Source organism: Xenopus laevis, chromosome 2L (assembly GCF_017654675.1).
Source record: "Xenopus laevis strain J_2021 chromosome 2L, Xenopus_laevis_v10.1, whole genome shotgun sequence".
NCBI classification, from domain to species: Eukaryota; Metazoa; Chordata; class Amphibia; order Anura; family Pipidae; genus Xenopus; species Xenopus laevis.
The window spans coordinates 1980032-2124210 of NC_054373.1; the positions used below are offsets into that span (position 1 = coordinate 1980032).

The window sequence follows — 144179 nt, forward strand, 5'->3', positions numbered from 1 at the left end:
ATTGGTCCCCCAACCCCTTTTGCTCCCCTTTCCATTCCCTCCTACAGTGTCTCTTGTTACTCTTTACTCCTATTCCCCTCACATTATCTTCTTCTTCTTTTATATAATTTTCTGCACTTTATCCTACTCTTATTTTCTCAGTATTCTTTTACCCCCACTGAGTGTTTCCACTACTGCATTTAATTATTGTTCCCACTACAGAGTGTAACTGGCTCATTATATTGTGACTAGTAGAAGAAAGCCCCTAATCTGCGCCTCTTGCACCCACATGTCACTTCTGCGCTCACTCCATTATCCTGATTTTTATTTAATGTCACCTTTATGCCTGTGTTAACCCTTCCCACTTAATGTGTTTGCCAGACATGTAGTCTCGTGAGGACTCCAAACAAACCAGTTAAAGAAACTTTTTTTAAAAAAAACCCTTTAAGTGCAAAAAAACCCAAAAAACAAACACACAAACCCAAGCTCCTTTTTCACCGGAAAAGGGTTTAGCAGCCTCTATAACATATATATATATAGGGCCGCCATCAGGGGGGGACAGGGGGGATTGCTGCCCGGATGGTTTGGGGAGTTAAGGGGGGCCCGTCCGTGCTGCACTTACTTGCATAGCCGGGCCCCTGCCATCAGTGAGCTGCAGACTTCAGAAGGGCTGGGTGGAGTTCCGATGACGGCTTCTTGTGCTCTGATTCGCCATGAAATGTAAGTCCCGGTAAAGCCACATGCGGGTTGGTTGGGAGAAGTTTGAACCTCCCCTCTACTTTATCCAATCACCATATGGCTTTACCGGGATTTACATTTCACTGCCGAATCAGAGCACAAGAAACTGAAGATACCGGGGCCCTGACCAATTGGTTTTTGTTTTTTTTTAAATGTGTGGGGGCCCTGGCTAATTTTTTTTTTTTTAAAAATGTGTGGGGGCCCTGGACAATTGTTTTTTTTTTCTTTAACCAACACCCGACCACCAAAACTTGTAGGAGGGGCCTGGGCACCAAAGTTCTTTTTTTATCTTGCAGGGGGGGGGCACTTAATGATTAAATGTCTGTGTCTTGTGTGGCCTTTATACTGAGGGAGGGGGGGCCCAGTAAAAGTTGTTGTGCAGGGCCCCGTGATTTCTGATGGCAGCCCTGGATATATAAATATATATATATAGTACCTGTGGGAGCAATGATCAGTCAGTGAGGAGTGCAGGTGAAAGATTACTGATCACTCTTATTAGTCTTCACTGCTTCAGTTCTTGTAATCTCCCTAGCCACGCCTACTACCGACTACTTGATTGGTAGATTTTGCCGTCTGTAATGAGAACTGCACTGGAGAGGCTGAAAGCAGAAAGACCCAATCAGAACGCAGCTAATTACAGCAGTACCGGGTCCTGTAGAAATGAGAAGAGCTTTCCACCAATGTGCTGCTACTACTACTACTACTACTACTACTTGCAGTAAGAGATTTATTAACTTTTTTCTAGGTGCCAGTGAGATTTAGCCCCCCCCCCTGCCTTATTGAAAATCCACCCATGGCCCCTTGCCGCTAGCCACTTGGCTTGTGAGCACAAAGACTTATTTTAGGGAGCGACTCTCTCCAGCCCCGACACTGAATGTCCTGTGAGCTAACACTTCAAAATACAAGAAGTGAAAGGAAGAGACTAATGAGTCAAGTTGTCTCAGCAGGGGCTGCAGTGAGAGCTTTCTATTTGTATTTTATTCCCACTCACTCAACCAGCCCCTCACCCTCCACTTTCCTACTGTACCGACCGATCCCCCCACACTCAGCCAGAGACCCCCCTCATCCCACTAACATCCCATAATAAACCAATACTCTTTATTTAACTGCCATCAAATCCCATTTACTCCTATAGCTCAAGTGTCTTGTTCAGTGAGACAAACAGATATATATATATATATATATATATGATATAAATCTGTATTGACTACCCCTTCATTATTATTATTATTATTTTAGGGCAGAAAAAGCACTCACCCCAAATCTCCCCCTTACTGACATTCAGACTGGGCCCCCTTAGCTCATAACAAGGTTACAGATATATAGAAACATTGGGGTAACAGTCACCCTGCTATAGTTCCAGGGGTACCCAGGGTACAAATAAACACTCACCCCAAATCTCCCCCTAACTGACCTTCAGACTGGGCCCCTTAGCTCATAACAAGGTTACAGATATATAGAAACATTGGGGTGTCACCCTGCTATAGTTCCAGGGGTACCCAGGGTACAAATAAACACTCACCCCAAATCTCCCCCTAACTGACCTTCAGACTGGGCCCCCTTAGCTCATAACAAGGTTACAGATATATAGAAACATTGGGGTGTCACCCTGCTATAGTTCCAGGGGTACCCAGGGTACAAATAAGCACTCACCCCAAATCTCCCCCTAACTGACCTTCAGACTGGGCCCCATTAGCTCATAACAAGGTTACAGATATATAGAAACATTGGGGTGTCACCCTGCTATAGTTCCAGGGGTACCCAGGGTACAAATAAGCACTCACCCCAAATCCCCCCCTAACTGACCTTCAGACTGGGCCCCCTTAGCTCATAACAAGGTTACAGATATATAGAAACATTGGGGTGTCACCCTGCTATAGTTCCAGGGGTACCCAGGGTACAAATAAACACTCACCCCAAATCTCCCCCTAACTGACCTTCAGACTGGGCCCCCTTAGCTCATAACAAGGTTACAGATATATAGAAACATTGGGGTGTCACCCTGCTATAGTTCCAGGGGTACCCAGGGCACAAATAATCACTCACCCCAAATCTCCCCATAACTGACCTTCAGACTGGGCCCCCTTAGCTCATAACAAGGTTACAGATATATAGAAACATTGGGGTAACAGTCACCCTGCTATAGTTCCAGGGGTACCCAGGGTACAAATAAACACTCACCCCAAATCTCCCCCTAACTGGCCTGAATTCTTACCTACAGGAAATCTGCGCTACTGTGGGTGCCGCCAAATCTCCCAAAAACCTGGAGATTGCTGAGATGAAAACCAGAAAAGATATATATTTATATAATATTTCCATTAATGGGAGTCTTACTCTGGCCACAAATAATAACAATTTAAAACCAATTGCAAATAGTCAGAATATCACTCTCAACATTATACTAACAGTTAATTTAATTTAATAACAATTTAGAATAACCCATAAGCACCAGATTCTCTCACCACATTCCCCTACAATAGAATTGATAATGATATATTAACCCTATTCACTAATTTTCCTTGATTAGCAAAATTTTTCCCCAAGTTTCGCAGCGAAAATGACGCCATTGAAAAAAAACAATTGTGTGGCAAATCAATAGAATTTTGTTGCCCGTAGACTTCAATGCATTTCGGCAAATTTTTGCCAATTTGTGAATTTTTGGTGAAGCAAGACAGGTCATATTTGCCCAATAACTTTAAGTTGTAGCTAAATATATCAGTGCTAAATAATTAGCTTCAACATCAATTCATATAAAGCTACATGGCAAGTTCTCCTTTAAACATGGATTATAAGTGTATATTAAGATAGGTTCCTGTCCCAGTTAGCTTACAATCTAATGTCCCTATCACATTCCCATCAGTCCCTGTCCCAGTGAGCTTACAGTCTAATGTCCCTATCACATTCCCATCAGTCCCTGTCCCAGTGAGCTTACAGTCTAATGTCCCTATCACATTCCCATCAGTCCCTGCCCCAGTGAGCTTACAGTCTAATGTCCCTATCACATTCCCATCAGTCCCTGTCCCAGTGAGCTTACAATCTAAGATCCCTATCACATTCCCATCAGTCCCTGCCCCAGTGAGCTTACAGTCTAAGGCCCCTTTTGTATTCCCATCAGTCCCTGTCCCATTGAGCTTACAGTCTAAGGTCCCAATGACCAACTGAGGGCTGTTCCTGCTGAATTGTGCTTAGTACAGGGGATAGCTGTGCTGGAGGAGTGATCCAGTATCTCTCTGTACAGGGTGTGAGTTCAGGTTATATGTGAAGCAAGAGAAATAGATGGTGTGTGATGTGAGGGCCCCAATATTAACCAGTATTTATGTGGAGGAGGGAGGGGCCTGTAGGAAATGGAATGTTGGAGTGGAGCCAATACTTTTGTGCCTAATGAATCACCAGTGATTGGCTCGTGCAATAAGAGGTTCAACAAGGCCGGGTTTCATTGGCCCCCCGAGACCCCTCTGTTCATTAGAATTTCTCCCTGTAACACGCAGTTAATTGGAAGAAAAATGTTATGAGCAAACAAAGACTCCTGAGTGGGGCCCAAGCACTGTGGGACCCCAGACTCAAATGAGAGGGGAAATTGCTATTTATTCTATGACATCATAGCAGCTGGGGAAACATTGGCACTCGTGATGACATCACAGGACTCCTGGTATTAACCCAGGGAAAGAGAATAGCACCGTTTATTCATCTCTCCCATTACGGAGTGTGAGTGTTGTTCTTGGCAGCTGATTGGACAGGCAGACTCGGGCAGCTCAGTGGTACTGATGGGTCTTTCAATTCTATGGTCCGATTGGCTGCTAACAAAGAACCCATGTTAAGGCAGCAAATTATTTCCATTAAAAAGGGTGGCAGCCACTTGGCACAGACCAGCATGGCACGACTGCATGGCATAAGTATCCAGCCAATTACACGCCTGTTAAACCCTTTCATGGGGAACTTCACCCAAAACTGTTTTTGCAGACAGAAAATATCCTTCTATGTGGATTCCCAATATCCCAATAGGGACAGAGACAAGAGGAAAGTGTTGGAAGGGTTACTGTCTGCTCTCATTTCCCTACAGAAACAGGGATTGGTAACACTAGATAGGTACCTAATATATAGAGACAAGAGGAAAGTGTTGGAAGGGTTACTGTCTGCTCTCTCTCATTTCCCTACAGAAATAGGGATTGGTAACACTAGATAGGTACCTAATATATAGAGACAAGAGGAAAGTGTTGGAAGGGTTACTACCTGCACTCTCTCATTTCCCTACAGAAATAGGGATTGGTAACACTAGATAGGTACCTAATATATAGAGACAAGAGGAAAGTGTTGGAAGGGTTACTACCTGCTCTCTCTCATTTCCCTACAGAAATAGGGATTGGTAGCACTAGATAGGTACCTAATATATAGAGACAAGAGGAAAGTGTTGGAAGGGTTACTGTCTGCTCTCTCTCATTTCCCTACAGAAATAGGGATTGGTAACACTAGATAGGTACCTAATATATAGAGACAAGAGGAAAGTGTTGGAAGGGTTACTACCTGCACTCTCTCATTTCCCTACAGAAATAGGGATTGGTAACACTAGATAGGTACCGCATACCTCCCAACTGCCCTGTTTTTAGAGGGACAGCCCCTCTTTTGACAGCTCAACCCACAGTCCCTGATTTATACTGGAAAGTCCCTCTTTTCTCTGCACTGAACAGCCAGAAAAAAAAAAAAAGTTTCTAACTTAATTGGCTTTTGGCAGAGAGCCCAGAACAGCCACAGCTGCTGATAAGCAAATAAGTAATTATAACAATATAAGATAACAGGTTCCTTGGGAAATGTTAGACCCACAGCTTAAAGGACAATTTATCTTCATTAGCAAAACTGTAATAACTGGAAAAAAAACACAGAAATGTGCTCAAACTTTCATAACCTACTAAATTTTGTAAAATGAATATGGTAATTAGGAGGTGTGGTCACAGAATGGGCGTGGTCAAAACAATTTCACACTACGCAGCACACCAACTTTTTTGTCCCAATTTATATTTCCACAAAATGTTGGGAGCTGTGGGTTCCTTATATTCCTTTAATGGGAGCAGAGCATGTGAGTCAACTCAGCAGTTAATTTAGGTCTCATGTCAAACATTTTTGCTTTGCGCAGCCTGCGAGTGGTTAATGGGCTCCGAACTGGGGTGACTCAGTCCCTGGAGCAGAAACCTCTGTCCGGCCCCATGTCATCAACACAGACTGGAACTCAGAGGTTTATTTAGAAACAGATTTACACATGGGTTACACGTTACTCTCCGTGTCCCTGGGGAGCAGGCGCAGTGTAGGGTGAGTAACATGGGAGCCCGCTGGGACTGCACCTACAATTAGGGTTATCACCTGAACGGTAAAAATGGTGGGTGATCCCAATGTTATTAATAGGGAATAAAGATAAATATATAGGAAGGTCAGTGATCCCAATGTTATTAATAGGGAATAAAGATAAATATATAGGAAGGTCAGTGATCCCAATGTTATTAATAGGGAATAAAGATAAATATATAGGAAGGTCAGTGATCCCAATGTTATTAATAGGGATAAAGAGAAATATATAGGAAGGTCAGTGATCCCAATGTTATTAATAGGGAATAAAGATAAATATATAGGAAGGTCAGTGATCCCAATGTTATTAATAGGGAATAAAGATAAATATATAGGAAGGTCAGTGATCCCAATGTTATTAATAGGGAATAAAGATAAATATATAGGAAGGTCAGTGATCCCAATGTTATTAATAGGGAATAAAGAGAAATATATAGGAAGGTCAGTGATCCCAATGTTATTAATAGGGAATAAAGAGAAATATATAGGAAGGTCAGTGATCCCAATGTTATTAATAGGGAATAAAGAGAAATATATAGGAAGGTCAGTGATCCCAATGTTATTAATAGGGAATAAAGAGAAATATATAGGAAGGTCAGTGATCCCAATGTTATTAATAGGGAATAAAGAGAAATATATAGGAAGGTCAGTGATCCCAATGTTATTAATAGGGAATAAAGATAAATATATAGGAAGGTCAGTGATCCCAATGTTATTAATAGGGAATAAAGATAAATATATAGGAAGGTCAGTGATCCCAATGTTATTAATAGGGAATAAAGATAAATATATAGGAAGGTCAGTGATCCCAATGTTATTAATAGGGAATAAAGATAAATATATAGGAAGGTCAGTGATCCCAATGTTATTAATAGGGAATAAAGATAAATATATAGGAAGGTCAGTGATCCCAATGTTATTAATAGGGAATAAAGAGAAATATATAGGAAGGTCAGTGATCCCAATGTTATTAATAGGGAATAAAGAGAAATATATAGGAAGGTCAGTGATCCCAATGTTATTAATAGGGAATAAAGATAAATCTATAGGAAGGTCAGTGATCCCAATGTTATTAATAGGGAATAAAGAGAAATCTATAGGAAGGTCAGTGATCCCAATGTTATTAATAGGGAATAAAGAGAAATATATAGGAAGGCCAGTGATCCCAATGTTATTAATAGGGAATAAAGATAAATATATAGGAAGGCCCAGTGATCCCAATGTTATTAATAGGGAATAAAGAGAAATATATAGGAAGGCCAGTGATCCCAATGTTATTAATAGGGAATAAAGAGAAATATATAGGAAGGTCAGTGATCCCAATGTTATTAATAGGGAATAAAGAGAAATATATAGGAAGGTCAGTGATCCCAATGTTATTAATAGGGAATAAAGAGAAATATATAGGAAGGTCAGTGATCCCAATGTTATTAATAGGGAATTAATAGGGAATAAAGATAAATATATAGGAAGGTCAGTGATCCCAATGTTATTAATAGGGAATAAAGATAAATATATAGGAAGGTCAGTGATCCCAATGTTATTAATAGGGAATAAAGAGAAATATATAGGAAGGTCAGTGATCCCAATGTTATTAATAGGGAATAAAGAAAAATATATAGGAAGGTCAGTGATCCCAATGTTATTAATAGGGAATAAAGATAAATATATAGGAAGGTCAGTGATCCCAATGTTATTAATAGGGAATAAAGATAAATATATAGGAAGCTCAGTGATCCCAATGTTATTAATAGGGAATAAAGAGAAATATATAGGAAGGTCAGTGATCCCAATGTTATTAATAGGGAATAAAGAGAAATATATAGGAAGGTCAGTGATCCCAATGTTATTAATAGGGAATAAAGATAAATATATAGGAAGGTCAGTGATCCCAATGTTATTAATAGGGAATAAAGATTTTATTGGTCATGCAAGCAGGTAGCCGGCATCAGAGAATGGTGGGAGTTGTATTTAATAATATCCAGAGATTCCATGTTCTAGACTGAGTTTCCAAAAAGCATGAACTTTCTCCAGAGCAGAATAATGGGGGGGGGGCTCAGCGCTGAGTCTGTAACTATCATCATCCATCATAGAGTTATTTAAACAAGAGCAGAAATGTGCTGCCGGAGCCCAGGGAGACTGTGTGGTCCCTTCACATTCTGTTACATCAGATCCAATCACTGACTCAACCCAAACCTACTGATACTGAGCAGAGACAGCGCCCAGCATTAACCCCTTCACTGCCGCACTTCACTATATGGGAACTGTGTTTCCCTAGGAAAGTAAAGGGACCGCATTGCATGTTTAACATATAACTCTCAATATCACTCATGGGATAATGTACCCCCTACTGTAAATGATAAGGATATTAGAAGTCACTGAGGGGTTGTTCTGTGACCATATAAAGACACAAGGCTGCAGGCTGAGTTATACAGGGAACTCTGAGTATCACTCATGTATTATAAGGGATAATGTACCCCCTACTGTAAATGATAAGGATATAAGAAGTCACTGAGGGGTTGTTCTGTGACCATATAAAGACACAAGGCTGCAGGCTGAGTTAGACAGGGAACTCTGAGTATCACTCATGTATTATAAGGATAATGTACCCCCTACTGTAAATGATAAGGATATTAGAAGTCACTGAGGGGTTGTTCTGTGACCATATAAAGGCACAAGGCTGCAGGCTGAGTTATACAGGGAACTCTGAGTATCACTCATGTATTATAAGGGATAATGTACCCCCTACTGTAAATGATAAGGATATTAGAAGTCACTGAGGGGTTGTTCTGTGACCATATAAAGACACAAGGCTGCAGGCTGAGTTAGACAGGGAACTCTGAGTATCACTCATGTATTATAAGGATAATGTACCCCCTACTGTAAATGATAAGGATATTAGAAGTCACTGAGGGGTTGTTCTGTGACCATATAAAGGCACAAGGCTGCAGGCTGAGTTATACAGGGAACTCTGAGTATCACTCATGTATTATAAGGGATAATGTACCCCCTACTGTAAATGATAAGGATATAAGAAGTCACTGAGGGGTTGTTCTGTGACCATATAAAGACACAAGGCTGCAGGCTGAGTTAGACAGGGAACTCTGAGTATCACTCATGTATTATAAGGATAATGTACCCCCTACTGTAAATGATAAGGATATTAGAAGTCACTGAGGGGTTGTTCTGTGACCATATAAAGGCACAAGGCTGCAGGCTGAGTTATACAGGGAACTCTGAGTATCACTCATGTATTATAAGGGATAATGTACCCCCTACTGTAAATGATAAGGATATTAGAAGTCACTGAGGGGTTGTTCTGTGACCATATAAAGACACAAGGCTGCAGGCTGAGTTAGACAGGGAACTCTGAGTATCACTCATGTATTATAAGGGATAATGTACCCCCTACTGTAAATGATAAGGATATTAGAAGTCACTGGGGGGTTGTTCTGTGACCATATAAAGACACAAGGCTGCAGGCTGAGTTATACAGGAAACTCTGAGTATCACTCATGTATTATAAGGGATAATGTACCCCCTACTGTAAATGATAAGGATATTAGAAGTCACTGGGGGGTTGTTCTGTGACCATATAAAGGCACAAGGCTGCAGGCTGAGTTATACAGGGAACTCTGAGTATCACTCATGTATTATAAGGGATAATGTACCCCCTACTGTAAATGATAAGGATATTAGAAGTCACTGAGGGGTTGTTCTGTGACCATATAAAGGCACAAGGCTGCGGGCTGAGTTATACAGGGAACTCTGAGTATAACTCATGTATTATAAGGGATAATGTACCCCCTACTGTAAATGATAAGGATATTAGAAGTCACTGGGGGGTTGTTCTGTGACCATATAAATGAAATATAAGGATAGTTTTGGATATGACAATAAAGAGATAAAGAATATATTATTGATGATGATAATGACAGTTACATGGAATAATCTTTAGTTCCAGTTAAATGTTAAAACATGGGGCACAGAAAACAAATTAGAAACACTTATCTCTCATTGAAAGCAATTTAGACAGTCCTGAAAATTGAGGGTTTAAAATAGAGGGGGGGGGCAGGAATACACAAACTTCTTTTCAATGGCACTTTGGGAAGGGGGTGTCTGGGCCAATGTATAACGGAACTGAATGAAAACACTCGCAGCAGCAGCACTTGCACAGACACACGTGCACTCACACTGACACTCATTTACACTCTCTAACACACACTCACACACAGACACACTAACACACACACACTAACACACACACAGACACACACTCTCTAACACACACACTAACACACACAGACACACACTCTCTAACACACACATACACTAACACACACAGACACACACTCTCTAACACACACATACACTAACACACAGACACACACAAAGACACACACTCTCTAACACACACACACTCATTGAGGCTAATGGGTTCCAGATGGGGCGGCTTTTGCTTCCCAAACTGAGAGCCCCCCGCCTGGCACCTCTCTAATTCATCATAAAGTCATAAAGTTGGGGGCTTGGGACAGGTGTCAAATAAAACATGAGGAGGCCGAGGTGCCGGGGGCCCGGGGTGGGTAAGAGGGAGCAAATGAAAACACATCACCTGTGTATATTCCGAATAAAATATAATATTGTACATTTCCCAGTGATGGATCTCATGCTCTGCCTTATACAGCCCAGGAACCTGTTACACAAGTACATGGGGCACGATTATTTAACCCCTTCTACAGTGTGACCCACAGCCCCCCCCCCCATACTCCTCACCCTCTCCCCCAAACCTCAGGCAATTATTTCTCACATAGATACAATGAATGTGCAGTTACTGGTCTGTTGGTCACCACTAGATACAGAAAAGGGTGAAGGAACATTGGGGAGCTATTGAAGGCAAGTAATCGGGGGTGCGGGATGGGAAGGGGTGAGTGGCTCTAGTATATACAATAATATATATATATACAATAATATAAATACAATAATATATATACAATAATATAAATACAATAATATAAATACAATAATATAAATACAATAATATATACATTTTCCTCGGGCACATCTACTGGCCAGTATTAGCCTCACCCAGGGCACAAGAAGGGTCGGCACCATGTTACAAAGTGGCCCATATTAGAGAAAGCTGCAGAATGAGCCTTGTGTCTCCAATGTGCCACGAGACTGTGTTTCTAGTTTTCCCTGTGTGTCTGGTCTTCAGGATAGGGGGGCACTGCCTATCAGGGATACAGGGGGTTAAAATCCTGTCCCCCCGTTACGCTGGTGCCGACCTCATGGAGACTGTGGGTATGTGCCAGCTGGGCTAACTCTCTAATCCCACCATGTGCTCAATGAGTCACACACTGTATCTAATGGATAATCTGGAGTTGGAGGGACAATAGTAAAGTCATTCTGTCCTGGGGGTCCCCCTTGTAACTGGAGTCAGGTCATAATTAACAGCTCCCTTACTTCTGATAGGGCTGAAAATAACAGGTTAAATGGGGGTGACCCTACTGAAACATAAGCAATTGAGAACAAAGGAGACCAACTGCAAATGGGTTCAGATGATTTCAGTCTCGTGATGAGGAACGTTAATTCTGGGGCATCAGCCCCAATGACAGTTACAATATTAAAGGTGGGACATGATTGTGTGTTAGGAACGGCCATGGGGCTCAGGGTAAATTGGGGTCCACTGTGGCAAAATGGCGCCAGATAGAATAATTTTGGGTTCCCAGGGCCTTAAAATCATGCAGGAAATGTAAAATGTATAAATGTAGGGCGACTGATGTAGAGGGATAGAGATGGGCACCTGGGGGGTCATCCACCTAATCACCGGGTTATTTATCCATAAAATACTTAGGGGTGCTGATATATCGGGGGCGATGCTCATCCAGAAGGTAGTGCTGCCAAATTCTACCAAGATACAAGTTTGTAGATAATTACTTGCAGTACCACTTCTCACCACTCTCATCTAACAGCCAGTGTTTACTATAGGGAATCATAGAACAGCGCCACAGTCTCAGCCGTGCAATGGAGGGAAGGCATCGAAGTCTGTAAAATGGAATTCCAGTTCAAAACATAAAAAAATTAATGGGAAAAACAAAAATGTTATGAGAGGGAGAGTTGCCTGGTGCAGCCTTCACTTGTCTCAGACAGACAGACCGACAGATAGACAGACAGACATATATATACAGACAGACAGATAGACAGACATATATATACAGACAGACAGATAGACAGACAGACAGATAGACAGACAGACAGACAGACAGACAGACCGACCGACCGACCGACAGCTGCGGGAGAAGAGAAACCCAAACAGCACTCGCTCCCCCTCTATAAACACACGAGAGCTGCCTCCTCTGTTGTTCCAACATCACAAGCTCAGCCTGTCCCAAATAAACACCCCACCGCCATGTGTTTCCAATAAAACCTCCCGTTATTTTTAGATGCGACTTAACTGGGCTGTGGCCCAACCATACACAATGGTGCAAGAAAAGGGGTGTAAACACAGAGGTGTAAAATACACAAGCTAACATGTTTAACCCCTTCAATGCCAAGATCATCAGTGGAGAAAAACTACTGCCCTCCTCATTAACAAATATGGAGAATTGTGCCGGCACAGGCAGCATCCAGATGTGCACTGGGGATACTAGCTATAGTAAGGAGAGATGTGTCTATAGTAACAGTGGATAATAGTCTCTGGGAAGGGAGTGTGACTGTGGGATAGCAGGTATAGTAGGGAGAGATGGTGCCTATAGTAACAGTGGATAATAGTCTCTGGGAAGGGAGTGTGACTGTGGGATAGCAGGTATAGTAGGGAGAGATGGTGCCTATAGTAACAGTGGATAATAGTCTCTGGGAAGGGAGTGTGACTGTGGGATAGCAGGTATAGTAGGGAGAGATGTGTCTATAGTAACAGTGGATAATAGTCTCTGGGAAGGGAGTGTGACTGTGGGATAGCAGGTATAGTAGGGAGAGATGGTGTCTATAGTAACAGTTGATAATAGTCTCTGGGAAGGGAGTGTGACTGTGGGATAGCAGGTATAGTAGGGATAGATGGTGTCTATAGTAACAGTGGGATAATAGTCTCTGGGAAGGGAGTGTGACTGTGGGATAGCAGGTATAGTAGGGAGAGATGGTGTCTATAGTAACAGTGGATAATAGTCTCTAGGAAGGGAGTGTGACTGTGGGATAGTAAGTATAGTAGGGAGAGATGTGTCTATAGTAACAGTGGGATAATAGTCTCTGGGAAGGGAGTGTGACTGTGGGATAGCAGGTATAGTAGGGAGAGATGGTGTCTATAGTAACAGTGGATAATAGTCTCTGGGAAGGGAGTGTGACTGTGGGATAGCAGGTATAGTAGGGAGAGATGGTGTCTATAGTAACAGTGGATAATAGTCTCTGGGAAGGGAGTGTGACTGTGGGATAGCAGGTATAGTAGGGAGAGATGTGTCTATAGTAACAGTGGATAATAGTCTCTGGGAAGGGAGTGTGACTGTGGGATAGCAGGTATAGTAGGGAGAGATGGTGCCTATAGTAACAGTGGATAATAGTCTCTGGGAAGGGAGTGTGACTGTGGGATAGCAGGTATAGTAGGGAGAGATGGTGCCTATAGTAACAGTGGATAATAGTCTCTGGGAAGGGAGTGTGACTGTGGGATAGCAGGTATAGTAGGGAGAGATGTGTCTATAGTAACAGTGGATAATAGTCTCTGGGAAGGGAGTGTGACTGTGGGATAGCAGGTATAGTAGGGAGAGATGGTGTCTATAGTAACAGTGGATAATAGTCTCTGGGAAGGGAGTGTGACTGTGGGATAGCAGGTATAGTAGGGAGAGATGGTGTCTATAGTAACAGTGGATAATAGTCTCTGGGAAGGGAGTGTGACTGTGGGATAGCAGGTATAGTAGGGAGAGATGTGTCTATAGTAACAGTGGATAATAGTCTCTGGGAAGGGAGTGTGACTGTGGGATAGCAGGTATAGTAGGGAGAGATGTGTCTATAGTAACAGTGGATAATAGTCTCTGGGAAGGGAGTGTGACTGTGGGATAGCAGGTATAGTAGGGAGAGATGGTGTCTATAGTAACAGTGGATAATAGTCTCTGGGAAGGGAGTGTGACTGTGGGATAGCAGGTATAGTAGGGAGAGATGGTGTCTATAGTAACAGTGGGATAATAGTCTCTGGGAAGGGAGTGTGACTGTGGGATAGCAGGTATAGTAGGGAGAGATGGTGCCTATAGTAACAGTGGGATAATAGTCTCTGGGAAGGGAGTGTGACTGTGGGATAGCAGGTATAGTAGGGAGAGATGGTGTCTATAGTAACAGTGGATAATAGTCTCTGGGAAGGGAGTGTGACTGTGGGATAGCAGGTATAGTAGGGAGAGATGTGTCTATAGTATGCTTACAATGGGGATCAGATAGGATCTGTGCAGCCACTGGGACAGAATGTTCTGTTATACAGATAGCTAGAATCTCAGCTGCCATAAAGCAGGACAGGACTGCTGCTTACAATGGGGATCAGATAGGATCTGTGCAGCCACTGGGACAGAATGTTCTGTTATACAGATAGCTAGAATCTCAGCTGCCATAAAGCAGGACAGGACTGCTGCTTACAATGGGGATCAGATAGGATCTGTGCAGCCACTGGGACAGAATGTTCTGTTATACAGATAGCTAGAATCTCAGCTGCCATAAAGCAGGGCAGGACTGCTGCTTACAATGGGGATCAGATAGGATCTGTGCAGCCACTGGACAGAATGTTCTGTTATACAGATAGCTAGAATCTCAGCTGCCATAAAGCAGGACAGGACTGTTGCTTACAATGGGGATCAGATAGGATCTGTGCAGCCACTGGGACAGAATGTTCTGTTATACAGATAGCTAGAATCTCAGCTGCCATAAAGCAGGACAGGACTGCTGCTTCCAATGGGGATCAGATAGGATCTGTGCAGCCACTGGGACAGAATGCTGAAAGGATATAAATGTTCTATTTAAGTCAATATTACACATGGTTTTCAGAGAAATGTGTTGCCATTTGGTGCTGGGCCTGAGCCCAGTTTAACCCTTGAGAGTCTGGTGAATAGAGAAGCGCCAGTGTGAGCAGGTCATTTCGCGCTTGGCACAGACAATATTGAGATACAATAGGATTCAGTCCGTCTGGAGCGATGAGGTTCAGGTGCCAAACTGCCCCCTAACAGCGGCCCCGTCTCCCCCACAAACAGATTGGTGTGGCCAGAAGTCAAGTTGCCCCCCATGCAGAGTTGTAGCCATGCCAAGGCCCATGTGCTCAGTGATTGGACCAACGATTCCCACATGTAATGGGACCATTGATCAGACCCCCCAGCCAGACCCCCTTTCTTGGCCCAGTAATTGGCAATAAGTGAGGGATATTTATTGCCCAACTCCACTGACACTCAAATGTTTAGCCCTTCCCTCTCCAGCCATAAAATATAAGACTTGGCCCTCTCTCTCCATAATAAAAGCAGCCCCTTCCCTCGTTCTGAGCCCCCGAGGCTCCATAAATCTCACTTTCCCAAGAATGAGCTAAACAGCTTTTCCCTGTTAGAGAATCGCAGACTTTTAATATTCCCCTTCCTCCTCCTCCTCCTCCTCCTCCTCCTCCTCCTCACGCTGCTTCACTCTCCATGTTATTTTGGCCAAGGCAAAGTGAAATCCTGCAGAAAAAGGCAAAAGTATTGCTGAACTACAAGTGTCAGAATGAGGTGAGTAGGAGAGTTCCTGCCTCCTGATCCAAAACCCAAATAATTAGCCAAATGGTACCGGCACCGACCTGCAGGAATCTCATTAGGCTTCAGTGTATTCAGTGTATTGTTGCAGGAGATCCAGACACAGGAGGGGGATTAGGGGGCTACACACAAAATTACAGGAGGTCTCTACCTGCCTCTTTCAGTTCTGGAAGCCTCTAGAACCCCCTGCCCACAATAAACCCAGTAAATGAGCTGAATCCTGAGACAACATTAAGGTTCTGCTCTGGACCCCAAGGGAAGAGTCTCATGGGCACCAACTGGTACAACTGCACTTCTGCCTAATGTGCCCCCCCAGTACAGATATGAATTGGGGCAGTGACATGGTTCAACGTGATTGGCTTGGCACCCAAAGTGTTGCCATAGAAACATACATCCCAAATACATTATGAGACCTAACACTGCCAGTGTCTCCACCACCTCAGCAAGGAGGCATCTCTGGGACCTCTCTGATCATTTTGACCTACTTTGCCCTTTACTTTTCCTGCTCCCAAAATGTTATCCTTTCCTCACAATATTGTCTCAAAGCTCAAAAATTATGTCCTGTCCCTCCCTTGGATCCATCTCTCTCTACATTCCAACATCTTCAAAGTGTCCTCCAAGGTGGCTCCTCTTGAAGGGTCAGGCTCTAAGCTCCCACATTGTTCTTGTGATGTCCTCCTCTCCATTTGCCCTCTATACTGCATCAGGGATCTCCTCAGCTCCATGTCTCTACACTCCATCATCATCACCAATATGTCCTGGAAGTGAATCTAAGCTACAACAATCATAATGTGATGTCCTCCTATCCAATTGCCTTCTACTCTCCAGCAACGATCTTCTCCCTGTTAATTCCAAAAATGATCTTCTCCCTGTTAATTCCAACAATGATCTTCTCCCTGTTCATTCCAAAAATGATCTTCTCCCTGTTCATTCCAGCAATGATCTTCTCCCTGTTCATTCCAAAAATGATCTTCTCCCTGTTCATCCCAACAATGATCTTCTCCCTGTTCATTCCAAAAATGATCTTCTCCCTGTTAATTCCAACATTGATCTTCTCCCTATTTATTCCAAAAATGATCTTCTCCCTGTTCATTCCAAAAATGATCTTCTCCCTGTTTATTCCAACAATGATCATCTCCCTGTTCATCCCAACAATGATCTTCTCCCTGTTCATTCCAAAAATGGTCTTCTCCCTGTTCATTCCAAAAATGATCTTCTCCCTGTTCATCCCAACAATGATCTTCTCCCTGTTCATTCCAAAAATGATCTTCTCCCTGTTTATTCCAACAATGATCTTCTCCCTGTTCATTCCAAAAATGATCTTCTCCCTGTTAATTCCAAAATTGATCTTCTCCCTGTTTATTCCAACAATGATATTCTCCCTGTTCATTCCAACAATGATCTTCTAAAACTCTCTACTCAAGGCACAAGAATAATCTCTCAATAGCTTCCAGTCACATTCAGGGCTCTAGTAATGACCTCCTGGTGTAACCTCCATACCTTATACTCCAATTATGAACTTCTATAAACATTTTCTGCTATCCAACCATTGTCCCTTCTCTAGTTTAACTCAACAGTCCCCTTCTGATCTTCTCCGAACGTCCCATTGAGGTGACCAGAGCAGTGGACGGAGCTTGAAATGACCACGTATTAATACTGGGAGAGCATAACTATTATTATTTTTTTATTATATATTTGAAACACTGTCGCTGCTCTTTCTCTGAAGAAAAAACAACCTCCTAACTTTTTTAGTCTCAGCAGTCACATGATCTTTATCAGCTATTTGCAGCACTGCCGCCAGGAGAGGAAAGTCAGGTAACTAAGCTGCAACTGGAGCTCATGGATCCCAATGGATTTCTTATGTGACAGAATGTAACACAAGAGCATTTTAGGATCTAGGAATCTGCAAATAGAGAGACACGGGCGAGATATTAACCCTTTCTGTTGAATCCACTTCTAGAGTGTAAGCTCTTGTGAGCTCTCTGTTCTCAAATCACTTCCCATATTCTCAGGCTATTGATGTGACGGCCGGAGATAATGGTGAGAGGGGAGCAGGGGCCCGAGGCTCACGTTGCCCATTTGTACTGGTCCTTTATCAGGCCGGAGTCATTTACCAGCTGACTGATAACCGGATTAAATCGCTTTCTGAATGGGAGCCCCTCCCCCTTCTCGGCCTCTGTCCGTCCCTCCCGGCTCATTCAGTCCCTAATTGATTAAATGTGACCCTGTGACAGGAAATAAAATGAAATTAAAGAAGGGGGTGTTGGAAGAAGCGGAGAAATGAGAAAGGGGGACCCCTCCTGCTGCTGTGGAACAGGCAAAAGCTTCAGAGCCTGACGCATTTCTCTACAAACAGCCCCCCTTCCAACTGAGACCCCAATTATCCTTGTTCTGCTTCCCATGTACATTTTCCTTTGTGCCCAATCCACCTACTCCCCGAACCCCCAATTGATAGGGAACCATCTATATAATTATATACATTTATATTAGTAGTAGTAGTAGTATATATAATAGTGACTAATAAGAAATAATAATAAAGGAGAAGATGAGGAAATGTTTGTTCCTTTCCCCTAAAGTGAGTTTTTACTTCTGTGTCACATAAATATGAGAGGAGCTGCCATACTGCTTCCTATAGACAACACTGCCCCTAGTGGCCATAGGCACATTGTACACATAATTAATTCCCATGAATCAGGGGCAGCCAATGAAAGTCTTGGGGTGCATAATATACTAAATATACAGCAGCATTGGGTGTGATAGGCAAGTGCGTGTGATGCAGAGGGGTTTCTGGGAAATGTAGTCCATTGGACGGCTCTTTATCAGGCTGGGGCCCCTGTGTGACAAATGCTTCAGGCCAGAACACAAAGCAGGTTTGATACAAAAGGAATAAAAGATAATGGGGGGCTGGAAGGGGACAAATACACAGGAATTCTTTGCCTTTTATTAACTGGAAGTGTCTGGAAAGTCAATTAAAGAACAAAGGGGGTATTTTCCAGCCCCCCAGCACTGAGGATTGTGGGTAATGAGCTTGACACTAAGGGGCCCATTGTTGCGATTAGTTACAGACGTCACTGAGATTTCTATGTGACAGTTTAGCCCAGGGGCCCCGGCCGCAGGCTCAGTCGGAAACATTGGGCCCCGAGCGTCTCCTTTTCTTCCAAACAAATATCCCCCCATCCCCCATTCCCCTCACTCACTGCTGTGGCCCCCACTGTGCTGCTCCCGACCCCTCATCTGTCATTGCCCAGAGGGGCCCCACAGACCCCGTGTATCACAGCTGGGGGCCCTTCTTATTCCTTATACTAAATCCAATCAGAACTAATAGGGGCCCCTGCCCTGGGCCCTACACACAGGAGAGTACCACTAAGCCCCCCTGGGGTCGGCAGTTATAGTAGGGCGACAGTGGGGCAATATTTCTGTCACCCCATTGGCTCTAGAGGTTTTATAGCCCCGCCTCTGATCATGTGACTGTCTGTATTTCCTTTTTTGGACATCATACGGCATCCCTGTGTTCCTTTATGGCAGGGACTGTAAATGCAAGATACAAGACATTTACTACACTGAGGACTTTACACATGGCTTTTGCTGATGTTTTCACTATATGGTACAGGGGGGTCACACTCATGTGTTTCACTGGACTCACTAACTCCATATAAAGATTTCACAGCTCAGACTTTTCATTCCTTTCTTTAACCTTTTCCCTAGAAAATCAAATTATATCGGTTTGTATTCCAGCAATTCTGTCAGAGCCCCACGGCCAATTCCCATTACTAACATAGTAACGGCCCAGATCTGCAGCCCACCCAGCTACTCGCACCCCACCCTCAATAATAAACTGCACCCAGGCTACTCTTATAGGATCCCATTGCTACAATACAGTGTTCAACCCTTTAACTACAATTCCCAGCAATCCCAAAAACTATTACCCCACTGTTACTATAGACACCATCTCTCCCTACTATACCTGCTATCCCACAGTCACACTCCTCTCCCAGAGACTATTATCCCACTGTTACTATAGACACATCTCTCCCTACTATACCTGCTATCCCACAGTCACACTCCCTTCCCATAGACTATTATCCACTGTTACTATAGACACCATCTCTCCCTACTATACCTGCTATCCCACAGTCACACTCCCTTCCCAGAGACTATTATCCACTGTTACTATAGGCACCATCTCTCCCTACTATACCTGCTATCCCACAGTCACACTCCCTTCCCATAGACTATTATCCACTGTTACTATAGGCACCATCTCTCCCTACTATACCTGCTATCCCACAGTTACACTCCCTTCCCAGAGACTATTATCCACTGTTACTATAGACACATCTCTCCCTACTATACCTGCTATCCCACAGTCACACTCCCTTCCCAGAGACTATTATCCACTGTTACTATAGACACATCTCTCCCTACTATACCTGTTATCCCACAGTCACACTCCCTTCCCAGAGACTATTATCCACTGTTACTATAGGCACCATCTCTCCCTACTATACCTGCTATCTCACAGTCACACTCCCTTCCCAGAGACTATTATCCCCTGTTACTATAGACACATCTCTCCCTACTATACCTGCTATCCCACAGTCACACTCCCTTCCCAGAGACTATTATACCACTGTTACTATAGACACATCTCTCCCTACTATACCTGCTATCCCACAGTCACACTCCCTTCCCAGAGACTATTATCTACTGTTACTATAGGCACCATCTCTCCCTACTATACCTGCTATTCCACAGTCACACTCCCTTCCCAGAGACTATTATCCACTGTTACTATAGACACCATCTCTCCCTACTATACCTGCTATCCCACAGTCACACTCCCTTCCCAGAGACTATTATCCACTGTTACTATAGACACCATCTCTCCCTACTATACACGCTATCCAACTGCAAGTATTGAGGACATAAACATATCTGTGCTAATGTGTGGGTGCTGCCATACTTTCCATGTAATACATGTAATAAATGTAATATAATCCACATTTTAATAGTGCCCTCTGGTGGCCAATTTAAATATTGCTCTCAACCTGGCCGGCTACAATGCTCATTGCATATTAAAAGGAATTTGTATAAAGACATAATTGCAGGTAAAGTTACTGTATATAGACATATAGATTGGGCCTATGAGATTGGCCTGTGTATGGGACCATAATGTTCCCCTTCTCAAATGATACCAGAACTTGTTTGTAGAGATATTGCTCTGTGCCCCCAATGGCTTCCTCATGAGTAACACTTACTATATGTAGAACGTGAACACAAACCCCTTGTGACAACCCCCTGCTCAGAACCAAACCCACTGAGCCACAGTTCTAGATCCAAGTTTGTGCTAAAATATTAATAGCAGTAACTGTGGAGTTTCTTGCTAAAAGGGCATCCGTCCCTTCCTTGAAACTGTCATGTATCTGCCGGTGCAGCCGCATGAGGGGGAGAATTGCTGCAACTTCACTTGCTGGTCTCACTCATTAGGGGGATGATATGGAGACAATACAGTTGCTGTAAATGATGTGCAGAGGCCGAGGCAAACAACATGGCAGCTTCCAGCAATGGGAATAAAAGCAGAGGATAATGGGGCTGGTTTGTTGGAATCATCAGTGGGATAAAAGCCCTTAAGTGGTTTAATTGGAGCATTTGGGGGGGGCGGAGCTTTGCTATTGACACTGTAGTGACCCTTAATTAATTAAATAAATAAACCAGGTCCCACGTGACCCTCCTCCACTCGTGTCATTTACACCTCGTGTTGTTGATCTCCCTGTTATTTGGGTCACATTCCTGATCCCGATGTCCCATGGGGAGATGAAATTGCTCATTTGACACTATAACAACTCAGCAAGGGAGAGAGGATATAACAGGGTGTAAATATATATAAATATACTGTGTAATATAAATGTGCAGCATCTCCAGCCATATCTCTGTGGCTTTAGTTGAACTACAAGTTTCAGCCTGCAGAGGATGCTGGGAGCTGGAGAAACAAATAGCCGACTGGGAGTGGATTCATTGCACCTCACTAACAGCAGGAGGGTATCACTGTCGTATCCTTATTTGATTGGTGCTGATATGAAACAAGTGATGTCACAATTGTGATGCTGCTCTGACATCATAGAGACAAATGTATCAATGTGATTGGGCAGCAGGTCCGGTAGAATAGGATTTTCACTGTATAAAAGAGGAATAAATGTGATTGAGTGATGGGGGGGTATTGGATTACAAGGAGTGTTTGTGTTGGCAGGAGGGCCCCTATAGGATAAATGAGACTCCAGACTCCACTCCAGGCCTGGGTTTGTTCAGAGTCAATTGAAAGGAGCTTAGGAGGGGCCGTTAAACAAACAGTTCTCACCCATTAGACCCCCACTAATTCTCACCCTTTAACCCTTTCAGCAGAAGCAAGTTCCCAGTTAAAAAAACACAATTATTTAGGCCATTTAAAGGTCAGCTGAAGCTTAAAGTCACGTGACTACATTGAAAAAGATTATTCCCAAAATAAATACATTCAGTCGCCTATTTAACATGGTCACATGGCCCTTCCTCAGTTTGGATATTCAACTTGTAACTGGTTGCTAGGGCCCCTACTGCCATAGAGACCAGCCAGTGCTTTAAATTACAGAATGCAGAAGGTTATTAAAATAGTACCCGGAAACATTTTATCAGTCCCACTAGTGAACCAGTTGTACTGACCTCATCTGCTGTACTTCCTGCTCCTGGGCTGTTCTCTTTCCCATGGTCAGACAGGAACCTCCCCCTGGGTAAGTGAATCCAATCTCCCCCAGTACTTACCCAGGTACAGAGCTCTGATAATCTGTACTTCCTGCTCCTGGGCTGTTCTCTTTCCCATGGTCAGACAGGAACCTCCCCCTGGGTAAGTGAATCCAATCTCCCCCAGTACTTACCCAGGTACAGAGCTCTGATTCTCTGTACTTCCTGCTCCTGGGCTGTTCTCTTTCCCATGGTCAGACAGGAACCTCCCCCTGGGTAAGTGAATCCAATCTCCCCAGTACTTACCCAGGTACAGAGCTCTGATTCTCTGTACTTCCTGCTCCTGGGCTGTTCTCTTTCCCATGGTCAGACAGGAACCTCCCCCTGGGTAAGTGAATCCAATCTCCCCCAGTACTTACCCAGGTACAGAGCTCTGATTCTCTGTACTTCCTGCTCCTGGGCTGTTCTCTTTCCCATGGTCAGACAGGAACCTCCCCCTGGGTAAGTGAATCCAATCTCCCCCAGTACTTACCCAGGTACAGAGCTCTGATTCTCTGTACTTCCTGCTCCTGGGCTGTTCTCTTTCCCATGGTCAGACAGGAACCTCCCCCTGGGTAAGTGAATCCAATCTCCCCCCAGTACTTACCCAGGTACAGAGCTCTGATTCTCTGTACTTCCTGCTCCTGGGCTGTTCTCTTTCCCATGGTCAGACAGGAACCTCCCCCTGGGTAAGTGAATCCAATCTCCCCCAGTACTTACCCAGGTACAGAGCTCTGATTCTCTGTACTTCCTGCTCCTGGGCTGTTCTCTTTCCCATGGTCAGACAGGAACCTCCCCCTGGGTAAGTAAATCCAATCTCCCCCAGTACTTACCCAGGTACAGAGCTCTGATTCTCTGTACTTCCTGCTCCTGGGCTGTTCTCTTTCCCATGGTCAGACAGGAACCTCCCCCTGGGTAAGTGAATCCAATCTCCCCCAGTACTTACCCAGGTACAGAGCTCTGATTCTCTGTACTTCCTGCTCCTGGGCTGCTCTCTTTCCCATGGTCAGACAGGAACCTCCCCCTGGGTAAGTGAATCCAATCTCCCCCAGTACTTACCCAGGTACAGAGCTCTGATTCTCTGTACTTCCTGCTCCTGGGCTGTTCTCTTTCCCATGGTCAGACAGGAACCTCCCCCTGGGTAAGTGAATCCAATCTCCCCCAGTACTTACCCAGGTACAGAGCTCTGATTCTCTGTACTTCCTGCTCCTGGGCTGTTCTCTTTCCCATGGTCAGACAGGAACCTCCCCCTGGGTAAGTGAATCCAATCTCCCCAGTACTTACCCAGGTACAGAGCTCTGATTCTCTGTACTTCCTGCTCCTGGGCTGTTCTCTTTCCCATGGTCAGACAGGAACCTCCCCCTGGGTAAGTGAATCTCCCCCAGTACTTACCCAGGTACAGAGCTCTGATTCTCTGTACTTCCTGCTCCTGGGCTGTTCTCTTTCCCATGGTCTATATATAAATATAGATATGGTCTTCGTATGGTATAAATAAATCTGTGCATCATGTAATGGGCCCAGTGGATTTTGTTCATGAAATAATGAGTGTAAGCTCTTGCAGCCCTTGGGCCCCTCACTTGTGCTGCTGATACAGGGCAATTAATCACATGACCTCGGTCTGACTGGGAGACTCGTGTGGGGTCTCAATAAGTCACTTAATGTCACTTAGTCTCGTCCCTATAGAATTCGATGGTCTCTCACCTCTTTACCTACAGACATGGGTCGGCCTGGTACAGACACACGGACTGGACTTTATTACTGGAAAACTAGAAAATGCCATTTTGCCCCAAAATCTGCTCCGTCTTCCCCCGAGCCAACGCCTGCGGCTACAGGAACGGCTACAGGGGGCCCAGTGAGACCCTAAATAATCAGCAATTTTAATTTATCTTGGTACAATAGGTAAAACTTAACAATATTTTGGGACCTAAATTGGATAAATAAATAAATACTGTAAATACTGAACTGAATTCTAATTAGTATATGCAAATTAGGGGTGGGAAGGGGAAAACAAAAAGTCACATGATTCACCTCCCCAGCCCTAATTTACATATACAAATTCGGATTCGGTTCGGCCGGGCAGAAGGATTCGGCCGAATCTGAATTCTGTCTGAATCCCGACTCCTGGATTCAGTGATCCCTAATGAGGAATAAACACTAAATTGGCAGAATATGAAGTGACAAGATGAAACATTCAGGCGCCGGATCCACGTTCTGTTAAAGCGATCCTGTCATGGGAAAAAAATTTTTTTTCAAAATGAATCAGTTAATAGTGCTGCTCCAGCAGAATTCTGCACTGAAATCCATTTCTCAAAAGAGCAAACAGATTTTTTTATATTCATTTTTGAAATCTGACATGGGGCTAGACATATTGTCAATTTCCCAGCTGCCCCCAGTCATGTGACTTGTGCTCTGATAAACTTCAGTCACTCTTTACTGCTGTACTGCAAGTTGGACTGATATCACCCCCCTCCCTTCCCCACCAGCAGCCAAATAAAAGAACAATGGGAAGGTAACCAGATAGCAGCTCCCTAACACAAGATAACAGCTGCCTGGTAGATCTAAGAACAACACTCAATAGTAAAATCCAGGTCCCACTGAGACACATTCAGTTACATTGAGTAGGAAAAACAGCAGCCTGCCAGAAAGCATTTCTCTCCTAAAGTGCAGGCACAAGTCACATGACCAGGAGCAGCTGGGAAATTGACAATATATCTAGCCCCATGTCAGATTTCAAAATTGAATATAAAAAAATCTGTTTGCTCTTTTGAGAAATGGATTTCAGTGCAGAATTCTGCTGGAGCAGCACTATTAACTGATTCATTTTGAAAAAAACATGTTTTCCGATGACAGGATCCCTTTAATATAAATGAATTGTGTTGTAACAGCGCCACCTGCTGGTCAGTGGAGGAAATTGTCAGGAGAAAGAAAGCGTCAGCTCTGATGGTTTCCAATGTATTTCCCAAGCAGAAGAACATCAGATCACCCCTCTTTTCCTTCTCCTGACAATTTCCATGACAACATCAGAGTCGTAACATTTCAGAACATTTCACACTCCATTGTTCATAACCTCCAGCAGTTTCCACTTGTGTCGGACCCTTTCCTGCTAGTGATGTGCATGGCCCCCCCCCCCGGGTGCAACCTCCTAGCGCCCCACTTCCATGGACTGTTTATATAGACACGTGCAGCCATCTTTGTAGTCACAACAAGGACACTGGGAGCCCTGCAGATAAACACCAGGGGGCTAATTTATAAACACTGGGCATATTTGCACCGGGGCAGTAACCCATAGCAACCAATCAAATATTTGCTTTTCCTGCACTTACTCACCTATTTAACCTTTCGCTCTCTACTGGTACATCGCATCTTTATACAATCACTCATCACTTCTACCCTCAATATCCTTCCCTGGATCCCAGCTCTCTCCCAACTATCGACCGGTCTCCCTTCTTCTATTCACATCCAAATGACTGGAAAGTCTTGTTTACAAACGGCTGATCCATCATCTCACTCACAACTCCCTCCTCCTCCCTCAACTGGAACTGCTCTCACCAAAGTAACCGATGATCTTCTCCTGGCACAGTCTAAATGTCACTATTCATTACTAATCCTTCTACATCTCTCTGCAGAGACACCCACTCCTCCTAGTCATTCTGTACCGATATTCACTGCTCCTACACATCGTTACATCTTATCTGTCTGACCGTTCCTTTAAAGTTTCCTTCTCTAACTCTACTTCTACTACTTTCCCACTCTCTGTTGGAGTTCCTCAAGGCTCTGTTCTTGGCCCCCTGCTGTTCTCACTCTATACTACTCACTTTATACTACTCACTCTATACTACTCTATACTACTCACGCTATACTACTCACTCTATATTACTCACTTTATACTACTCACTCTATACTACTCACTTTATACTACTCACTCTATACTACTCTATACTACTCACGCTATACTACTCACTCTATATTACTCACTTTATACTACTCACTCTATACTACTCACTTTATACTACTCACTCTATAATACTCTATACTACTCACACTATACTACTCACTCTATACTACTCGCTCTATAGTACTCGCTCTATACTACTCACTCTATACTACTCACGCTATACTACTCACTTTATAGTACTCACTCTATACTACTCACTTTATACTACTCACTCTACACTACTCTATACTACTCACTCTATACTACTCACTCTACACTACTCTATACTACTCACTCTATACTACTGGACTTCAGCCCATTCTCATCTACAAGACTTTTCTCAGGCTTCTGCTTTTCTCTGGAACTCCCTGCCTCGAGCTGTCAGACTTTCTGCCTTCTCTAACTCTACTTCTACTACTTTCCCACTCTCTGTTGGAGTTCCTCAAGACTATGTTCTAGGCCCCCTGCTGTTCTCGCTCTATATTAATCACTTTATACTACTCACTCTATACTACTCACTTTATACTACTTGCTCTATACTGCTCACTCTATACTACTCACTCTATACTACTCATGCTATACTACTTACTTTATACTACTCACTCTATACTACTCACTCTATACTACTCACTCTATACTACTCACTCTATACTACTCTATACTACTCACTCTATACTACTCACTCTATACTACTCACTTTATACTACTCACTCTATTCTACTCTATACTACTCACTCTATACTACTCACTCTATACTACTCACTCTACACTACTCTATACTACTCACTCTATACTACTCACTCTACACTACTCTATACTACTCACTCTATACTACTCACTCTATACTACTCACTCTACTCACTCTATACTACTCACTCTATACTACTGGACTTCAGCCCATTCTCACCTACAAGACTTCTCTCAGGCTTCTGCTTTTCTCTGGAACTCTCTGCCTCCAGCTCTCAGACTTTCTCCTTCTTTCCAAACTTTCAAACTCTCCTTAAAGACCCACCTGTTTAAAGAGGCTTATTCAATGTACCTTAATCAATCATTGCTGTATCAAAAATCACAAAGTGTTTATATAATCCTAATGTCTCAATTGTACCCTAACCTTTTAGTTTGTAAATCCTATTGTATCTGTTATACCCTTGTCTGTTATCCACCATTTATTCCCTGTTTGTTATAACTAAGGTAAAGCACTGTGTAACCTGTGTAACCTGTCGGCCCTATATAAATAAATGATGATGATGATGATTGTTCAACCTGCAGGTGGCTAAAAAAAAGCCAGTCCCTGATTGGTTGCTACAGGTTACAGTCTAGGTGCAAATTTGCCCAGTGTTTATAAATGAGCACCAAGTATACAAAGCACAAGCGCAACATTTATGAAGGGGAATATAAGGGAATGAGTCTGTGCTGTCAGAGCTGCAGGACAAGGAATAATAAAAGATCTTGTTTCTCTCAGTATTAGAAATAAAACACATACATATACAATAATAATTTCCTTCCGAGTCTTTAATAATAACACAGACTGGGCCACTTGTGTAACCTGGGGATTCAGAGCAGCCTCGCCCCCTACTGACCAATATGTGTAATGGCAGGATTTACTGACTCATGTTTGGGGCCAGTAATAATAATAATAATAATAATAATAATAATAACATTCGCACATATTTATTTGCTGGTATTTATATAGCGCCAGCACATTCTAACAGACGTGATATAATCCATCAGGTATAAAATGAATAAAACTCAGCAATTTTCAAGCAGTCTGTGCAGAATTCATTGAGTGGGTCTGTGCTGGTGCTGGAGAGGTAAATGCCATTGGCACAAGAAAGGATATTTGTATCATAAAATGAGAGAATAAATCAATTTCTTTATGACTATGCTGGATATTAATACCTCCCAGCATGGGCAGGGCCGCTAGTTACCCACAATTAACTGACATCTCCAGCAGGACCAGCACCAGAGGCAAAGATGGGGGTTGATCCCTTTATGGACCCATCAAGTGCGCCCTTAAGGTGGCCATAGACACACTGACTTGAATCGGGGATTTGTACGATTTTCGGATCGTGTGCGGCATGTGCCGACGTCTTTCATCCGTTTGATTTCGACCCGACCGATCCCGCCAGAACCCAGGGCACATCGTAATTGGATCGTTCGGCCATACGGGGAAAGATCCGCTCGTTTGGCGATGTTGCCAAACAAGCGGATCTTTGCATCTATGGCCACCTTTAGTGCCAGACAACATGTCATTAGCCTTGCACAAGCACATGTTACACGCTACACGCACACATACACCCTCCCACGTAGCCCACCCTGTAATTGTAAGTGCCCCTTTCACAGCAGGACGAGATGAAATGAATCCCCAGCGAGGTGTCATACTTACAAGAATCCATGTTGTTGTGTTTTGGTGCCTCAGAATCTTCAGCATAAGTTCTGCAACAAGGAGCTGGAAATGCGTGAGCAGCAGATATGTTATACTCTGCGCTACACAATAGCACTCTCTGCTCTACATTGCAGAACTACACTACCCATCATCCTCAGCTAACACTGTAATGAGCCAGGCACAGACTAAACACACAGTCGTTGGTTTAATGAGGAATATGAGCACAGCAATGATAATAAGATATGATAATGATAACGCTGCCTAGGCACAGGGTGGTCACATAACAGTGTTGGGCATTGGGGGCTGGGCGGGGGGCAGAATACTTCCTCCTTTTTTGCTCAAGAGAGAAATCTCCTCTTTCAGGTTGTTCATCTCTTCCACCTGCACCTGAACCAAGTGCAGCAGCTTCTGTCGCTCCTTTGTCTCTGTTTTGCGCGGCCCCTTGAACTCTTCTCCCTGGCACCACAAAAAGAAAGATATGAGATACTGAGAGAGGATGCTGGGAAGAGCCCCACCAATCAGGGTCAGGATATGCTGAGTAGATCAGGTCTGATAAGGAACCCGTATGTCACCCGCTGCTGTGGCTAAATTGAAGGGTGTAAGTAACAGTGGGTGCACATCACTGAATTTGTGCCGGGCAATTACAGTAACGCAACCTGGACCCCAATATACAGGGAGAACCTACCATATTAATCTGTCCTATATTTTATACAGAATCACAGATTTCATTCACATCAGTCACTGGCACCATTGTAACTATTGGCACATTCAGTTAAAGGGCTAGAGCACTTTTTAACATTGTACAGATGGCAACCTTTTAAGACAAACTGTCCACATGCAGTTCTTATGTGTAATGGGATCTCATCAATTGACCAATGGGAACGAGGCTCAAGCATGACATGTTCATGGTATAATGGGGTTTGATCAAATGACCAATAGGAATGGGCCTGAGGCCCTCGTACCACAGCAGTTTGGAGAGCGTCAAGCTTTGCCTCTAGGACCTTCTTTTCAGTGAGGAGCTCATTCATCTTCTCCAGCTTCCGTGTCTGCTCACGGGTCACTTCCATAAGTTTCCTCTTGGTCTCCGTCACCTTCCCCTGTGCAGTTTATAATGAATAAATTATACAAAAAACATCATCATACAATCAAGCAATAAATTCCACAAACTCTTTCCGACCCATCAGCGAAGGATAAGTCTGTTTGGTGTAAAACTGGTCCCATCACTTGGATCCTTCCCCTAAATACAGAGCTCTGATTCACTATACTTGCTGCTCCCGGGCTGTTCTCTTTCCCATGGTTTGGCAGGAGGCAGGAGTTATCCCAAATGAAAAAGCTAACTGAGATTTTCTCTTTGCGGATTTCTGTGGGATGGGGATGTAGTCTGATGGACTAAGAGCTCCCTCCGGCACAATGCTTCCTCAACTATGGGCTGAAAGAGAATTTTACTGACTTGAATCCTTCCAAGTACAGAGCCCTAATTCAATGTACTTCCTGCTCCTGGGCTGTTCTCTTTCCCATGGTCAGACAGGAACCTCCCCCTGGGTAAGTGAATCCAATCTCCCCCAGTACTTACCCAGGTACAGAGCTCTGATTCTCTGTACTTCCTGCTCCTGGGCTGTTCTCTTTCCCATGGTCAGACAGGAACCTCCCCCTGGGTAAGTGAATTCAATCTCCCCCAGTACTTACCCAGGTACAGAGCTCTGATTCTCTGTACTTCCTGCTCCTGGGCTGTTCTCTTTCCCATGGTCAGACAGGAACCTCCCCCTGGGTAAGTGAATCCAATCTCCCCCAGTACTTACCCAGGTACAGAGCTCTGATTCTCTGTACTTCCTGCTCCTGGGCTGTTCTCTTTCCCATGGTCAGACAGGAACCTCCCCCTGGGTAAGTGAATCCAATCTCCCCCAGTACTTACCCAGGTACAGAGCTCGGATTCTCTGTACTTCCTGCTCCTGGGCTGTTCTCTTTCCCATGGTCAGACAGGAACCTCCCCCTGGGTAAGTGAATCCAATCTCCCCCAGTACTTACCCAGGTACAGAGCTCTGATTCTCTGTACTTCCTGCTCCTGGGCTGTTCTCTTTCCCATGGTCAGACAGGAACATCCCCCTGGGTAAGTGAATCCAATCTCCCCCAGTACTTACCCAGGTACAGAGCTCTGATTCTCTGTACTTCCTGCTCCTGGGCTGTTCTCTTTCCCATGGTCAGACAGGAACCTCCCCCTGGGTAAGTGAATCCAATCTCCCCCAGTACTTACCCAGGTACAGAGCTCTGATTCTCTGTACTTCCTGCTCCTGGGCTGTTCTCTTTCCCATGGTCAGACAGGAACCTCCCCCTGGGTAAGTGAATCTCCCCCAGTACTTACCCAGGTACAGAGCTCTGATTCTCTGTACTTCCTGCTCCTGGGCTGTTCTCTTTCCCATGGTCAGACAGGACAGGAACTGGGCTCCTGGGCTGTTCTCTTTCCCATGGTCAGACAGGAACCTCCCCCTGGGTAAGTCAACCCAATCTCCCCCAGTACTTACCCAGGTACAGAGCTCTGATTCTCTGTACTTCCTGCTCCTGGGCTGTTCTCTTTCCCATGGTCAGACAGGACAGGAACTGGGCTCCTGGGCTGTTCTCTTTCCCATGGTCAGACAGGAACCTCCCCCTGGGTAAGTGAATCCAATCTCCCCCAGTACTTACCCAGGTACAGAGCTCTGATTCTCTGTACTTCCTGCTCCTGGGCTGTTCTCTTTCCCATGGTCAGACAGGAACCTCCCCCTGGGTAAGTGAATCTCCCCCAGTACTTACCCAGGTACAGAGCTCTGATTCTCTGTACTTCCTGCTCCTGGGCTGTTCTCTTTCCCATGGTCAGACAGGAACCTCCCCCTGGGTAAGTGAATCCAATCTCCCCCAGTACTTACCCAGGTACAGAGCTCTGATTCTCTGTACTTCCTGCTCCTGGGCTGTTCTCTTTCCCATGGTCAGACAGGAACCTCCCCCTGGGTAAGTGAATTCAATCTCCCCCAGTACTTACCCAGGTACAGAGCTCTGATTCTCTGTACTTCCTGCTCCTGGGCTGTTCTCTTTCCCATGGTCAGACAGGAACCTCCCCCTGGGTAAGTGAATCCAATCTCCCCCAGTACTTACCCAGGTACAGAGCTCTGATTCTCTGTACTTCCTGCTCCTGGGCTGTTCTCTTTCCCATGGTCAGACAGGAACCTCCCCCTGGGTAAGTGAATCCAATCTCCCCCAGTACTTACCCAGGTACAGAGCTCGGATTCTCTGTACTTCCTGCTCCTGGGCTGTTCTCTTTCCCATGGTCAGACAGGAACCTCCCCCTGGGTAAGTGAATCCAATCTCCCCCAGTACTTACCCAGGTACAGAGCTCTGATTCTCTGTACTTCCTGCTCCTGGGCTGTTCTCTTTCCCATGGTCAGACAGGAACCTCCCCCTGGGTAAGTGAATCCAATCTCCCCCAGTACTTACCCAGGTACAGAGCTCTGATTCTCTGTACTTCCTGCTCCTGGGCTGTTCTCTTTCCCATGGTCAGACAGGAACCTCCCCCTGGGTAAGTGAATCTCCCCCAGTACTTACCCAGGTACAGAGCTCTGATTCTCTGTACTTCCTGCTCCTGGGCTGTTCTCTTTCCCATGGTCAGACAGGAACCTCCCCCTGGGTAAGTGAATCCAATCTCCCCCAGTACTTACCCAGGTACAGAGCTCTGATTCTCTGTACTTCCTGCTCCTGGGCTGTTCTCTTTCCCATGGTCAGACAGGAACATCCCCCTGGGTAAGTGAATCCAATCTCCCCCAGTACTTACCCAGGTACAGAGCTCTGATTCTCTGTACTTCCTGCTCCTGGGCTGTTCTCTTTCCCATGGTCAGACAGGAACCTCCCCCTGGGTAAGTGAATCCAATCTCCCCCAGTACTTACCCAGGTACAGAGCTCTGATTCTCTGTACTTCCTGCTCCTGGGCTGTTCTCTTTCCCATGGTCAGACAGGAACCTCCCCCTGGGTAAGTGAATCTCCCCCAGTACTTACCCAGGTACAGAGCTCTGATTCTCTGTACTTCCTGCTCCTGGGCTGTTCTCTTTCCCATGGTCAGACAGGACAGGAACTGGGCTCCTGGGCTGTTCTCTTTCCCATGGTCAGACAGGAACCTCCCCCTGGGTAAGTCAACCCAATCTCCCCCAGTACTTACCCAGGTACAGAGCTCTGATTCTCTGTACTTCCTGCTCCTGGGCTGTTCTCTTTCCCATGGTCAGACAGGACAGGAACTGGGCTCCTGGGCTGTTCTCTTTCCCATGGTCAGACAGGAACCTCCCCCTGGGTAAGTGAATCCAATCTCCCCCAGTACTTACCCAGGTACAGAGCTCTGATTCTCTGTACTTCCTGCTCCTGGGCTGTTCTCTTTCCCATGGTCAGACAGGAACCTCCCCCTGGGTAAGTGAATCTCCCCCAGTACTTACCCAGGTACAGAGCTCTGATTCTCTGTACTTCCTGCTCCTGGGCTGTTCTCTTTCCCATGGTCAGACAGGAACCTCCCCCTGGGTAAGTGAATCCAATCTCCCCCAGTACTTACCCAGGTACAGAGCTCTGATTCTCTGTACTTCCTGCTCCTGGGCTGTTCTCTTTCCCATGGTCAGACAGGAACATCCCCCTGAGTAAGTGAATCCAATCTCCCCCAGTACTTACCCAGGTACAGAGCTCTGATTCTCTGTACTTCCTGCTCCTGGGCTGTTCTCTTTCCCATGGTCAGACAGGAACCTCCCCCTGGGTAAGTGAATCAAATCTCCCCCAGTACTTACCCAGGTACAGAGCTCTGATTCTCTGTACTTCCTGCTCCTGGGCTGTTCTCTTTCCCATGGTCAGACAGGAACCTCCCCCTGGGTAAGTGAATCTCCCCCAGTACTTACCCAGGTACAGAGCTCTGATTCTCTGTACTTCCTGCTCCTGGGCTGTTCTCTTTCCCATGGTCAGACAGGACAGGAACTGGGCTCCTGGGCTGTTCTCTTTCCCATGGTCAGACAGGAACCTCCCCCTGGGTAAGTGAACCCAATCTCCCCCAGTACTTACCCAGGTACAGAGCTCTGATTCTCTGTACTTCCTGCTCCTGGGCTGTTCTCTTTCCCATGGTCAGACAGGACAGGAACTGGGCTCCTGGGCTGTTCTCTTTCCCATGGTCAGACAGGAACCTCCCCCTGGGTAAGTGAATCCAATCTCCCCCAGTACTTACCCAGGTACAGAGCTCTGATTCTCTGTACTTCCTGCTCCTGGGCTGTTCTCTTTCCCATGGTCAGACAGGACAGGAACTGGGCTCCTGGGCTGTTCTCTTTCCCATGGTCAGACAGGAACCTCCCCCTGGGTAAGTGAATCCAATCTCCCCCAGTACTTACCCAGGTACAGAGCTCTGATTCTCTGTACTTCCTGCTCCTGGGCTGTTCTCTTTCCCATGGTTGGGCAGAAGGCAGGAGTTATCCCTAGTGAAAGCTAACTCTTTGCACTGATTTCTGTGGGTGGGGGAAGTAGTCTGACACAGAGCTCCCTCCAGCACAATGCTTCCCAAACTATGGGCTGAAAGAAAATGACTGGGGTTGCCCAGTCTAAAGGCCAATTCAGGTAGTGACTGATTGGGTACTTGTGCATCTGTAGAACTGTAGTCACTAGTAGAACTATGTTTCTAACCTCTTTGGGCGTATATATATGAATGTCTCATTAACATAAAGTATCCCTTAAAGGGGAAGGAAACCTCGTCGGCGCTAACCCCCCTCCCCCCCTCCCGTGTATTGCCCCCCCTCCCTCCTCCCCCCTGGCCTACCCCTCCCGCTGGGCAAATGCCCCTAACTTGTTACTTACCCTTCTGCGCAGGTCCAGTCCAGGGAGTTCACAGGCGACATCTTCTTCCACGCGATCTTCTTCCTCCTTTGACCGGCGCATGCGCAGTAGGATCGTTTCGCCGGTACGATCTACTGCGCATGCGTGTGACTTTTGGCGCATGCGCAGTAGATCCGTACCGGCGAAACTATCCTACTGCGCATGCGCCAAAACGCCGGTCAAAGGAGGAAGAAGATCGCGTGGAAGAAGATGTCGCCTGTGAACTCCCTGGACTGGACCTGCGCAGAAGGGTAAGTAACAAGTTAGGGGCATTTGCCCAGCGGGAGGGGTAGGCCAGGGGGGAGGAGGGAGGGGGGGAAATACACGGGAGGGGGGGAGGGGGGTTAGCGCCGACGAGGTTTCCTTCCCCTTTAAATAATTGCTTTTGCCCCTGCCCTTTCCCCCAACAGCTCCCCCCGGTGGTGTCAGAAGGAACCGTTTCACCTCACCTCCCATTCAGCCAGTTCCCTGTTCATAGTCTCCGCTCTCTCTGAGGACTTTATCTTCAGTTCCTCCAGGGTTGTGTTCACAGACAAGGTCTGCAGAGCCTCCAGATCCACTATGCGCCCAAACTTCCTCAGCATTTGTTGGCTGCACTTCTCCTCCAGGACTGCAAGGCACATACTGCTCATTATTCCAGAAACACAGACCCACTCAACGTATATTCTGTGCAGGTGGAAATAACCCCAGCAAGGGGAGGGCATGGTGTGTCTGGGCTGGACTAGAACTTGTGACATACAATTATATGGGGGGGGGGTGTGGGGAGGAAGACTAAGAGGTTGGAAAGAAGCTCCCTATGTACTTACCTTTGATTTTGTATTCCACTTCTTTTTTGTCCCTAATGAGCTGCTTATGCTGCTCTCGTGCCTGTTTATAGAGGTCTCTCTTCTCCACCTTCTCCAGTTGCAGTTCCCTGATGCGCTGCTGCAAGTTCTCCAAGGACTGGTTGGTAAAGACAAGTGCCTGGGACAGATCTCCGGGGATCTCCCCATTGACTAAATAATCCACCTGCAGGAAACACAGATACCTAAAGGGGTGGTTCATCTTTAAGTTAACTTCTAGTATGTTATCGAATGGTTAAATCTAAGCAACTTCATTATTTATTTTGTTATAGCTACTCCTCTTTCTATTCAGGCCTCTCCTATTCATATTTCAGGTTCTTATTCAAATCAGTGCATGGTTGCTAGGGTGATTTGGAGCCTAGAAACCAGATAGTTGAAAGTGCAAACTGGAGAGCTGCTGAATAAAAAGCTGAATAACCCAAAAACCACAAACAATAAAAACAACAATTGCACATGGTCTCAAAATAAAATGACTCTCTACATCATACTAAAAGTTGAATTAAAAGTGAACAACCTCTCCACAGAGTGTCTCATTTCCCATCAACCCCACCATACCTGGTGTAATTTCAGCGGAACCACCACATCCAACTCATTCAGTTTCCGCTGCTTCTCCCTCTGGAAAGCCTCTAGTTCAGCCTCTGCTTGGCTCAGGCTCAGCTCAAGGGTTTTAATCTGGGGAAGATCAAGGAGAAGTTGTAACTAGAAGTATGCTGCAACTTAATGTAGTCAGGAGAAGACCTGAAGGCAAAAAATTAGACCCCTGGCAAGGGACCTGGAGTGGCTATGCCCATAGGAGTATGGAGCTTACCCATAACCCTCTGAGAGAAACCTCTCTGCTAGTAAATATAATGTTGCTCATTCTGCTCAGGTACTATTTATTAATTAAGCTCATTGTCAATGGAGCCTGGTGAGGAAATGAACTATTTGAGCACAGGGGATCTTTGGGAACCATGTAATGCTCTGCAGGGTAACTGGTGGCTATGGAAGGCTCTACAGAGAGAAGAACTGTGTGTAGGAGAATGCTCTGCAGGGAGGCTAGAGATTTACAGTTCTGCAAGGGGAACATTCGCCATGGCATTCCAGATAGAAACAAGATTTTTAAGGGAATTGGAGGACTTTGCAATGTTTTGCAATGTTACTATTATGTTACTATAGGACTATCATGTGCACGGATGTAACTTGGGCGGCCCAGAGCCGTGGGTCTCCTGCTGTGCAGTTTACTGAGCTAGACTGATTTTAATCCAGCCCAGGCACTAATAATGTAATTCCTTTATGAAAGGCTCCTATTCCACAAGTTTTTTGATTTCGTTATAAGGGTACGTAGCTATAAGGACTCTGCCTGTTCTCCCTTCATATTCAGTCCCACAGCCCAGCCTTTCTGTTTTCTCTTATTTGTGTATCTTTCCTGAAGCAAATATAAAAGGCAGATGCCATTCCTTATAGAGGGGCTGAATAGGCATTGGCTGCTGAGCAGTTTCATACATAATATTGGCCCCATGTCCCACACAGAGGTTGATTTAAGTCTGGGTACCTTCTTGGACAAGGCATCGTACTCCTTTTTTAAATTATCCACAATTTTCTTCTCTTCTGCCAGAGCCTCCTCAACATCCAATCGCTTGTCCCGCAGTTGCAAGGTGTTGTCAAACAGGGCGGGGTCACAGTCTGAACAGGACAAAGTGGAATTAGTAGGGGTAACTTTTTATTCAAGAAAAGGATGGAAGTCAAAACTGCACACTCTTCATATATATACGAACGAGGACTGGAAGCCTGCGATCCCCTCAGCATTGCTCTACTACATCTTCTGAATGAGGATTCTCTGTTCTTCAAGTTTCTGTGCTGTTCTCTTTCCCATGGTTAGGCAGGAACAGCTGCATATATTAAATGAATACAATCTTTCCCCAATACATACCCAGGTACAGAGCTCAGATTCTTATCCTCAGTCTGAGCAAGTGAAATTCATCCCCCTCCCCACTACTTCTCTAATTTTCTGTCATTCTGCTCCTGATTGGTTGCTCTCATCCATCATGTCATCCATCCAGGTTCATCCATCCTGCCTTATGTTACCATTGACAAATGAGCAACAACAATAATAGGACTCAGGGGTCTATTTACTAAAACCTACTCTTTGGGCAAACAGAGTCGTCAAAAACGCCTTCCTCAGACCCAGACTCATCTTCGTCACTTTCCCACGTGGATTCCTCGTCTGACTCCTCTTCGCTCTCATCTTCCTCATCTGAAAATGACAAATAAAGTTACACGGAGTTACACGGATAATAACACTAGAGGAACATAAGAGAGAGCCTGTAGACTGGGCCCTTGTGAATCTGCCCTATGCTGCATGGCTCACCTTTGTCTGCTTGTACCTCCTTCTTTTTGGTGCGTTTGATTTTCTTCCGGAAGACTTTGCTGAGGAATGTTGCAAATTTATTGTTCTCCCCCAGGGAGGCCTGGAAGGCAGAGTGAATTGTCTTTTCTTTCTCCTGCAGCCTGGTAATTTCTCGCTTCTTTGTGTCCAGCTGCTGCATAGAGTCTTCTAACTTTCTCTGCAAGTCACAAACACTCTATATTTTATCTGCCAACCACAAGATGGCCCCCTATAAAAAAGTATAACCACCCACCTTCATGTCTTCCTTTTCAGCGATGCGCTCGCTGACTCTCTCCTGCAGAATGTCCTCTCGCTTCTCAAATTCCTTCAGCAAGAGAAGCTCCTCGAACAGGGTGATGTGGCGCAAGTCGGCCATCTTCATTTGCACATCCAGCTTGATCTTCTGGTGCCGCAGGATCCGAAGTTCGGCATCAAACTCTGTCACCAAAGAGTGAATCTGTCAGGAGAGGAGAAGAACAGGTAATGACATGGGTTGTCAAAACTAAGGAGTACCTAGTGATCATCTCCTAATGCAGAAAGGAACTGGCTAGTGATATATATATATATATATATATATATATATATATATATATATATATATATATATATATATATATATATATATATACACAGTTGCACACATTGATTGATGCACACACATGTACTAAGAGCAGCTTTGCCATCCTCACCTTCTGTATGAGACTTTCCTGCATATACAAGTTCTTAATCTCTTCCGTCCTTCTGATTTCCTCCTCCAGCTTGGACATTTCCCTCTCTGGGATTTGGGGAGATGGAGTTCGGGAAGGTTGAGAGCTATGAGAGGTTGATCTAGTGGACGGGTTTGTATCTGTCACTGTGATTTGTTGCTCTGTTCCGAAACCCCCAAATCCATTAGTATTCGCTGCCTGAAGTTGCCGGGCCTTGCTCTCCTGTTCCAGTCTGAACCTGCTCAGAGTCTCGCTGTTATACTGGAATCTCTTTTCTGGAGTCTCGTCTGGGTACATTGTGGGCACCAGTGGGACAGGGAGGTGTCTAGAAGGATCTAACATGGACTGGATATGGCGCAGATTCATTACAAAGCTCTGGATCTGTTCTATGGTGCTCGCTTTGAGGTCTCGGAGGGACAGGATTCGGCGGTTCATGGCTGATTTCTCTTTGTGTATCTATGGAAGTAATATGGGGCAGACTGCAGTGATTCAGTAAAAATCTAAAAAATTTTGAAGCATATTTGTAATTTAAATCACTTTAGCATTAGATGAGCAAATAACCCTAGCGAAACTCTGGCTCCGACCCTAAAGCCACCATCCATTAGCATCACTATGGAGTCCTCCTCCATTCCTGAGGTCTGGCTCATGGCTGGATTAAGCAGTAAAGTAGTGAATCCAACAATCCTAATTCTCTAATATCTGCCTCCCTTGGGTAAGTGAAGGCAAATATGGCACAAATATGGGCAGTTTATGCTTTATTTATGAACTTGCAAGTGTTTTTGTGATTAGTGTTGTATCTGCCTATACTATGCTCTTTGGATTGTACTCACCATGCTCTCCAGTATCGCTAGCTCGTTCCTCTTCCTCTCCGCATTGATACGCAGGTGCTCTGGTACAGTGTAATCCTCAGAGGTTTTCAGGTTAAAATCTCCCATGTTCTCCTTGGCATGTTTAATGGCCATCACATCTTCTGGGTCCTCATAATCCTCGCTTGGCTTCTTTTTGTATCTGTGAGAAGGCAGAGCAGGTAATGAGAGAAGGAACTCCAGCATACACCTTACAGACAGAACACCCGCTTAGACCCAACCTACAGAAGCTCTTGTGCTCTCTTATTGGGGAGTGAGCAGGAGAAAGGTGAAAGTAGCAGCACCATGTGTTCATACTGTTTTCACTAATACAGTGTTATTAATTTAGGGGTTCAGATTTGGCTCAACTGAAAACTACAAAAAAAATGCTGGCTGAATGGCTGACTCTCCAACCAGTGCATTCCTAGAAATAATTTGATGGGTTGCTGTGGGTTTCTTTACACCATATTGGCCTAGATAACTCAAGCTCCTCCCACTGTGCGACAGGCCACTGTCATAGGTCCACAGCCTAGAATACACTCACAGCTCCTCCCACTCTCGCTTTCTCTGGGCAATTTTGGATTTTGCCTTCTCTGCTTTTTCCATAATCTTCCTCATTCTTTCCGCCTGTGCACCCCCGTGTCGCTTCCCCACCCAATGCTTCTTCTGCTTCTGGTGATTCATGAGAACCTCCAGCTCCTTCTCTCCTCTGGCACTTGGTTCCACTGTACCTGATGGAATAAAATGACATGCAGGTTTTATAGCCAATCAACATAGTGCTGATGTTTGTACACTGGTTGCACGGGTCTTGTGAAACAGGCTTAATATGCTGATTTGGCATATCCCTAAATGCCACTGAGATGGGCCCATATTTTATATAACACAATCACAGCCCCTCCCACTGTGCTATTGGCCATTGTGATAGGTCCACAGTCTAAATAACACACTCACCACAGCCTGCAAGAATTTGTACAAACACATACTGGAAAGCAGCAATTTCCTCACCTGCATCCCGCATTTCCTTGGCCGCCTCTCCTTCTTTCACACGGATATCATGCCGGGTTGGCCTCCTCTTCAGAAGCAGCCCCTTCGCTTGGGAGTAAGTGTCTGACAGTGCCAGCATTCTGTAGGTTGATATCTGGTGGCTGCTGCTAATGGCATGTACTATGACTGTGTCAAACTCAACATTGTCCCTAAAGCTGAGGGCATAGAGAATTACAGATAGTTAAACAGAAGTTACTGGGCATGGAGGGAAATGGGCATGGAGGGGGTGGAAAAATGGCAGGGATGCTTTGGATAGAGTAACAAAAACTCTTGTACCATAGCCCATAACCTGCTGCTAGTACCCTAGGTAGGAATGAGGTCCATATAACCCCAACGTAAAATGCCTTATTCTCCCAGAAATACAAACCAGCCCAAGAACTGACCGAGCCTGCAGCTTCTTCAGAGCAATGCTGTGTTTCTCCTGCTCCCAAGCCAGCTCCTTCAGCACCGTGCGGATCTTCTCCGAAGTCTGCCTTTCCATTTCCTCACGGATCCGGTGATCCATCTCAAACTCCTGCAGGTAAAAAGCGATCATGGGGCTTGATTACTAACAGTGTGCATGTAGCTACCTAAGCAGTGACCCATTGTAACCAATCAGAAATGCACTTTCCTTATTGTACCAGCACTAAACATCAGAGGTATTTGCTTGCTGGTTGCTTTCATTTGCTTGTCTAGCTCCATTATTAACAGTGTTAATAAAGTATATCTCACCACAAAAGCCTCCTCTCTATAATGGATGTCACCCTTTCAACAATCAGACAACGTGACTTCTGGTACCCACCTGTCAATATTCTATAGATGATGCAACTTCTGACATACGCAAACAAGAACATGGTGTTGGGGGTGCACCCCTTTAATAAGAAGAATATTGGGGGAGCCTTCTGTGTTTCTGGAATTTCTTAAACTCAATCTCTATTGTGAAGCAGAATCAATTAGGGGAACGTTGGGGCTAAGGCTTTGTGCTCAGAGGTGGATGCTTGGGGTAAAGGTGATTTGTTTGCATCTTATGAATCCACATGTGGAACTTGGACTCAACTTGATAAAGTTATATATTTTTTCTGCACAACTTACTAAAGGAGTATATTAGATTCCGTGCTTAGGGGCAGGCACCCACCTCTCTGCTCAGTTGCATGTGGGCTGGCAGCTCTGCATTCTTGTCCAGCAGCAGCTGAAACTCCTTCCTTAATTCATCCAGCAAATTCCTCTTGTGGTTTTTCTGTTCCTCTGCCTGTTTCACCAGAAGGTCGTGCTGCCGCTTCTGCTTGGCATCCTCTATGCTGGGAAGCAATGGGAATCCATATAAATACACTGACATTTAAAGGGTCACTTGGCCATTCTTGTACTGTACCAAATGTTACTATATATTATTATTAACATGTATTTATAGAGTGCCAATATATTGCAGAGCAATTGTCACTATATAATCTTTGTACCCTTTTCTCAGTTCTTTTACAAGCCTGTTTTTGTGGAATCTGTGAGTGCCTGTTGCGTTCTGTTTGGTTGAATTTATCTAGAAACCCCTATTAACAAGCATTGAGGATAACATCTAAAACATGTAAATATATATATATAATTATCTTACCTGTAAGCATTTGGATCCTCAATATCTTCAGCTAGTCTCACTCCCTCTGTATCGTTCTTTGGCAACAAAAAGCAAAAACATCCAAATAAGCTCTGTGCATGCAATAAGATATGGCTGACATAGTAAAATCGTTTATTCAACTTTAACAAGATCTACATACGGCTCCTATAACTCTCTCAACAATAAGTGATAAGCCACATGGGTGGGCAACACAGGTTTTTTTGGGTCTGTAAGTCATTTATTAAATGAGATGGGAGCCAACATGCCTGAAAACAAAGGGGGGTCCCCCTCCCCCTAAAAATTCTTCATCTCCCCTATCAGCACCACTTAAATGAAAATTTAATATAAGATTCATCATACTGAAATAATAAACTTTATAAATACAATCAATTAAAAATTCTGCATTGTTTCTGAAATAATTAAGTTTATCTTCACTATTCCTCTCTCAGCATCTGTTTCTCTTCATTCTGTCTTCGTTCAGGAGGTGAGTGTCAGATGAATGATCCAATATATCTTATAGTGGGCTCCTTTTACCTAGAAGATGTATTAGAGCTCACTCTTCTCTACATGAAGAATTTGTGCAAAAGGCAGTTATTTTGTTAGATTGTGTTTGTACTGGAATCAGTTATTTGAAATAAACTATTTTACAAAGTTTTTTGTTTCAGTATGCTGAAGCCTATATTAAATTTTCATTTTCGCGATAGTTCCCCTTAATAAAAAGTCTTGTGGCCTGTGTTCTGCCATTGTACCCTCTATACCCCACTGGTGGCACTCCCTGAGGTCTATCCAGGCCAAGCTTCCAGCAAAGGGGAAGGAACCACAGGTCACATACCCGAGGGGATGGTATTTTTGCTTTATTCCCTTTCAGGTCTCGCTCTATATCTTCCATGGAGAGGATGCTGAAGGTGAAGATGTTGCTGTCTCCTCCGCAGGTCACCAAGTACTGATTGTCATAGCTGGTACAGATGGACTGGATTGTGCCATACTGATTATCATGGACTCCCAGAGACCAATAACCATGCATAGACGTGAGCAGCGGGTCATTGGCTTGCAGAGGGTAAACACGCACTGTTCCATCCCGCAGCCCACAGAACAGCAGCTGTTTGTTGGAGCTGGAAATGAGATACAAGAAATGTAAATCTGACAAGAGCTGAACATGAGATATAAAGCTGAACTCATATACACACAGCAGTGTTACATGCCCTGTGGCCCTTCCCTCACACTTAGTTCATCAGAATTAGTGCATACTGAATTAACTCATGGTTTTCATCAGAGACCCATGATAGAGTAGAATATCATAGCAGGCTCTGATGGAAAATGCCATATATGCCATGTATATACATGCATCAAGCAGTGCTGCACTACAACTCCCACCATCATTCCCACTAAGCACTGACAATAATGAATACGTAGCTTAGCAACAGCTGTACATTTGGGCATCCCTGTCAGATAATTATAACACCCCGTTCCCTTCCTTACATAGGGATGGGCAAAGTCTAGCTGGATGTACATGAGAGTATATAACAGGAGCAATGGCAGCATATGCCCATTAGGCGATGCCGTACCTGAAGTGGATTTTATTGATGGGGTTACTGGTGGTATCTTCCACAGGCAGAACACTTAGGGGTTCATCCCTCCTGCTAGATATGTTTTCTGTTTGATTCTGTAGGTCTGAAAACTCACAGAGGTAGAGGAAGCCGGAGTCATAGCCATCCTAACGGAGAACATGATGGAATCAGTGATTATTACAACAGGTTTTGCTGCACTACACCAACAAACAGCACGTACAGGCAGTATGAACCGGTCGAGAAGGGGCATAAAAGGAGAAGGAGGAAGAAACAGAGAAATAATGGAAACAAATAGGGAATAGCCAGGGGCAGCAACAGGCAGAGAGGGGGTCAGTGGGAAGGAACAGGCAGAGAATATGAACAGACAGGAAGGACCCCCAGTTCAACCCGTAAAGAAGATTTTAGCATGAAATGTGTAAGGGAAACAAACAGGGTTATGTTAATAAAGCTAGGTACCAGGGAGAGCCAGAACTTCCCAGGACTGGCATAGAATCCACAGAGAATGGCACTGGGATCCTTGGGTACATAAAGTGGTGGCAGCGGCTCCTCCTCTTCTTCCTCAGCCAGCCCCTGCAGATCATCTTCTGTGAGCTCCACCCCCTGCTCCTGCTGTTTCTTTATCCAAGCCTCTCGCTCCTTCTGCTTCTGCTCCTTCAGCTTCTGCCTGCGGCCAATCTCATCCTGTCGCTGTTAGAGGAACAGAAATAATACAGGCTCAGCTACCGAACCATGAATCTCTCCCCTGAACTGCTGCACTGAGACTTGTTTCAGTGTCATATTATGCCAATCCCAGCTGTCTGATTATCCACCAACCCCTGGAATATAAAGGAATTCTATAAAATGAGGATTTAAAATCCCCAACCAAACCACTACCTTCTACTGGAATTATCTTATGTCACATGGCTGTCTGGGAATATGTAGCTACATGAGAGCCTAGTGCAGGGTGGAGCGTACCTGAAGCTTCGATTTGATGCTACTGAACCTAAAATATTTTAGGGGAACATCAGGGATCTCAAAGGTAGAGAGGGGGTCTCGTTTCTCAGCAGAAGGAGCTGGGATTTGGACCGCAAATCCATTCTCACAAAGCACCAACAGATGGTTTTCTTCCTGCACAACACAGGGTACAAAGACAAATGTTATTTGAATATTTAATCAAGTGTGAATTATGCACAATATACTTGAGCAAGGGGTCTGAGACAATTGCATTAGAGAGATGTTAAGGACTGTGTGCATTAGAGAGAAACTAGGAATGGTGTGCATTAAAGAAGCTAGAAATGGTGTGCATTGGTGAGAAGTTAGGGAAAGTGTGCATGTAAAACACTGTCTAGGAATGGTATGCATTAGAGAGAAGCTAGGAATAGTGTGCATTAGAGAGAAGTTATGGACATTTTGCATTAGAGAGAAGCTATGGGCAGTGTGCATTAGAGAGAAGCTAGGAATGATGTGCATTAGAGAGAAGCTAGGAATGATTGCATTAGAGAAACGTTAGGGACAGTGTGCACAAGAGAGAAGTTAGGGACAGTGTGCACAAGAGAGAAGTTAGGGACAGTGTGCATGTAAAACTGTGACCCCTTAGTGCTCCCATTTACTCACATGGGATGGAGGTGTCCAGTGAAGCTCCCTCACTGGTCCTGGCACACGTACAAATCCAATGGGCTCATAACTCTCCCCAACAGTGAAGAAGAAGACAGTTCTGTCTGTACTCTGCGGAGTGGATGCAGACACATAAAGGTTTAATGCATTGTATCCACAAACGTTCTATATATTCATTAACTCCCTAACCGTACAGAGAAAACCCCCAAGAGCTTGTGGCCTGGTAATCACATGCAATAGCCATTCAGATTATAGGGGAAATAAAGTTCCAAATTCTGGTGCTCCATGGATGAGAGTGGCTGTAACACGGGTCTCAAAGTTGAGTGTGTTCATTCCATACCCCAGTGGCGAGGATCTCTCCGTTACGCTCATATGCCAGTGCAGTCACAGGAGCTCTGTGGGGCTTGAAGGCCTGTTTGAGGCTCAGTTCTGCCTCCTGTTTGCCCACACGCCCACTCACGATTCTGGAACCAAGAGAACTGTGGACTTCCAGGATACGTACGACTCCATCATCAAATCCCACTGTGAAAATACCCCCTTTGGGATTGACCTGTTGAAGGGAATGACACTGCTTCAGAGGAGAGGGACAAAGAGAAAAGCTAGAGAAGCTGGGACAGTACACCCTGAAACCCCTATCACATAAAGGGTACCTTGCTTGAAATGTTCAACCTACCATACGAGGGGCCCAAACCAGGGATGTGCCTCCTTGCTTGAATTTCATCTCGACCAGAGGATACTTTCCAATAAAATCATAAATGCGCACGGACCCTTAGACAAATAGCACAAGTAAATGTTAGAGAGAGGCAGCAACTAGGAACATCTAAGATCCCCACATATAAATGATGATTATAATAATCGCTACAGAACCTTATTTATGGTGATGTGCTGCCTTCTTGTATTGGATTGCGATTCCTGCACCCTTGCATTTGGTGCACTTACTACAGGGACTTTCCTTTCATTACCAGAGTAGGAGCCATGTTGATTTCTAAAAACATCTAGAACTTTATATGGGCCAGGTGGAAGAGTTCTGGGAAATACCTTTGTCTAAAGTTTTACTTTGCATCTCTGTGTGGGTCTCATTCTATAGACTTGTACCCACAACCTGCACCTGCCATCCCACTGGAGACATATACATGATAAAAAGAGAAGGAATTGATGGAAAGAAGGAGGAGCTGAAAGAAGGTACTGCACCAACCTCTGTACTGAGGCCTCACAAGGGTATGGAAGGACTTTAACCAGAGGCCAGTGACTTCCATTAACAGCAACCAAACAACGCTGATGGTTAAAATAAAATAACTTTTGAATGAATGATCTGCCGCAGAAGAGGCTGATCCCAAACCAGGGGAGATTTCTACAATTTAATTCTATATTTTGTGTAGAGCTTTCCTTTTAGTGGATTACAATCAGTATCTGAGAAACTGTGACTGGGTTAGAAAAGCTGGGACTCCCAGATCAGCAGTGCAGTACTGGACGTACAAATTGCTCAGTCCAGAAACAACAGGGTTAATTCAGGACCCCAGCAGTATCCAGCTCTGGTACTTACTGTCCAGGGATGTGGTGGCCATGAGGTAGGTGGAGGGAGAGGCATCCAAGGCTTTGATGTTGCCAGCATGGAAAGAGAACAAGCACTCGGGGTCCTGCGTCTACATTAAAAAACAGTTTGTTTCAGATTCACAGATAGGGGTCCTGAATTCCATCTTTCTGCACTTCCTAATCCCAAGAGCAATGCAACTCACTAACAAGATCTGTGATTAGATGAAAAATCAACTTACTATATTGGAGAAAGACAGGTCTAGTTTCCAGATGGCTCCGTTGGCATCCTATGGGTACAAAATATCAATTACATTTTTATCCGAATCTTCCCAGTCCCACTCCTTCTCCTGATTTGAGCTGCAGGTTATACCAACTGATCTACCTGAGCAAACCAAAGCGGGGCCTCTGTGTCTGTCGCCTTCACCATAAACCGTAGATTGACATTCCTGCCAACCAGAAGCTCATTCATGGGTTCCATCTCCAAGAGTCCAGAATCATCTACAGTGTCTGCTGTATCCACCATCTCATAGTCCCACACCTTGAATGATGCACAGGGGAAGAGGGGGTTAATAAGTGTATCTGTATGAGTTTTCTCTTAGCCAAAGGCATCTTCATCCAGTAATGCTGTAAATGAACACTTGCCTTTCAGATACAGCAGAACTGATCCTGTAGAGTAGGTCTAAATATACATTGTTAGGATGTTATGGTGCACATATATAAGGTTAATAATTTGTTCTTATTAGGCAATGGATGCAGTGAGGGGGCTTCAGAGTGTGGCTCACCCAAGCATTTATAAAATCAGTATTTGCTGTGGGGAAGTTGTATCTCTCACCTACCCGGACAAACCCATCAGAACCAATGGTGATCAACTCGCCCTCGTCCAGCACAAACTGGTTAATAGGTCCATTGTGGCAAGATCTGCCCCCTTTCCGACACAGCTCCACCTTGATGAGGCCCCCTTCCCAAAGGAGCATGTTGCCCCACTCCGAGCCTGAGACCACCTGAGGTTAAAGCAGAAGTGCACAATTAGTACTAAATTACCCAGTTAGTGACAGGCTCCGGTATCCATGTATTAGATGGGAACACACACAATATAATGATATCACTGAGCAATGAAAGGCCTTACACACCACTACAGCTCCTAGGCCCAGGGTGCAGGATTTCTCTTTGGACTGAGTGCATTCCATGGCTCAAATTGTGCAGGTGCATATATATTTCCCTCACCTTCCCATCTGGAAGCTCCACGTAGCCCTCTATGTCTGACAGTCCTGTCTTCCCAAACCTCCCCAGCTCTCCCTGCAGCTTTAGCCCTGTGAAGGTGGAAGCCATTTTCCAAAACCTGCAGAGAAAAGAAGGAAGGAAGGCAACATGTCATTATCATGGAGACAACCCCAACCCTGGACTGTTTTTAGTAAAGAAAGAAATTCCAGTAACTGGAGAAATACGCTGTGTGTTTTTCTTTAAATGCTTTGATTTAGGCAGACACTTGAGTGTATCACTCACTTGATGTGACCTGTACCACAAGTAGTGAGCTGCTCCTCATTCTCTGCCGAGAAAGTGACCCGGAACACATCCTGGGAGAAAGCTTTGGAGCGCAGCATGATGTTCTCCTGTTTCCAGTTCCAGATGGTCAGTGTGTAGTCAGGGCTGCTTCCCACGCTGGCCAAAAGAGTCCCCGAAATATTAAAGTCTACAAACGTGTAGGCTTCCTCTGTGCCACCTGTGAAGATACAGACTCTGTGTTATTGAAGAACATTCTCCTATACTCCATGCTGAGGGCAATATTAAAAGGTGCCAACAGGAACTTTGTATTTCAGCATCACCAAGGTGCATGAAGATGGGAATATATTCCAGAATTTTCTTTCACCAAGCACTTTCTTCCTCTGAAAGCTGCCTGAATAAGCAACTTTATAAATGACACTTAAGGCCCTGCTTTATATGATGAAAAGATATAGGCAAAGAGCTACATGATAGTGACCATAGTGCACTGTGTTAGTCCCGGCCACAAAGCCCATTCATTTATCATCCTTGAATGTAAAGATATTGGCCAATGGAGGGGGAATGGAAGTGCGATGACTTTTTCCTTTCAACTGGTTAATTTCCTTTATTTTTTGTGTTACACTACTCTTTAGAATTTGTGTTGACTGTTATTTGCACTACTCTTTAGAATTTGTGTTGACTGTTATTTACACTACTCTTAAGAATTTGTAGAATTTGTGCTGACTGTTATTTGCACTACTCTTTAGACTTTGTGCTGACTGTTATTTGCACTACTCTTAAGAATTGTGCTGTTATTTGCACTACTGTCTAGAATTTGTGTTGACTGTTATTTGCACTACTGTTTAGAATTTGTGTTGACTGTTATTTGCACTACTCTTTAGAATTTGTGTTCACTGTTTTTCGCACTACTCTTTATAATTTGTGTTTACTGTTATTTGCACTACTCTATAATTTGTGTTCACTGTTATTTACAGTACTCTTTAGAATTTGTGTTCACTCTTATTTGCACTACTCTTTAGAATTTGTGTTCACTGTTATTTACAATACTCTTTAGAATTTGTGTTCACTGTTATTTGCACTTATTTATAATAAGTACAGTGAGAACAGACTTAAACTCACCTCTCAGGATCCTGTATGGTTTCAGTGAGGGGTATCCATAAATGATAATGTTTGGCATATTCCCTTTTTCTGCAACTGCAAAATATTCCTTGCTGGGGTGCACCTGTGAATCAGAGAATCTAATAGTTAGCAGAGCGCTACTCAATGTCGGACTGGCCTGTCTGGATACAGGGATTACTCACCGTCACAGCTCCAATTCCTGCCCCACTGCTGCTCCGCACATATCTCTGCTCCTGAGTCTTCACGCTAAGGATGATGCACGTGGGTCCTGCCACATAGAGCAAGGTCTGGTTATCTAGTAAATGGAGGTTGGCCCGTTTCGTACAGTCATAACCAAAAGAGTGTCTGCGGGGTGGGGGGTTAAGGAGAAGTTGGCATGTGGAAAGTTGTGGGAATGCATGCAGATATATAACTTACACCAAACACAACCATTCACATGTATATGCTGCGTCTTGGCAGAGAATGTGGGAACTGTATATGTGGTACATTATTCCCTATGGAGCTGTACACACTGAGTCAGCCTGAGAGCTCAGAAAAAAAGAGAACAAGGATTCCCTGTGCTGCCGCCAGGTTTTTTCCAATAAGGCTGTGCACGGAAGTCTGGTTTAGTGTAAGATATTGAGATTGTTTCAGATGAAAGGATACAGCAGCTGTAGAACGCCGCTTGGAATTCCCGAATCCGGAGTGACGTAGGGTCGAGAGCAGAGACTTTCATACTCGTAGTAGAAATTTTCGGGAATTTTCGGTATGGGTTCGCCTTCTTCGTGCTCTGCGTCTGACGATAGTTCTGCTCTTTGGTCTGGCTCTGAAATAACAAATTGGTTAATTACTTAATCAGGATCAGAATTGACTTGTTTTGTTCTGCCAGAACTCAGCTCTGCAGGGGAGGACCTGACTGGTTTCATCAGCTACATGAAGCTCCATGGAGTATGGTGTCACTATACAACTAATGTGCTATCAGCATTATGGGGGTTTCCCTGGGGTCCCTGCAACAAGTGAATCCACTGCACATTACCCTTCCTCTGGGGCTGGGAATCTGTATACATTATATCCACTAGCTACTGCCCCAAAGTAAGTGAATCCAATATCCCACCCTGTACCTACCAGGTACACAGCTCTGATTCTTTGTCCTTCTGGCTCCTGGGCTGCTCTCTTTCCCATGGTCAGGCAGAAACTGCCCCCAGTTACAAGAAGGGATATAAATCTGAGCTGATAATCAGAGTTTTGTACCAGGGTAAGTACAGGGGGGAGACTGGGTCCAGTTACACAAAGGGGGTTCCTATCTGACCATGGAAAAGAGACAATATATATTCAGTCAGTCAGCAACCAGGGACCCACAATATTCCTCACTCACTGATACAGTTTTGGAAAGAGGCAGGTAAGGGGGTGAACAAAATGGCAGGTAAGGGGGTGAACAAAAAGGCAGGTAAGGGGATGAACAAAATGGCAGGTAAGGGGGTGAATAAAAAGGAAGGTAAGGGGGTGAACAAAAAGGCAGGTAAGGGGGTGAACAAAAAGGCAGGTAAGAGGGTGAACAAAAAGGCAGGTAATGGGATGAGCAAAAAGGCAGGTAAGGGGGTGAACAAAAAGGCAGGTAAGGGGGTGAACAAAATGGCAGATAAGGGGGTGAACAAAAAGGCAGGTAAGGGGGTGAACAAAAAGGCAGGTAAGGAGGTGAACAAAAAGGCAGGTAAGGGGGTGAACAAAAAGGCAGGTAAGGGGGTGAACAAAATGGCAGGTAAGGTGGTGAATAAAAAGGAAGGTAAGGGGGTGAACAAAAAGGCAGGTAAGGGGGTGAACAAAAAGGCAGGTAAGAGGGTGAACAAAAAGGCAGGTAATGGGATGAACAAAAAGGCAGGTAAGGGGGTGAACAAAAAGGCAGGTAAGGGGGTGAACAAAATGGCAGATAAGGGGGTGAACAAAAAGGCAGGTAAGGGGGTGAACAAAAAGGCAGGTAAGGAGGTGAACAAAAAGGCAGGTAAGGGGGTGAACAAAAAGGCAGGTAAGGGGGTGAACAAAATGGCAGGTAAGGTGGTGAACAAAAAGGCAGATAAGGGGGGTGAACAAAAAGGCAGATAAGGGGGTGAACAAAAAGGCAGGTAAGGGGGTGAACAAAAAGGCAGGTAAGGAGGTGAACAAAAAGGCAGATAAGGGGGTGAACAAAAAGGCAGGTAAGGGGGTGAACAAAAAGGCAGGTAAGGGGGTGAACAAATGAAAGCCTAAATAACACTAGATGAGCACTGACGCCATGTGAGCAGAAAACACAGGGTAAGTCAATGTACATTATTGAGCCACAAGAGCAGATTCACACAGAGAATGCCACTTTAAAAATGTCCTTTAACCAAAGACGATACCCTCTTGCTCCCAATACCCCTACCCAGGAGTTCTGTGTTCCTCTAAAACATACAATGAGACTCACCTACATGATCTTCTTCAGTCTCAGGGCCTTTCCCTGAAGCTTCCATGTCCTGTTTCCCCTCTTCATCTGTTCTTTCAATGTTTGAATCTGATTGGGCATTTTCTACTAGCACTGCATGATCCAGCATCTTCTCTTCCACTGCTCCTTCAGCTCCCAGATTTGGCTCCACCCCTTTATCACCAACTATCTTCTGCTCCATTTCATCTTCAGTTGCCATGTTCCCTTCTACCCCTTCACTAGCAGCCATGTTCTCTACTGTCTCATCATGAACAGCCATGTTGCCTTCATTAGCAGACAAGATCCCTACTGTTTCATCACCAGCAGCCATGTTCTCTTCTGTTTCATCACTAGCAGCCATGTTTCCTTTACTAGAAACCATGTTTCTTTCTGCATCATCACTACTAGTCACGTTTCGTGTTAACCCATCACTACCAGGCACGTCCCCTTCACTACCAACCAAGTTCCCTTCTGCCCCATCACTACCGGCCATGCTCATATCCATTGCTTCAAAAGACGGTGGGTTTCCTTCCACCTCTTCAATGGATGGTGGCTTCTCTTCTTCCCTTTCATCAGTTTGTGCATTCTCTTCAACCTCTTCTTTGTCATTTATGGCTTGTTCCATGTCATCTTTAGCTACTAAGTCCCCTACCAACCCTTCCTCACCCTTCATGTCTTGTTCCATCACTTCAGCATCTTCCATGGCCTGTTGCATCCCACCATTATCTCCAGGGTTGTGTTCCACATGAGCCTCTAAACTATGTCCAAACATGGGATCTGTTAGTGTGTTAAATACATGTGACTCAGATTTCAGTGTGTGTGAGTTGCTTCCATTAGGGGGTGCTGTTGTATCACAGTCCTGTTCCTCTGCAGTCGCCTGTACCCCATCTGCTGGTGTTTCATTCACTGTCCCATCAGGCTCTTCTCCCCTCACAGACGGCTCCTGTAATAGACTGACCCCTGACTTTACTGATCTACTTGGTTCCTGGGGCTTGGCGGGGGCAATATCCTCCTCCATATCAATTACATCAGCAATAACTGCTTCCCTAGGATCTCTAGCCGTGTCCTCTTCCTCTGCTACACGTTCCTCTTCTTCCTCTTCACCTCCTGGAATGGACCAAAGGTACAGAAAGTATATCAAAGTAGGGGCCCCACTGTGACAATAAGGAGTAATATAAGGAGGGCCCCACAGTGACAATAAGGAGTAATATAAGGAGGGCCCCACAGTGACAATAAGGAGTAATATAAGGAGGGCCCCACTGTGACAATAAGGAGTAATATAAGGAGGGCCCCACAGTGACAATAAGGAGTAATATAAGGAGGGCCCCACAGTGACAATAAGGAGTAATATAAGGAGGGCCCCACTGTGACAATAAGGAGTAATATAAGGAGGGCCCCACAGTGACAATAAGGAGTAATATAAGGAGGGCCCCACAGTGACAATAAGGAGTAATATAAGGAGGGCCCCACTGTGACAATAAGGAGTAATATAAGGAGGGCCCCACTGTGACAATAAGGAGTAATATAAGGAGGGCCCCACTGTGAGTAATAAGGAGTAATATAATTGGGGGTCCATCACTACTGATTTAGAGTAATACAATGAGGGCCCCACAGTACTACTTGGAGTTATATAAACACACACATCCCTGGTGCAACTTTACCTGCGACTCTGGCTGAGAGCTGCTCTTCCGCCATCTTTGTATAACCTGTTGCTAAGACACAGCTTGAAAGCTTCCTAGATCTCACCATGACAACGGGACACAATGCATTCTGGGAAACGTAGTTTTCTCAACAATCCACGTGCTGTTCCGCTTCCAATCACGGGCCTGTGTGTTGTGCCCCGAGCAGGTTCATTCTGAGGTGCAGTTGTTTAATCCGGACACTGGGGGGCGCTGAGTTCTTTTTGTATCCGCACTCTCAGAGGACGTCATAATGTCATTTGTGCTGCTTTAGTTTTATTACACATTATATTTCAGTGAATTCACTCCTGCGCCACCCGCCCTCCACCCACTGCTTAGTTAGACCCAATGAGAATTCGCTGCGCCTTCCCTGGGTCCGTTGCTCATAGCTCCTCCTCCTCCAACAAGCTCCCACCAATCATCAGCTCGACTGTTGTGATCAGTGTTTAAAGGGGACGTCCACTATTAGTTTAAAGGTCCTTTTCCTCTTTGGATTCACTCTTAGTCTGATGTAGAGCGGGATATTCTGAGACAATTGGTTTTCATTTTTTATTATTTGTGGTTTTTGACTTATTTATCTTTTTATTTAGCAGCTCTCCAGTTTGCAGTTTCTGTTATATGGTTGCTAGGGTCCAAATTCCCCTAGCAACCATGCACTGATTTGAATAAGAGACTGGAATATGAATAGGAAAGGCCAGAATAGTAAGAGGAGTAATAAAAAGTAGCAATAATAATACATTTGAAGCCTGACAGAGCATTTATTTTTTAGATGGGGTCAGTGACCCCCTTTTGAAAACTTGGAGTTAGAAAGAAAAGGCAAATGATTAAAAAAAACTACAAAAATAAAAATAAAGAAGACCAACAGAAAAGTTGCTTAGAATCAGCCATTCTATAACATACTGGAAGTTAAATTAAAGGTGAACATTTTAGGCAATTGTAATATTGTTTTGTAGTAGTGGAAGCAGGTGGTTCTCTCTGACATGCTGGGGGTCTATGGAACTCGATATCACACCTCCCAAAATTTTGGAAATGAAAGAGGGACAAAAAAGTTGCTGCGCGCAGTGTGGCAAGTTTTTTGTACACACCCATTTGTGTGGCCAAACCCCCTAATTACCATGTTCATTTTACAAAATTTGGCAGGTTAGGAATTTCGTAACATATTTTTTATGTTTTTTTTCAGTTATTACAGTTTTGCTAATGATGGTGAATTGCCCTTCAAGCTTTCGAGTCTAACTTCTCCCAAGGGACCTGTTATCTTAGATTGTTAAAATTATTTGCTTATCTCAAAATTGGTACAAAAGTATCTTATCTGCAGCTGTGGCTGTTCTGGGCTCTCTGCCAGAAGCCAATTAAGTTAGAAACATTGTTTCTTTTTCTGCCTGTTCAGTGCAGAGAAAATCAGGACTTTCCAGTACAAACGAGGGACTGCCGGTTGAGCTGTGAAAAGAGGGACTGTCCCTCTAAAAAACGGACAGTTGTTGTATTGAGTCCATAGTCAGACACTAACCCGCAGAGCTTGCAATTATAGCTGTTGACGGAGAGAAATTTTTCCATTATGTTTGCAGGGACTGAATCTGGAGTTGGGTGCCACCTGGCACCCATAGTTTTCTCTGACATATTGGGACCCAGTGCACTTGGAATGAGCAGCCGTGCTGTATGGAAGGTGCCCACGCTTTGGCAAGTAAATGCCAGTCGGTTGGCAGTGCGTCTGAGAGCTGAACATTAGTCAGAGACCTGGAAGGACCGGTGGTGCCTGAATGAGGGGGCTGGTGCTTCTGCTCTTTTTCAGGTAATATAAAGTATTTCCAGCTTTTTTGATCTCAATCAAAACACGCAGCCAAATCTTAAAGGCTTCCGGGCTCAGGACTACTAAACCCAGGGCTACCATCAGGGGGGCACAGTGGGTACAGCTTGAGTCGTGAGGCATTCCTTGAAGTTGGAAGCCGCTGAAAGCCGTCAAAGGAGCCGCAAGACAAAGAAAAGAGCCAAAAAAAGGAGCCAAAAGTCAAAGAAAGGAGCTGAAAGCCAATGAAAGGAGCTGAAAGCCATCGAAAGGAGCCGAAAGCAAAAGAAATGAGCAGAAAGCCAACGAAAGGAGCTGAAAGCCAAAGAAATGAGCAGAAAGCCAAAGAAAGAAGCCAAAAGCCATCGAAAGGAGCCAAAAGCCAAAGAAAGGAGCTAAAAGCCATCGAAAGGAGCCGAAAGCCACAGAAAGGAGCCGAAAGCCAAAGAAAGGAGCTAAAAGCCATCGAAAGGAGCCGAAAGCCACAGAAAGGAGCCGAAAGCCATCGAAAGGAGCCGAATCTGATGAATTGAGCCCAAGAAGAGGAGAAATTTGTCTGGACAATTGTCTGTTTTTTTTTAAACTTCTGACCACCAATATTTTTTGCTTCACTTTTATGGGGGACCTTGGCCAACAATGTTTTTTTTTTTTTTAACTTATAGGGGGGCCCAGGCCACCAGTGACTTGTTATAACTGACCACCAATGTTTTTTTATACATTTTTACTGTTTTAGGTCTGATGAATGTGTGGCCTTTTTTACTGTGGTGTGGGGTGTGCGGGGTCTGGGGTGGGGCCTTGGGCACAGAGAAGTTTGTTGTATGGGGCCCCTGATGGGACCCTGACTGTACTCCTGCACCTCTGATTCACCCAGATTTGGGGTTTGTTATTTTCAATAGAAATTCTTGCAGCTGGTCTGGCATTGGAGCTCCTTCTGGTTGAGCTCAGCCAGGGCACTTTGAGGGTCTCTAAATAAACTGGCTGCTAAGGGAAAATAAACAACAGTATCATTTCAGGGGAAAAAAATAAATTAATTCTCACTGGGTTTATAGTCTAGATAGCTTTGCTAATGACTGTCCCTGCCTGTCTGCCTCTTTCACTTCTCTGCACTGCTGGTTCAGACTCTTGAAACCAATTATCTGATATAAGACTTGCTGAATAATCATTGAAGACGTTTCACTACTCATCTGAGCAGCTTGTTTTAGAATTACTTATATTAGATATACCATGACCAGGATGAACGAAAATCTTCATAGTCATTGAAACCAACTGAAATCATTGTGGGAACTGGAGGATAGATATATAACAAAGGATTTCTCTTGTGACTGTACATCAGTTATAGGACATAGGGTGTATGTGCATGGGCACCTCAATCACCGTCTCACAGATTTCTACCCATCATGCCCTGCCCTTCTCATCAACCTGTACCCCCTCACCTGTCCCAAAATCCTCTGTTTTCCACCTGCTTATCCCTTACCTGCGTACTCTCTCCTTTCTATAATTCTCTGCCTTCCTTCCATTCATCCCTTGCGTCCCTCCTGCCCTGCAATCCATCACACACATACCTCCCACGTCCCACAGAATATTTAAGACTCACACAACTCCACGGTACTTTTTGTATTGGGACAGACGCCAGTTCAGGTTGAATTCCGGTGCCCGACCAGGGTGTGTGACAGTGATGAGCCCAGATGGTGGGACTCAGAGCCAGCGCCACGGTGCCAACTTGTGCTCACATATGGGCAACTAGAGAGTAATTGAATCCATAAATCTGTGGCAAATTTGCAAGTTTCCAGCGAGCTGAGATTTGCTTTTGCTGCTGAAATTGGTTCTGCTCCAGAGATCCCCATTTATCAGCGAGTCCCTGTGCCAGGCTGACAAGCACCAACGACTAAATCCTGCACTGAGCAAGAGGTTAATGTGGTGCTGACAGTGCTGACAGCCACACGCTACATGTAAATTGTCTGACAGCCACACGCTACATGTAAATTGTCTGACAGCCACACGCTACATGTAAATTGTCTGACAGCCACACGCTACATGTAAATTGTCTGACAGCCACACGCTACATGTAAATTGTCTGACAGCCACACGCTACATGTAAATTGTCTGACAGCCACACGCTACATGTAAATTGTCTGACAGCCACATGCTACATGCAAATTGTCTGACAGCCACACGCTACATGTAAATTGTCTGACAGCCACACACTACATGTAAATTGTCTGACAGCCACATGCTACATGTAAATTGTCTGACAGCCACACGCTACATGTAAATTGTCTGACAGCCACACACTACATGTAAATTGTCTGACAGCCACATGCTACATGTAAATTGTCTGACAGCCACACGCTACATGTAAATTGTCTGACAGCCACACGCTACATGCAAATTGTCTGACAGCCACACGCTACATGTAAAATGTCTGACAGCCACACGCTACATGCAAATTGTCTGACAGCCACACACTACATGTAAATTGTCTGACAGCCACACGCTACATGTAAATTGTCTGACAGCCACACACTACATGTAAATTGTCTGACAGCCACATGCTACATGTAAATTGTCTGACAGCCACACGCTACATGTAAATTGTCTGACAGCCACACGCTACATGCAAATTGTCTGACAGCCACACGCTACATGTAAAATGTCTGACAGCCACACGCTACATGCAAATTGTCTGACAGCCACACACTACATGTAAATTGTCTGACAGCCACACGCTACATGCAAATTGTCTGACAGCCGCACACTACATGTAAATAGTCTGACAGCCACACGCTACATGTAAATTGTCTGACAGCCACACACTACATGTAAATTGTCTGACAGCCACACACTACATGTAAATTGTCTGACAGCCACACACTACATGTAAATTGTCTGACAGCCACACGCTACATGCAAATTGTCTGACAGCCACACGCTACATGTAAATTGTCTGACAGCCACACACTACATGTAAATTGTCTGACAGCCACATGCTACATGTAAATTGTCTGACAGCCACACGCTACATGTAAATTGTCTGACAGCCACACGCTACATGCAAATTGTCTGACAGCCACACGCTACATGTAAAATGTCTGACAGCCACACGCTACATGCAAATTGTCTGACAGCCACACACTACATGTAAATTGTCTGACAGCCACACGCTACATGCAAATTGTCTGACAGCCGCACACTACATGTAAATAGTCTGACAGCCACACGCTACATGTAAATTGTCTGACAGCCACACACTACATGTAAATTGTCTGACAGCCACACACTACATGTAAATTGTCTGACAGCCACACACTACATGTAAATTGTCTGACAGCCACACACTACATGTAAATAGTCTGACAGCCACACGCTACATGCAAATTGTCTGACAGCCACACACTACATGTAAATTGTCTGACAGCCACACGCTACATGCAAATTGTCTGACAGCCACACGCCACATGCAAATTGTCTGACAGCCACACACTACATGTAAATTGTCTGACAGCCACACGCTACATGTAAATAACCTGTGGTAGGGACATTAAAGCCAACAGCTTGGATTCTGTCTCTGCTTTGACCCAAAGGGATATTGTCAGCACATAATTGGCCCACATATTAGAGGTTCAGATATATACAGTATACGTGTACTTTACAAGCACAATGGTTCCACGGGCTCAGCCAAGTATTGTTCTCTCTCCCACTCTCCTAGTTGAATCAGTCTCATGCTTCTCCAGCCGGCAGTGCTGTAACTCAGCTATTCAGTAGATCAGCCGTGTGGCACTATTGCTTCAATCCCAATGGAAAGAACCAGCATCACATAAGACTCTTTTACTCAAATGCGGCCCCTAGGGGGGAGGACCCCTGTACCCCAATAGATCACCCTAGAGCTCTAAGCTTTGCCAGATTGTCTCTTATCCCAGCAGGGCCTGGGTCCCTCCACTGCACAGAGAGAGAGGAGATAGCCAGTCTGATGCCCAGAGGGCGAGTGCCACCATATAAATACATTTATGGCATGTAAGCGCCAGGTTGGGACCCAGCATGTTGCATTTTACCTGCGTTCGGCAGTGAGTACAGCCCCATTGAAAAGAATTCAGTGCATCTACTCCTGCGCTCCCCTGCGGCTGAACGCATGAAACCAGAGCGCAGGGGAGCGCAGGTAAAAACGCTCGTCTGTAAGAGCCCTTAATTGCAGCCTGTATTTCAGGTTAACGGATTAGGAGGAGACTGAGGGGCTGTTTGTGAGGGAGATCCAATTACATAACTTTTTCACCACCAACAATAGCTCAGCAGAACCAAGGATAATGGATCTGATGCAAAGAAAATGCAGCATTTAGATTCTACTGATGGGAAGACAAAGTAATTTCCTTGTGCCTCAGGATGTGACTAAAGAATGTGTCTCTTTGTTCCACCAACCTGAGAAGTGTATAATACGGGGCATTTGAGCCAATACGTGTGTATCAGATCCTTTAGTACAATGTGCCACCCTACCCCTGTATTGTGTGTTCTCTTGTATAGATGTGACTAAGCAAACACACATGAACACACACTGCGGCCAGGAACAGGTTACACTGACCTCAAGAATCACAATGATATACGTATAATATACGTGGGTAAATTGATTCAATGTTAAAGGAAAAAATTATAAATATGAACAAATATTGGCAATGTCATTTTCTTTATTAGGCAGATGTTATATTGCACAACTTGATGTTTAATTCATTTTCATTTTATTGAAGACCTGCTTAAAGGTGGCACAAACATTTACGTTTCTATTACACACGTGGTGCACATTCAAATTATATATTCTTAACTGTATAAAGCTAGAGTTACAGAACTTTGTTGTAGTTTTATTTTATATTGTAGTGTTAAAAGTCTAGTCTGTGCAGGAGGCATTCAAGTAAGAATGTAATTGTACTGTGTACATTGTACTCTGCACATATAACAATTAAACTTTGACCTTTGATTTAAAACCTGCAGTCTTTTCATGGGGAAGTGTAGAGTAAAATACGACAAGAGAACAGGGCAAAAGAATAAAGAAAGAGAAAGCCGTGTGAGAGGTGAAAGAAGAGAGACAAAGAAGGCCACAGGATACGTGAAACAACAAGAAGGTTAAGGGATAGATGAAAGAAAAGAGAAAAAGTAGACTAGATGGTAGAGAGGAAGGGGGAAGAAGAAAGAAGGTCAGAGGAAGAATAGAAGGATAGAAAGGAAGCAGGCCAAAGGATAGGTCATGGAATAAAGAGAAAGAAGGCCAGAGGATATGTGAAAGAAAAGAAAGGAAGAAGGCCAGAGAATAGGTGGAAGAATAGAAGGAAAAGAAATCCAGAGGATATATGGAGAATACAGAGGAAAAAGGCCTGAGGATAGGTGAACAAATACAGGTAAAAGAAAGTCATAGCATAGGTGGAAGAAGAAAGAGAAAGAAGGCAAGGGGAAAGGTGGAAGAACAGAAAGGAAGAAGACCACACAATAGGATAGAGAAAAGAAAGCCAGAGGATAAGTTGTTGAATAAAGAGAAAGAAGGTCAGAGGATGAATGGAAGGATAGAAAGGAAAAAAAGTAGGGACCCATAGGGGTTAATTCCCCTCTGGTTTGATCCACATGGTGTGGAAACCCCTGTTTGGACTTTAGTTACAGGGTCTCCAATGGGCTGGGCAGGGGCCAAAGCCCTTGTGCTGGTGCAGCATGGCAGATACTGGAGGATGCCACAAGGTGTCGATGCTGCACCACTTTGGTATAAAAGGAGATGCCATGTGCTCAGGCATTACAGATTTCTGCCATCTTACTGCTGGATGCTACTAAACAGAGCCGGCAAGACGTAGAGGCAGGAGGCCTCTGAGGCCGGGGTAGACAACCCCATGCCTGGGAGTTAGACCAGGAGGGTCTGTAGCTCCTAAATTCCAAAACTGGATGTGGAATTCTCGCACTATATACAGTGCTGGGAGCTACAGTTCAGCTACAGATTCAGCAAAGCTGCATTTGCTTGGATAAAGAATCTCATCGCTGTGGATGCCTGTTTCCGCTCTTTGTGAGCCTGCCATCTCTGTGTGTGAGCTCCCGGGTGAGTCTGCCTGGGGAGAGTAGAGGAAACGAAAAGGATCCAGCCAGGTTTCTATTGTGTCACAGGCTGTTTGTGTGCCTGCCACGTGGGAGACAGTACCTTGTCCGGAGGGAAAGGTATTTAGGAAAGTAGCGCTACCTGGGACCATTTGTGCTCTTGTTGGGAAAAGGGACAAAGACTCTTTGTCACCAAAGGAGTAGTGTGGGACTTTGCCTGGTAGGGAATTACCGGGATAGGACTGGCACAGGTTCACCAGGGTAATAGGTCATGCTATTGAATGCATATTTGTACCTTTTACAGTTTCTACACTTTATTGTATAAAGTTGATATTGTTATTAAGCAAAGTGTGTGTTGAATGTTTTTCCTAATGGGGCCACTCGCAGGTGTATTCCTGGATCTCATTAGGTGGAGACACTGCCATGAGAACTATTCCCAGTACCCTTTCACCTTGCAAAGGGGACTCAGGACCTGAGTTGGTAAGATGGTACAATCTTGGCAACAGGGGGGTCGCCAAGAGGGTGTTACAATAGGATAGAGAAAGAAGGCTAGAGTATAAGTGGTTGAATAAAAAGAATGAAGTCCAGGGAAAAGGTGGAAGAACATAGAGAATGAAGGCCAGAGGATAGGTGGAAAAAAGAAAGTGAGATGGCCAGACAATAGGTGGAAGAAGAAGGTCAAGATAAGTGGAAGAATAGAAAGGAAAAAAACATACGATAGGATAGAGAAAGTAGGCTAGAGTCTAAGTTGTAGAATAAAGAGAAAGAAGATCAGAGGAAAGGTGGAAGAATAGAGGGAAAAAAAGGCCAGAGTATCTGGGGCACTCCAGCCAGGAGGCAAGTAGAGAAGGGTCACCAGGGGAAGTAAAAAGCTGCTCTTGGTAAATTTAAAGTGGACCTGCCACCCAGACACAAAAATCTGTATAATAAAAGCCCTTTTCAATTTAAGCATGAAATCCAATTTCTATTTTTTATTAAAGCATTCCTAGCTGTTGTAAACTCATTTGAACATCTCAGCTATCAATCAAATATTGGCTGCTCCTCCTCTATGCCTAGGCAATTACTTTCACTTTCCATCCAGCACTTCCTAGATTTCACTGCTCTCCCCACATTGCCTCGTTCTGTTAACCATTTAATTGTGTAGTCAGGGCATGGGGATGGACATCAGGTCCCCCATTCTGGTGCACAAACAAGATTCTGAGATGATACAAGACTTGTCTTAATTACAGTGTACACAAAATGGCTCCTGCCTGCTTGTTATAATTATGAATTCCCTTGTGGAAGGAAACAAGATTAAAATAATTTATAGAGTGTAATTAAAATTAATTTTGCCTGACTAATGTGATAAATAGGATTTTGAATAATTTTTTTGGGTGACGGGTCCCCTTTAAGAGCTGAAATTCCAGTTTCCGCTGCATTACTGAAATGTTAAGCACAGGGGGTGGCATCACTATGGCTGCCTCAGGGTGGCATCACTTTTGCTGCCTCAGGGTGGGAGAGGAGCCTTATATGACCCTGCAGAGGATGGGTTGAATCATAGAGGAAAAAGAAATGTATATAATAGATGGAAGAATAGAGAGGAAAAAGGCCAGAGAATAGGTGGAAGAATCAACTGAAAGAAGTTGGAATATTAGAGAGGAACAAAGGTTCCTTGTTGATCGCAAAAGGGCTCAGTGACTGTATATCAATAAATACATTTGTGTATATTGTAGAATCCTGCCAACTCCAAGACCCTTCCACCTAAATCATTCATTTGCTCTACACTGTTAGTTCTTGTAAAAAGATCACTCTAACCTTCTGTTTGTGCACTTATACAATAAATATACATAATATATATATATGTTTACACTATCATGAAATACAGGTGTGGCTAAAATAAGTCATGATATACTGGATGAGGGGGGCACTGTGTTGTTCACTTCTCAACACCTCTTTCAGGTGTCAGACAGTTCCCCAGAAATAAAGACTTTTCCAAATTACTTTCTATTTTCTATTTGTGAAGGTTTTTCTATTGAAGTACATTTTATGTGTTTGTGAAGCAGCTGTGGGAGGGGGGTCAGCGACCCTGTAACTGATCCATGAGTTGATTCATGTGTTTGTCCCTGCTGAGCAGAATCTCTGAGTTTCATTACAGGCAGCTGTTAGAATAGATACAATAGTTGCACTTATATTCCCCATAGACCCTACTGAGAAATGGACCAACTCATGGAACTGCAAATTGGAACAGAATCTGCACCCGGATCACTGAGCTGCCCCACTCACACTCACACTCACAACAACGTTACACCTAGGGTTGCCACCTTTTGCTGAGTGGCAGATTGGGCAGGGGGTTTGAGGGCCTGGCCCGATGATGTTGGGGCGGGTCCTATGACATTGCGATCACCGATTGGCTGGTCACTGCACCATTCACTTTAAAGCTAGGTCCAGATTTCCTAATTTGGAAACCCGGACAGACCTCCTGAAAACTGAGCTATCTGGGTGAGAACTGGACAGGTGGCAACCCTAGTTACACTTCAATTTTGGGAAAACTGTAAAAAACAAAAGATGAAAAGCAAATAAAAAAAGTTTTATTTCTAGTGAATAACTGGAAAAGATTAATTTTGTCCCTTTGGTTTTCAAAAATGCCATATTTCCAGGGTTACTGAGCACTTAACGGCTAGGGTCCAGTCAGTCTGTAGCACCCAAACTTAAAACATCTTCCTTTTAATCTGAGAATGAGATGCAACCACAAACTTCATCAAACACTAGTCAGATTAGAAAATAAGGATAGTGTAGCCCCAGAAACCATGGAAGCGAGTGTAGAGAACCCAAGGGTTTCGCACAGGCAGTCCCCCTATATTTGGACACCTATGTGTCCTTTGATTTACCCAGGCAGCTATTGCCTCTTTTCAAGGGTCTATGGTAATTCAATTAGATCATGGGTTAGACATTTTGTGCTACTGCTACTGAAAAATGCCTTACCCTTTAAACAAAATAGGGATTGTTTGTCCATATATTGCAATATATTTAAACAAATACGTCAAAGTCATCCCATATCTGGCCAGTCCTACGCTCAACTTGCATCTGATTCATTAGGAATTCTATTGATTCATTATACATTTTACCTGCAACTTACTTGCTGCTTTCAAGATTAAAATTCCCAAACATGGTTTCCCTTTTATTGGCCACTACTGGGATCGCCTGACGATAGCTGGGAAGGGTGGGAGCTACAACATGGAGCTGGTCACTGCTCCCACCCTTCCCAGCTATAGTACAAATGGGTCCATGGCACAACACAAGTAGCACAGCCCTATTTACATCAGTGAGACACAGTGGGGCTCATTTATTAACATTGAGAAAATTTGCACCTGGGCAGTAACCCACAGCAACCAATCATTGATTTGCTTTCTTTATCCAGCTGGAGGTTGAACAGTGAAAGCAATTATCTGATTGGTTGTCATGGGTTACTGCCATACCTCCCAACTGTCCCTTTTTCGGAGGGACAGTCCCTCTTTTGACAGCTCAACCCGTAGTCCCTCATTTGTACTGGAAAGTCCCTCTTTTCTCTGCACTGAACAGCCAGAAAAAGAAACAAAGTTTCTCACTTAATTGGCTTTTAGCAGAGAGCCCAGAACAGCTAACAGGTACAAATAAGATACTTTCTAACAATTTTGAGACACAAAAACACAGTTTAGATAAGGAGAAATATTTTCAAACTTTCATAAACTGCCAAATTTTGTAAAACAAACATGATAATTAGGGGGTGTGGCCACAGAAAGGGGTGCGGTCAAAACACTGCTGCGCTACGTGCGGGAAAAAAGTTTTTTGTCCCTCTTTTTACTTCCAAAATGTTGGGAGGTATGTACTGCCCAGGTGCAAATTTGCCCAGTGTTGATAAATGAGCCCCAGTATCTGGTAGAATTAATTAAAAGGCAATTGGCGCCGAACGCAGGAAAAATGGAGCATGTTGCGTCTCAACCTGCGTTCGCGCCTACATGCGCCTGTGTGAGTACAGCCCCATAGAAAAAAACTGAATGCGTCTACTCCTGCGCTACCCTGCGGCTGAACATATAAAATGGAACGCAGGGGAGTGCAGCTTCAAATGCTCGTCTGTAAGAGCCCCTGCGTTACGATTTCTTCCAATCAGCCGCAGGGGAGCGCAGGAGTAGACGCAGTCAATTATTTTGAAGGGGGCTGTACTCACACAGATGCATGTAAGCAACAAACGCAGATTGGGACGCAGCATGTTGCATTTCACCTGTGTTCGGCGCATACATACGTTTGTGTGAGTACTGCCCAATTCAAAATAATTGACTGCGTCTACTCCTGCGCTCCCCTGCGGCTGAACTGAAGAAAGCTCAACGCAGGGGAGCGCAGATAAAAACGGCTGTTCGGCTGAGCCCTAATTCTACTAAATACTGTTTATCATGACCTGGATAAATGAGAATCTTCATAGACATCAGTGAAACACCTTTCTCAGACCCAACTACAGGTTTGCTACACGAGTAAAGTGACATCTCAGATCCAAACCCTGGTGGTACCCAGCAAAAAATCTAAAACTGTGCAGTTTCCCTTTAAAAACTGTGCCCGAGTTCCTCTATGACTTTGTGTCTATTTTATTGGGATTTTTGCTATAAACTTTGTTCAGTTATGGGTGTGATATATAATAACACTGGGTGTGACCTGAGAGTCAGCTGAATGTTGAAAGGTCTGTTACTATCTACATGGGACATATAAATGCCAAAGACATAAGAGCTAGACATTAATAAGCAACTATTAAAGGAATTGTTCAGTGTAAAAATAAAAACTGGCTAAATAGATAGCCTGTGCAAAATAAAAAACATTTCTAATATAGTTAGTTAGGCAAAAATGTAATGTATAAAGGCTGAAGTGAGTGGATGTGTAACATAATAGCCAGAACACTACTTCCTGCTTTTCAGTTCTTTTGGCTTCCACTGATTGGTTACCCTGGTTACCAAGCAGTAACCAATCAGTGACTTGAGGGGATGCCACGTAGGACATAACTATTGCTTTTGAATCTGAGCTGAATGCTGAGGATCAATTACAAACTCACTGAACTGTCCCATGTGGCCCCCCTTATAGTCACTGACTAACTCAGAGTTAGAGAGCTGAAAAGCAGGAAGTAGTGTTCTGGCTATTATGTTACACATCCACTCACTCCAGCCTTTATACATTACATTTTTGCCTAACTAACTATATTAGATACATTATTTATTTTGCACAGTCTGTCTATTTACCCAATTTTTATACTGAACTGTTCCTTTAAAGGGCTGGTTCACCTTTGAGTTAAGTGTCAGAATGTTACAGAACGGCTAATTCTCAGCAACTTTTCAATTGTCCATCATTTTTTCTATTTCATGTTTTTTTATTTATTTCCCTTCGTCTTCCTCTTTCCAGCTTTCAGATGGGGGTCGCTGACCCCATGTAAAAAACAAATGCTCTGTAAGGCTACAAATGTATTGGTACTTTTTATTCCTCATCTCAGAATATCCCTCTGTACATCATACTGACAGTTCATTTCAAGCTGAACACCCCCTTTACACCAAGGAGAGTAAACACTTAGACGAGTTCCATTTCTGATCTGTTCTTTAGAGGTACAGTTGTCCTTTAACAAGTGGAAAGTAACCGGTACTCCACTGGCACAGGCAAAGCTTTCAGTAGGAGTATTAAAGCTGTGGATCATAGACCCCGCCCACTAACTCTTAGCAACGTCACGTGCCCCGATTCTAAGTCCCTGGAGTCAAAGCAGGAAGTGGAATGAGCCAGGCCTCTGTCTGATTCTTGTGTCAGCTGGTCATTGGTTCCGGAAGCCTGGCGTCTCCATGGCAGCCCCTCCTCGCCCCTCCCACCCGGCCAAGATGGCGTTGGTAAGTATTACGGTGTGAGGCAGAGGCGGAGCTGCGGTGACAGGGAGCTAGCGGGGAGGATCAGCCGGCAGTGTCTCAGCTCAGATCACCGGGCCCTGAGGCCTCACGGGACTCTCCTCACGTCTCTCACTATTGCCCCTGGGGTCGGTGACTCCAGCACATGACAATTACCCCAGGAACTCCTGCTCTACAATTGCCCAGCCAGGTAACAGGATACCAGGGCCTGTCCCAGAATTGGCCCATTTAAGGCATCTTGTTCTTTGGGGTCCTGTTACACCAGGGTATTCGGGTAACTTGCTGTTGTTAATGAGTTTTAGCTCCTCCTTCTATTAGTGGCCCCTCCTCCTCACCCATCACTGACCTATCATTAACCATTATCTGCAGGGTGCCAAATGGACTCTTCCATCAGAACCTCCTATTTATCATTTCCTGGCTTCAGATTCTGCTTCCCCCCCCCTCGTTTCATGCGTGTTTTACCCTTATCTGGAATGTGATACCCCCCCCTCTGATTCTGCCCCAGATTCTATTGGTTCAGTATCCCTCTCCCCCTTCTCTGTTGCAGGTAGCTGGAGCTTAACGAGCTGGAATTGAGTGGATCTGTCCCGCTGGTCCCTGGCAGAATGGAATAAGTGGGCAGAGTGGGAGATACCCCAGAGAGGAACCTACTGTAGATTCTATTGCAACTAGTCCAACTAGAAGGAGATCTCAATGCATTGTACATTCGGGATAACATGATACCTGCTCTGTATTAGGAGTGACGGCTCTTTAACACCTGCCATGACCACCCCAGCCCTTCTCCCACTCACAGGGCGCCGGATCCCAGCCCTGAACCTCGGAACTTCATCCTTTCCCCACCATCGGGCCACCCTGAGACTCTCCGAGAAATTCATTCTGCTTCTCATCCTCAGTGCCTTTATCACCCTGTGTTTCGGGGCTTTCTTTTTTCTCCCCGACTCCTCCAAGCACAAACGCTTTGACCTGGGCCTGGAGGATGTGCTTATCCCCCATATCGAGTCTGATAAAGGAGGCAAGAACTCTGGGAGTCTTCTCATCCACGGACAAGGCCACGACGGGCACCGACACAGGTAAGAAGGGTTGGCCGACCCAAACATGTGCCAGACAGACAGACAGACATTTATTTCTGCTTTTAATCAGGAATTTAAATTCCAGACTTTGTGTGACAGTTACTTTAGGGTTAAGGGATCTGTAATGTTCCTCTACTACAAAGGGTGCTGGGAGTCACTGATATCTTCTGCATCATCTGCTCAGATCCTCTTTCTTGCTGCTTTCATACCTATCTCGTTTGCTATCTGTCCTATGTGTTACTGCATGGCTGGGCTCTGGGCAGCTTCTTGTACTCGTGGTGGATCCTCTCTTCCAATACTGAGTTCTTACACAACATTTCAGCAGTTTATGAAATGGGTCAACTGTAACTTACTGTCCTGGGAAGTTGGGAAGAGTAACACTACTTTTTCTGTGATGTCCATCTGCAGTGTGGTGTTGCTCCGACACGCCGGGGTCATTCCATTCCAACCAGCACCCACTCTGTGTGGAGTTTGTATGTTCTCCCATGTCTGCTTGGGTTTCCCCTCAATCCCAATACTAACCAGGTTAATTGGCTCCTGATGAAATTGTGTGTGTTTGTGCCCCTGCTAGTGAACCATAAGCTGCAACAGGGCAAGGACCATGGCTTAATAATAATAATAATAATAATAATCTCTCTGAAATCAAAGTTACCATTGTCTGTATCCCAGCTTAATTGTTTCTGACATTTGCTTTTCAGTCCACTGTTTCTGAATAATTTCCACATAATTAAGTGTCAGATACAAACACCCCTTTGAGGGGTATCCAGGGCTGGAAATGTACCCCAAATCTTCCCATAACTGGCCTTCAAATTGGGCGCCCTTAGCTCATAAAAAGGTTACAGATATATAGAAACATTGGGGTAACAGTCACCCTGCTATAGTTCCTGAGTTACCCAGGGTACAAATAAGCACTCGCCCCAAATCTCCCCCTAACTGACCTTCAGACTGGGCCCCCTTAGCTCATAACAAGGTTACAGATATATAGAAACATTGGGGTGTCACCCTGCTATAATTCCAGGGGTACCCAGGGTACAAATAAGCACTCACCCCAAATCTCCTCCTAACTGACCTTCAGACTGGGCCCCCTTAGCTCATAACAAGGTTACAGATATATAGAAACATTGGGGTGTCACCCTGCTATAGTTCCAGGGGTACCCAGGGCACAAATAAACACTCACCCCAAATCTCCCCCTAACTGGCCTTCAGACTGGGCCCCCTTAGCTTATAACAAGGTTACAGATATATAGAAACATTGGGGTAACAGTCACCCTGCTATAGTTCCAGGGGTACCCAGGGTACAAATAAGCACTCACCCCAAATCTCCCCCTAACTGGCCTTCAGACTGGACCCCCTTAGCTCATAACAAGGTTACAGATATATAGAAACATTGGGGTAACAGTCACCCTGCTATAGTTCCAGGGGTACCCAGGGCACAGATAAGGACAGACTGGCTGATTTCATAATGTTTTTATGTATCTGGGAACTATAAATGTGTTAGTACAAGAGATAAAGGGACAGCACTGCAGTAGAGTATTTTGCTGCTACAGGTGCCTGGGAGTTGTTGAGTACACAAGGACAGAAGAGATGAATAGCTGTTGGATGAGGGAGAGACAGGTGTTTGAGTGACATCTCACTGAGCCAAGATGTGAGGGGAAGTGCAAGGTGCATTGGGTTCAGGCCTGGTGCTATTTTCCTTTGCACACTATACTTCCTGCTGAAGGAAACACATCACTGCTTGATTTATTTCTTTCCAACAACAAGGATTTACTGGGATTAAGACTCCTAATACACATCTGGGGAGGGTCTCAATTTGCTTCATGGGAAGAGACACTATTATTTGCTGTGACACATAATCGGCTGAAAAAATGTAAATGGGGCACAGACGGCCGAGGGGCTCCTTGCCGAAATCACTAGACACTTCCCAGTTGGTAGATATTGACTCTGGAGGTTATTTATATTTATTTATAAGGCAAATTCACGCTTGCCACACCGTTGGCATTTATTCTTCAACTTGGGGGAGACTTTAAAGGAAGTAAAATGCTTTTGCAGAAGAAGGAGCTGCCATAGTCCTGCATCTATGACTATCCCTCCCTAATAATAAGTTTAAAGGAGTTGTTTGCCTTTAAATTAACTGTTAGTACGATGTAGAGAGGGATATTGTGAGATAATTTGCAATTGGTTTTCATTTTTTATTATTTGTGGGTTTTCAGATATTTCGCTTTTTATTCAGCAGCTCTCCAGTTGGAAATTTTGGCAATTTGGTTGCTGAGATGCAAATGACCCTAGCAACCATGCCTCGATTTGAATAAAAGACTGGAATATGAACAGGTGAGGGTCTGCATAGAAAGAGGAGTAAACAAAAGTAGCAATAACAATACATTTGTAGTCTTACAGAGCTTTTGTTTTTAGATGGGGTCAGTGACCCCCATTTGAAAGCTGGAAAGGATCAGAAGAAGATAGCAATTAGTTCAAAAACTATACAAAATAAATAATGAAGACCAATTGAAAAGTTGCATACGATTAACCTTTCTATAACAGATTAAAAGTTAGTTCAAAGGTGAACTTTCATGTGACCGTGCCCTTTATGTGTGGGTGTCCCCTGGCAATCTATTAGTGATGCCCACCCTCTGTGTCTGTCATGCCACCCCCCGGGGTGGTGCTGGGAGCGGGTATCACCAGGAAGATCCGGCTATTGTTCCCTGACGCACAGATGGGGCTTGTAGTCATTAGGGATTGGCCTTTTAATTATCACCTAAGCCAGGAAAACATGTTGAACTGCACTGCTGACACTTCTGGGAGGGAGGAGGTTAAAGCCATTAAAAGCCTCAGGGGGCCCAGCAAGTACCTGCTTGCTTATTAACTCTTTCCTCATCACATGCCGGAAGCACTGAGGTTGCTGGAAAAGATTAGGTTAAAGGAGTTTTTCACCTTTGAGTTAACTGTTAGTAGGATGTAGAGAGTGATATTCTGAGACAATTTGCAATTGGTTTTCATTTTTGGTTTTCATTTTTTATTATTTGTGGTTTTTGACTTATTTAGCTTTTTATTCAGCAGCTCTCCAGTTTGCAATTTCAGCCATCTGGTTGCTAGGGTCCAAATTCCCCTAGCAACCATGAACTGAATAAGAGACTGGAATACGAATAGGAGAGGCCTGAATAGAAAGATGAGTAATAAAAATACATTTGTAGCCTTACAGAGCATTTGATTTTTAGATGGGGTCACTGACCCCCCTCCCCATTTGAAAGCTGGGAAGAATTAGGCAAATAATTAAAAACAACTATGACAATTAAATAATGCAGACCAAATGAAAGGTTGCTTAGAATTGGCGTTTCTGTAATATATTAAAAGTTAACGTAAAGGTGAACCTCCCCTTTAACAAAGGTTAACTGTTTCAGTGCTGCTGTCCTGTGCATAGTTTTCAGTGGCAAACAGAGTAAGGAAGAGCTGCACCCGGAAGCCTTTTCTTTTTCTTGAAACACTTGGCTGGCACAGACCCCCTTTGTATCACCAACCCTTAAACTCCACCCTGTTTGTTCTGTAAGAGAAAAATATAAACTGTTTGCCCATGTGCCCACTGTGACGCTCTCACTAGAAAACAGTAAGTGGCCGCGGGCAGGTGTGTGCGTGACCAATGTGCAGCCATTTTATTTGGGGTATAGAGAGTACAAACCTCTGGGTCACACTTTTCATGTAAAAGGCTTTGCCAGCTTCATCTGAGAACTAAGTTGGCACATACACATCACCAGGCAATGGTCTCCATTCCAGTCTCTCTGGCACTGCAAGACTCGCTGATTTTAGATCTCTTTGGTACCTAGTTAGACCCTATCAATTAATTGGCCACCTACTGGCCACCCTAAACATACCATAGCCTTTGTGCCAGTGCATGCCACTTTAAATAGAAGTAAAGCCTAACTAAAGAAGAAGGTAGAAATGTTGTACATGATGTTTTGTGCTTCTGTACCAGCCCAAGGCAACCACAGCCCTTTAGCAGTAAAGATCTGTGTCTCCAAAGATGCCCCAGTAGCTCCCCATCTTCTTTTCTGCTGATTCACTGATTCACATGCTCTGTGCTGCTGTCACTTACTGAGCTTAGGGAGCCACTCACAATATACAGTACACATAGAATAGAAATGTCACAATATAAGGCTGATTAGTCATTAAAGGGCATGTAAAGTCTAAAATAGAATAAGGCTAGAAATGCTGTATTTTGTATACTAAATATAAACATGAACTTACTGCACCACAAGCCTAATTAAACAAATAATTTATGCTTTCAAAGTTGGCTACAGGGGGTCGCCATCTTGTTGTAACTTTGTTAAACATCTTTGCAAGACCAAGACTGTGCACATGCTCAGTGTGATCTGGGCTGCTTAGGGATCGTCATAAACAAAGCTGCTTGAGTTCTGCATGGCTGGGAAGTAAGGCGGGGGCTCCCCCTGCTGTACATAAGTATGATTGTTTCCCTGCAGAGCAGTTAGGGACCGTCTGACAATTCCTATCCACAGCAGTAAATGAAGGGAGATTGTCACTGCATACAGTCAGGTTTCTTATAAAAACAGTACACATTTTATAATTAAAGTATATTGGAGATAGGTTTCTTTTTCATTAAAGAAAGTAAAAATGTGATTTTATTTTTTTGCCTTTACATGCCCTTTAATACACATAATTACTACATGGCAGCACAGAAACCAATGCAATTAGCATCAGAATGTAATAATCAGCAAACCTGTAGCATCAGCTTATATTACAGCCGGGGAAGGTCATTTTCTGCTGGATAATTAGTGACGAGCCCTAAGCTTAGCTTCTCAACAGCCAATCAGAGCCCACTGAGCATGTGAGTGTCACAGACACTTTCCAAGATGGTGACCCCCTGTGACAAGTTTGAAGTCCTGGATCATTGCTGCTATTGACAAGCTCAAACTTTAGCCTCGTGCAATAAGTTCACTATATAGAATGTAATTTTAAGCCATATTCGTTTTTAGGGTTTAGTTCTCCTTTAAATATACTTTCTGCCTGTCCCATTCCTGATAGTAATAATGACCCCTGCTTTCATGGCAAGTAGACCCCATTCCTGGGCATTCCAGCTCCTGAGTTGTACATCATGGCCTCTTCCATCTCTCCCTCTGTCTTACACTTACTGTTCCTTCCCTGGCATGAAAGTGTTAACTCTCAGCTTGTTATTAAATAGAACAGCCGGTTATTATAGCTGTGATCTCATGCAAGATCTTGTCAGCTCCTCTAATGCGCCAAATAATTGCTGGAATAGAAGTTGCATTTCAACATTATCGCTCTCTGTGAAAATGAGAATTGCACGAGCCCAAGGCAAGCACGTTTTAACCCTTTGCTGGCTGCCGTGCTGATATATATATATATATATATATATATATATATATATATATATATATATATATATATATATATATATATATATATATATATATATATAGTGAATAAAGTACCCCCTCTTGTAAAATATAAGGATATTATAAGTTACCGAGGAGTTTCATGACCATAAAAAGTACGAGGCCGAAGGCCGATTGTTTTTATACGGGTCATGGAACTCTGAGGTTACTTCTAATATCCTCATATTTTACAACTGGGGGTACTTTATTTATTATAATACAAAAGTTTCAGTGAGTCATGTGACTGAAATGACATCAGAACTCACCGTTTATAAGGATATCATTTACAAGATATTCATGGCTTTTGTGTATTTTATTTATATATATACATATATATATATACACACACTTTATTTATTATAATACACACGTTTCAGTGAGTCATGTGACAAATGACATCACTAAGTTCTGAATATAACCAATGACATCACTAAGCAGTATGTATAAGTATATCATTTATAAGTTACCGAGGAGTTTCATGACCATATAAAAGTACGAGGCCGAAGGGCGAGTGTTTTTATACAGGTCATGGAACTCCGAGGTAACTTCTAATATCCTCATATTTTGCAACTGGGGGTACTTTATTTATTATACACATGTTTTAGGGAGTCATGGGACAGAAATGACATCAGAACTCACCATTTATAACTGATGACATCAGAACTCACCGTTTATAAGGATATAATTTACAAGATATTCATGGCTTTTGTGTATTATATAGTGAATAAAGTACCCCCTCTTGTAAAATATAAGGATATTATAAATTACCGAGGAGTTTCATGACCATATAAAAACACGAGGCCGAAGGCCGAGTTATACAGGTCATGGAACTCCGAGGTAACTTCTAATATCCTCATATTTTACAACTGGGGGTACTTTATTTATTATAATACACAAATTTTAGTGAGTCATGTGACAGAAATTACATCAGAACTCACCATTTATAACTGATGACATCACTACTCACCGTTTATAAGGATATTTATTTACAAGATATTCATGGCTTTTGTGTATTATATAATAATAAACTATCCCAGCCTTGTGCTTTTATATGATCATGGAATTCCTCTGTGACTTATAATATCCTTATACCTTACAAGAGGGGGTACTTTATTCACTATATATAATTATCAGGTGAAAGCACAGCAAAGCGGCGAGTAAGGCACCCAGATGTGCCGTACCCCAAACTTGTTTCTTTCCGCGGGCCATACTCTTGCTGATATAGTTGTACCAAATAGTTTTCTATATATATATGTGTGTTGGATGGAGAATCAGACCAATATCTTGGTTGTAGACATGTGCTGGAGCAGTTACCCCAGAGCCAGACCATTGAACAATCACTACCAATTTCCCCAATACTGACGGAGTGGTGCTTGTTTATACACTAATGCTTGCCCTGCCCCCGCTGATGACATCAGAGATGGGGCAGGTATACAATTAGGTCAGGGGCAGGTTCATAAAGTGCAGGTTCATAAAGTGCAGGTAGAAAATGGTTTCAGCCTGCACTACTTGGTTGGTTCATGGATCAGTGTCATCCCCTGATTGGCCAGAGCATGTTGCAGAAGGATTAAGGAGGAGCCTTGTTCAGGCTGTTGGCCCAAATGAGCAGAACACTAGAAGGTTTGCCATAGTGTGTTTGGCCACTGGTACAGTATCCCTCTTATTGGGCCTTGAGCTGATTGCTATATAGGAAAGAGTATCGGCCAGTGTGTGGGCTCCGTTAAAGTACATGTAAACCCCCTCCACAAAAATGTAATTGTTGCCACTCTGGTTGTTAAAAGATTAACATTAAGGCTGTAGCTTTCCCTTAATCACTTAGAAATCCTTCTCCTCCGCTAACCCACTTGGCCCCCTCTCTCAGGAATTTGCTTTGGTTGTTGACTTATGAGCATGCTCAGTTCTTCTCGGCTCAGATTACTAAACACGCCCTCCAGTCTAACAGCCAATGAAGAGATAGCATTGCTGGTTAGAAACACTGCTCTAGCTGGCTGATACTATTTTTCTCCTAACTACCTCTCTTGAGCTCAGCTTAACCCTTACACTGCTCAACCCAGCAGAACTTTTTATCAAAGTATGTTGTGCCTGTGTAACCCTGCATTCTGCATTGCATGAACTTTACAGCCTACATGGCTTGTTTGCAGATGTCAATGTTACTGATGATGTGTAAGAGGGAAATGGCCGCCGGGTGAAAGCTGCTATTTGTTTTAGGAAAATGTGATGGCGCTGGCAAATGGAGGGGGTGTATGCAGTACAGATGATGTGGCTTGGGTGGGAAAGATATGCCCAACTTATTTACATAGTAGAAAATTGTAAGCTTTACATGTCCTTTAAGGAAGAATTTACTAAAGGTGGTACTACTCGTATTGCTCTATTAATCACAACCGCTCTGCTCACCTTGCTGACTGATGTGTTTCGTCAATAGACTTCTCTAAAGAACCTCCATCATTCTCATTAAAGGTCCCCATAGACGCGACCATTCTTCTTTTGGTGAACGACTGATTTCAGTGCCGTCCGACCAATCCCATCAAATTATAATGCGGTTAGTGGGATTCGAACGATCGAACATCTTACGATTTTTCGGCCGACATCTATCAGAAAATTGATCGGCCAGGTTTAAAAATCTTTATCGGTCCCAGTGCAATGTATCTATGTTTGCAGGGTCAAGCAGGCAGCTACCAGTTTTGCTGGCAAATTGGTCTTTTTAGTTGATGGACACATCGTACATTTAAACGATCATTTCGAGATAATCATGGTCTCACGATAACGATTGGATCTTTTAAAAATCTTTACATCTATGGCCAGTTTAGGACATTTCATTGAGTCTCCTAATAATTAATTAGACTCCTGTAATAATTAGACTTGGGCTGATTTAGCTCCTGGTCATTGTTTTTGCTCCCGGAACATAATTGCACTTTACCACACGCTTCCCCGCTTAGTCTTTTATTGCGCACCATTAATTCCCTAATTAGGATCTCCCACAAACTGCACTTCTTTATTCTATCGTTAGTATTTGCTTCCGTTGCGGCTTGTTCTCGGTGACTTCTGATGTCATAGTTGCGCATCTGACCATCGTCTGGATGTATTGAGTGATGTGGTTCCTTTTGGACTCCGGGAATGGAGACAGATCGGTCACAGAATGGTTTTGTTGGTATTTCCCTATAGGTTTGTTATAAACTCTCCTAGTTTGGGAAGTGGTGCCATGGGGCAGTGGGAGACCTGTTGGCAGCCGCCAGTGCTTGGTGTGATTATGAAGTTCAGTGATTCCAGCACGGGATAGGGATAATGATAAGGGGAGGAGCAGATGTAGAACAGCTGTTGAGCTTCCGGGCTTAATCAGGTTATTCTGGGATTTGGAAGCATTTAGAAGTAGGGCTGATAAGGGTAAATTGGTTTTGATAAGGGCAGGTTGGCACAGCTCCAGGCCTGGCACAATCACTTTGGAGAGACTGAAGCTTTGTGCCAATCCATTCTCTGTGCCAGTGTCCCTATTCAGAAGGGCATCTATATAAACTATAAATAGAACAGTGTCTTGGTGGGATTGTGGGGTTTCTTGATTAGTTCTACTAGAAATAGGAAAACGAGTAACCGCTCCTCTGCTGCAAACACTGTGAATCCCAATTATAGCACTGAGGTTTCTGGAGGACCTAGGGATTTGTGAGGTTTTGTGCTAGGAAGTTCTGATAGACCAGGGCTTTGTGGGGCTCTGTGCTAGGAAGTTCTGTTTGACCAGGACATTGTGGGGTTATGTGCTAGTAAGTTCTGATAGACCAGGGCTTTGTGGGGGTTCTGTGCTAAGAAGATAGACCAGGGCTTTGTGGGGTTCTGTGCTAAGAAGATAGACAAGGGCTTTGTGGGGTTCTGTGCTAAGAAGTTCTGAAAGATCAGGGCTTTCTGTGGTTCTGTGCTAGAAAAATAGACCAGAGCTTTGTGGGGTTCTGTGCTAGGAAGTTCTGATAGACCAGGGGTGAACATGTTGCTATGGTACTAAGTTCTGATAGACCAAGTTTGTCCATAGATCTGTTCTAGAAGTTCTACTAGACCAGGGTTCTGTGCTAGGAAGTTCTGATAGAGCACTACTAAATAATTTTGCTGAAAGTTCTGATAGAGCACGGCTCATCTTGATGGAACTCTAGGATGTTCTGCAGCATCTGAGAGCTTTGAGGTCCACCAAGAGGAGAAGCGTTGGATATACACCAAGAAGCCTCATGGGTGGTACCTACATAAAGGCAGGGCCTGGCAGCCTTTTGTTGTGATGTGAGTGTAATTACAAAGGGGGGGCTTCATTCCTATACCTGGCAGTGCCCCCGCTAATAGGAAGTGTAACTAGAAGGGCCCACGTGTAGCACATTATGGCACAACATGTCTCCATGTCCTGATTTACTGGTATGTGCCCTCTGGCATTTGCTTCTGAAGGAGTCGGAACTCTTCTTAAAGTGATACTGACACTAAAAAACTACTTTTTTAAAATATTAATCTGCATTGAAAGTTAACTATTGGTCAAAGTTTTTTGCTGAGAGGTTTGTTTTTTGTAAGTAATTGTTATTTGAAGTTCCTAAACCTGACTGTTTTGTCAACCTGACTGTCACTTCTTAACCTGTCAGATAGAATTTCTAATGCTAACGGACTCCTGCTGCACAAATATGGCAGCCCCCTCACACAGGAACATGGGGCATCAGACAGGTAATGTAACAGCATTGTGCAAATACTTTATGGCAAAGTTATAAGTAGCCTTCAAATGCAATATTATGATAGATTGCAAGATTGTTATTGCATCCAATCACAGTATAAAGCCTTTGCCTATGCCAAGCCTCTAGTGCCTCTCACAGGCCATGCCCATGTTAAGCAAGGTCACGTTTTTAAACTACCAAAATCCACACGGCAGCCGAGCAATATGCTCACAACATTGGCTGAGTAACTACACTTACAGGGGGTTTGGTTATACTCAGTGACAGAGGGAAGGTCCTGCATGCAGTTGGTCTTTTTTATTGGTGTGTTTTGTACTAGCAATGGTTTTCTCAAGGCATTTGTGTCTGCATCTGCTCAAAGATCCTTAATATAGGGATCCCAAACAAGAGCTGCCAACCACAACCTCCCTGGGTGCAAGTGTGTTTACATGTATGAGCGGGTGCATTCTCCTGTATGAGCGGGTGCATTCTCCTGCACGAGCGGGTCTGTTCTCCTGCACGAGCGGGTCTGTTCTCCTGCAGGAGTGGGTGCATTCAGGAAGCAGGTGACATGAGCACCCGGTGGGCAGGTTTCCATTGCCATTTCTAGAGCCCGTGTACATGGGGAATAAGGGAGCTGAGCTGAAGAACAAAACAAGATGTGACTGTCGCTCCCCTGCTTTTTTTTTGTTTCTCCCCCTTCTTCCACAATAAGTAGGTCAGACTGCTGCTCCTCGAGTTGTTTCTGTCTAGAGTATACCCATAGTAACTGACCCATAATATGGGCCCTACACTCTGATGCCCTGACCCGTATATTAGTTCTGCTCCAGCTCTTTCATTAAGATTCATTGCCGCTTCATCCCAGTCTGATATAAACCAAACATGGCACCTTGTTGCCCGGCGGGTTCCACGTTCCAGCATGATTGTGCCAATCTAGTGCCCGGTGTCTGTGGCTCAGTCCTGTGCAATCTCTGATTAACTTGACTCCTGTTCTTTGTCTCTGTGTCTCCCTGTCGTGTTACTCTGGGATTATACTGTATTTCATGTATATTTACTATTGTGCATTATATCTGTATCATGTGATTGCTGCCCTATACGTGGCTAACAGAGCCATAAGATTCCCATTATAGTGATTGCTTTGTGTGTGGGGCTTCTCTCCCCCGGCAGCTCCGTCCTGGTTACACAGTATTTTTGCCATAGACACCGGCCCCCTTGTACATTGGGACTTTGAAGGAAGGAGCCGAATGCTGTTCTTTGGGCATGGAGACATCGCTCTGGCCCGGTGTCACTTATGTCATTAAAGGAGTTGTTCACCTTTAAATTAACTGTTAGTAGGATGTAGAGAGGGAGATTCTGAGACAAATTGCAATTGGTTTTCATTTTTTCAAAGAAAACATAACATTTTTGGGGGTGATGCTTTTTATAATGGTGTTATAAGGTGGGGGACCCATGGCCTGGAAGTCTGAAAACAGCTCCTTCGTAGGTTTTCCTGCTAATAATCACTATAATAGCCTCCAGTTTGTCTCCCTGTGCTGATCATTAAATGACTTGTGTCCTACACCCTGCCTGGTAGAGGATGCTGGGAGTTCAACGGGAAATACATGTTGTCTGTCCATGACAAATATTGTCCTTCCGTAGTTCTCTGATAATCACTTTAATGATCTGAACACTTGCTCAGACCCGGTGTTTTCTCAAATGGTAATTAACACGTGAGACTTCACACAATACAGACATTCAGGTCAGAATATTTTGATTGGCGCTGCTGAGCAAAGCAATTAGAAAGTCACCCTGGGGTGTTCTGATTGTGCTACTGGGCCAGACAATTAGAAAGTCACACGGGGAGTATTGGTTGGTACTAGTGTACTAGGGTAATCACACGGGGAGTATTGGTTGGTATTGTGTACTAGGGTAATCACATGGGGAGTATTGGTTGGTACTAGTGAGTATTAATTGCTGCTGCTGAGCTAATATATTTAGGAAGTGACATGGGAGAGTCTTGGTTGGTGCTATTGAGCTGGTAGAATTTTTTTAATCACATGGAGAGTCTCGCCCGGGGCTATTAACCAAGGACATTAAAGGAACAGTTCAGTATAAAAATAAAAACTGGGTAAATAAATAGGCTGTGCAAAATAAATAAATGTATCTAATATAGTTAGTTAGGCAAAAATGTAATGTATAAAGGCTGGAGTGAGTGGATGTGTAACATAATAGCCAGAACACTACTTCCTGCTTTTCAGCACTCTTGCTTTTCACTGATTGGTTACCAGGCAGTAACCAATCAGAGACTTGAGGGGGGGGGGGCACATGGGTCATATCTGTTGCTTTTGAATCTGAGCTGAATGCTGAGGATCAATTACAAACTCACTGAAGAGTTATGTCCCATGTGGCCCCCCTTATAGTCACTGACTAACTCAGAGTTAGAGAGCTGAAAAGCAGGAAGTAGTGTTCTGGCTATTATGTTACACATCCACTCACTCCAGCCTTTATACATTACATTTTTGCCTAACTAACTATATTAGATACATTTTTTATTTTGCACAGACTATTTATTTACCCAGTTTTTATTTTCACACTAAACTATTCCTTTAAGCAAATTATAAGTCTTGGTTGGTGCTACTGAGCCAGGACAAGTAGAGGTCACGTGGGGTATTTTAGTTGGCCCTAATAACCAGAACAATTAGAAAGTCCCATGAGTAATCTTGGTTCTTATACAGAGCTAGAGCAATTAGACACTCATATTGGCAGTCCTAGCTAATGATACTTTTCTAGGACAATATAAAAGTAATATGGATAATCTTATATATTAGAATATTAATTTATATTGAAAAAACCCCGTTGTGTTCGGCAGCTGCAGGTACCAGATCACATGGGAGTAAATCTGAGATAATGAAAAAAGTGGCCTGGTTAAAACTGAACTAAGTACTTGTGGTACTTGTGGTACTTGTGGTACTTGTGGTACTTGTGGTACTTGTGGTACTTGTGATACTTGTGATACTTGTGTTACTTGTGGATGTGATTGTCCTGGACCTCGGACTCCTCATATAACCAAATTATTTCCATTTTTATTAAATCACATTTACCCACAATTTTTAGGTAACCTATTTTTTTGGCATTAGTCTGTTTCTTTTCTTCTATTTTTGCCTTACTGACTGTCTCTTTGCAGCACTTGCTGTAGTATTTATACGCCTGAAAAGGAGGGTCCGATACCCTTTAACTTGTATTTTATTTAAATGCATTGCTTTTCTTCCTATTAACCTCCTGACTGCTGAGTAAAGCAACATGGCAGCTCCTTGGCACTTTTACATTAGTTACTGACCAAAGATGGTTATAATGTTCCATGGAGATCCTTGGTTGGCGCTACTGAGCCTGGACAATTAGAAAGTCACATGGAGAGCCTTGAGATATTTTTCTTGTATATATTTGATAGCTCAGTGCCCCCTATACGTTCAGTGCCTGCCCATGGCGTGCTCTGTCTATAGTGCATGTATGTACCCCTGCTGTGTCTCAGTGCCAGCGCTTGATTAATAAACCTCTCTATACCCAAATATCAATCATCTCAAGAGCCTCTCCAGTCCCATCATCACAACAGCACCTGTTTGTTTCCACTAAACACCACTACACAAACAGCTGGTACTGTGTGGGGGTCCAGGGCCCTCCCCTGTGTGTCAGTGCATTGTTATTACTCTCACAGTTGCACACAGACAAAAATGCAATCAGGTTGGCACAATGCAGATTTGCAAATTAAAGACCCTTAACTTTGCACGGAATAATGTCTTTGCACTGTGCACAACTGCACTAGTAAATGTGGAACACTTGGCTCATGAGGCTTGCAGGTGATGTTGCACTGGTTGCTAGGTTACTGCAGGTTATGTTGTTAGGTTACTCCATTTGATGTGGCATTGGTTGCTAGGTTACTGCAGTTGATGTTGCACTGGTTGCTAGGTTACTGCATTTGATGTGGCACTGGTTGCTAGGTTACTGCAGGTGATGTAGCACTGGTTGCTAGGTTACTGCAGGTGATGTGGCACTGGTTGCTAGGTTACTGCAGAAGTTGCACTGGTTGCTAGGTTACTGCAGGTGATGTTGCTAGGTTACTGCAGTTGATGTGGCACTGGTTGCTAGGTTACTGCAGGTGTTGTTGCACTTGTTGCTAGGTTACTGCAGGTGATGTTGCACGTGTGCCCATTTGCCTCTATCCACTCTAGATCAAAAAATTAAAAAAACACTAATAATAAAAAATGAAAGCCAATTGCAAATTGTCTCAGAATACATCATACTAACAGTTATTTAAAGATGAACAAACCCTTTAAATCACTAAGCAGATGAGTTTCCAGCACAAGTCCAAGTTCATTTGGCCCAGTTTATTCAGCTGCAGCTATCTGGTTGCTAGGGTCTTGTCTACCATGACAACCAGGCAGGGGTTTGATGGAGAGACTGGGATATGAATAGGAGAGGCCTGAATACAAAGAGGAGTAATAAAAAGTAACAATATTTGTACAATTGTAGGCTCACAGGGCAATAGTTTTATATCTGCAGGGGGTCAGTGACCCCCACTTGAAAGCTGGAAAGATGTAGAGGAAGACAAATAATTTAAAAAATTATAAAGAATATAACATATTAGAAATGAACTTTACTAACACAACATGTTCCAGATCATCATGGATCCTTTTTTACTTGAAAAGTTTGGCCTGGCTGGTGTGGCCTGAATAGGAAAGTGAGAATTTATACAGGCGGAGATGGTTTGAACAAAACTCCATTAGAAATGAACTTAATGGTGACCAGCCCAGTACTGGGGCAGCCTTTGTTCCATGACTGGGCTAAAGCCAATGGGCATTTGTTTGCCTTCTGCCCCTTTCCTTAACGTGCCCTTAATTATTCCCAGGGAGGAGGAGGAGCAGCTGAGAAACAAGATCCGTGCCGACCATGAGCGGGCGCTAGAGGAGGCCAAAGAGAAGCTGAAGAAGTCGCGGGATGAGATCCGAGCCGAGATTCAGACGGAGAAGAGTAAGCTGGTCGAAGAGCTAAAGAAAAAGGATAACCCACCCCTTCCACTTGCCCCCGTCCCCAACCTCCCAGAGATAAAGAATGGGGATCCCGGGGACCCCGACATCAGAGAGAAACGGGACAAAATTAAAGAGGTAACGAGAGCTTTTCTCAGGCCACATTGATTGGTGGCAAGAATGGAGTCAATACAAATAATTCCCTCCGTGTGTGTAGTAGTGATGTGTGTAGTAGCGATGTGTGTGTAGGTCTTAAATATGTATGATCTAAAGTTCCATTGAACACAGTAGAGTGGGCGGGGCTTTATTTAGCCAACAGAACCAGTGATCCATGTGTTCTCCAGGGCATCTGCTGCCCCCCACTATAATAGTGACCCAAGTGCCTCCTATCTAGTCACTAATCCAGACTGTATAACAACTCATTCTTATTTCTCTCTAGATGATGAAACATGCCTGGGACAATTACAAACAGTATGGCTGGGGCCACAATGAGCTCAAACCCATTGCCAGGAAGGGCCACTCCACAAACATATTTGGTAAGAACCACTAATAGCTCTCCTGTCTCTCTCTGTAATGTCACTGTTACCCCAATGTTTCTATATATCTGTAACCTTGTTATGAGCTAAGGGGGCCCAGTCTGAAGGTCAGTTAGGGGGAGATTTGGGGTGAGTGTTTATTTGTACCCTGGGTACCCCTGGAACTATAGCAGGGTGACACCCCAATGTTTCTATATATCTGTAACCTTGTTATGAGCTAAGGGGGCCCAGTCTGAAGGTCAGTTAGGGGGAGATTTGGGGTGAGTGTTTATTTGTACCCTGGGTACCCCTGGAACTATAGCAGGGTGACACCCCAATGTTTCTATATATCTGTAACCTTGTTATGAGCTAAGGGGGCCCAGTCTGTAATGGATCAGGACTGACGTATCCTGAGGGTTCAGACTGTACATTTATTGTTTTATTCATCCCAACCCCAGGAAATTCTCAGATGGGAGCCACAATTGTGGATGCCCTGGACACCCTGTACATTATGGGGCTCCTGGATGAGTTCAGGGATGGACAGGAGTGGGTGCAAAATAACCTGGACTTTGGTGTGGTAAGATGAATTGCTCTCACATTAATCATTCTGTCTCTGCCCATCTGATTCCCTTCCTTCCTTTCTTTTACTTCCATCTCTAGATTTTTCATCCAGTTCTGTTGATCAGGTTCTCCTTTCCTTCATTAGAAATCCTTGTCTGTTCCTTTTAAACCTGTATTTGCCCTGAACCCTCCCTCATTTTTTTTTGTCTGTTTCCCAGAATGCCGAGGTGTCTGTGTTTGAGGTGAACATCCGTTTCATTGGTGGTTTGCTGGCAGCGTTCTACCTGTCTGGGCAAGAGGTAAATGCACACACAGAGGAGCTGCCATAGGGCAAGTCAGAATAAACGGCAAAGAATGCTGTCGCCATAGTCAGTCTTCTGTGGGTGCTAAGAGATGTGGAACATGATGGGTTAATGTGTGAAGCTGAGGGTCAGCTGTGTGTCCTACCATGCTTTGGCCAGTGATACAACTGACTCAAGGGGTTAATAGTCACAATCCTCCTGGGAAAAGGAAGTCATGCAGGGTGGGCGGCTATGACTATGTACAGTAACATTAGGGGTGTCCAGGAGTACAGCCGCAGGGAGTATCAGAAAGAATGGGTATTTTGTATGTAGGGAGAACGAGCAGTTCTGTATGAGCTACAGGTGGCGGCTTCCATCCTGCTTTATGGCAGCTGAGATTCTAGCTATCTGTATAACAGAACATTCTGTCCCAGTGGCTGCACAGATCCTATCTGATCCCCATTGTAAGCAGCAGTCCTGTCCTGCTTTATGGCAGCTGAGATTCTAGCTATCTGTATAACAGAACATTCTGTCCCAGTGGCTGCACAGATCCTATCTGATCCCCATTGTAAGCAGCAGTCCTGTCCTGCTTTATGGCAGCTGAGATTCTAGCTATCTGTATAACAGAACATTCTGTCCCAGTGGCTGCACAGATCCTATCTGATCCCCATTGTAAGCAGCAGTCCTGTCCTGCTTTATGGCAGCTGAGATTCTAGCTATCTGTATAACAGAACATTCTGTCCCAGTGGCTGCACAGATCCTATCTGATCCCCATTGTAAGCAGCAGTCCTGCCACCCAAAAGCCCTGTAGTGATCGTTTCTTCTTCTCTTTCAGGTTTTTAAGAACAAGGCAGTTCTGCTGGCAGAGAAGCTTCTCCCTGCGTTCAACACCCCAACTGGAATTCCGTGGGCTATGGTGAACCTCAAAACGTAAAGCTCTTCATTAAATTGTGTCTCCTGATCTTACCTGACCCCTCTTCTGCTATAGAGACCTTTAATAGCAACAGCACAGTTTGTAATAGCACTGTAGTCTGCAGCCAGATCTTAGATTATCCTATATTTACATGGTTGTGGGTTTCACCCCGTGCTGTGGAAATCTACATTCCTTCTCTGTATATTTGTATTTATACTTAATGAGTGGGAGCTGCCATACTGTTAGTACTGTATGAGGTTATAGAGCTAACACTCAGTAGTGGATCTTTCTATGTATTACTACAGCGGTGTTGGCAGGAACTGGGGCTGGGCATCGGCAGGGAGCAGTATCCTGGCAGAGTTTGGCACCCTACACCTGGAGTTTGTGCATCTTAGTTACCTGACGGGGAACCCTGTTTATTATAACAAGGTGAGTGAATCTGTATAGGAACACGTGGGGTTAATCTGTTAATATGCACAGGGAAAGTGAGCCTGTAAAGGAACATGTGGGGTTAATCAGTTCATATATACAGGGAGAGTGAGTATGTATAGGCACATGTGGGGTTAATCAGTTCATATACAGGGAGAGTGAGTATGTATAGGCACGTGTGGGGTTAATCAGTTCATATATATACAGGGAGAGTGAGTATGTTTAGGCACATGTGGGGTTAATCAGTTCATATATACAGGGAGAGTGAGTATGTATAGGCACACGTGGGGTTAATCAGTTCATATATATATATATATATATATATATATATACAGGGAGAGTGAGTATGTATAGGAACATGCAGGGTTAATCAGCTCATATATACAGGGAGAGTGGAGGGGGGTCATTAGCCCAATTAGGTTACAGAGGTTTGGGTGGAGAGCCTCTAATTTCTGTGCATAGGGTTTGGGTTGAGCAGAGGATGATGGGAAGCTGGGCCTCAAGTAATGGCTGTTCTTTCAGGTTATGCACATTCGGAAACTCCTGCAGAAGATGGATCGGCCCAATGGACTTTTCCCCAATTACTTGAATCCCAGGACGGGGCGCTGGGGGCAGCGTAAGTGCTTGTGTCTCCCCCTATAGTCATGTACTGTCTGTGCTTCTGATATTGGACCCACCACTCTCCCCAATTTTATAGGACAGGAGCTGACCCTATGGGCGGAATAGTGCAGTTATGTCCCCAAAAGGGAAGGGTGAGTTTATCCAGCTTGTGTCTGTGGCCTGATTTTACCACTGACCCACAAGTGCCACGTGTTTCAGCCTGGCCACACTGCTGTCCTGATCCAACTGCCAGTTGTGGAGTAACAGTGTGATGGGGCCCTCTAGTGGCCAAACTCGATTACTCTTCTTTCCGCCTCCCTTTGAGATCAGTGCAGTGAGAAATTCCATGGGTGGGGGTTCAGACTGAAAAACTTAAAGGGATTCTGTCATGATTTTTTTTATTTCTAAATTACACGGCAAATAATTCACTGTACAATATAAAATCTCATTCCTGATCCAACAAGTGTATTTAGTTGTAATATTGGTGTGTAGGTGCATCTCAGCTCATTTTGCCTGGTCATTTGATTTCAGAAAGAGCCAGCACTTTAGGATGGAACTGCTTTCTGGCAGGCTGTTGTTTCTCCTACTCAATGTAACTGAATGTGTCTCAGTGGGACCTGGATTTTACTATTGAGTGTTGTTCTTAGATCTACCAGGCAGTTGTTATCTTGTGTTAGGGAGCTGCTATCTGGTTACCTTCCCATTGTTCTGTTGTTAGTAGTGATGTGCGGGTCATGTAAAACCAGACCCGCACCGACCCTAACCCGCCCTTCACAAACCCGCCCAACTTCCGGCTTCCATTTTAAGGCCCGCGCTGACCGCCCTGGCGAGCAGCAGGGCCGGAGCAGGAGGCTTGCATTGTTAAAAAATGAAGCTGGAAGTCGGCAGTTCCGGGTGGCGTGTGTCTAGAGCAGGAAGAAGAGCTTAACCCGGACCCGCCTGCCATGCACAAATGGAGGTGCGTGGTCGGCCCAAACCCGCGGGTATCGGGCCTACCCGCACATCACTAGCTGTTAGGCTGCTGTGGGAAAGCAAGGGGTGTGATATCACTCCAACTTGCAGTACAGCAGTAAAGAGTGACTGAGGTTTATCCAAGCACAAGTCACATGACTGGGGCCAGCTGGGAAACTGACAATATGTCTAGCCCCATGTCAGATTTCAAAATTAAATTAAAAAAAATCTGTTTGCTCTTATGAGAAACAGATTTCAGTGCAGAATTTTGCTGGAGCAGCACTATTAACTGATGTGTTTTGGAAAAAAAATATTTTTCCCCATGACAGTATCCCTTTAAGCTCTTGATGGGAGTCCAGGTGAGTGGTGGGTCAAACGAAAACCTAAACCCATCTCCATTGGTGACTCCCGTTTGGTGACCTCTCCATGCCAATGTTGCCAGTTTGTGCCATTATGGGGGTGGTATAACCGGGTGCCCGTGTGAGGCTCTGACCCCCTCTCTGCACTACAGACCACACGTCGGTGGGAGGTTTGGGTGACAGTTTCTACGAATACCTGCTGAAGGCTTGGCTGCTGTCAGACCGCACTGACCTGGAGGCGCGCCATATGTACGACAGCGCTATTGACGTGAGTATGTCTGTGCCCATCTCCATCACATTCTTCAATTCGGCTGTCACCCATGGGTGTCTGTAGTGAGGGCTCTAGCTGCTTCTCTAACGTTACTAAACCAAGCGGCTTCTCTGATTGTCTGAAGTGACCATTAAAGGAAAACTAAACCCCCCAAACAATGTACTGTAGGTCTCTATAAAAAGATATTGCATAAAACAGCTCATATGTAAAACCTGCTTCATGTAAATAAACCATTTTCATAATAATATACTTTTCTAGAAGTATGTGCCATTGGGTAATCATAAATAGAAAATTGCCATTTTAAAAAATAAGGGCCGCCCCCTAGGATCTTACGATTCATGGTGCACACAAACATAACAAACCATACTTGTTAGGTCACATTAGCCAATTAACAGACAGAGTTGTGTTTTTTGCTTCCATACTTTTTCCTGTTACAGTTAGAGCTGCAGTATTTCTGGTCAGGTGATCTCTTCCTGTTACAGTTAGAGCTGCAGTATTTCTGGTCAGGTGATCTCTTTCTGTTACAGTTAGAGCTGCAGTATTTCTGGTCAGGTGATCTCTTCCTGTTACAGTTAGAGCTGCAGTATTTCTGGTCAGGTGATCTCTTTCTGTTACAGTTAGAGCTGCAGTATTTCTGGTCAGGTGATCTCTTCCTGTTACGGTTAGAGCGGCAGTATTTCTGGTCAGGTGATCTCTTTCTGTTACAGTTAGAGCTGCAGTATTTCTGGTCAGGTGATCTCTTCCTGTTACGGTTAGAGCGGCAGTATTTCTGGTCAGGTGATCTCTTTCTGTTACAGTTAGAGCTGCAGTATTTCTGGTCAGGTGATCTCTTCCTGTTACAGTTAGAGCTGCAGTATTTCTGGTCAGGTGATCTCTTCCTGTTACAGTTAGAGCTGCAGTATTTCTGGTCAGGTGATCTCTTCCTGTTACAGTTAGAGCTGCAGTATTTCTGGTTAGGTGATCTCTTCCTGTTACAGTTAGAGCTGCAGTATTTCTGGTCAGGTGATCTCTTCCTGTTACAGTTAGAGCTGCAGTATTTCTGGTCAGGTGATCTTTGAGGCAACACACAGACCATCACAAAATGGGCAAGCCTAGTTCATGGCAAGAGATGTAAAAGGCCAATATTTACTTAAATAAATATTCCAGTTTGATAAGATTCTTTAATATGTCACTTAATTTGATATAAACTATCAAGGTTGCTCAGGTATTTATTTTGGGGGTATAGTTTTCCTCTGGCAGTTTTTTTTAGTGTAAAGAGTTAATCCATAATTAATTCAGTTGTGTGTCCTGTCACTTCCCAGCTGGTCTGTTTCCCCATTTATTTCTCATGTTTGACAGTAGCCTTACATTAGACAGCCAGGAGCAGCTTCTTGTTCAGGTTGCAGTTCCATTCGCTTTTGTCTTCTAAACCTTTACTCCTGGCACAGGCCATAGAGAGACACCTGATCCGCAAGTCTGGAGGGGGTCTGACGTTTATCGGCGAGTGGAAGAACGGGCACCTGGAGAGGAAGATGGGTCACCTGACGTGCTTTGCGGGGGGCATGCTGGCGCTGGGTGCTGACGGCTCCCCTGGAGAAAAGGCCGGTCACTACCTACAGCTGGGGGCTGAGATTGCCCACACGTGCCACGAGTCTTACGACCGGACGGGTATGGGGGAGATTTCCGTATAACTGCCCCAGTATTGCAATTTCCTGCTGCTTAAATCTCTATTTGTATAAAGATTAAAGGGGAAGTAAAGTGTAAAATAGAATAATGGTAGAAATGCTGTATTTTGTATACTAAACATAAACATGAACTTACTGCACCACAAGCCTAATCAAACAAATAATTTATGCTTTCAAAGTTGGCCACAGGGGGTCACCATCTTGTAACTTTGTTAAACATCTTTGCAAGACCAAGACTGTGCACATGCTCAGTGTGGTCTGGGCTGCTTAGGGATCGTCATAAACGATCAAAACAGCACAAGTCAAATAATATCTGCCAGAAGCCGATACAACAAGACTGACTAATAATCAGAATATACAGACTGCACTGGGTCCTGTGTTGTCATGTAATCTAATGTGGATTTTATAGTTTTTGTATTGTTTTATACAAACTTTCTCCAACTCTGCAGAACCAGTGGCTGCAGCAAAATAATCCTCCAAATAGAATCCCAGTTTATCTGTTTAAATCTTTGTCCCTGCAGCTGGAGTTTGAAACAGTAAGGGCAGAGACACATGTTGCTATTTCGGGAGATTAGTCGCCCAGACAAATCGCTTCTTCGGGCGACTAACCTCCCTGAACTGCCTTCCCACCGGCTAGAATGTAAATCGCCGGTGGGGATGGCACTTGGAACGTTTCATTTTCCGAAGTCGGCCGAAGTTGCCTCACAAAGAAATTTCGGAAAGCTAAAGTGATCCGAGTGACATCCCGCCGGCGATTTACATTCTAGCCGGTGGGAAGGCAGTTCAGGGAGATTAGTCGCCCGAAGAAGAAGCAATTTGGTGCTGGGCGACTAATCTCCAGAAATAGCAGTGTGTGTCTCTGCCCTAAAAGGTTTTTAAAGGCAAAAATAAAATCCAATACAAATCTCTACACAGTCGCCGACTGCTCTACAGGGAAACAAACAAAGCTGCTTGAGTTCTGCATGGCTGGGAAGTAAGGCGGGGGCTCCCTCTGCTGTACATAAGTATGATTGTTTCCCTGCAGAGCAGTTAGGGACCGTCTGACAATTCCTATCCACAGCAGTAAATGAAGGGAGAATTTCACTGCATACAGTCAGGTTTCTTATAAAAACTGTACACATTTTTTAATTAATGTATATTGGAGATAGGTGTCTTTTTCATTAAAGAAAGTAAATATTGCATTTTATTTTTTTGCCTTAACATGCCCTTTAATTGTCTATTTCTCTCTCCATTTCATTCCTCCCCCACCTTCCTTGTTATCTATAACCCCCCACTTTACCTTGCTCTCTATTCTTTTTCCATCTCGTCCCCCCTTTCTCTATACTCCCCACTTCACCTTGTTCTCTATTCTCTTCCCCTCTCACTGGCCCTTACTGTGGCCCTCTCAGTGCTAAAGTTGGGCCCCGAGGCCTTTAAGTTTGATGGTGGAGCAGAGGCGGTGGCAGTGAGACAGAATGAGAAGTATTACATCCTGAGGCCGGAGGTCATTGAGACTTATTGGTACATGTGGCGCTTTACCCACGACCCAAAATACCGGCAGTGGGGCTGGGAGGCTGCTCAGGTAAGTGTCCCTGTGTCTGTAGGTAAGTGTCCCTGAGTCTGTAAATGAGCAGCCAATCACTTGCCTTGTGTTGCTACCAGAAATCATATTTATTGTAACACTAGATTTATTTGATTTCTTCTCTTTATGATTATGTTGTCTTGTATGCATCTTTCTTTTGGTTGCTATGGCTACCCTGCTTAGCAACTAGTTAAAATTCCAAGCTAAGGTAGCAAAAAAACCTAAAATAATTGAACAATTATAAAAATGAAGACCAACTGCGAGTCGTTGGTAAAAGTTTATTATAAGGCGTTCTTTCCCTTTCAGCCCAGTTAGTGCAGCCATTCCCTGAATGAAGTAACCCTGCGTGTGCCACAAAGCTTCACACATCTGCCATTTTCTTTGTTTGGCCACTAGAGGGAGCCCCTGATCCACTGAGTATTTTTATATTCCCTTCCACTTCCATCTTTCAATTGGCCTCTAGAGAGAAATTCTGTGCAGGAAGCTGGCAGGATAAAAGCGCTAAAGGGGAACAAATATAACTGGGGTTTGTATCCATTACAGGCCATTGATAAGTACTGCAGGGTGAGTGGGGGATTCTCTGGAATCAAAGACGTGTATTCCTCGTCTCCAACCTACGATGATGTTCAGCAGAGTTTCTTCCTGGCTGAGACCCTAAAGTGAGTTTCTACCAGTTTATCCTCTTCCTCCACTATCTGTCTGTATTATGGTCTTGCTATGGTATCGGGCGGAGGGGGGCTGGGTAAAAGAGTATTGGGGGGGGCTGGGTAAAGAGAGTATGGGGGGGGCTGGGTATGGAGAGTATTGGGAGGGGGCTGGGTGTGGAGAGTATTGGGAGGGGGTCTGGGTGTGGAGAGTATTGGGGGGCTGGGTATGGGAGAGTATGGGGGGCTGGGTATGGGAGAGTATTGGGGGGCTGGGTATGGAGAGTATTGGGGGGCTGGGTATGGGAGAGTATTGGGGGGCTGGGTATGGGAGAGTATTGGGAGGGCTGGGTATGGGAGAGTATTGGGAGGGGGCTGGGTATGGGAGAGTATTGGGAGGGGGGGCTGGGTATGGAGAGTATTGGGAGGGGGGCTGGGTATGGAGAGTATTGGGGGGGGCTGGGTATGGAAGAGTATTGGGGGGACTGGGTATAGAGAGTATTGGGTTGGAGGGGGGAGTGTGCGGACTGGGCTATAGTGGGGCAGTAATGAAGGTTTAGGAGACGTATTCTGTATAAATACCCCAGTCTCTGCTTGTTGCCCCCCAGGTACCTGTACCTCCTCTTCTCCAGTGACGACCTCCTGCCATTGGATAACTGGGTGTTCAACACGGAGGCCCACCCATTACCAGTGATCCATTTGCTGAACACCACCCTGCCTGGTAACCATGTGATGCGATAGGGACCGACCCCAGGCGGGGGCAATATATTTGGGACCATTTCAGGCCTAAAGGGGCTTAAACAAGACTCAGTGATGAGAGTCAGACCCCCGGGGCCCAATTCCATTTCCTTTCATGTAACTGCCCCCCCCCCGTCTGCTGGCGGAATGACATTGGGCACAAGCAGGGGGGGGGATTTACTGACCAAACTGCCTGTTTGGGGGAATAGCCTGGCAAGTCCATACAGAAGAGGGGCCGGACTCAGGAACTGGAGCCAAAACAAGGAGCATTGTAATTTTTTTAAGCAACATTTGGGCACCAGACTGAACTTAGTTCTTGGGGGGGAGGGGGAAGCATCACTTTTTACCCCAACACAGTAACTGGCAGAGAAATGGTTAAAACACATTCATTATGTTACCCTCCGATTATCAAGCGCATTGAGACCCCAAGGAAACTAACAATGTGGCCCCTCCCCATGGACACTGCACCCCACTTTCCTTTTATTATGTTTGTGGTTCCTGTTGGCATGAGCTAAATACTGAGCAGGGGGTTAAACAGACGAAGTCCAGGCCTAATCCAACTTGCCCCTCGTTATTCCTGGGGGGCTAAGCCTGACAGTAGCACAGGATGTAATACTCAGCATTCTGATTGGCTCCTGCAGCTGTTCTACCACAGAACAAATATAGTTAGGTTTCTGGGGTTCAGCCCATGAGATTGAACCCCAGTAACTAGTACTTAGGGGACCAGCCTGCTGTTGGGTTAAAGGGGAGGTTTACCCTTAGTTCTGACTTCCATGAAGCTGGCTGGTTGCTGGGTTAATGAAGCCCTAGCAACCAGATTGCATTGTAGTTCCCAAGCCTGAGAGCTGGAAAAGAGTAAATTCATTAGTAAATGAAATGCTCATAGTGCTGGCTAGTCCTGCTCACACTAAAGGTGAGGTTTAGGCTGAACTTACCCTTTAAACATAGGTATAGACTGATACATGTCAGCATTGCTCTGATTGGCTGCAGGCTGGTTGAGCTGTAACAAGCTTTGGACAGTGCTAGCCAGTAATGGTAAATGGCAAAGCCCAGTGACTAGCGACAGTTTCAGCTGACAGTCATGAGTGCAATGACCGGGGCCGCCCCGAGCTGATTGGGTGGCAGTGTCTGTAGCACAGTCATGTTTATATCTAATGATCATGAATAAAATCCCATTGGCAGGATTGTGTGTATTGTATGTGTGTGTATTGTATGTAGTGTGTGAATGTCTGGGACATATGGCTGCCCCCATGGCACAGGGCAATAAGTCTCCTCTCACTGGTAGCCCCCCCCCCGTCTCTATTGGGGGCTCCCTGGCACCGGGCTGGTCCATTTGGGCTGGTGGCTAATACAGGTGTAATACATGTATGAAATAAATACCCCCATTAGATGTACCTTATAAGCAATAGCCACAGGCTGCCGGGCCATTAATGTGACTACTGGCTCTTCTCACTGACTCAACTGATTGCTCAGACCTCCCTCCCTGGCAGGCGGTGCCATGTATTTACTGAAGGAGTAGCTGCAGCTAATGGCTGTGACTGGCATGTTATTTACTGTATTAGGATCCTGTTCCCGGCAACAAACCGGCTCTTACTGCCTTTATTCATTTAGTTGCCTCTCACTGTACTGCTTCCAAACTGGGACTAATCGGACTTGCCCCACAGTCTGGGAATCTCAGGTCCAGGGAGAGATATTTACAGTCCAGACAGCTGGTTCTGAAAGCTCCTGGTATCCAAGGCAACGGTATTATTGCTGTGTGTGGGGGTACAAGTGGGCTATTTGGGCTACTGATTGTTACTATGTGAGCTGAGGTGCTGGCCCATAGCCATATTGGACTTACAGCCCCCACTGGAGCAGCCACGGGCACCAACCCCACTTGTTTTCCCATTTCTGTAGAATTTTTATGTTGTGCAAAACTGGCCCCTCCGGTTCCTCGCTCAGGGCCACATCCAAATTCTTGTGGCAAGTTGGACAGGAATCTCCAGCCTGCGGCCAGGGAAGGAAACCAACCAATCAGAGCACAGCCCGAGAAATGGAAAGTAAAAGGGATTCTCTGGGACTAATCCGCTTAGTAACCGACATGTTTATTTATAAGTCTTCTGTATCTCAACCGGCCTAATGCCCATGTCCTGCACCCAACAGCTTACACTCTATAAAAGAAGCTCTGCCTTGATGTATTGTCTGCTTGGAACACAGACTAAAGTTGCCATGGTTACTTGGGTGGTGATAGTAAGTAGGTGCCATATAACCACCCTACCCTGTAATACATGTGTAAAAACTTTTCCCAGCAACAAGAATTGGGGTGCTGCCTTCTTACACTGAACCCCTGAAATAAACAGCAACCCCAACCAGAAATTCCCTTTTATATCCCATGACAAATGAAGCAAAGATCTGATTGGTTCCTCTGATTAAATCAGCCCTACAGTAATGTGCCTCCTACCCTATGACTATATTTTCTCTTGGACCTCCTAAACCTGGGCACTGTCTTCTACTGCACTTTTATACAGGATAATGTACCCCCTACTGTAAATGATAAGGACATTAGAAGTCACTGAGGGGTTGTTCTGTGACCATATAAAGGCACAAGGCTGCAGGCTGAGTTATACAGGGAACTCTGAGTATCACTCATGTATTATAAGGGATAATGTACCCCCTACTGTAAATGATAAGGATATTACAAGTCACTGAGGGGTTGTTCTGTGACCACATAAAGGCACAAGGCTGCAGGCTGAGTTATACGGGGAACTCTGAGTATCACTCATGTATTATAAGGGATAATGTACCCCCTACTGTAAATGATAAGGATATTAGAAGTCACTGAGGGGTTGTTCTGTGACCATATAAAGACACAAGGCTGCAGGCTGAGTTATACAGGGAACTCTGAGTATCACTCATGTATTATAAGCGATAATGTACCCCCTACTGTAAATGATAAGGATATTAGAAGTCACTGAGGGTTGTTCTGTGACCATATAAAGGCACAAGGCTGCAGGCTGAGTTATACAGGGAACTCTGAGTATCACTCATGTATTATAAGGGATAATGTACCCCCTACTGTAAATGATAAGGATATTAGAAGTCACTGAGGGGTTGTTCTGTGACCATATAAAGGCACAAGGCTGCAGGCTGAGTTATACAGGGAACTCTGAGTATCACTCATGTATTATAAGGGATAATGTACCCCCTACTGTAAATGATAAGGATATTACAAGTCACTGAGGGGTTGTTCTGTGACCACATAAAGGCACAAGGCTGCAGGCTGAGTTATACAGGGAACTCTGAGTATCACTCATGTATTATAAGGGATAATGTACCCCCTACTGTAAATGATAAGGATATTAGAAGTCACTGAGGGGTTGTTCTGTGACCATATAAAGACACAAGGCTGCAGGCTGAGTTATACAGGGAACTCTGAGTATCACTCATGTATTATAAGGGATAATGTACCCCCTACTGTAAATGATAAGGATATTAGAAGTCACTGAGGGGTTGTTCTGTGACCATATAAAGACACAAGGCTGCAGGCTGAGTTATACAGGGAACTCTGAGTATCACTCATGTATTATAAGCGATAATGTACCCCCTACTGTAAATGATAAGGATATTAGAAGTCACTGAGGGGTTGTTCTGTGACCATATAAAGGCACAAGGCTGCAGGCTGAGTTATACAGGGAACTCTGAGTATCACTCATGTATTATAAGGGATCATGTACCCCAGTCACTGAGGGGTTGTTCTGTGACCATATAAAGGCACAAGGCTGCAGGCTGAGTTATACAGGGAACTCTGAGTATCACTCATGTATTATAAGGGATAATGTACCCCCTACTGTAAATGATAAGGATATTAGAAGTCACTGAGGGGTTGTTCTGTGACCATATAAAGGCACAAGGCTGCAGGCTGAGTTATACAGGGAACTCTGAGTATCACTCATGTATTATAAGGGATAATGTACCCCCTACTGTAAATGATAAGGATATTAGAAGTCACTGAGGGGTTGTTCTGTGACCATATAAAGGCACAAGGATGCAGGCTGAGTTATACAGGGAACTCTGAGTATCACTCATGTATTATAAGGGATCATGTACCCCCTACTGTAAATGATAAGGATATTAGAAGTCACTGAGGGGTTGTTCTGTGACCAAGGCACAAGGCTGCAGGGTTTATTGAATATAATCAGAGGAGCAGGTTAAAGTTACAATAGGAATAAGTGACATTAGAGGAGAATTAGAATAATGGGGGGGTAAAGTGTCTCAGACGGTTCATATACAGTATATAAGATGACAGTTTATAATGTGGCAGTATATAAGATAAGAGGACAGTGTATAATACAGACAGTAAATAAGAGGACAGTGTATAATACAGACAGTAAATAAGAGGACAGTGTATAATACAGAAGTAAATAAGAGGACAGTGTATAATACAGACAGTAAATAAGAGGACAGTATATAATACAGACAGTAAATAAGAGGACAGTGTATAATACAGACAGTGAATAAGAGGACAGTGTATAATACAGACAGTAAATAAGAGGACAGTGTATAATACAGACAGTAAATAAGAGGACAGTGTATAATACAGACAGTAAATACGAGGACAGTATATAATACAGACAGTAAATAAGAGGACAGTGTATAATACAGACAGTAAATAAGAGGACAGTGTATAATACAGACAGTAAATAAGAGGACAGTGTATAATACAGACAGTAAATAAGAGGACAGTGTATAATACAGACAGTAAATACGAGGACAGTATATAATACAGACAGTAAATAAGAGGACAGTATATAATACAGACAGTGAGGCGGTTGGGCAGTAGATAGAGAGGCTGAAGGACAGGGGGAGAGAGAACCCAGAACGCGATGACAAATGTATTGAAGTCAGACAGAGGGACAGATACAGAAAGACTCCTCCCAATATTTATCCGTCTCTTAGCAACCATTCATGCCTGTGGCCAATCAGAAGTAGAAAAGGCGGAGGGATACCACAAGATGTTTCAATAGCGCAGTTGTCATTGTGAGGAAAAATCCCCAGAATTAACTTGTGTCAGGTAATCATTTATCCCAACAGGTCAGTTCATAGACAGATACTTATTGGGGCTTGTCAGACACAGGGGCGGCGGGACAATGTGAGAGAAATGGAGAAAAGACGGGCGGAGGGATCTGCAGACGGCGAGACTACCGGCGAGTATATAAGGCGGAGGCGGGGCCGGCTGGAAGTCAGTCAGTCATCGGAGAGAGAAGCTGCAGCTCAGAAAAGAGAACGTCAGCCTTTCAGTTCACTCACCGCTCACTCTGACCCGCTACCCCAGGTGAGTGACCGGGACGTGTGTGACTTGTCCTTTCCTAGTGGAGCTCTAATCCCTGCGCTCTCCCCGGTTACTGGCAGCTCTGAGGGGTTTTATTCTGAGTAACGGGGAACTGAGGCGCCGCGAGCTGAGGGGCTGACTGGGTGTTTGGAAAGGGAATCATGGGACTTGTAGTTCAGCTGCTGTAGTGCAGTGAGGGTTCTGGGAGTTGTAGTTCAGCTGCTGTAGTGCAGTGAGGGTGCTGGGACTTGTAGTTCAGCTGCTGTAGTGCCGTGAGGGTGCTGGGAGTTGTAGTTCAGCTGCTGTAGTGCTGGGAGTTGTAGTTCAGCTGCTGTAGTGCCGTGAGGGTGCTGGGAGTTGTAGTTCAGCTGCTGTAGTGCCGTGAGGGTGCTGGGAGTTGTAGTTCAGCTGCTGTAGTGCAGTGAGGGTGCTGGGAGTTGTAGTGCTGTGAGGGTTCTGGGACCTGTAGTTCAGCTGTTGTAGTGCTGGGAGTTGTAGTGCCGTGAGGGTGCTAGGAGTTGTAGTGCAGTGAGGGTGCTGGGACCTGTAGTTCAGCTGTTGTAGTGCTGGCAGTTGTAGTGCAGTGAGGGTGCTGGGAGTTGTAGTGCTGGGAGTTGTAGAGCAGTGAGGGTTCTGGGAGTTGTAGAGCAGTGAGGGTTCTGGGAGTTGTAGTGCCGTGAGGGTTCTGGGAGTTGTAGTGCCGTGAGGGTGCTGGGAGTTGTAGTGCAGTGAGGGTGCTGGGACCTGTAGTTCAGCTGTTTTAGTGCTGGCAGTTGTAGTGCAGTGAGGGTGCTGGGAGTTGTAGTGCAGTGAGGGTGCTGGGAGTTGTAGTTCAGTGAGGGTTCTGGGACCTGTAGTTCAGCTGTTGTAGTGCTGGGAGTTGTAGTGCCGTGAGGGTGCTGGGAGTTGTAGTGCCGTGAGGGTGCTGGGACCTGTAGTTCAGCTGTTGTAGTGCTGGGAGTTGTAGTGCCGTGAGGGTGCTGGGAGTTGTAGTGCCGTGAGGGTGCTGGGAGTTGTAGTTGAGCAGGTGAGTTAGAGGCAGAGAACTGGGACTGTTGGAAAGTGAAGTAAAGCAGCTGTTGTGGGGACAGATGGGGGGGGGCGCATTGCATCATGGGAATGGGGGGCTACTGAGGGGGAGACTGGGGGCACATTGGGGGGGGGAGCAGTTATACAGACTGGTACTGACCTGGGGCAGTGACTTGTGCTTCTCTCTGACCAACTCTGTAGCCAATTGGGCAATTGCCCCCCCCCCCCCGGGTCTCTTATTGGCTCTTCACTGACAGCCTGTGGCTTCTACAAATAATGGGGGGGGGGGGGGGCTGTAAGACTCGATTTATTGGGCTGTTCGGGCCCCTGTGCAGCTCAACCTCCAGGGTCTGTTTTTTCCTTGTAGTCCTGGGCTCTTGTTGTGGCTCTGAGGGGCCCTGGACTTGCCGGTACAACACACGTGAGCCACTACCTCCTCACTGACTGACATACTGGGAGTTGTAACTGGGGTGCTGGGAGTTGAATGTGTGACATCACAGGAGACTGTCTGCTCTTTACAGGCAACAAGTTCTGTGGAGTAATTAGTCTGATATGGCTGATAAATCTTACCCAAAGAGCTTACCCTTCTCTCTGCTCCCCCCCCCCCCCTCATGATGCTGAAAGTGCTTATTATGGCTGCTGGGTGGGGGTCGGAGAGACGACGGGAGTCAATTTCTTTGCTCTCTGGGACGACGTCTGGTGCTGAGTGTCACATTGTGTTGCCATATGGCAGCCCCCACTTACTGACCCACTAACTGTCAGCTCAGCTGCGACAGACATGCAGGTAAGTGGGGATCACACTCAGCCTCTTCCTGCTGTGCCCATTTATACAAGGAGCTGATTTATTTCTTATTATTTCTTATATATAATGTGCCCGCAGATGCCACTACAGAGCGTCTCGCCCACCAGACACACTTGGCACCAGAGCAGCTGTAACTTGTCTGACACATTATATATATATATATATGTTGGACTGACTATAGTTATATGGTGGGCTCTGGTTTAGTTGTAGGGCAGGATCTGGTTTAGTTGTAGGTTAGAGAGGTTGTGGCTAGTGGAACTGTGCAGCTGCTGTGCCCATGTATGTTGGATGGGGTCTGGCAGGGGGTCTGTGCCAGGCAGAGGGTAAATAGGGGGGCGGGAGAGTTGGGAGTTGTTGGCTCAGTATAACCTGGTTAGTGACGCACGTGTGACTTGCCCGTGGGTGGAGGCCACTCTCTAGACCACTTACCAGTAGTTTTGTTTTTCTGTAACTGGGCAGGGAGGGCAGAAGAGGGAAATGCAACTTGTTCAGGCTCTGGAGGAGGGGCTTGTTCCTTCCATACAGTGTTGTGCCCCCTAATTGTGCCAGTGTTTGTAGGGCTCACGTGTCCCTTTATCTAGTGGCCCTTTGGCTGTTCCTCCCCTGTATGTGACTGGGGCTTCCACTGGGCATTGTACGGCATGTGCATTCTAGGAAAGGGGTTGTTCTCCTTTAAATTAACTCTTGGTATGATGTAGAGAGGGATATTCTGAGACCATTTGCTATTGGTTTTCATTATTTCTGGTTTTTCAGTGATTTTAGGTTTTGTTTTTTAGATGGGGTCAGTGACCCCCATTTGAAAGCTGGAAAGGGTCAGAAGAAAAAGGCAAAGGAAATAAAAACTAATTGAACATATAACATACTAAAAGGTGAAGCACCCCTTTAACCACTGATGTGCCGGCCATAATGGGGGGCTGGGGCCCCTGACTGAGAACAAATGAACTTCTGTGCCAGGCAGACCCCCCCCTCGCTATCTGTCAGGTTATAAATGACCTTTTTATTGTGACGAGTGCGGCCCCCTGTACTGGGTTGGGGGGGGTCTGGCAGTGGCTTCCAAGCTGCCTGTGTCTGGGGGGGGCTTTATGTTGTTGTGGGGTGTCAGTAGGGCCCTTACAATTATAGCCATGATTTTGCCCACACTTGTCCTGCTCCATGGGCTGCACTGTCTGATCCTCTACTGGGCCCCCACCCTCACTCCTTCCCTTATTAGCACTGGCCCTAAATATAGCAGGAGCCCCTCACCCCCACCCATGCGGGTACAGTGTGTTCCCTCTCCAGCTCACAGCAGCCTGGCACCTTCTGTACTGACCCAGGAGCTTGCAATCCATGGACTGTGGCAATGTGTTGGCATCAACTGGAATGTACCACTTTATTAAAGGGGTGGTTCACCTTTGAACTAACTTTATACGCTATACAATGACAAATACTAGGCAACTTTTCGATTAGTCTCCTTTATTTATTTTTAGAATTATTTCTGCTGATCCTTTCCAGCTTTCGGGATTCGAAAACGGAATCCTAATTTGCATATGCAAATTAGGGGGAGGGAAATCACACGACTTTTTGTCACAAAAAAAGAAGTAAAAATGTTTTCCTCTTCCCACTCCTAATTTGCATGTGCAAATTAGGGTTCAGCATTTGGCAAGATCTTTTGTGAAGGATAATATTTTTTTTTTTTTTTTAAAACTTGTTTTTATTGAAGGTTTTCACACAAAATTACATTGTCATGTATGATCAACATTATCCATCATTAATTCTAAAGTATTGTGTTCTGAGGTTGGTTATGGTTTGTAAACGGAAAAACAGTAACAATTTAACTTTCAGCTCAGATGAGAGATTAAGTTAGTGAAGGATAATATTTGGTGGATTCGGTGCATCCCTAGTTACTAGTTGTAGTATACACCCTAGCAATCAGATTGCAAACTGGAGAGCTGCTGAAGAAAAAGCTCAATAACTCAAACCACAAATAAAAAAAATAAATAAACTAGGGATGCCCCGAATTCACTCTTTTGGATTTAGCCAAACCCCTGAATCCTTTGCGACACATTCGGCCGAATACCGAACCAAATCTGAACCCTAATTTCCATATGCAAATTAGGACCGGGAAGAGGGAAAAACATTTTTTACTTGTTTTGTTACAAAAAGTCACGAGATTTCCCTCCCTGCCCCTAATTTGCATATGCAAATTAGGCCTTGGATTTGGTTTGGCCGGGAAGAATCCTGAAACGAATCCTGGATTTGGTGCATCCCTAATTGAAAACCAATTCCAAAAGACTATCACTAGATCTATATCCTACTAACGGTTCAATCAAAGGTGCAGAGTATGAAGTTAATGGTCTTTACATGAGTCCAGTATTTATTTTGGTACCATTTATGGGATCATAGGGTGAGCGAAATAGCCTTATCCCCTCCTTCTGTTTCTGTCTCTTTAAATGGGAGTTTAGTGTGGCCGCACGCTGCTTCTGCTGACCTTACATGGGACTATAGAATAAGAGATTCCCATTGGTTGCTGCATCTGGTGCAAGACCTTTGTCCCCAGATGCAGCAACACTTTCTCTGACTATGGGGTTAAATTATGGGGCCGACACTTAGCTTTGTTGCAGGGCCTCTGGGGAGATTGGGTTAAGTTACAGCTAAATATATCCATTAGGGAAAGGGCAGAAGGTCCGGGAGCTGTTGGTGTCACAATACAGGATTGTCCTGTTTCTACACCCAGTACTTACCCACTGGGGACCCTGCTGACTCCAGTCCATAGGAATGAGCCGGGTGCTCAGGGATCGGGTTGTGTGACATCACACGCCTGTAAGGAATGAAGGTTGTTGCTGACGGTGCCTCACTGACGAGGCTTATCTAGAAGGGTAATTACGGTAATTGCAGGAAGGCTCCTCATCAATCTGCTTCTTACAGGCACTTATGAAAGGGGGTTTCAGTGCAGGGCCCAAGTATTGATCTGTAGTCTGTGTTCTCTCCTATCTGGCCAAATAAAGCCCCAGCAGCTGAGATTCTAGCTCTGTATAAGGGTTGGGGCAGATTTGGGGTTGCCTGGCTATCTCCCCGAATTATTCCATGTATAAAGGAACAGCACCTTGTTAATGAAATAAAAGGCCTTTATTCAAACACGGCACAGACCAATTGTAGCAACGTTTCAAGACGTCTCCGGCTTTTTATCAAGGTGGAAGAATCGCCAGCGCTGATGCACTCGCGGCGCTTCGCTTTCTGAAGTCATCCGAAGTTGCCTCACGTGGAAACATCGGAAATCGAATCGCCGCGCTGGCGATTCTTGATTCAAGCAGACTGAAGGCAGTTCGGGGAGATTGTCGCCACGCAGAAGAGATTAGTAGCCAGGCGACTAAATCTCCCCGAATCTGCCCCAACAGAGTATTCAGTCCCAGTGGCTGCACAGATCCGGGAAGTTTATCAGAGCCGTGTGAGAATTCCCGCCTGTCCCTGGGATAAGATCTTGTGCCATTACTAGAGCTCCATTGACTTTGAACAAGGTACAAGCAGTGGAATCTGTACAGGGAAATACCATTCATAAAGCTGCCTTCTCTGTGCTGTAGTACCTGCCCTGTAACTACTACTACTGTGTGCTCTGTGCCAGGAACATTAACTCTTACAGTGGGTCCACGGGCCCTTCAGACTGATTCAGCAGCTTCTCTGTGTAATGAGCGGATCTTGGTGTATGTCCAGCATTGAATGACACATTTGTGCAATAATGTGAAGGATTGTAAATGCACTTTATTTAAGGGAGAACTAAACCCTTATCATTGCACTTTGGACGATCACTTCAGGAACTGCTCGGACGCGGTGTAAGAGCAAAGAGGCTTTATTTCACATCAAGTAACGCCTTACGCATTTTGTGTTTCCACTCGTAATTGATCTTCTTTGCTCTTACACCGCGTCCGAGAAGGGTTCCTGAAATGTGCGTCCATTGTGCAATGACAAAGTGAATTGTTCTCCCCAAGCTACGGGTTCAGGGTGCAGCACCCGGACCTCCAACGGAGAGTGACCCTGACTTCTAAGATTGTATTTAAACTAAAGTAAGCAACGGGTTCGGTGCAATCGCACCCGAACTATATCCTAAACTTGGTGAGTGTTCAAACTGTAAATACATAAATGTAAAAGTTTAAAAGACCAAGTAGCAAAGTGGATTGCAGTAATTAAATTAGCAGCACCTGCATTGATTCGGTATTAGAACTAAACCCTTAATTAAAAATACCCTACTTGGGACCACCCTCTCCCTGCTCCCCCAACTCTTTACTCAGACCTCGGTGCAGATTCAGGGCATCAGAGTTCACGTGCGCCATCTTCTATTCGCTCATCTTCGGGAAGAGCGCGGTGTATCGGCGCAGTTGGGAGCAATCTTTGCATCGATACAACTGCGCATGCGCAGAAAGTCTGGAAAATTGCCAAAGCGCTGGAAGAAGACCTGGCGATTTCCGAAGAGAAGATGTCGCCCGTGGACTCCGATGCCCTGAATCTGCACCGAGGGCTAAGTAAAGAGTTGGGGGCACTTATCTGGGGTAACGGCTATGCTGGGGGGGAGCAGGGAGAGGGGGTCTATGTAGGGTAGGGTTTTTTTTTATTAAGCATTTAGTTCTCCTTTAAGGCCTGAATAGCAGCATGGGATTTGGGGTCACTGTTTATTTGGCAGATTGAGACATAGTTCCAGGGGTACCCAGTAGTGATGCCGGGCCGATCAGGTTCAGGTCGACCTCGCAGTGCTCCTCGCGGGTGGCGCCGGCATCTTCAAATGCCAGCATCCGGGTTCCGGTTTTAGTGTCGCGGCGGGGGTCTATAAAAGGACCCACGGAAGCGGGTGCAGGCGGGTAGTAGCAGGTCAGGTACAGGTCAGGGAAACCTGACCCGCACATCACTAGTACCCAGGGTACCAATAAACACTCACCCCAAAACTCCCCCTAACTGACCTTCAGACTGGGCCCCCTTAGCTCATAACAAGGTTACAGATATATAGAAACATTGGGGTGTCACCCTGCTATAGTTCCAGGGGTACCCAGGGTACAAATAATCACTCACCCCAAATCTCCCCTTAACTGGCCTTCAGACTGGGCCCCCTTAGCTCATAACAAGGTTACAGATATATAGAAACATTGGGGTGTCACCCTGCTATAGTTCCAGGGGTACCCAGGGTACAAATAAACACTCACCCCAAATCTCCCCCTAACTGACCTTCATACTGGGCCCCCTTAGCTCATAACAAGGTTACAGATATATAGAAACATTGGGGTGTCATCCTGCTATAGTTCCAGGGGTACCCAAGGTACAAATAAACACTCACCCCAAATCTCCCCCTAACTGACCTTCAGACTGGGCCCCCTTAGCTCATAACAAGGTTACAGATATATAGAAACATTGGGGTGTCACCCTGCTATAGTTCCAGGGGTACCCAGGGTACAAATAATCACTCACCCCAAATCTAAGTGGCAGTGAAACCTCACACCATGGAGAGCAAAGGGATCTCTTGGGAACCCATGGATTGAGTCTGTCTATTCGTGGGAATCTAGAGTCTTATCTCCCCTGATCAGACACTGTTGGTCTCATCGCACACAATCGTTGTGTTGGGGAGTCAGAACTCGCTGTGCAGTGTTTGGGTTTCGTTTTACAATAAAACTGCAGCGCCATTTTGGTTGGGGAAGTCTGTTTCTAGGCATTGCCTCTACCTGTCTGGACCTTGCTCTGTCTTTATCCTGAGATAAATCTGCTCATGGGTCAGACACCGGCAGTGCACCAGGCGACCTTGTATTACCCTGTATGTAAACTGGTGGGTGTTCAGGAAAATAAATTCCTAAATGTACATGTGTGGGGTTAGCTCAGAGCAAGAGAATTGGTGAATTAACTGCTTTTATTAGTCTCAAAATACTCCCCCATGTTTGTTGGCTCGTGTAGAGCTGCAGTGATGTATATTAGTGCCATTCAGAAGGAAATGTCCCTCCGCGTAGGAGCTGCCATGTTGCTTGTCTCAGCTCAGACTTATTTTTAGGAATGGGTCTGTGGTTAAACGACTTGTCACTTAATGTAAACGGGTCAGTTCCAGTTACTACTTCTGTATTCCCCCCCCCCCCCCCGCTGGGGAAGCAAACCTGACCACATTAATGCTTGGCTGCCTTTTAGCATTGTAGGAATGTGCATGGGGAGTGGGGGTACCACGGCAGCCTGGAGACTGATCCTCTGTGTCATACCCAGACTCCTTCAGCACTATATGTGCTCCCCGGCTAGAATGGGGCCCCATCTCACTCTTGTCTGAGCTTTAAAGGGAAAGTGGCCCCTAGAAATACAGACCTGGCACATAGAAAGAGCCTTCTGGTGTTGGCTACTGGTTTAACCAGAAATGTGACCTCTCCTGCCCCAAGCTGCACTGGATTATTATGTTGGGCCCCTGTGGCCCTTTGCCCTGAGCCAGTGATCGCACAAAACATATATTTTTCTCACTGTAGTTCTGTTTCTAGTTGCAAAGCTCCTTCACTGTAGCAACGGAGTATCTGAATGTCGGGATGAAGGGCTCGTAGATGTGGCTGTAACTTAAAAGCAATATAAATGGAGCCTTTAATGTGATTGCTGACCATAGCAACCAGGTTAAGGGATTGCAGTGATTAAGGGGTCGGATAGTGTGACGCTGCTTGTAGATAACGGTGCTAATGTGCTGCTCTATTTACTAACCCACTGGACTCTGAACCATTTGCACCCCTTGCCTTATACTAGGGCCATGTCCCCAAGCCAATCGGTGGCCTCTGTACTGTAGCTCTGCTGCTTGAGCTGTGGGTGCAATGAAAGTGCTGACTGCCAGAGCTTCTCATTTTGGAATGACTGTCTGGGTTTCCCCTGGTTTTGGTACCGCAGTCATGTCTTGTTATTTGTAAGTGACATAGACAAGAGCAGATGTAACACGGCCCTGTGTGTTTGTGCAGCCGTTCTATTGGCCTCCGACTCACGACTCTTATCTCCCACCCAGGTATCTAAAAGTGACCGACTCTTGCGATGGCAGATCAAGGCAACATCTCTGATGGTTCCTCCAAATCCCGCAGTGTCCTGACATGGGAACAAGTCAACCGTCTAAACAGCTTCCTCAACGAGGTGGTTCCGATCCACGGACGTGGGAACTTCCCTACACTAAAGATCACCCTGAAGGACATTGTGCAGAAAGTGCGCAGCCGCCTGGAGGAGGCCGGTATCAAAGTCCGTGATGTTCGACTCAACGGCTCTGCCGCAAGTCACGTCCTGGTCAAAGATAACGGACTGGGGTACAAAGACTTGGATCTCATCTTTGGGGTCTCCTTGTCCTCCGAGGCAGAGTTCCAGCTCGTCAAGGATGTGGTTATAGGTTTGCTCTTGACCTTTCTACCAGAAGGGGTCAACAAGGAGAAAATCAGCCCATTGACCCTCAAGGAGGCCTATGTACAAAAGCTGGTGAAGGTCTTTACTGACACCGACCGCTGGAGCCTCATTTCCCTCTCCAATAAGGACGGCAGGAACATCGAGCTCAAGTTTGTCAACTCCATCCGCCGGCAGTTTGAGTTCAGCGTGGACTCCTTCCAGATCATTCTGGACTCGCTGCTCTTTTATCACGACTGCTCAGAGAACCCCATGTCTGAGCACTTCCACCCCACTGTCATCGGAGAGAGCATGTACGGAGACTTTGAGGCTGCCTTCCACCATCTGAGCAATAAGCTCATTGCCACCAAGAACCCGGAGGAGATCCGAGGCGGGGGGTTAATGAAGTACAGCAACTTGCTGGTCCGGGACTTCAAACCGACAGACAAAGAGCTGATCAAGTCCCTCGAGCGATACATGTGCTCGCGCTTCTTCATCGACTTCTCCGACATATTCGAGCAGCAGCGCAAGCTGGAGTCCTACCTCCAGAACCACTTCATGGGCGAGGAGAAGAGCAAGTATGACTACCTCATGATCCTGAGACGGGTGGTGAACGAGAGCACAGTCTGCCTCATGGGCCACGAACGCAGGCAGACCCTCAACCTCATCTCTCTGCTTGCCCTGCGGGTGTTGGCCGAGCAGAACATTATCCCAAATGCCACCAATGTGACCTGCTATTACCAGCCTGCCCCCTATATCAGCGACGCCAACTTCAGCAACTACTACGTTGCCAACACAGCCGTGCCCTACAGTCAGTCCTACCCCACCTGGCTACCCTGTAGCTAAGCCACGCCTCCCTCAGGACTCCATGTTGAACTGCTGTGGCTTTTGTTTTTTTTGGTTGCCCCTCTAACTGCCATTTCTAACTGACCTATGGGCACAGCTGGCTGTAGTACCACTCACGCTGGGCAGTGCCACCCACACTCAGGATGGGGTAAAGCCATTCATGGAAAGCTGGTCTGTCCATTCCAGCCTTATATGGAGGGGGGGGGTGTTCCACCAGTGTGTGGCCCTCTATGTTCAACTGGAACTCTCAAATGAAGGGAGCTGCAATGTAGCTAGAGGGCCACACACCGGATTAACCATTTACTGGCTGAATTGCCCCTTTCCCCCACCAACTTCAGCGGGTTAGGGTTTTGCTAAACGTTCTCTAAGGGGTAAAGGGCTTGAAAAGAAAAAAAAAAAACATAAAAGTGGGGTAAAAAAAAAAGACTAAAATGTGAATTTATTTATTGTACGGAAAACAGAAAAATGGGATAAAAACAAAAAGATTGAAAAAAAAAATGTATTCTAAGAGTGTGACTTGTGGTGGTTGGGGGAGGAGTCTCCCGAGTGGGAGGAGTTTCTATGGAGCGGATAGATTTGAGTTCGAAGAGTTTATGTTGTAGTTATGAATGGTGAGTGGGGTCGGTGGCCTGGTGCCGGCACTAGTCTTTATATAATGGTACAATTACGGACAATCTATGGGTGAGGCTAATGACCCCCACCTCCTTTTTTTTTTTTCTTTTTTCTTTGGATTTGCAGCCACATCATGGGCTCCAGGAGGGCTCCGGCCTGTCGTTTATATTTATGCCTTACCCTTTAACCTACCAGCTCTGTGCCAATAACTGCCCCTACAGGGGGTTCTTTCTTTAAAACTGAACAGAAGGCGCTGTTAATTAACCCAGTGCCTTATTTCTATGCCCCTCCCCCTCCTCAAATGGGGGTGCTGTAAGGCTTTACCAAAAATAAGTCGGTCCAAATCCCGACTGCGCCTCAGACATTCCCTGGTCAAGCAGCGTTACTCAATACCTTTCCCATGAGGCTCTATGAACACGGGCTGTGCCCCTGGTACAACTGTAGCGCCTTCTAATGGCGGTTGTGGCTGTTGGGAGTTGTAGTTTCCACAACTGGAGAGCAGCCGATTGTGCCACAGGGGCACCTGAATGGTCTTTAACCTTAAACTGTCATCCAGCTGTGAAACTGCCGCCCCCTACAGGTCGAGCTTGGTCCCTATGTTAATAGCCAAATGGGCTCAAAGGTCTGTGTTGCCACTGATATGGGGGTCACATGCTCTTGCCCCTGGGGTGCTCCTTACAGCGGGGCCCATACAATTAATCTCTGTATCACTGTTGTGTAACTGGGGTTTATGTGCTCGGGGCCCCGTGCCCTTCTGTATAAAACAAAATAAATTTCATGACAAATCCAACCATTTGTGAGTGTTTTGTGCCCCAGAAATGCCAGTGATCTGTTCTTGTGGCCCCTCACGTGCCGAGTCTTGTGCCTTTAATACACCCGGGCACTCGCCCTGCACTTCTGGGCCAGTCTGAGAAGGTAAAGGGGCTTATGGGGGGCAGTTAATCCTCAGAGGGAAGTGGGTCGGGAGCCAGCGGCTGTTATGGAAAGTCAAACGGTGTCAGTGGGAGCCGCTTGTTTGCTCTGCAGGTTGTGTCTCTCCTGGGCCAAATCACACAAGTGTCTGGCACCCGGCCCCTCGGCACTGGAACAACTTCATAGGGTGGGGCCTTATTTAGACACCCCAATACCCACACCCTGCAGTGTTAGGAGGAAATCTTGTGGCTAAACATAATGCGGGTGCTCAAATAGCTGTGTAGTTCCCCTTTAAAAGAGAACTAAAGAGGGCTCACACATGGCTTAGGTAAAAACACAGAGTTAAAGGAGAACTAAAGCCTAATTAAAGAAGTAGGTAGAAATGTTGTACATGATGTTTTGTGTTTCTGTAGCAGCCCAAGGCAACCACAGCCCTTTAGCAGTAAAGATCTGTCTCCAAAGATGCCCCAGTAGCTCCCCATCTTCTTTTCTGCTGATTCACTGCACATGCTCTGTGCTGCTGTCACTTACTGAGCTTAGGGAGCCACTCACAATATACAGTACACATAGAATAGAAATGTCACAATATAAGGCTGATTAGTAATTAATACACATAATTACTACAAGGCAGCACAGAAACCAGTGCAATTAGCATCAGAATTGAATAATCAGCAAACCTGTAGCATCAGCTTATATTACAGCCAGGGAAGCTCATTTTCTGCTGGATAATTAGTGACGAGCCCTAAGCTTAGCTTCTCAACAGCCAATCAGAGCCCACTGAGCATGTGAGTGTCACAGACACTTTCCAAGATGGTGACCCCCTGTGACAAGTTTGAAGTCCTGGATCATTGCTGCTATTGACAAGCTCAAACTTTAGCCTCCTGCAATAAGTTCTCTATATAAAGTATGACATTTTTAGCCATATTCATTTTTAGGGTTTAGTTCTCCTTTAATCCCACACAGGAGCTTGACTTTCCCTTTACAAAAACTAAACGTGAAACCTTGTGCCGGTATTTGTGGGTCAGTTCTGAGCCCAGTCACATGACTATACGTCCCAGTGATTCCTGGGCACAGAGGCAACTGCCAGCGGAAAGGTCTTATCTGTCGGCCTGGGGGGCATTAAAGGGGAAATAAGAGTGAAAAGGTTTGTGTGCAGCAGGGGGTCCTGTGGGTGAGATCTCAGAGGGGCTTTGGATAATCTCTTGTAGGGAAGAGTGCCAGTCCAGTTGCCAAGATGGTGAATCTGTGGCTGGGAGTTGTAGTAGCGCATCTTTATGGGGGTTGGGATTGGGCAGTGTGTTTATTGGCCGGTCACACTCTCAGCTGGTGCAGGTCAGACTGTTGTGCCAAGTGGAGGCGCCATGTTCTCTACCAGCTGATCCTGTGCCCGGCCTGGAGAGGTGCTGGGAGTTGTGGCTGCCAAATCTGTGGGGAAGCAACTTGTTTTTAAACTAAAGGGAATGTGGGTAAGTGGAACTTCCCCTTTAAGAGCCTCCACTTTAGAGAATAACAATGTGATTACCCATGAGTCATAGTGAGCTGTTTGGGGCCACTTTTTTTTTTTTTCTTTTTGGGGGAATTTGTGTGAGTGGCCAAACGGCTTCCCAGACTTCCAGTTAAACCAGTGAGAAGGGCTAGGGCTGGTGTGACGCTGCCCCTTTAACAGACAACTCCCTGCACAGCGGCCGGGTACAGACGTCACTGGGAGTCACACTTAAAGCAGCTCAGCCCCCGGGCGTTTGCTAAAGGCACAGTCGCTCCATCTGTTTGTGTCGCACACTCAGTCGGGGTTACTCCATGTCACTTCCCCTTTAATACCCCCATGCCTCCTGCCCCCCTGAACTGCAACTCTCTCTGATTAACAACCAGCACCCCCTCCTCGGCCTGCAACTCCCATCACCCTCCTCAGCCTGCAACTCCCATCACCACCCTCCTCTTATACTGCAACTCCCATCACCCTCCTCAGCCTGCAACTCCCATCACCCCCCTCCTCGGCCTGCAACTCCCATCACCCTCCTCAGCCTGCAACTCCCATCACCACCCTCCTCTTATACTGCAACTCCCATCACCCTCCTCAGCCTGCAACTCCCATCACCCCCCTCCTCAGCCTGCAACTCCCATCACCCTCCTCAGCCTGCAACTCCCATCACCACCCTCCTCTTATACTGCAACTCCCATCACCCTCCTCAGCCTGCAACTCCCATCACCACCCTCCTCTTATACTGCAACTCCCATCACCCTCCTCAGCCTGCAACTCCCATCACCACCCTCCTCTTATACTGCAACTCCCATCACCCTCCTCAGCCTGCTCTTCTTATACTGTCAGACAATACAGGGTGGGACATTCCCGGGTTCCCTTCCCTGTGTCACAGGCCCAGATGCAGCAACTGAGTCGACTTACTGTCTCCCCCCCAATACCCCCCTCTATTTTCTTTCATACCCCTCCCCTGTTTCTCCCCAACTCCCCCTTTCAGCCATTTCTGTGTCAGTCTCAGCCCCGTCGCTCTCATTAGTTTTTAGTTCATTATTTTTGTCCCACAGAAATAACATTATTTTTCTCTTTATCTCGGGGGGGAGTAGAATCACCAGACTGTGGAACTGGGCTGAACTGTACAAATCCCCCCCCACACAGGGCTGGGGGGGGGCGACACTTATTACTGGAAGGTGCCCCCCCCGGGTCTTTATGTAAATATCGGCCCAAACTGATCCTGAAACAATGAACTGAAATTTGGCTTCTGATACTGAAACTTCTCCCCCGTCCCTGGGGGCCCCAAGAGCAGCAGCTGTTACTGTGGGACTGGCCCCCAATTCTGCACCCTCTGGATCCTGGGGAATGTGATTGTTCTGGGGGTGAAGTGGCTCCTCCCACTTCTGGGTCCTGGAGTCTGTTAATCAGTTGGTCTCTTTATTTTCTCACAGCCGCTGCCCCTAAACCCCCCCCCCCCCACCACCACAAATCGGGGGCTGCTGTGGCCCCAGGGCCTGTGAGTAAAGAGGTTTCCTTCCTTACTGTAACCAGAGGGACTGGATTGGTTGCACCCGGGAGTAGGAAGAGCTCATTACCCCCCACTTACCCAATGCTAGATTGCAAGCTCTTGTGCTCACAAAAGAGTCTTATGTGATACTGATCAGTACAGGAAAAAATGTTACTCTCATAATGTTACGTGTATAAAAGGGGACACTTAAGAGCACCCCCTAGTGCCCCAGTAATCTCAGGAGTAATGCCCAGGAGTAATGTACAGAAGTAATACACAGGAGTAAGTAATACACAGGAGTAAGTAATACACAGGAGTAATGCCTAGGAGTAATACACAGGAGTAAGTAATGCCCAGGAGTAATGTACAGGAGTAATGCCCAAGAGTAATGTACTGGAGTAATGCCCAAGAGTAATGTACTGGAGTAATACACAGGAGTAAGTAATACACAGGAGTAAGTAATGTACAGGAGTAATACACAGGAGTAAGTAATACACAGGAGTAAGTAATGCACAGGAGTAATGCCCAGGAGTAATACACAGGAGTAATGCCTAGGAGTAATGTACAGGAGTAATACACAGGAGTAAGTAATACACAGGAGTAATGTCCAGGAGTAATGCCCAAGAGTAATGCCCAGGAGTAATACACAGGAGTCAGGAGTAAGTAATACACAGGAGTAATGCCCAAGCATAATGTACAGGAGTAATACACAGGAGTAAGTAATGCCCAGGAGTAATGTACAGGAGTAATACACAGGAGTAAGTAATACACAGGAGTAATACACAGGAGTAAGTAATACACAGGAGTAATGCCCAGGAGTAATACACAGGAGTAAGTAATGCCCAGGAGTAATACACAGGAGTAAGTAATACACAGGAGTAATGCCTAGGAGTAATACACAGGAGTAAGTAATACACAGGAGTAATGCACAGGAGTAATGTACAGGAGTAAGTAATGCCCAGGAGTAATACACAGGAGTAAGTAATGCCCAGGAGTAATACACAGGAGTAAGTAATACACAGGAGTAATGCCCAGGAGTAATGTACAGGAGTAATACACAGGAGTAAGTAATACACAGGAGTAATGCCCAGGAGTAATACACAGGAGTAAGTAATACACAGGAGTCAGGAGTAAGTAATACACAGGAGTAAGTAATGCCCAGGAGTAATGTACAGGAGTAAGTAATAGACAGGAGTAATACACAGGAGTAAGTAATACACAAGAGTAATGCCCAGGAGTAATAAACAGGAGTAAGTAATACACAGGAGTAATGCCCAGGAGTAATACACAGGAGTAAGTAATACACAGGAGTAATACACAGGAGTAAGTAATGCCCAGGAGTAATGTACAGGAGTAAGTAATACACAGGAGTAGTACACAGGAGTAAGTAATACACAGGAGTAATGCCCAGGAGTAATGTACAGGAGTAATACACAGGAGTTAGTAATGCCCAGGAGTAATACACAGGAGTAAGTAATACACAGGAGTAATGTACAGGAGTAATACACAGGAGTAAGTAATGCCCAGGAGTAATACACAGGAGTAATACACAGGAGTAAGTAATACACAGGAGTAATGCCTAGGAGTAATGTACAGGAGTAATACACAGGAGTAAGTAATACACAGGAGTAATGCCCAGGAGTAATCTACAGGAGTAATACACAAGAGTAATGCCCAGGAGTAAGTAATACACAGGAGTAATGCCCAGGAGTAATACACAGGAGTAAGTAATACACAGGAGTCAGGAGTAAGTAATACACAGGAGTAATACACAGGAGTAATGTACAGGAGTAAGTAATGCCCAGGAGTAATACACAGGAGTAAGTAATACACAGGAGTAATGCCCAGGAGTAATGTACAGGAGTAATACACAGGAGTAATGCCCAGGAGTAATACACAGGAGTAAGTAATACACAGGAGTCAGGAGTAAGTAATACACAGGAGTAATACACAGGAGTAAGTAATGCCCAGGAGTAATGTACAGGAGTAAGTAATACACAGGAGTAATACACAGGAGTAAGTAATACACAAGAGTAATGCCCAGGAGTAATAAACAGGAGTAAGTAATACACAGGAGTAATGCCCAGGAGTAATACACAGGAGTAAGTAATACACAGGAGTAAGTAATGCCCAGGAGTAATGTACAGGAGTAAGTAATACACAGGAGTAATACACAGGAGTAAGTAATACACAGGAGTAATGCCCAGGAGTAATGTACAGGAGTAATACACAGGAGTTAGTAATGCCCAGGAGTAATACACAGGAGTAAGTAATACACAGGAGTAATACCTAGGAGTAATACACAGGAGTAAGTAATACACAGGAGTAATACACAGGAGTAAGTAATGCCCAGGAGTAATACACAGGAGTAAGTAATACACAGGAGTAATGCCTAGGAGTAATGTACAGGAGTAATACACAGGAGTAAGTAATACACAGGAGTAATGCCCAGGAGTAATGTACAGGAGTAATACACAAGAGTAATGCCCAGGAGTAAGTAATACACAGGAGTAATGCCCAGGAGTAATACACAGGAGTAAGTAATACACAGGAGTCAGGAGTAAGTAATACACAGGAGTAATACACAGGAGTAATGTACAGGAGTAATACACAGGAGTAAGTAATACACAGGAGTAATGCCCAGGAGCAATGTACAGGAGTAATACACAGGAGTAAATAATACACAGGAGTAATGCCCAGGAGTAATACACAGGAGTAAGTAATACACAGGAGTCAGGAGTAAGTAATACACAGGAGTAATACACAGGAGTAAGTAATGCCCAGGAGTAATGTACAGGAGTAAGTAATACACAGGAGTAATACACAGGAGTAAGTAATACACAGGAGTAATGCCCAGGAGTAATAGACAGGAGTAAGTAATACACAGGAGTCAGGAGTAAGTAATACACAGGAGTAATACACAGGAGTAAGTAATGCCCAGGAGTAAAGTACAGGAGTAAGTAATACACAGGAGTAATGCCCAGGAGTAATAGACAGGAGTAAGTAATACACAGGAGTAAAGCCCAGGAGTAATGCCCAGGAGTAATAGGAATGCTCCCAGGTACATTCTTCAGTCTTGGGGTTCATATCAGAAGCTGTAGAAACAGGTACAAACAATACATTTTCATACAGAGAGAATTAGTGGGACTCCTGTGCCCAACAGAAGCGATTGCTCAGCAAAACCCACAAACCTTTCTGCCATTTTGAATGACCATTTTGCCACAAGAGGGCGTCGTTTCCATGACAGTGTTGGAGTGGAGTCATCCGGCAACACAGATATGTGAAAATTGCAGATCGTCCAGTGAGAAGGAGCCCCGCCCCAGAGGAGCCATAAGAAATCAATGCGTCTCTGTGCTATATAAATAAATACATAAATGATGATGATGAACTGAGCACATGACTTGGGAGCCTCCTGTACTGAGTGTCTATTGGGCGAGTGTAGGGGGGTCATTACTACTATTTCACTAGTATTTCTGCTGGGGGGAGAGGGTCACAATCTGTTCCTAATAAACTGCTGGGGGTTATTCTTGGAACACCTGACAAATGGGATGTACCCCCGAAATAGAAGTAGATCACTGTCTGACCAGCCTGCTGACATCACTACTGTATGTGACATCACTACTGTATGTGACGTCACTACTGTATGTGACATCACTACTGTATGTGACATCACTCATGTGCCAGTCAGTGTTGTGGCCACTAATCCTCGTGTGCCAGATAAGGGGGTCACTCAGTTATTATCACGGATGCACCAAATCCACTATTTTGGATTCAGCCGAACCCCGTGAATCCTTTGCGAAAAAATTTGGCCGAATACCGAACCAAATCCGAATCCTAATTTGCATATGCAAATTAGGGGTGGGAAGGGGAAAACATTTTTTACTTCCTGGTTTTGTGACAAAAAGTCACATGATTTTCCTCCCCGTCCTTAATTTGCATATACAAATTAGGATTCCGTTCGGCCAGGCAGTAGGATTTGGCTGAAAAAGGCGAATCCTGTATTTGGTGCATCTCTACTTATTAGATGCTGATTGTACTGTACCAACATATAGGGACAATTTCACTACAATACAGTCCGGTACTGACCTTCTTGCCTCAGGTCTCAGATGCCAAAAAGCAAGAGGGAGAAGCAGGTTCTGAAGAACGACAGAGCCCCGTTATGGCTACAAGTCTATTTCCGGGTGAGAGCGGAAGGGTAATGGGGAGAAGGCAGGGTGGGGACAGTGAGTAGAAGGAGAAGAGTAAGACGGAGCAGAGATTGGCTGATGAGTAGTAGAAGGGAGAATGGGGGAAGGGAATGGATGGGGAGAGGCTGAAGGTATTGGTGGGCAGACGGGAAAGGTGGAAGAAACAATAATTGGGCAAAATAAGAGGGAAAAAGAAGAATGTTGGGTATGTGAGGAAGGGAAGCAAAACTGGCAACAGAGAGAAAAGTGAAGGGAGGAGAAAGGAAGGAAAAGAAAGAATTGGAACGAAGAGAGAGAGAGAACAAAACAACTGGAGAAGAGAGAAGGGTGGGAGGCTCATATGTGCAGGCACAATGATTGTTAGACTGTGGGTGCATTCCTTGGTTTTTGTGGGGGCAACTCTTGTGTAATTCATATTGGGGGGGGGCTACATGGTTTCCCTGGGATGTTTTCTGCTGAGAGAAGTCAGGACACTGTTCTACTCATGGTCACTGATTGTGTAACCCTCCACGTGGACATCGACCATCAACCATAAGACTTCTTTGCTTTGTGTCCCTTCCCAGTTCCTCCATGACTATTACATCATATATTTTGTAGAACATCACAACTTCCTCACCAGCTTGTGACCTCTCAGCCCAGTCCTGCCCATGGGAGTCTAATGGGGAACCATTTCTTCTTCATATTGGAAACAAATGAAAGTTCCTCCGCAGGATTTAAAGCATTGGCTGCTTGTGAGGTTGAGGGGAGCCCAGGAATTCTAACTGGAGAATGAGCTCCGAGCAAGAGTATTTTGTGACCTCAATGTGACTTGATGTTTTCTGGGCTCATCCAGCTCCTTTCTGTAGAACACATAAATACACTCTCATTTCATCAGCATTATACGTCCCTGATGATATGGGGGAATCAACCAACTCCCTTTATCCACTGGAACTTACTTTAGATCAACAGCCTTCAAAGTTGTCATAGACTCTTCTCAAACCATTTCCTATCTATGGACTGGTTGTGTTGGACGGTGTTTGTGTATGGACCGACTGTGATAAAATGTTACTGTCTACAGGCTGGAGGTGTTGCAAAGACAAAGTCTAGGACTAACCATGAGAGAAAGGCAATGTCTAGGACTAACCATGAGAGAAAGGCAATGTCTAGGACTAACCATGAGGGAAAGGCAATGTCTATGGACTAACCATGAGATAAAGGCAATGTCTATGGACTAACCATGAGAGAAAGGCAATGTCTATGGACTAACCATGAGAGAAAGGCAATGTCTATGGACTAACCATGATAGAAAGGCAATGTCTATGGACTAACCATGATAGAAAGGCAATGTCTATGGACTAACCATGAGAGAAAGGTAATGTCTATGGACTAACCATGAGAGAAAGGCAATGTCTATGGACTAACCATGAGAGAAAGGCAATCTCTATGGACTAACCATGAGAGAAAGGTAATGTCTATGGAGTAACCAAGATAGAAAGGCAATGTCTATGGACTGGCTTTGTTGGGAAAGTATTGACCATGGATGGGATGTGCACATTGAGTGGTTGTGTTGGATTGGGAAGCTTATGGTCTGTTGGTTGTGCCATTGGGAAGGTGTCTGTGAAGCTTGGCTGACATGACTAGGTTATGGATATTAAGTGGAAACTCTAATTTCCCATTTACTTTGCAAATAAACAGTTTCCAGTGAGCGGTCCAATGTGCCCCAGTGTTTGCCTGGCATCGTTCCACTGTGTCAGTAATTACTGAGCAAACTCACACTATCAGCACTGACATTGGATAAGCCATACGCCTATATGTGCACTAACCACTCGCTTCATATTTGCCTTGTTCCCAACCCTTATTGTTGTCAGACAAAAGGGTAAGTAACCTGGGCAAGTTAGGAGTAAGTGACACTAACACTATGATGAACACGGGGAGGTATCACACTGGGTTGTGAGAGAGGTGACACCAGGATCAGAAGAAATCTCCTCTTGGTTCTCCATGTTGTGTCTGACAGTTGGTGATTGGATAATGGGATGATTGGATTGGATAATGGGAACCTGCCCAAAAGCCATCTCTGGCTCCAAAGGACAATCAGATATTTGCACATTGTATGAAACCCCTATTAGTTCCCAACTGTAGCACCTTCATCTCTCAGAGACGTGAGGACCACACTCTTCTTCTTCTTATGATCACCAAGGCCTTGACTCCCCTAAGTGTTGAAGTCTTTTGCCCCAGAGTTGTGTACTTGGGAGCGGACGGTTCCTCTTCTGTGTTGAAATCATTTTTAGCTTGGGCTCCAGTACTTTCCTAATTAATATTGTATATGCAGAGCCTTTAATTCCAGACCCACTCCCCCCAGTAGCGTATGATCTAAATACTGACGGCAAGAAACACAAGTGTCAGCTGCCCCCATAGACTCGACACCACAAAACTGCAAATCAGCAAATAAGGGACGTGTCACCCCCAGATCTGGGCATTGGTGCAGTTGGGGAGACTTTGTTGTTTGTAACTCAGCTGCCCGGAGACTGTTGTTTCTAAACAAGTAAAGGCTGAGAACTGATCACTCGCAGGATGTGGCTCTGCCGCGTGGCTCTCGGTCTTATTGAAACCTGCCCCATAAATAGCGCGTGGGACTCTGCCCAAACCAGATGTGAATGTAGTGTAAGGTGGAGAAGAGACAGACATATCATATCTAAACTACCCAAACAAGAAGGGGTATATGAGACACTTCAGAGCAGAAACAGTTCAGCTATGAGACAGTGCAGAGCAGAGAAAATTCAGCCACTAAACACCACAGAGCAGAGACAGTTCAACCACGAGACAATGCAGAGACCTTACAGCCATGAGACACTGCATAGCAGAGGCAGGTCAACCATGAGAGAGTGCATAGCAGAGAAAATTCAACCACAGAGCAGAGACAGTTCAAGCATGAGATAGTGCAGTGCAAAGGCAGTTCAGCCACATAGCAGAGTAGAGACAGTTCAACCATAAGACAGTAAAGAACAGAGACAGTCCAGCCACAAAACACCATAGAGCAGAGACAGTTCAGCCATGAGACAGTGTGGATCAGAGGCAGAGCACAGCAGACAGTTCAACCATGAGACAGTGCATAGCAGATAAAATTCAGCCACACAGCACCATAGAACAAGACAGTTCAAGCATGAGACAGTGCAGAGCAGAGAAAGTTTAGCTATAAGACAGTGCAGAGTAAAGACTGTTCAGCCACAAATCAGAGTAGAGGACAGTTCAACCATTAGACAGTGAGGAACAGAGACAGTCCAGCCATGAGTCAGCTAAGAGCAGAAACAGTTCAACCATGACACAGTGCATAGCATAGACAGCTCAGTCACAAAGCAATGTAGAACAGAGACAGTCAAGCCATGAGACAGAGCAGTGAGGAAGCAGTTCAGATACAAGACAGTACAGGGCAGAGACAATCCAGAGACATCAGGATTGAGAAAACAGAGTGCATTCATGAGACATTCGACAAATAAGGCAGAGAAAGTGGCAAGCCAAGACCAGGGAACACAGCATATAGTTAAAAAAGAGAGTTATAGCAGCCTATTGTTGCAGCCATCACCCCTTCTACTAAGCACCTCCCTCCTGAACTAAATTCCCTTAAAGGGATCCTGTCATCGGAAAACATGTTTTTTTCAAAACACATCAGTTAATAGTGCTGCTCCAGCAGAATTCTGCACTGAAATCCATTTCTTAAAAGAGCAAACAGATTTTTTTATATTCAATTTTGAAATCTGACATGGGGCTAGACATATTGTCAATTTCCCAGCTGCCCCAGTCATGTGACTTATGCCTGCACTTTAGGAGAGAAATGCTTTCTGGCAGGCTGCTGTTTTTCCTACTCAATGTAACTGAATGTGTCTCAGTGGGACCTGGATTTTACTATTGAGTGCTGTTCTTAGATCTACCAGGCAGCTGTTATCTTGTGTTAGGGAGCTGCTATCTGGTTACCTTCCCATTGTTCTGTTGTTACTCTGCTGGGAGGGAAAAGGGAGGGGGGTGATATCACTCCAACTTGCAGTACAGCAGTAAAGAGTGACTGAAGTTTATCAGAGAACAAGTCACATGACTTGGGGCAGCTGGGAAACTGACAATATGTCTAGCCCCATGTCAGATTTCAAAATTGAATATAAAAATATCTGTTTGCTCTTTTAAGAAATGGATTTCAGTGCAGAATTCTGCTGGATCAGCACTATTAACTGATTCATTTTGAAAAAAAAAAAATTCCCATGACAGTATCCCTTTAATATATCTGAATGTCTCTACACTGTACACTTTAAACTGGAAAACATGTTTTCCTTCCATTCCCTGAAAAAAAAAAAATCACAACTATGAAGTCCAGCTTGGATGGGAACCTTAATTTCTTCAGCAGGTCATCCCTAGTTATTGGCTTGTACTGGGCTGGTCTTGCCATTGGTCGGGTACAGGGCAGGATTTGGGGGCGAGGGGTTCCCAATACATTGATATTGGTGAAAAAAGAACAAAGCTAAGCCTAAAGAAGAGTCACAGCTACTCCTCGTGGGACCTGTGTGGTTTATAAGGAAGAGAAGAAGTTGTGTGAGAAGGTGAGTAATAAAATGGCTGAACAGAATGGAAGGAAAAAGTTCAGCTCAACTTCAATTCAAGCTCAACCCCAGGCTCCTGGTTTGCTCTAAATCTGCTCATGTGACAACACAGGGATCACAATGTGCCACTGAAAGGAAAATCTCTTCAACTTGGACAGTAAAAGTAGATGACGACTTTGTAGGACCTCACTAACTGCCGCCTGCGTGACATGAGCAGACTGTGACGTTATTGCTGTATAATAAATACCAACTGAGGAGACTTGAGCCCAAATCAACTGATTCTGCAGAATGATCAGCGCCAGGAGACTGGAAAACGGTGAAAGACAAACGGCGCAGACGAGTTGGAGACCCACGGCTCACATTGACCTCACATTGTATGTAGATGTTATCTGTGGAATTCACTGAGTACACTCACACTTATTTATACTCCCTTCTATGTTCTTGTCTTTTGCTTGTGGGCAATAGAGCTGCCGTATGTTTCAGTACCCACTGGATCCGGAGCAGAGGAGAGAAAACACTTCCCAATCAGTAGAATTAAAACAAGACGCTGCGGTTCCTGCCTGACACATCCATCTAATTCTCACCAGCCAATGGCCACTCAGGGCATCAATATGTATGAGCCTTGGCTAAACAGTTATTTATTATTATTATTAACATATATTTATATATGGGTTCCCTATACACTTCCATGACATGATGATTATTCCACTCATCATAGACTCATGGGTGGTGGCTGCATGTCCGGTTATGTTCATGCAAGTAGAGACGTGCAGATAAAGACGGGATTCTAGAGTCGCATGGGAGGGAGAGATACAGATGGGATTCTAGAGTTGCATGGAAGGGAGAGACGTGCGGATACAGACGGGATTCTAGAGTAACATGGGAGGACGAGACGCTGGGATACAGAAGGGATTCTAGAGTTGCATGGAAGGGAGAGACGCGGGGATACAAACAGGATTCTAGAGTCGCATGGGAGGGAGAGATACAGAGATACAGATGGGATTCTAGAGTAACATGGGAGGGAGAGATACAGCGATACAGAAGGGATTCTAGAGTAACATGGGAGGGAGACATACAGGGATACAGAAGGGATTCTAGAGTAACATGGGAGGGAGAGATACAGGGATACAGACGGGATTCTAGAGTAACATGGAAGGGAGAGACGCATGGATACAGACCAGATTCTAGAGTAACATGGGAGGGAGAGATACAAGGATACAGAAGGGATTCTAGAGTTGCATGGAAGTGAGAGACGCATGGATACAGACAGGATTCTAGAGTTGCGTGGGAGGGAGAGATACAGGGATACAGATGGGATTCTAGAGTCGCATGAAAGGGAGAGACGCAGGGATATAGAAGGGATTCTAGAATCGTATGGAAGGGAGGATGCACGGATACAGATAGGATTATAGAGTCGGATGGAAGGGAGGGATGCTCGGATACTGACGGGATTCTAGAGTCGTATGGAAGGGAGGATGCTCGGATACAGACGGGATTCTAGAGTCATATGGAAGGGAGGGATGCTCGGATACAGATGGGATTCTAGAGTCATATGGAAGGGAGGATGCTCGGATATAGACGGGATTCTAGAGTCATATGGAAGGGAGGATGCTCGGATATAGACGGGATTCTAGAGTCATATGGAAGGGAGGATGCTCGGATATAGACGGGATTCTAGAGTCATATGGAAGGGAGGATGCTCGGATATAGATGGGATTCTAGAGTCATATGGAAGGGAGGATGCTCGGATATAGACGGGATTCTAGAGTCATATGGAAGGGAGGGATGCTCGGATACAGACGGGATTCTAGAGTCATATGGAAGGGAGGATGCTCGGATATAGACGGGATTCTAGAGTCATATGGAAGGGAGGGATGCTCGGATATAGACGGGATTCTAGAGTCGTATGGAAGGGAGGGATGCTCGGATACAGATGGGATTCTAGAATCGTATGGAAGGGAAAGGCTTACAGAGGATCTGTGCACCAGATACTGACCCCATCCCTCGTCATAGAGTGGAGCTGCCAAAACAATTTGCCTTCATCTTCCTTCTGATTGGGCCAATTACCTCCCTGTGTGAATGGAACTAATAACCCAGTAAGACACTTATTTAGTTTGAAAAGTTCATCAAGTTCCTAATTCCCCAAGTGTTTTGATACCGGGGAATAAACAGAACAAATCATCTGCCGCAAAATGGGGAAGGAATGAAGGAAAGGAATGAATCTAGGGAGCAAGGAGAGGTTCCATGGCTGAGCGCTCTCTGATACTCAATAATGATATACAGTAGAACCCCCATTTTACATCCCCTGATTTTAAGCTTTCCCTCATTTTACATTGTTTTGTGGTCCTACCTATATATTATACATAATACATTTCCCTGATTTTACACCATTTTTTTCTGGTCCCCTGAAAAACTTAAAATGGGGGTTGTTCTGTATGTTTGTCATTGAACTAGTTACACTGTTTGTCCCCTGTGGGTTACATAGGCCCCTTTATGATCAAAGATAAAGGCTGTGGGAGACTTGGGGGCTGCCGTTGTATCTGTCATGCGATGTATGGGGGGGCCACAATGTATAACAAAATGCATGAAGGTCAGTGGAACAAAGGAGCAAGGGGTTCAGGCAGCAGAGAACCCAAAACAGGCACCCCATGGCCTGTCAACCAGCAGCACCCAGTCTAAGGTGGTCTCACTAAATTGGGTCCCTCAAGACTATCCCTCTTGGTTGTCCCAATCAGGCAATGAACACCACCTGGGTGACTGAACCTTGCGCTGAGAAAGAGAGTGGAACTGAATTATGCCTCTCATGAGCCGAGTTCCACCTACAGTATGTACAGGACCTACTGGCCCGAGTAGGGTGCAGTGCTGTTTCTGGTGGGTGAGTGGGTGGGTTTTTGGCCCCTCAGTATGGCAACAACTTTCCCTCTCTGCTTTGCCATTTGGCAGTTTGTGGGGAAACAGATGGGGGATGTTGTTGAGGGATCAGCTCAGACAATCCTATCAGAGAGGATCCAGAGACCACAGGCTTGAAGCCCATCCAGCAGTTGATGGAGAGAGAGACGGGGTTCCAGCTGATTCGGCGCAGGAGACATCTGCTTTCCATTGTGTAGGCATCCAGATCAGGCAAACACCCAACGCAGCTCGTGCTTCAGCCGCAAAACTTTCACTGGAAGGGTCTGTACAGTCTTCTCAATGGAAGGGATTGTCCCACTGTGACTATTTAGCACCAAAAGTCTATAAGATGTTCCCCTAGGGCCCCAATGTACAGGCAGATAGGAGAGGTCATCGGGCCAATCACTGACCAATGGAGGGGGGCACTTCTGCACTGGCACTTGTTACTAGGGATGCACTGAATCCACTATTTGGGATTCGGCCGAATCCTTGGTGAAAGATTCGGCCGAATACCGAACCAAATCCAAATTTGCATATGCAAATTACGGTCAGGAAAGGAAAAAGTGGAAAAAATTCTTCTTTTGTGACTAAAAGTCATGTGATTTCCCTACCCACCCCTAATTTACATATGCAAATTAGGATTCCGATTCGGCACAAGGATTCGGCCGAATCCTGCTGAAAAAGGCTGAATCCCGAACCGAATCCTGGATTCGGTGCATCCCTACTTGTTACCAAGAAACCACTCGAGGTCAGAATTGCCCATATGGAAAAATATATTCACATTCCCAATTTAAACGTATGGGAGGAGCCAGTGAGAGGGTAGAACAAACCCACAATCCATTGCCCCATAATAATAATGAAAGGGACTGTTAGTTGGGTGAAACACACCAGATCTAAGTTGAATATCTGCACTGTGATGTCTTGAGAAAGGACCTCTGTGTAGGACCATGGGTGCTCCAAGTCCTTCATGCAGTACTTTTTGTGGCAGCACCTGAGTTTTTTGCTTTATTTTTGGGGTGAGTGCACTGCCTTTCAGACTCTAAGCTGATACCCAATCCCTCTGGGCCATATGTTCCGGGGTTACAGCCATATTTGACCCTCGTAGGCAACAGTAAACTCAGGTTATTTGTAGAGATTAATGGGTTGATTGATGAGAACCTTTCCAGCTCAGGAAGATAAACACAACCCATCGACCTGTTCCCCGTCCCTGAATGTATTTTGGCTCATGTTGGTGCCAGTAGGTTCTGTTGCCAGTGACACCAGAATCGCTTCTCACAATGACCCACAACTGGCAGACGAGTGCCCGGGGGGCAAGGGCCAGTTCAAGGCATAAGATCCAATATGTCACTGCAGGATACAGACTCGGCTATAAGTGTGAATGTTGTGGGCAACTGTACGACTGCAAGCTTTTGAGGCAAAAGGAATCCCTTGTGTGATTTGCCTACAGAGAAAAACAAATGCCGTTGTGGGGGCTTCAGACTGACCATCGGCCTGACGTTCCAGCCAGACTGTACTTGATGTTACTACCTGCTCACTCCCTGCATTTGTACAGTTGATACAAAGTTGTGTGTCAGTCAATGGACTGACACTGGGGGCAAAGAGTATGTCTTTCCCCCTGGCTTCCCTGCCAATACCCGATCCAATGTTCCTTTCACCCATCCACAATGTTGGCATTTTCCTCCTGAGGTTCTGCCCCGGGCTGTTCCTGCCCAATAAAAAGAGGCGCAATTAATTCCTGTCTACTGCACAACCACAGGTGTTGCGCTCACTTACCCGGGGGCCTTGAGCATGGGGGTCCTGGTCTGATTCACAGTAAAATGACCCTTTGCAAACAGAAAACTTCCTAAAGGTCCAATGAGCACTTGGTCCTATCCACCCACCTGATGAAATATTGAAGCGTGACCCCCGATTGCACTATATTCTACCTCCAGGCCCCCAACTGAAGTGATTATCTCACTTAATTATAAAAGTTCATTGTTCCGTTTCTGGCAATACAATTACGGCAAGGACACCTGCTGAGCCAATACAGGATTAGCCAGAGCCGCGCTGTTCCTTCTGCTGCCCGGCACACGCTGATTTAACCATTGAATAATACCCTGGGATGGAATAGGCCGGCACACACTAGTCCAGTCGCTGCTAACTCCTCAGTCTGGTTCTGCTGGATAAACAAGAACTTTGTAGCAATTCTGGACTTTGGTGGAGAACTTTCCAACCTGGAATCATGGATTTTTCTACTGAACACCCACGATTGGCTCCTCTCCCAATCTGCTGATATAACATCTGCCTGCCACCCACCTTCAGAACTCTGCTGATGCCCCATCCACCTGCTCTGGTTGGATAGAACTATTGGTCAACAGCAACTTTCACATCTTCCCACAAGTCTAAGTTGGACTAAGGTCTGGCATTTGTCATCACTCTCCCATCAAACTCACCTTAGTGAGACATTTGGGTATGGTCATGGTTGTTTCATGGATGGTTCCTTCTATCTCCTTGGCCTTGTAGTTGCTTCTCTAATGGTAGACTAATGGCCACCATACCTGGTCACTGAGGTTCAGTGGATGGCTTTATTGAGGCAGAGTCATGGCAATGCCAAATTCTTTGCATTCTACAATAACGGATTTAACAGGGCACCAAGGGATATTAAATGTTTTGGATAAATGTTTGATAAACCAACACTGATTGGTGGTTCTCCAGAACTTTATCCCAAACTTGTTTTGTTTTGAAGACCAGATGCTCAGCCTTATGATGCTCATTGGATACATTGTCTAACCAAGTCTGCAGCCTCCCCACACACGGAGGCAGTATTTTCTATGAGACACTAATTGCATATGGGTGGGCTTCATTCAGCTAATCAGGTGCCTTCTGAAGTCTGATTGGTGTCACCAGAACTTATTTAGGGGTGGGACCCTGGGCATGTTGCTATTCTAAGAGCAGTCCATTGGTGAGCAAAGGCAATTGGAGAAACACAGGTCATGAATGAAATTCAGCAGAAGAATTTGTAGTTTTTATTTCAGTGGAACGATGGTCTTGCACTGTGACGTGTGGATACTGCTGAAATGGATCAGTATCAATGGAAAGGAGAGGGGTGTATCTGATCTACAAGCTGTTCAGTAGTGGACCAGATGTGGTTCTGTGGCCCCAAACAGATCCCAGACTTATTTATAGACTATGACCAGTAAGACAAGTGGAACGTGGCATAATCACAGTAAGACAGAAGTTGTGCTTCAAGAAAACCACGGATCAAGTTCAACCCGCCAATGAAATGTTCCAATGGAGCTTAAAGCTTTGGATTTGTCACCAAAAGGGGGTCATTTTCTTTGTCATTCCAGTCGGGCTGATAGAAGCGCTCACCCAGACGGCATCTGATTGTGTTACCCCTTTAATTTCAAAAACTGGAGAAATGAAAGTAAAAAAGACCAATTGCAAACTTAGCATCTCACCGCTGACAGCACATTGTCTCTGAGGAGTATGTGGGGCAGGGGTTAATGGGCACTTCCACACCCGCACTGTGACCCTGAGGCAGCCAACGTGAGATTATGTGGGATTTGTGCCGGCTGCTGACAGATGGTGCCGGATAAATGTGGCTGTGGAAAAAAACATTGAGGCAGCCAAGGAATCGTCAGGAGTCATTTGCTCTGTTACCGAGTCCCCATGAATGGCGAGGGGGCGCCCATGGGAGCATGTGCCCAGAACATGCTGAGATTGGCCAGAGCTGGTTATGGAGTCTGTGCTTGATGTGGGGGGGTTGTTGACTGATGCAGTGAGAGGCTGACAGAGCCCAGCCGTGTTCCTCTATCGGCCCCTGAGTGCACATGGGCCCCACACGTGCGGCTACAGGAACATATGGCTGTAAACACAGGGAGGCCCACACTTCCACTGCCGGGGCCCAAATAATGAGCAATATCAATGGGTCTGTTAAACAGGTCAGCCCCCCCCCCTCCGATGATCCTGGGGTCAGAGAGTTTAAAGAAAGTTTGTACTGTGAACCCCACAAGCCCGGCTTTAGCCCCTGGTGGTTATTTCAGAAGTGTCACAGCCACAGGGTACTGCCCATCCATGGGGGGTCATTATATAACCTGTTGTTCCTCCTATTAAAATATGCCCCTCTCCGCCTGAAAGCCCCAAATTCTATGACATCACACAGAGCCCTAGAACAGACATCACAGTTGTGGTTGTGTATGTGTGTATATGTGTGAGTGTGGCTGTGTGTGGGTGTGAGTGTGTGTATATATAGTGGATAATGTACCCCCTACTGTAATTTATAAGGATATTATCAGTCACCAAGGAGTTATGTGACCATATAAAAGTATGAGGCCGCAGGCCGAGTGCTTTTATACAGGTCACATAACTCCTCGGTGACTTTTGATATCTTTATAAATTTCTAGTAGGGGGCACATTATTCATTATAATCTACATTTTGTGGGGGGGGGTTGGAGTCAAAATTCTGGTCGCTGCCGTCAAATTCTGGTTTCGGACGCATGGCGTCAAATTCGGACGTGCATCGTCAAATTTGAACGCGATGCGTCAAATTCAGCGGCCTGGGGCACCTGTTTTAAATGGCGCGTTCTGACGTCAGAATGCTCCGTTTATAAGGATAGAATTTACAGTCTGGTCCCATAGTGTGTGTGTGTATATATATATATATATATCTATATGTTAGTGTGTGTGTATATGTGGGTATATATATATATATATGTGAGTGTGTGTGTATATATATCTATATGTTAGTGTGTGTGTATATGTGGGTATATATATATATATATATATATGTGAGTGTGTGTGTATATATATATATATCTATATGTTAGTGTGTGTGTATATGTGGGTATATATATATATATATATATGTGAGTGTGTGTGTATATATATATATATGTGAGTGTCTGTATATGAGGATCCCGGTACAAAGTGTCTCTAAGCCGCAGGGAGAAGGTGTTGGGTTTCCGTGTCCTATTTTACTGTCGGCAAACACAGAATTATTTTATAGTAATTAAACAATGATCTGATTCCCCCTGTCTCTTATTGGCCACAGGGAAATGAAAACAAGTGATTTTAACCACTTACTCACTGGGTGCTGTACATTCAGCGACTGCCCTGAGCCCTGTTATACACACCCAGAGCAGAAATAGCATTATTTATAGGGATGCACCGAATCCACTATTTTGGGATTTGGCCAAATACTTTGTGAAAGATTCACCCGAAATTAGGGAAACAAAATGGAATGAGAACTACGTGCACAGAGCGTGGGTAAAAAAATTCACTCCCTTGTTTGTGTTAAAAAAAGTGATGTAATTTTTTTGGATTTAATTCTGCCAGGCACTTGAATTTGGCAGAATTTGTTTCCTGCTGCAAAACGCAGAATTTTGGCCAAATCCTGGATTTGATGCACCATAAATTACTTATATTCAATCTTGTATTTATTTTCTATTCTAAATGATTCTTGTGTGCCCAGAACATTCCTTCTCTGTATATTTGTATTTATACATATGGGAGGAGGAGGTGCCATATTGATTCCCTTAGACAGTACAGTATGAGGGTATAGCTTATTGTGTGCCCAGAACATTCCTTCTCTGTATATTTGTATTTATACATATGGGAGGAGGAGGTGCCATATTGATTCCCTTAGACAGTACAGTATGAGGGTATAGCTTATTGTGTGCCCAGAACATTCCTTCTCTGTATATTTGTATTTATACATATGGGAGGAGGGAGGTGTCATATTGATTCCCTTAGACAGTACAGTATGAGGGTATAGCTTATTGTGTGCCCAGAACATTCCTTCTCTGTATATTTGTATTTATACATATGGGAGGAGGAGGTGCCATATTGATTCCCTTAGACAGTACAGTATGAGGGTATAGCTTATTGTGTGCCCAGAACATTCCTTCTCTGTATATTTGTATTTATACATATGGGAGGAGGTACCATATTGATTCCCTTAGACAGTACAGTATGAGGGTATAGCTTATTGTGTGCCCAGAACATTCCTTCTCTGTATATTTGTATTTATACATATGGGAGGAGGAGGTGCCATATTGATTCCCTTAGACAGTACAGTATGAGGGTATAACTTATTGTGTGCCCAGAACATTCCTTCTCTGTATATTTGTATTTATACATATGGGAGGAGGAGGTGCCATATTGATTCCCTTAGACAGTACAGTATGAGGGTATAGCTTATTGTGTGCCCAGAACATTCCTTCTCTGTATATTTGTATTTATACATATGGGAGGAGGAGGTGCCATATTGATTCCCTTAGACAGTACAGTATGAGGGTATAACTTATTGTGTGCCCAGAACATTCCTTCTCTGTATATTTGTATTTATACATATGGGAGGAGGAGGTGCCATATTGATTCCCTTAGACAGTACAGTATGAGGGTATAGCTTATTGTGTGCCCAGAACATTCCTTCTCTGTATATTTGTATTCATACATATGGGAGGAGGTGCCATATTGATTCCCTTAGACAGTACAGTATGAGGGTATAGCTTATTGTGTGCCCAGAACATTCCTTCTCTGTATATTTGTATTTATACATATGGGAGGAGGGAGGTGCCATATTGATTCCCTTAGACAGTACAGTATGAGGGTATAGCTTATTGTGTGCCCAGAACATTCCTTCTCTGTATATTTGTATTTATACATATGGGAGGAGGAGGTGCCATATTGATTCCCTTAGACAGTACAGTATGAGGGTATAGCTTATTGTGTGCCCAGAACATTCCTTCTCTGTATATTTGTATTTATACATATGGGAGTAGGGAGATGCCATATTGATTGTTATTATGGTGCACATATGAGCTGAGTAAAGCAGTTAATCCCGGGTGTGATGGTATCAGTGTTTGGGTTGGGAAGGAATCAGAGGGGAAATGAGCAGGAGGCTCTGATTGGTCTCAGGTTCCCATAATAAAGATAACAGGGATCAGCTGATGTAGAGGAGAGAAGCAGCCAGAACAGGACCTGTGTGTGTGGTGTATGTGGGGCCCGGGCTCATATCTCACATTTACTAGATATCTAATGCTCAGATGTGGCCCCGGCTGCAGATCCCCTTGTTTCACCTGAGCTACACATATAAGCGGAGGATACGTAGGAGAGGCCATTATTATAAATTAGCCTCACAGTAAAGCTCCTTTACCATTGCCGGGGTCGGCAATCCCAACAACCTGATCAAAAACCAAGCAGAGCAAATAGAATGAAAGTTTCACTTACCTTTTAAAGACCCCAATGGGGACATTGATGACGAACTGACACCCTCAGGGGATGATGGGTAAAGACAAGGGCAGATAATGCAGCTACAAGTGCAGAGAAGAATCAGTAAATCAATGTATAATCCACAACCAATCAGAAAAGGGCTTTTATTGTAGGTATAGGAGGAATAATCCTGTGCTGATCAGAAGTGATAATCTGCAGCCAATCAAAACTCTTAAACTAGGAATACTGGATTGAATAATCCACAGTAAGGGAACAGGATATTCCATAGCCAATCAGAAGTTAGTGTATGTCCCAGCAATAGATTTAATAATCCCCAACCAACCAGAAGAGGGCTTTTACTGCAGAAGCATGCTGGATATTCCACAGCCAATTAGAAGAGGGTGTTTATTCCTGGAGTGGGCTGGATAACGGCCAATCAGACAATGGCATCTCTTGTAGGAGTGGCTAATCCACTGTTGCTCCCGGGCATCTCGCTGCATTATTTACATATCAGCACAAATTGGAATAAATAAAATGGGGGGATCCCCTGGGTGCAGCACCCACATGTGCAAGAGGCTTCACTCCCAGAGCCCTGCCAGTCCCCTTAGGTCTGTGTTGAGGAGCAGTGTGGGGGGGGGCTGTGGCTCCCCAATGACATGGGAGGCCAGAGAGACAAGAAGGAGGAGTGTGAAGTAAAGAGGGGCCCCTAGTCCTGCGCATGAGAAAGATCAGGAACATATTTATTGGGTCTCTTTTTGCTTATACACATGTATTCCTGGTGAAACAGAACGTGAATCGACACCCCTTCCTTTGCTTTATTTCCCCTTTAATTGTGTGTGAACATTCCCTTTAATAGAAGCTGTGTATGGGGGGCCCCGTGGGTCTGACTGGAGGGAATGGCTTCCCATTGGTTGACATTCAGCTGGAGGGCAGCACAGAAAGAATTCCTGGGATTTGTGCCTGTGGGATACAAGTTACAATCAGAGGGAATAAACGTGGGGGAGGGGCTCGCAGCTCATGTGGGATCCAGAAGTGAACGTTATGTCTGGTGCCACGGGACCACATCAGACGGAGTTGAACCCCATTCTCAGCACCCCAGGGAGAATGTCTGTACATTACAATAAGCTCACAGCCCTGATACATCACACGCTCTTTACATTTAGTTACACAAGGTTCAAATACCCGTCTGAGCTGCAAAGTGTCTCTTCCTTCAGCTGCTGCTTCTTCTTCACTATTTAATGATCTTCTCACACCAGAAACATCATCAACTACAGGGAACCCCCACCCACAGGTGCACTGACGTCTGAGACAATGTACATCCCCAGTATGGAGAATATACGGCATGAACCAGTGCACTTCTATAGCAGGAGGGCTCACACATGGCTTAGGTAAAACACATAGATTTAAAGGAGAACTAAAGCCTAACTAAAGAAGTAGGTAGAAATGTTGTACATGATGATTTGTGCTTCTGTACCAGCCCAAGGCAACCACAGCCCTTTAGCAGTAAAGATCTGTGTCTCCAAAGATGCCCCAGTAGCTCCCCATCTTCTTTTCTGCTGATTCACTGATTCACATGCTCTGTGCTGCTGTCACTTACTGAGCTTAGGGAGCCACTCACAATATACAGTACACATAGAATAGAAATGTCACAATATAAGGCTGATTAGTAATTAATACACATAATTACTACATGGCAGCACAGAAACCAGTGCAATTAGCATCAGAATTGAATAATCAGCAAACCTGTAGCATCAGCTTATATTACAGCCAGGGAAGCTCATTTTCTGCTGGATAATTAGTGACGAGCCCTAAGCTTAGCTTCTCAACAGCCAATCAGAGCCCACTGAGCATGTGAGTGTCACAGACACTTTCCAAGATGGTGACCCCCTGTGACAAGTTTGAAGTCCTGGATCATTGCTGCTATTGACAAGCTCAAACTTTAGCCTCGTGCAATAAGTTCACTATAGAAAATAGGACATTTTTAGACACATTCATTTTTAGGGTTTAGTTCTCCTTTAATTAGGTAAGGCTGGTGTGGATGAAAGTGGCTGGGATGGGGAATATATGAGGTGCATTTCAGAATAAACAGAATAGCAACTCACCTGGACATCATAATCCAGGACAAAGGGAGGAATGTGCTCAGGTGAGACGGCAGAGAAGAGATGGTGTAAACTCTGCACCTGGTGCAACTTCTGCTTCAGGCCTGACACAGTGAATGGAGTGAAGAACCAGGTAGAAACCTGAACAATGAGAGCAGGACTGTGGCAGAGATATTTCTGAGAAATACAATAGGAATAAGTGCATGATACCAGGTTGGGGGCCACAGATGCAGCAGGTCTAATTATGGTTGTGCTTCACACTCAGAATGATCATCTATTAATTCTGCAGTAATTCCCCTCCATAAACTGCACCTTAGTGATGCTGCAATACTGTAAGCTTTCATAACCCAAGGAAAATCAAGGGGAAGTTTATGGGCACGGGCAGAAACCAGACAATCAAAAGAACATAAGGGCCAGTGTGGATCTCATGCACCAGTTTAAAGGGATACTGTCATAGGAAAAATAGGTTTTTTTTCAAAACACATCAGTTAATAGTGCTGCTCCAGCAGAATTCTGCACTGAAATCCGTTTCTCAAAAGAGCAAACAGTTTTTTTTATATTTAATTTTGAAATCTGACACTGACTAGACATATTGTTAGTTTCCCAGCTGCCCCCAGTCATATGACTTGTGCTCTGATAAACTTCAGTCACTCTTTATTGCTGTACTGCAAGTTGGAGTGATATCACCCCCCCCAGCAGCCAAACAACAGAACAATGGGAAGGTAACCAGATAGCAGCTCCCTAACACAAGATAACAGCTGCCTGGTAGATCTAAGAACAACACTCAATAGTAAAATCCCATGTCCCACTGAGACACATTCAGTTACATTGAGAAGGAAAAACAGCAGCCTGCCAGAAAGCAGTTCCATCCTAAAGTGCTGGCTCTTTCTGAAATCACATGACCAGGCAAAATGACCTGAGATGCACCTACACACCAATATTACAACTAAATACACTTGCTGCTTCAGGAATGACATTTTATATTGTACAGTGAATTATTTGCAGTGTAAACAGTGTCATTTAGAAATAAAAACAAAATCATAAAAATCATGACAGAATCCCTTTAAGGAGAAAAGTTACAACACACACATCTGAATAGGAAAAGTGAGTAAGTTAATGGGTTGTAGGAAGAGCATTAGTGGGTGACTGGTGTGAGACCAGTGCAGGTCCTTACATTTAGTCTGGACTAATATTGGCTGTGAGAAGGATCCCAGTCAAGTCCACAGCAGAAAGTTCTGGGGTTGGCTGGGCAAGTAATAGTCTCCAGGACTCTCTAAGCAACAGTCTGTAACAATGAGAGTAAAGACAAAACAGCAGCAGAGGGAGCAATCCTTAATAGTAAATACAGTACTGGCAGCAAACTGGGATTTTTTGGACCTGCTGGTTTCCCACAGGCAGGATTCAGTGATACTTCTACTAAATGGGCAACATAAAATAGATTGCTAGAACTCTGGCCAAAAGGCAGTGAAGGAACAGAACATGAGGATCAGCAGCAATCGTGAAGGGTTAAACACGAGCGATGGGAAATATATACGGAATATACATGCGTTATTATTTAAACATATTCCTGCCCTTGGGGAATCAGGGAAGAATTAAGAACAGCGTGTGCCAGTGGAAGGCTGTGGGTGTGGAAGCCTTTAGCACCGTTACTATGACAACAACACACAGGTAAAGGTGGAGTGTTTGTGGCTGAACAGAATGTGTGGTATTGTAACAATGTGACCCACTAACCTGTATCCTCTTGTACCCGCTCAGCACTTCATTCACTCACACGTCTCATGACTTCCCCCGGCACAAATAATAAGTGTTTCTCAATGAGACGTCATTTGCTTTCTCAGCATTAAAGGGACAAGGTTGTCCTTTCAGCTCTATAACAGGAATGATCCAGACCTTCAGAGTTGCCCCCAGCAGCTCCCCATCTTGGATCTTGTTAGTCCAATGTTTGTGAGTCAGTGGCACTGCACATGCTCAGTGGGCTCTGGAAGAAGCTTAGGGGTCGGGGGAAATCATCAAGCAGAAAATGAAGTCACGTCTATAATAGAAGCAGATGCTATAGGGCTGATTATGAATCAATTCTGATACAGCCTGCACTTGTTTTTATGCCGCCATGTAATGTGAATCTGAATCAGCCTTGTATTGTGAATGTAATATTATGTATATACTGTATATTGTGAGTCTGTGACAGAAGTCCAGAGCATGTGATGGGAATCAGCAGAAAAGAACATGGGGGGCTACTGGGGGTGTGTAAATCTTCACTGCTAAATAGCTGAGGGGCCTTGGGCTGGTACAGAAGCACAAAACCTAGCGTATCCCCCAAACACTGTTGTGGGAACACACCCACTTTACTTACCTTTGAGCGGAACGTGGGGTGAACAAAATAAAGTGCTTTCAGATTCTTCTTCTACCTGCAGGGAGACACATCTGCAATTCACTAAAGCTCTGCTGCCACCTGCAGGTTACAACTGGTAATACAAATGGTTTGTCACACTAGGAGATGTCACCGCATTTCAAACGATGAACCTTTGATGGAAGGTATGATTGGAGGTGATGGGAGTTATGATGGGAGATATGATGGGAGGTATGATGGGAGTTATGATGGGAGGTGTGATGAAAGGTATGATGGGAGGTGTGATAGAAGGTATGATGAAAGGTGTGATAGAAGGTATGATGGGAGGTGTGATGAAAGGTATGATAGAAGGTATGATAGAAGGTATGATGGAAGGTATGAGGGAAGGTGTGATGGGAGGTGTGATGGAAGGTGTGATGGGAGGTATGATGGAAGGTGTGATGGGAGGTGTGATGGAAGGTGTGATGGGAGGTATGATGGGAGGTGATGGGAGTTATGATGGGAGGTATAATGGGAGGTATGATGGAAGGTATGATGGGAGGTATGATGGAAGGTATGATGGGAGGTGTGATAGAAGGTATGATGGGAGGTGTGATGGGAGGTGTGATGGAAGGTGTGATGGAAGGTGTGATGGGAGGTATGATGGGAGGTGATGGGAGGTATGATGGGAGGTATAATGGGAGGTATGATGGAAGGTATGATGGGAGGTATGATGGAAGGTATGATGGGAGGTATGATGGAAGGTATGATGGGAGGTGTGATAGAAGGTATGATGGGAGGTGTGATGGGAGGTATGATGGAAGGTGTGATGGGAGATGTGATGGAAGGTATGATAGAAGGTATGATGGGAGGTATGATGGGAGGTATGAGGGAAGGTATGATGGGAGGTATGATAGAAGGTATGATGGAAGGTGTGATGGGAGGTGTGATGGAAGGTGTGATGGGAGGTATGATGGGAGGTGATGGGAGTTATGATGGGAGGTATAATGGGAGGTATGATGGGAGGTATGATGGGAGGTATGATCGAAGGTATGATGGGAGGTGTGATGGGAGGTATGATCGAAGGTATGATGGGAGGTATGATGAAAGGTGTGATAGAAGGTATGATGGGAGGTATGATGGAAGGTATGATAGAAGGTATGATAGAAGGTATGATGGAAGGTATGAGGGAAGGTATGATGGGAGGTATGATAGAAGGTATGATGGGAGGTATGATGGAAGGTGTGATGGGAGGTGTGATGGAAGGTGTGATGGGAGGTATGATGGGAGGTGATGGGAGTTATGATGGGAGGTATAATGGGAGGTATGATGGAAGGTATGATGGGAGGTATGATGGAAGGTATGATGGGAGGTGTGATAGAAGGTATGATGGGAGGTGTGATGGGAGGTGTGATGGAAGGTGTGATGGAAGGTGTGATGGGAGGTATGATGGGAGGTGATGGGAGGTATGATGGAAGGTATGATGGGAGGTATGATAGAAGGTATGATGGGAGGTATGATGGAAGGTATGATGGGAGGTATGATAGAAGGTATGATGGGAGGTATGATGGGAGGTATGATGGAAGGTGTGATGGGAGGTATGATGGGAGATGTGATGGAAGGTATGATGGAAGGTATGATGGAAGGTGTGATGGAAGGTATGATGGGAGGTATGATAGAAGGTATGATGGGAGGTATAATGGAAGGTATGATGGGAGGTATGATAGAAGGTATGATGGGAGGTATGATGGGAGGTGTGATCGGAGGTATGATGGGAGGTTTGATGAAAGGTATGATAGAAGGTATGATGGGAGGTGTGATGGAAGGTATGATGGGAGGTATGATAGAAGGTATGATGGGAGGTATGATGGAAGGTGTGATGGGAGGTGTGATGAAAGGTGTGATAGAAGGTATGATGAAAGGTGTGATGGAAGGTATGATGGGAGGTATGATGGAAGGTATGATGGGAGGTATGATGGAAGGTATGATGGGAGGTATGATAGAAGGTATGATGGGAGGTATGATAGAAGGTATGATGGGAGGTATGATGGAAGGTGTGATGGGAGGTATGATGGAAGGTATGATGGGAGATGTGATGGAAGGTATGATGGAAGGTATGATGGAAGGTGTGATGGGAGGTATGATGGAAGGTATAATGGGAGATGTGATGGAAGGTATGATGGAAGGTGTGATGGAAGGTAAGATGGGAGGTATGATAGAAGGTATGATGGGAGGTATAATGGAAGGTATGATGGGAGGTATGATAGAAGGTATGATGGAAGGTATGATGGGAGGTGTGATGGGAGGTATGATGGGAGGTATGATGGAAGGTGTGATGGGAGGTATGATGGAAGGTATGATGGGAGATGTGATGGAAGGTATGATGGAAGGTATGATGGAAGGTGTGATGGGAGGTATGATGGAAGGTATAATGGGAGATGTGATGGAAGGTATGATGGAAGGTGTGATGGAAGGTGTGATGGAAGGTATGATGGGAGGTATGATAGAAGGTATGATGGGAGGTATAATGGAAGGTATGATGGGAGGTATGATAGAAGGTATGATGGAAGGTATGATGGGAGGTGTGATGGGAGGTATGATGGGAGGTATGATGGAAGGTATGATGGGAGGTATGATAGAAGGTATGATGGGAGATGCGATGGAAGGTATGATGGAAGGTGTGAAGGAAGGTATGATGGGAAGTATGATAGAAGGTATGATGGGAGGTATGATAGAAGGTATGATGGGAGGTATGATAGAAGGTATGATGGGAGGTATGATGGAAGGTATGATGGGAGGTGTGATGGGAGGTATGATGGAAGGTGTGATGGGAGGTATGATGGGAGGTGTGATGAAAGGTATGATAGAAGGTATGATGGGAGGTGTGATGGAAGATATGATGGGAGGTATGATGGGAGGTATGATGGGAGGTATGATGGAAGGTGTGATGGGAGGTATGATGGGAGGTGTGATGGGAGGTGTAATGGGAGGTATGATGGGAGGTATGATGGAAGGTATGATGGGAGGTATGATGGAAGGTAAGTTGGGAGGTGTGATGGAAGGTATGATGGGAGGTATGATAGAAGGTATGATGGGAGGTATGATGGAAGGTGTGATGGGAGGTGTGATGGGAGGTATGATGGGACGTATGATGGGAGGTATGATGGAAGGTATGATGGGAGGTATGATGGAAGGTATGATGGGAGGTATGATGGAAGGTGTGATAGAAGGTATGATGAAAGGTGTGATGGAAGGTATGATGGAAGGTATGATGGGAGGTATGATGGAAGGTATGATGGGAGGTATGATGGAAGGTATGATGGGAGGTATGATAGAAGGTATGATGGGAGGTATGATAGAAGGTATGATGGAAGGTGTGATGGGAGGTATGATGGAAGGTGTGATGGGAGGTATGATGGGAGGTGTGATGAAACGTATGATAGAAGGTATGATGGGAGGTATGATGGAAGGTATGATGGGAGGTGTGATGAAAGGTATGATAGAAGGTATGATGGGAGGTATGATGGAAGGTATGATGGGAGGTATGATGGAAGGTATGATGGGAGGTATGATGGAAGGTATGATGGGAGGTGTGATGGGAGGTATGATGGGAGGTATGATGGGAGGTATGATGGAAGGTGTGATGGGAGGTATGATGGGAGATGTGATGGAAGGTATGATGGAAGGTGTGATGGGAGGTATGATGGGAGGTGTGATGAAAGGTATGATAGAAGGTATGATAGAAGGTATGATGGAAGGTATGATGGGAGGTATGATGGGAGGTATGATGGCAGGTATGATGGGAGGTATGATGGGAGGTATGATGGAAGGTATGATGGACTTCTCTTTCTTGCTGCCAGATTACCTATAACTCTGTAAGTGCTGCAGTCAGCAGGTATTGATAGAAAAGTTTACATTCTCGTCAAATCGATTTCTGAGCACTTACTTGACATCGATGATGTAGTATATATTTTTGAGGAAATTCCGAGTGTGGATGGTTGTGCTCCCCGGTGAGAGTGTGGAAGTATAGCAGCACGGAGTCTTTGGCTGTAACATGGTCCATCATATGGATAAAGTACAGGAGAGCCTGGGAGGAAACATGTGATGAACAAATATGTGGCATTACTTATAGGGAGTTTTATAAGGCTCCCTACTGAAAGGAGAAGATCAATGATGCAAGCAACATGGCAGCTTCCTGGAAAGCCATCCTGAAAGTGACAAGATCCAGAGATACACACAGCTTTGTTTCTGAGCAAAATGTCATAACTACATGAATAAATGCTGACATGTTTATACTGGAAACATTTCCCAGTAAGGCAATTAAAGGGAAAACCGAAGCAAGAATAAATAATTGCCATGGATTGATTCTGATTTAAAATTATTATAGTTTAAAGGGGTTGTTCACCATCCAACTTTTCCAGTTCATCACGCTTTTTCCAGTTCAGTTGGTTTCAGATATTTTACTATAAATAAATAAAAGACTTTTTTCAATTACTTTCCATTTTTTATTTTTTACCGTTTTTTCAAAATCTAAGTGTAAAGTTGTATGTCGGTGTCTCTGGTGTTTGAGTCTGAAGCTCAGTAATTCAGGGGCAGACTCTGAACTGTTACAATTTTACAACATTGAGTTGGTCCATTTCTCAGTAGGATCTATGGGGAATATAAGTGTAACTATTGTATCAATTCTAACAGTTGCCTTTAATGTCACTCAGGGATTCTGCTCAGCAGGGACAAACACAACAAATGTATCAACTAAATGTATCAATTTAGAACAGTTTACAGGGTCAGCGACTCCACTCCCAGAGCTGCTTTAGAAAGTGAAATATTACACTTTACACTTCAATATTAGAAAAACAAATTGAAAATAGAAAGTCGTTGGAAAAAGACTGGTTCTGGGGAACTGTCTGAAATCAACTGAACTGAAAAAAGTGTTGGAAGGTGAACATCTTTCTGCTGTTTGTCTGCCAGTCTGATGTTTAAAGGGGGTGTAAAAGCAAATAAATAAAATCCCATTTTTACTTTATTTAATGAAAAAGAAACCTATCTCCAATATACTTTAATTAAAAAATGTGCACAGTTTTTTCTATATGAAACCTGACTGTATGCAGTGAAATTAGAAATCCGACCTCGCACTCTCCTTTCCGGGTCGTGGGTGGGTGTGGGGTGCTCTCCCCGCCCGCAACCCTCCAAATGCCGGCTTCCAACTTCCGGTTTGAGTTTTTATAGACAAGCAGCTCTCGCCCCGCCCCTTTTGTGAGGTCATCGGCGGGGCTGGTTTGTGCGGGTCTATAAAAGAGACACAGAAGTCGGTCTCGGGTGGGAGCGGGTGGTGGGAGGGGAAAGCCCAACATAACTAACGGGGACTGGCTGTCTATCGATTTTCTATGTGGAGGAACTCACCAGACTGGTACAAGGCTTTGAGTGCGGCTATATCAGAGAGGTCTTCTGTCCAGCGGTTGTAACTGCAAGAGACATCAGGTTAGCATGAAGGAAAGGCAAGAGACTATCACTGGGCACTGCCGGGGGGGAACAAATATGTCACATAATCACCCCAAGATCAACAAAACAAGTGTCCCTGTGGAATGGTCTAGGTGGGTCAGAGCCTGAGAATCCCATGAGGAAAGAGTCACCAGTCGATGCCACTGCAATGGGCAATTCAAGGGAAGTTGGGATAATGTCATGGGACAATAAAATGTTTTTTTCAAAACACATCAGTTAATAGTGCTGCTCCAGCAGAATTCTGCACTGAAATCCATTCTCAAAAGAGCAAACAGATCTTTTTTTTAATTTAATTTTGAAATCTGACTTGAGGCTCGACATATTTTCAGTTTCCCAGCTGCCCCCAGTCATGTGACTTGTGCTCTGATAAACTTCAGTCACTCTTTACTGCTGTACTGCAAATTGGAGTGATATCACCGCCCTCCCTTTCCCCCCCCCCAGCAGCCAAACAACAGGACAATGGGAAGGTAACCAGATAGCAGCTCCCTAACACAAGATAACAGCTGCCTGGTAGATCTAAGAACAGCGCTCAATAGTAAAATCCAGGTCCCACTGAGACACATTCAGTTACATTGAGTTGGAGAAACAACAGCCTGCCAGAAAGCAGTTCCATCCTAAAGTGCTGGCTCTTTCTGAAAGCACATGACCAGGCAAAATGACCTGAGTCAATTTTATATTGTACAGTGAATTATTTGCAGTGTAAACAGTGTCATTTACAAATAAAAACAAAATCATGATAGAATCCCTTTGCTAAAAGCTTTTGATTGTAGCTGTGAGCTGTGCAGAGATATACAGATAAGAGCCAGTGATGGGGAGCAAGTTGTTAGAGCTGTGGGATGTGGGTGCTGTGTAGCTAACGACATGCACCAGTATTTATTATAGACTGAAATACCACCATGAAGCAGGAAAAGACCGAGTAGACAGGATATTCATGGCTTTTGTGTATTATATATTAATAATGGTAAGTGCAGATGAGCGCTAGTCTTTATCCATTTCATTTGTCAACTCTAGAGCATCCCATCAGGGCCCCGATATAGTTCACTCTATAACATCTTCCCATTAGAGAACCAAGATAAAGTATTTACTCACCTTCCTGAACCCCCGGTTTCTCACTGACACAGATTTGACGATCTGGCACCAAAGGTTCCCCATCAGAATTGTCAATGTCCTGGGGCAGGAGAACAATAGACCCCCCACTCTTCTTCTGGAGACCGTGGAAAGTAGAGGGGTAACAAGCGTCTCTGTATGTTCCCTGCAAGGAGACAGGAGGAATTAGTACAGTGTAACGTTAGGCCCCGGACATAATCTGCCTAATTGCCTAGACTTTGTGCAAGTCCTCTTGGTGTAATGTTCCCCCACAACATGTCCTGGTCCCCCAACCACATCAAAATCCAGGGGGTGGGGACAACTCCTATTGGGGCTAAAAATGTAAAGGACGTTCTGAGTCAGCTCTTTAGAGGCACCTGAAGCTACATTATAAATACAACAATACATTATTCTTGTGTGTCACATTTTTCTTTCCTGTTAGTTCTTTCAATAAAATTTCTTAGTTCTTGCATAAAAGTCTGTAGCCTTATATTGTCTCAGAATTCTTATTACCTCCTTATAATTATATTATCCCTTATAATACACAAGTGATACTCAGAGTCAGGGCCGGCCTTAGGCCAATTGGACCAATTGGGCCCAATTGGGCCCCGCACCTCTGGGGGGCCCCGCACCACAGGGCAGCACAGATAATATTTCCCTCAGCACATGATGCTGCCTGGCCTGCCCCCAACTTTGAGAGTCCAGCCCATCCCCAAATCCATAGGTCTAGCCTGCCCCCAACTCTCATAGGCCCAGCTTTCCTCCAACCTTGATAGGCCCTGCCTGCCCCCAATCCAACCAAGCCTGCTCCCAAGCTGAATCGGCCCAGCCCCAAACTAATTGGCCCAGTCCACTCTCCTATTTCCTCCCTCTCTCTCTTACCCTGTGTGCCCCTATTATGTTACCTTGTCTGCCCCTTTCCTTTCTATTTTGTGCCTGTATGCCCTTATTTTCCTAAATACTTGGTGTGTCAGTAGCCAGCAACACTTTGTCTAGGGGCCCCGCCAACATGGTCCCAATTGGGCCCCACATGTGATAGGACCAGCCCTGCTCAGAGTTCCCTGTATAACTCAGCCTGCAGCCTTGTGCCTTTATATGGTCACAGAACAACCCCTCAGGGACTTCTAATATCCTTATCATTTACAGTAGGGGGTACATTATCCCTTATAATACATGAGTGATACTCAGAGTTCCCTGTATAACTCAGCCTGCAGCCTTGTGCCTTTATATGGTCACAGAACAACCCCTCAGTGACTTCTAATATCCTTATCATTTACAGTAGGGGGTACATTATCCCTTATAATACATGAGTGATACTCAGAGTTCCCTGTATAACTCAGCCTGCAGCCTTGTGCCTTTATATGGTCACAGAACAACCCCTCAGGGACTTCTAATATCCTTATAATTTACAGTAGGGGGTATATTATCCCTTATAATACATGAGTGATACTCAGAGTTCCCTGTATAACTCAGCCTGCAGCCTTGTGCCTTTATATGGTCACAGAACAACCCCTCAGTGATGTCTAATATCCTTATCATTTACAGTAGGGGGTACATTATCCCTTATAATACATGAGTGATACTCAGAGTTCCCTGTATAACTCAGCCTGCAGCCTTGTGTCTTTATTTGGTCACAGAACAACCCCTCAGTGACTTCTAATATCCTTATCATTTACAG

The 144179-nt window shown here is 44.8% G+C and overlaps 4 protein-coding genes across 5 annotated transcripts; 2 read left to right on the forward strand and 2 right to left on the reverse strand.

Moving 5' to 3' along the window:
* Positions 1-29053: 29053 nt before the first annotated feature.
* Positions 29054-53853, reverse strand: cfap44.L (cilia and flagella associated protein 44 L homeolog). The gene is made up of 34 exons (XM_018245797.2): positions 53490-53853; positions 51832-52935; positions 50058-50217; positions 49595-49757; positions 49413-49515; positions 48297-48513; positions 48018-48132; positions 47630-47794; positions 47176-47331; positions 47033-47080; positions 46804-46903; positions 45934-46028; positions 45601-45810; positions 45261-45371; positions 44622-44774; positions 44124-44354; positions 43665-43813; positions 42932-43211; positions 42100-42155; positions 41632-41794; positions 40901-41031; positions 40479-40672; positions 40018-40204; positions 39459-39636; positions 38611-39084; positions 38175-38378; positions 37904-38099; positions 37679-37789; positions 37088-37218; positions 36112-36228; positions 35521-35722; positions 35164-35324; positions 29824-29958; positions 29054-29317 (listed from the first exon to the last, which is right to left on the reverse strand). Exons 1-34 carry the CDS (start codon positions 53575-53577, stop codon positions 29138-29140), a joined length of 6468 nt encoding a protein of 2155 aa, XP_018101286.1. The 5' UTR covers positions 53578-53853; the 3' UTR covers positions 29054-29137.
* Positions 53854-67073: 13220 nt separating this feature from the next.
* On the forward strand, positions 67074-94033 carry man1a2.L (mannosidase, alpha, class 1A, member 2 L homeolog). Of its 2 annotated transcripts, none has more exons than XM_018245104.2 (14): positions 67074-67211; positions 67774-68296; positions 83245-83500; positions 83802-83898; positions 84336-84454; positions 84657-84737; positions 85555-85649; positions 85938-86061; positions 86584-86677; positions 88124-88239; positions 89670-89889; positions 91295-91467; positions 92011-92126; positions 92720-94033. In XM_018245104.2, the coding sequence occupies exons 2-14, from the start codon at positions 67989-67991 to the stop codon at positions 92850-92852; spliced, it is 1932 nt and encodes a 643-aa protein (XP_018100593.1). In that variant the 5' UTR covers positions 67074-67211; positions 67774-67988; the 3' UTR covers positions 92853-94033.
* A 3847-nt stretch (positions 94034-97880) lies between these two features.
* On the forward strand, positions 97881-109562 carry LOC108707803 (terminal nucleotidyltransferase 5C). Its single transcript, XM_018245799.1, has 2 exons — positions 97881-98160; positions 106956-109562. The coding sequence occupies exon 2, from the start codon at positions 106982-106984 to the stop codon at positions 108158-108160; it is 1179 nt and encodes a 392-aa protein (XP_018101288.1). The 5' UTR covers positions 97881-98160; positions 106956-106981; the 3' UTR covers positions 108161-109562.
* Positions 109563-134966: 25404 nt separating this feature from the next.
* LOC121399791 (ganglioside-induced differentiation-associated protein 2-like) lies at positions 134967-142796 on the reverse strand. The gene is made up of 3 exons (XM_041581399.1): positions 142505-142796; positions 139863-140003; positions 134967-135995 (listed from the first exon to the last, which is right to left on the reverse strand). Exons 1-3 carry the CDS (start codon positions 142565-142567, stop codon positions 135933-135935), a joined length of 267 nt encoding a protein of 88 aa, XP_041437333.1. The 5' UTR covers positions 142568-142796; the 3' UTR covers positions 134967-135932.
* Between the last annotated feature and the right edge of the window lie 1383 nt (positions 142797-144179).

Excerpts from the sequence above, each read along its gene's own strand:
- cfap44.L (XM_018245797.2), bottom strand. The coding sequence starts at position 53,577 with ATGGTGAGATCTAGGAAGCTTTCAAGCTGTGTCTTAGCAACAGGTTAT. Across the intron at positions 44,355-44,621 it reads GCATCAAATCGAAGCTTCAG|CGACAGGATGAGATTGGCCG; the intron begins GTACGCTCCACC and ends TTCCTCTAACAG. Across the intron at positions 36,229-37,087 it reads ACGATGCCTTGTCCAAGAAG|ATTAAAACCCTTGAGCTGAG; the intron begins GTACCCAGACTT and ends GATCTTCCCCAG.
- man1a2.L (XM_018245104.2), top strand. The coding sequence starts at position 67,989 with ATGACCACCCCAGCCCTTCTCCCACTCACAGGGCGCCGGATCCCAGCC. Across the intron at positions 83,501-83,801 it reads AACGGGACAAAATTAAAGAG|ATGATGAAACATGCCTGGGA; the intron begins GTAACGAGAGCT and ends ATTTCTCTCTAG. Across the intron at positions 88,240-89,669 it reads TGTACGACAGCGCTATTGAC|GCCATAGAGAGACACCTGAT; the intron begins GTGAGTATGTCT and ends CTCCTGGCACAG.
- LOC108707803 (XM_018245799.1), top strand. The coding sequence starts at position 106,982 with ATGGCAGATCAAGGCAACATCTCTGATGGTTCCTCCAAATCCCGCAGT.
- LOC121399791 (XM_041581399.1), bottom strand. The coding sequence starts at position 142,567 with ATGGGGAACCTTTGGTGCCAGATCGTCAAATCTGTGTCAGTGAGAAAC. Across the intron at positions 140,004-142,504 it reads GAAACCGGGGGTTCAGGAAG|GCTCTCCTGTACTTTATCCA; the intron begins GTGAGTAAATAC and ends GTTTCCTCCCAG. Across the intron at positions 135,996-139,862 it reads TACTACATCATCGATGTCAA|GTAGAAGAAGAATCTGAAAG; the intron begins GTAAGTGCTCAG and ends GTCTCCCTGCAG.